The sequence below is a fragment of the Neopelma chrysocephalum genome, unplaced genomic scaffold (genome assembly GCF_003984885.1).
Source record: "Neopelma chrysocephalum unplaced genomic scaffold, ASM398488v2 Primary Assembly neopelma1_23, whole genome shotgun sequence".
Lineage (NCBI taxonomy): Eukaryota > Metazoa > Chordata > Aves > Passeriformes > Pipridae > Neopelma > Neopelma chrysocephalum.
Genome location: NW_020897691.1, coordinates 14198259 through 14342437, shown reverse-complemented (window position 1 = coordinate 14342437; position 144179 = coordinate 14198259). Strand labels below are relative to the sequence as shown.

Genomic DNA, 144179 nt, shown 5'->3' with positions numbered 1-144179 from the left:
AAATACACTGGAGAAGGTTTATGCAGTAACATCGTCTTCTGGGTCTGCTCCACTCAATTAAATGAGAGTTCCAAAATTTCTTCCAGTGGGTGTAGGGCAAAACTGACACCGGGCCAACATTCATACGTGTATATTGCTGCTTCCATCTGGTAACATGAAAAGAAGCTGTCTGCTTTTCTATTCAGACTGGAAAAGAGAATTTGGAAGGTAGATTGAACTGTCATAATCATTTTGCTGGTAAACGAGGCATTAACCCTACCTCTGGCTTCACTTTCTCCCTTTTTGGTACTGTTTGCTGTTCACAGAATTCATCACAGTTTGTCAGTTTTACTCCTCATGTGTCTTGCTCTTTCAAACAAGAGAGGAAGGAGCAGTTTTATGCCTGAAGAGGCCCAGTTGAGTAAATCCTACTTGAGCATTCACTCCAGTCCAGCCACGAGTTACTTCATGTGTCTTTCAGGCTGTGCTCCAGTAAGTAAGTTTTACCGACTATGGAAAAAAGGGCTGGCTACTCATGAAGAGTTTAGGAATATAGTTAGGTCACGTAGAAAGAAAATTAGAGAGACAAAGCCACAATTTGAACTCAATCTAGCCGCTTCTGTTAGGAATAAAAAGAAGTGAATAAAAAGAAGTGCTTCTACAGATACATCAATAACAAAAGGAGGGGCAAGGTAAATCTCCATTCTTTCTTGGACATGGGGGGGAACTTAGTCATCAAAGATGAGGAAAAGGCTGAGGTACTTAACACCTTCTTTGCCTCAGTTTTCAACAGTAAGACGGATTGTCCTCAGGACAACTGGCCTCTGGAGCTGGTAGACAGAGACAGGAAGCCGAATGTAATCCAGGAGGGAAGAGTTAGCAACCTGCTGAGCCACTTGGATCCTCACAAGCCTATTGGACCAGAGGGGATCCATCCTATGGTGATGAGGGAGCTGGCGGAAGAGCTCGCCAAGCCGCTTTCCATCATTTACCAACAGTCCTGGCTCACTGGGGAGGTCCCAGATGATTGGAAGTTGGCGAATGTCACGCCGATCCACAAAAAGGGCATCAAGGAGGACCTAGGAAACTACAGGCCCGTCAGCCTGACCTCAGTGCCTGGCAAGGTTATGGAGCAGATCATCCTCAGTGCAATCACACAACACCTACAAGATGGACAAGGGATCAGACCCAGCCAGCACGGGTTTAGGAAGGGCAGGTCCTCTCTGACCAACCTGATCTCCTTTTATGATCAAGTGACCTGCCTGGTGGATGAGGGGAAGGCTGTGGATTATCTGGACTTCAGCAAAGCTTTTGACGCCATCTCCCATAGCATACTCCTGGAAAAGCTGGCAGCCCACAGCTTGGACAGGGGCACTCTGTGCTGGGTTAGGAACTGGTTGGAGGGCTGGGCCTAGAGAGTGGTGTTGAACGGTGCTGCATCCAGTTGGCGGCAGGTCACTAGTGGTGTCCCCCAGGGATCACTGTTGGGCCCAGTCCTGTTTAATATCTTTACTGATGATCTGGATGAGGGGATTAAGTGTACCATTAGCAAATTTGCAGATGACACCAAGTTGATGGGGAGTGTTGATCTGCTGGAAGGCAGGAGGGCTCTTCAGAGGGACCTGGACAAGCTGGAGAGATGGTCTGATTCCAATGGAATGAGGTTCAACAAGGCCAAGTGCCGGGTCCTGCACTTTGTCCACAACAACCCCATGCAGTGCTACAGGCTGGGGACAGAGTGGCTGGAGAGCAGCCAGGCAGAAAGGGACCTGGGAGTTTGGATTGACAGGAAGCTGAACACGAGCCAGCAGAGTGCCCAGGTGGCCAAGAAGGCTAATGGCATACTGGCCTATATCAGGAACAGTGTGGCCAGCAGGACCAGGGAAGTGATTCTTCCCCTGTACTCAGTGCTGGTGAGGCCACACCTGGAGTACTGTGTCCAGTTCTGGACCTCTCAGTTCGGGAAGGATATTGAGTTGCTGGAGCAGGTCCAGAGAAGAGCAACAAGGCTGGTGAAGGGACTAGAGCACAAGTCCTATGAGGAGAGGCTGAGGGAGCTGGGGTTGTTTAGCCTGGAGAAGAGGAGGCTCAGGGGAGACCTCATCACTCTCTACAACTCCCTGAAAGGAGGTTGTAGCCAGGTGGGCATCGGTCCTTTCTCCCTGGCAACCAGTAGTAAGACAAGAGGGCATGGTCTTAAGCTGTGCCAGGGGAGGTTTAGGTTAGATATTAGGAAGAAATTTTTTACAGAGAGGAGAATCAGGCATTGGAATGGGCTGCCCAGGGAGGTGGTGGATCCTCCATCCCTGGAGGTTTTTAAGATGAGACTGGATGTGGCACTTAGTGCCATGGTCTAGTAACCATAGCGTTGTTGGATCAAGGGTTGGACTTGATGATCTCAGAGGTCTTTTCCAACCAGGTTGATTCTATGACTCTATGATTCTAAGTACACTCCAGCATGAAATATGCTATTCTCTTTTCAGTGTGGTGTTTCTGACTCCTGGTCAACTTGTAACCCTCTGAAATTGCTAGCAGAATTCATCCCTGGAAAGCTGCCTCAGCCTCTACTCTTCCACATTTCATGTCATTTTGAAAGGGCTATTCAATTAATCAAATTTTTCAAATTAATTTTTATTTAGAATCCTGTTCTCCATCATATACACAGTTCTTCCCAGCTCGGTGCAACCTGTGAATTTAATGCACTTACAATTATGTTGCCTGTGACAAGATGCTGCTCAAGATGTCTTTTGTGCTGGCACTTCAAAGATCCAGGCTGGACTGCCAGGCCGGGAAATGAGTTCTGTTCAGCATGTTCAGCAGGAAGTAGTGGGTAGGATCCAGTTCTGCCCACACAACCATATGATAGATACTGGTCATGCTGGGAGCTGTGGCAGGGCACCTCAGCTGATCTGTGATAGATCCAGAAGAATGGTTCTTGAGCTCCTCCCAGGAAGGTAGGACTCTGATAAAATTCATGAAACATATATATACATCATTCTGCTTTGTGTTACTGGGACCATGTAGGAGCATGAGTGGACCAGGTGTGGGGTGGCTCTTATAGCTGTATTTGTACGTGTAAAGTACCCCAGAGACTGGCCATGGACCCACAGAGGAAAAAGTTCCAAGGACATTGTCCAGTGGCATGGAGTCTACGTTCAACATCTTTCTGTGATGAGCATATGATGCCTCTCATTCATAATTATATTTTTTATATTTTTAATATGATGACAGAGTTAATGAGTTGTTAATTTAATTGCCCTCTTTTAATTCCTTGCAGAAAACTCTTTCCTACTAGAGGTATTTTTATGCCAAGCAGCTTCAATGCTATCTTAAGCATGACATTTGAATCCTTACAAACCCTCATTTCTACATTAATTTTTATAGTGGTCCACTTACTTGCTCATAGTGGTAAGATGTGTTCATGCCTCTTTTCCTGCCAATACTCACTTCTCATAATCCACCTGATTTAAAGTTGGCTTGCAGGACAAAATTGTATACTGATTTACATTAACAAGAAACTGGTGAGCATCACAATGATTTTAGGTACTGGTAATAATTTTTACTGGTTGAAATAGTTTCTTTTCTTTGAATGAATAGCTGGGATTTTATCATTATCACTTGAAAACTAATAACCCTTTTTTTAATCAGAAATCGAACCCTGTGGACCTCCTGTTAATCTGATGACGGGGATGTTACTGGCTGCTTTGCATGAGGAGTGAAATCAATGTAGTTGTAGTACATGGAGTTCTACTACGGTAATACAAAACAGGCTCTTTTCAGATACCTATCTGCAGTAAGAGTGGCAATATTCGGTACTGTCTGTACACAGTGAGAATTTTTCTGTGGAACCCATATAGCAGAACAACTTCTATGCCAATCCATTTCTCCATATAGAGGCAAAAACCTCTCACTGAGCGGGTCAGCCCTAATATCTGTATAATAGCTTTTGATCTTCAAAGTAGGCAAATACTATTAAGCATACAACACATCCTCTCCTGGAAAGCCTCACCTGAACCCAGCAGCAGATCTTTGAATTTCCTTCCACAGTTGTAGTCACCTCACAGGAAGTACATTGGAAAACTAAGGTCTGGGGGTCTGAGGAAGTTCAGATATGGGGTTCCAGTTCCATCACACATTAGTACTTTGATGCTGGATCATAGTTTCGCCCATCTAGAGATAAATAAATTTAGGGCTAGATGTACTGTCTTTGTTTATGATTTTTAATTTGATGACTTACTGTGCAATCTAGATCTATCAACCTGAGAGGACCACAGATTCTGAGTTATGCACCTTTACTATTAACTGGAATTATCATGAAATCATAAAATATCCTGAGTTGGTAGGGACCCACAAAGATCATCCAGCTCCTGGCCTGTACAACACAGCCTGAAGAGTCACGCCATGTGCCTCAAAGCAGTGTCCTAACGCTTCTTGACTCTGTCAGGCTTGGTGCCGTGATCATTTCCCTGAGAAGCCTGTTCCAGTGCCCAACCACCCTCTGGGTGAAGAACTTTTTCCTAAAATCCAATCTAAACCTCCCCTGGAACAGCTTCAGGCCATTCCCTTGGGTCCTGTCACTGGTCGCCACAGAGAAGAGGTCAGTGCCTGTTCCTCCTCTTCCCCTCACAAGGAAGTTGTAGACTGCAATGAGGTCTCCTCTCAGTCTCCTCTTCTCCAGGCTGAACAAACTAACTAATCTCACCCACTCCTCATATGGCTTCCCCTCTAGACCCTTCATCATTTTTTTAGCCCTCCTTTGGATGTTCTCCAATAGGTTTATATTATTTTTATATTGAGGCACCAAAAATTGGCATCACAGTATAAGTTGTCAATTTTTTAAACAGAATATTACAGTGGGGAGAATACAGAAGACAAGACCACAGTCAATATACTGCAGAAGTGCTATTGTTCTAGCACAAGTTTTTGTTTTATTTTTGGATGTTTGCTGAATTCATCCTTTTGGACTTCATATTATACAACATAAAAAATTGGCAAACTGACATTCCTCTCTAATACCTTTGTGTGAGTTTAATCCCCAAATTTCTATTTGTAAAACTGAACACAATTTAATCAAAAACAAAAAAAATGCATCTACAATGATTAATAAATTGTGAAAAGCTATTTCAGCTACTTTGACTAAGGAACTGCTCAAACTGGAAACTACTCAATACTTAAAACTGAATCGAATGTATTTACTGCATGCACAAAACCTATTCAAGACTACAAAAACTAACTGCTTATCCTGGAGATTTAAAAAAAAAACAAACATAAAGTGAGTCAGAAACATTTGCAACCCTCTGTTGGCTCATTATTCAACCCACAGGTTTGGGATTTTTTGTTTGTCAGTTCTTGTTTCTTCATGGTATCTTCTGTAGCAAAGTTTGGCTGCACTGAAGGCAGCATGTGAAGCTTTGAAGGCAGGACTTCTCCCAAGTACAGGAGTACGACTTCCCAACATCCCTTGTGGCTCTGTCTATTTGCCATTATAACGACCATCAACTGCTCCTTTATAAGTCAAACTTCCCAACTGAGAACAGTGGGGCAAGATAGAAGATCATGGTGGAAAGACATGCAGGCAACCCCCATAGCTACCAAACTGACCCTGTCCTTTCAGTGTTCTTCGTACACTGAAAGTCAGCAGCATTGTCCGTGGGGGATGTTGTCTGACTGTCCAGGTCCAATGCTGCATGCAGAAGGGCTCATCCTTAGAGCACAGCTGCATCTGAAGTTGTCCTCAGTAATGAGGAACTGGCGAGCACAGCTCCTTGCTGGAGATGACTTCAGATGCAGCCGTGCTCCAAGGCAGCTTGAGCCTCTATTTTTGTCCCTTTTCATTTGCTAGCAAAGTCATGAACACAAGATTATTTCTTCAGATGTCAGTAATACCCAGTGATTATTCCCATGCTCACTTACAACTGTTTAGTAGCTGAATCACTTCCCAGCCAGCAATTGTGAGCTCAGAGATGGAGGCATCTGTTCATACAAACTGAGTTGTGGGAACAAATTAGGTTTGGAAAGGGGTTAGGGGGAAGGGGGGGACTTATCTTAAGTACAAGTTTCAAAAGCCCTAAAGCAGGCAAGATAGTCCAGGAAAATGCCCCATACCACCCTGCAATGCTCTCTGCAATGGATGTCTCAAAATCACATAGAAGCAGTTTCTGAACTCACTAATAAAAAAATAATGAACAGCAGTAAAGCTGCAGGGTTGTAACTTATCATTGTCTGTTGTCAGTCTGGTTCAGATTAATTTTGTAGCTTGGCTGAAATGGTTTACCAAATTCTGTCATTGTGCATGGCAGTAGGATTTGATATTTGTTCTGGTGCAGGAAAGCTTTCATCAGTATGAGATGATTAAGGACTCATCAGTCTGCAATTGCTGGGTTCTGTTGGCTGAGGTACCCTTAAGCTTTTGAGACACTAAACAGAGAGTCCTGTCGGGATTTTTCCATTTCTTTTGCTCTCCTATATGGCTGTTTGCTGAATTTCCTGAATGCAACAGACTGCCTCTCAGCATCCAAGCTGACTTCCCACCCCTCCTTTTCTGATGGAAGGCTATTCAAAAACAGTTCTCACAAGCTTTCCCTAAAGCTGTTATGTAGTCTGATAATAGCTTCATGGACAAACACAGAATCAGCCACTTAAAAGAAACTTTTCCAGGGGAACACTCTACATTCCTGATGGCATTATTCCCAAGGTTAATTAGAATACATTCAATTTTCATTGTATTTCCATCATCACAGCTTCCCTGCAAGCTGCTATATAACAGCCCAGACCTTTCCACCTCTTACAGTGATAGCTTTAGTCTTGGCAAGGAATGAGCAGGGAGGAGAAAGGAGGAGGGAAGGGGATGAAGGAGAATGGTCAATCTTGACAGGAACAACAGTAAGAGTTTGTAACCTTGCAGAATTCACCCTGGAGGCTTACCCCTGCAGCCTTTTACACAAAATCCTTCACTTGTAGACTAATGCACACATACATGCACCACTACTACCACCATCACCATGTACCCACTGTGCTTCCTGCAGTCAGCATTACATAACAAAAAAGACCAAACTCCTAAAAAAACAAAATCCCTGAGGTCCAGCATAACTTCAAAATAAAAAAAACAATGCCTCAAAAACAGATTTTGCAACCTATTTCTTGCAACATGCCTGATCTGGACAGCTTCAAGCTCTTTTAGAAACTGCCACATACACATCTTCAGTGTGTGATTGCCCTCACCAGTGAATACATGTCAGCATTCCTGCAATCTTTTATATCTGCGTGCGTTAGTCAGCAGCTATAAGGGATGGTTAATGATTTCTTGCCTCCAAATCCACAGGAACAATAAACACTGGCCTTCTACAGTGTGGTTTGGTCTTAGGTTTGCACACATGGTGCTTTAGATCTGTGTTTTTGGTTAGGTTTGCTGGTCCCGGGACATCCAGAGTCAGAGCAAACTGCTGTGCTTGCCAGCACACGCATGCTGTGATGCAATTAACAGTTACCACCTTTTTCCTTTGAGGTTAAGAAGCAGAAGCAGAAAATTAAATGTTGCTCCACTGCTGCTGTTTCTAAAACCACAGGAAGACTTGCACATGTGGCTGACTGAATCAATTTTCATAGCAGCTCATGAAAAAGGGGAAAAGCTGGTGGCTGTTTGTTTGTCCTGATAAAGGCTCAGGAAACATGAGAGTTAAGCAAGGGCAACAGGTCATACTGCTGCACTTTTTGCCATTTGGATCCAAAAAAAAAACATAATGGCAATGCTGAGAACCTTCGTATAATGAAACCTCTGCAAAGGCCTCATTTTCAACCAATGCTTCAAAGCAAGACAGTAGAACTGGAGGATTTATCTTTGGAATGACAACCATGTGAAGGACAGGCATTTGGCATGTATTGGGACTGGAGATAAAAAGTTACTGTGACTTAATATCTTCCTTTTTAATTAATTGGCTTACAAATAAAATAAAATAATGAAAAAGAAAACTAAACCCATCTTCCCTTGCCAGTACGTTGTACCTTCAGTAGCAGTTCAAATGTCTCCTTCCCTGCCTGACAACCTTTGAAAGCATATGAAAACCACAATTTTTGTGACCTTCATGTTTCCAGAAAATTTGGCCAAAATTGGCCAGACAATGAAAAAGTGATGGGTAGAATCACTGACCAACCTGCAGGCGTTCAAGGCCTTATCTCCACATAAAACTAAAGAGCTCTTCTGCTTAATGCAGGTATTTGGGTGAGCTCAAAAACTGAGTCAGAGCATCTGTGAGATCGCACCTGAGTGTCAGCCTGTCCTCCACTTCGGTTCAGTACTGCAGACAGATAACCAGACACAGGATGACTTGGGAGTTTTGTGAACTAGGTGGGCTTAAAATGACATCCTAAAGAAAAGGACTTTGCAAACAGGCAGCTCTGAAACTTCATCAGCTGTTGTGTGCGTGCTCGAAGGTCGGGTATCAGGACAAAGTCAAGGGAGAAACACAAAGGTTCAAAACTTAAGGTTAAAAAATGGAGGTAAGGATTCATAGAGGATTATGATTATTATTATAAGCAAAAATTATTATCTTACTGGCACCTAGATACTGAGGTGTTTATTCATCTTCCACTCTCAATAAAGTTAATTAACAGATCTTCTTGGGAATTTACTGGAAAGCTGGCTATTTATGTGATAATCACTCACTACTCGCATTCAGTTGATTAATCTCTAGAATAAGATGAGGCCCTGTGTGAATTAATAACAGCAGGTCCTCATGTTGGGTGGAGTGCTCGTCATCTGAAAATGTCAGCTGCTCTCAACCCTGCCAGCAATCACCAGGTGAAAAAAAAAACAAACAAAAAACCCAAACACCAGAAAAAAGGGTTTAGAGAACGAGAAAGTTAGCACTCTGGTAAACCTCATAAATCTTTTTCATCAGGAAAAGAAGAAGTATTGTCTCCCTTTGATATCTTTGGAAAGGTTAGCAGTTAATGAAGGTGAGCACATTTGTGCTGATAAGCCAAACTGGAACAATAAAGCACTACTGCAGTCAAAAGAGTAAGAAAATCTTTATCAGTTTTCAGGAAGCCTGTTGTTTGTTAGATTGCTTTAAGACAAAATTATATCAGAAAAGTGAACAGGAGAATTTAGGAATTAATGCCAAAGCAGAATATAAGGCAACTTCCGGCGCTTGCTTGCTCTGCAAAAATGCTGTGGTTTCCTCTGTCTAGATACAGCACAACTGCTTCAGCTGCACCTAAACCACCACCACCACCACCAACAACAACGGTGCACAGAAAAAAGCTGATCTGAAATGTCCTGACATTTTGAGTGTGCAGCTGGAGCTGCAGGAGATGGTCACTGGGCATTTTCAACTGTTTCTGGAGGAGCTGCGTAAAAAGCATTCCTCATCCAGAATCTTGGCTGTGCAGAGCTGGGCTACAAAGACTAATGCTGAAATATCCCAGGGTGAAGAGAAGTCCTGATGATAATAAGCTGGCAATTAAATTTCTGTTGATGAAGTCCATATTGGATCACACATACATTGTATATTCATCTCCAGAGAACAAAAGAGATGAGATTATTTAAGTAAAATTTGTAAATTTATTTTATTTCTGCATTTAACAACATTGTATGTTTCAATACAATGAACAAAAATATAAGCGCATACTGGGAAAACTCCTCAGTTAAGAATTTATTTTAGTTATTTCCCATTGTCTTTGGTTAGTTCCTTCAAAGAAACAAAACTCTCTGGTCACTGTACAACTGAACAGAGCAGTCACCATGCCAGCAAACTTGGCTAGAATGAGGAATTACAACAGTATGGAACTAGGAAAGTCTAGGTTCCCACAGATTGGTGACAGGTAACCCCTGACTGCTCTGGCCATAATAATTCTTGCTTTTTATATCTTTCGAGTATTGCCATCATGGACCATAAATATTTCCTAGGGTTATATGTCTTCCTACTGCTTTCATGCTTGGAGATAGTTTTTTGTATTTGCCCATAAGACATTCCTCTCTGCTGCCCTGGCATTAGATATCACCAGCTCTCAAAATTGCCCAAGCACCTAAGAGGAAACAATACTCTCCTGTTCTCATTAAACCAAAAATACAAGTTGCATAGTAGCTACTGAAGTAAGTCAATAACTACAACGATCCCAGCGGAGGCAGAAAACTGGAATAGTTTATTGGATTCACAACTTCATATTTAAAGGGTTCAGGGTTTACATATTTAACAGGAGGTTTACATATTCATTCTTTTAAAATTGGGGCGGTTTCACTAGGATGACATAAGGGGAAAACCCAGGTTAACACATCTTGAGGTTTTAGGAATTGATAATAATGGCCCATCTTCGCAAACGAAGATTTGGGGAAAGGTCTTTTACCTTTCCAGCCTGCGCAATGGATTTTTTAGGTGAGACACAGCCTGCGCTGAACTGAGCCCACCCTTTAATCCTAAGGTTCATCTGCCGGGGCCAAGCAAGCTTGGACAATGGCAGTGAGGTCCTCAGGACGTAGGTTTGTTTAGGAATTACCTCGTGGGGAAAAACCCTACTTTATCTTGGGGGATTTTACAGGTATCGGATATACATATGCAAAGGGTTACAAAGTATATACATGCAAGGGGGAAACGCAATGGTTTTTATGCAGATGTCTGATGAGATTAGGATGCAGATTCTCTGGCTGGGGCAGGACATGTGATAACATCATGAAAGGAGTCTCTTCCATTCTGCTGGAAGAGGGTAGGAAGAATCCACAGTGATGAGGTCATTGAAAAAGGCTTTCGTAGTTCATGGCTTTTTGCAGAGACTGCTCAAATCCCTCTCTGCAGATATTATACTTTTGAATCCTACAAGCTACTGCAGGTCCACCTTATCATGGAATCACCAAAAAGTACAAGGCATCTCTTAACTGAATCTGAGATCACCTTTGATTGTCGTTAACAAGGAAAATTATGCTAATTAGTCAAGTGCATTTTATCAAGGCAAGTGATTAAACAGTTAGAGAATTGGAAATTAAGAACATTTGAAATGTAGATACTTATTTTTTCTTGGTTTTGAGACACATTTTTCCCCTCTTCTCCCTCATTTCTCTTAAAATATATTTCCATTGCATTTATTCACCAGAAACAACTACTTGTGAGAAACATAAATTTTGAAACATCTGATTAGATTTATTGCTTTTAATTCACTCTAATTTCTACACAGAAAGTAGACAAAATGAATTAATGTAATAGGGAAACTTCTGTTCTCTGGATTCCATCTTCTCATTTTCACTAACTTTAGGTGCCTTCCTCACACATATTGCACACATCCTCAGTCCAATGTGAAGTGCTTCCAGTTCTCCAGCTCCACTTTTAATCGTGCTGCAGAGTTATATCTCTTGCATCCAGCACCCCTGTACTCAATCCCTCCATGCCCTTCCTGTGTCCCACTCCATTCTGCTGCCAACACTGGTGTTTAGCCTCTCAATTGCACAAAGAGCAGAAAATCATTGCACAAAAAGCAGCAAATAACTGAAGCACCTGGGAGCTGTGGGTGTAATGGCTGGCTACTCCCTTAGCATGGGCTCCATCAGGGTCTCTTTCCTCTGCATCTGATTTTAGCAAAAACTGCAGGAACTTATTATCTCTGAGTTACTACCCCTCATTTGCTTTGCTAAATTTGACTGAGTTGATGCAGCTGATGGAAAAGGAGAAGGAAGGAGAAGTTTGGACAAAGACTGACAGGCAGAGCTGTCACATCATCTTTGTTTTGACAGAAGAATGGACTACCACTCTCAGCCACGTCTGAAAACATTATGTCCTCAGATGCTGTGCCGTGTTTGGTTTGTCTTCTCCTTCCCAACAGTCTTACCGAAAATGAATACCCACAGGAGAGACAGATCCATCAGCCACACTGAAGAATAGGAAGAGGAGCCTCTCTGAAACAGAATTTATGTATGCTCTTCCATTTGCCCTACATCCATCCTGTCAGTATTTGAATGAGATGCAAAAACAAGTGGGCCTTAAAATATTGTTCATACATACAAATTATCACAGACTGATTCCATTCACCACACAACTGTTTTATAATCTGAAACCAAGCTATTTTGTGGCATGACAAATACAAGATGTCAACTTCTGGTTGCACAGATATTCATTGTTCTGTTGCCATTAACACTTCTAATCTACACCAGTCAAAATATGTACCTGTACTAACAGCACAAAAACAAGACAACTGCAGGGATTACTTCTAGCAAGGCACCCACTCTCCACCCCTACTGAGATTTCTCCTAGGAAAGAAGTGCTTCCAGAAGTGTCCTTGAGATGTGCGTGGAGGAGCTCTGACTGTGATGCAGTCTGAGGCAGGGTAGAGACAGTGCTTGGAAACATGAACTATCCCAGCATCTAACCACGTTGGTCTGGGTCCTTTTCATTACGGGGAACCAGGGAACTTCTTTGCAGGCACATGGAAAGGGAATGCCCCCACTGCTCTGCCCTGTTACTGCTTGAAGGGCAAGCCAAAGCAGTTCATTTTGTGGCTTTCCTCTCCTGTTATGGCCGTTTTTCTGTGCTTGTCCTCGGAACTTCTTCCTGTCACCCCTGGTCTGGTTTTCACTGAAATGAATCATGCACTATGCACGCTGCATATCCCCAGGCAAAATATCTCATGGAAATCAACCACAGTTTAGTCACAGTTTGAATTAGATCCACTCAGGCACACACTATAGGGGGGGTTTGTTGATTTGTTTGTTGTATGTATACTGGCTGTTAATTTTTATTGCTTGTAAACTTTCTTTCTATAAAATCTGTGGGAAAGCTGGACTACCATGTTAAAGGAAAGTTACCAGATGGGGAAAATATGGTTGATTAAAGTGGCTGTTTCCATGTTTGCTCAGTGTTGTGACACATCTTCACATTGGGTAAGGTGATTGGCAGAGAAACAACAGCAGTGAGCACTGATGAGTGTATGCGTCATGTATAAATGCCTGGAGCTGTGTAGGGCTTGCTTTGCAAACTTCACAGAGCTTCTGAGCCTGATTTATTGTAGAACTTGCTGCTATAATGAAGAAATTTTAAAAAAATAAAATCAAAATAAGTGTCACAGTTCCTGCTTTAGACTACTGAATGAAAAATGAAGAAGCAGGGAGACTGCCTCATGCAGGGAATTAAGGTTATATTAACAGTACAAATACTCTACAGAAGGTACAATCCTATTTATTTGCGTATGTATTAGCTTCTTTCTTTCCATTCCAGGAAGGAAGGGACGGTTTTCTCATTAAACTCGAGTTTCCTGATCTATCACAGACATTGAGTACAATCTGGAACTCATGTCGTCTCCTGTTCCTTCAGGACCCCATCTATAAAACATGGACAACACTTCTTCCCCATTAGTCTTCAACCTTGCATGTTTTGAGTGCAGTTTATTCCATGTGTGTATGTGTAGATGTATACTGAGAAATATACAGACTCTGATTTTACTGGACTCTACCTGGTATTAAAAAGTGAGAATAAATAGATTCCAGTAAAGAATAAGCATGGTGGACAATTCATTAACTCAACCACTCATCTACAAATGGGCACCACTTAGACCTCCAAGCACTGGTTCCCATGATGTGCCACAGGTAGCACAGATGTAATGGACAGGTTTTGAGAATATCTGCTCTTCAGGATATTTAAACATTTAAAAAGGCCTTGTTTCCTTAGAGAGGACAAGACTATTAACCATACCTAGCCAGTGGGATGGAAAGCCCAAACAAAACCCCTCCTAGCCTGTTCCCTGAGTGCAGAAGCCCCTGTGCTGGTTACCTGGATGCTGTTGGACATCTTCATTCTGTGACACAGAAGGAGAATGGCAGCTGGTCCCATCATCACTGCATTTCTTATGGCAGACATTGCTTCAGTCCTTGTGGATGCTGTACCAGCTGCTTCTTATCTCATATACATCCTGAAAAAGCCTGTTTTTCAGGCTTTCAATCTGTATCCAGTCATTTTCTTTCTTCATCAATAGTCTTTAATCATTTAACTCTGGTCTAAGCTCTTTTATTTACAGCAGCTAACTAGAGCTAGTCTTTTCATCAGCCCAAAATATACCCTGATGTCAAGGCAAAAATCTCTGAGGTCCACTTTGTATTCACTGCTGGCCTGAGGCTATCTTCACATGGTCCTTTCACAGGCCTCACTCACTTTCTCCGTTCCCCTTTCTCCAATTAAGGCCCAGGTTCCATGGAATTCCCTAACTCATCCAAGGACTGAGCTTTTTCTTAGCTGAGATCAGGGCAGAGGTCCCAGAGAGGTTTCCCTTCCTGGCTGCACATCACTGCATGGGTCAGAGCAGGGATGCAGCACGTGAGAAGCAGAACCTGGGCAGAGCAGAGAATTGTGGAAGTATTTAGACAAGAGTCCCTTCTGAGCCAAATAGATGCCAGGTTTGTATTGAGGAGGGGTAAGGTTACCATTGAACCTCAACTGACTCTCAGTATTGGGACCAGCCTGCCATGAAATCCACCCCTATGCCACCAAAGCCTTCTCCATCTGTGAGCTGGTGGTTACAGCTTTCCTAGAAGTGCTTGCACATCGCTGGATTCACAGAAGGGAATTAACCAGGTTGTTATATGGTGAATTAAGCCCCTGGATAACCCTGTGGAGTCTGGCTGAAAACAAAGGGCCTTACTCCCTGGTCCTGCATTTGCATCCAGTTACTGCAGCTGCAGTGAGTAAAACCCTTGGAGGAAAAAAATCAGCTCCAATGAAGGAAAAAAACCAGTATCGGTAGTTCTTGCAGGGAAAACCTGCAGAGAGGGAAGATGCCCTCCAACTGCATTAAAAGCTGTGCTGGACATGTATGCGCTGTGCAGCAAAAAGCTCTTCCCTTGGGCAGAATGGAGGAACAAGGTGAATCTAGGTGGAGCTGAGATTAAGATGCACTTCAGAAGACTTCCCACAATGCAGTAATAAAGTGAAGCTTGGCTGAAAAATTAAGGTGGGACCAGCTTTGAATTTCCCAAACAAAAACTGAAGTGAAATAAGGACAAACAACCCAGAGTTTAAGTGTTAAGCATGTTAGTGCTGAGCTGACATGATTATTTGTAGACTTCACTGTATAATTTGAGAGATGTTGCTGTTCAGGGAGGACAGTTATCCTGGTGGCTGGGTGACAGTCTCCTGCTCCTAGACCCCTGAGGCAGCAGAAATAATAAACAGCCAGAGTCCAAAAGCGGGCACTGAGGCTGGTGCTAGTGCAAGGGGTGTTTCTGATGGACACAACTTTATTTCCATTTCTGTCACCAACGTTTTTGTTCCTCAAACCCAACTTGTCATTCCAAGAGCTACATTGCCTGGTGAAAGGCTTTGCAGTGCATAGTCAGTTACAGAGGACTAACCAATAATGTGAAAACCATAGTAATGAATTTTATTTTAAATATTCTTACAAGCAGAAGAATAATCAGATTTGCTCTGATGTTGTGATTTATGAGCTAGCTGACAGGTGATAGTTTATGATCTTCAGTTAGAGGGCATGAATTGCTTTCTGCCAAAACTATCAGTCATTAAGATAGTTTTTAACTTGTGTAACATAGGCTTTCCCTCTTGAGTTTGTTAATGAAGGATGCCTGACTACTCTAGGTGTATTCCAGAAGGAAAGACATAGTATGGGATAATTTTTATGAAAGAATATGAAATGAAATGCAATTTAACTTGAACGTCAGGCAAAAAAAATCAATTTCAAGGGAGGTTTTGTCATCACAGCAATTGAATATTTGAATGTAGCCACTGGCCAAGAATTCAATCACTAAAGTGTACCCTCTTTGGTCTTGCCTTTTGGGGCTGGATAGGCAGGGGACAGACACCTTTCTCTTGACAATTCTCCCTCCGTCACTCTGAAAATCTTACCTAAAGTTTTTGATTTCAGCATCACTCTAATGGTGCTTCTATTGGTGTTCCTTCTCTGGTGCCCATGAAAGGCAGCTTTCTAAGCTGTAGCTCTGAGATCAGACCCGTGCTGGTGCTTTGGACATGAGACTTTCCTCCAGGGGTCACTTTGTGGCTTTTGGGAAAACAAAGTAGCTGCATGGTGCACAAAATAAGACAATCCAAGCACTGAAACTACAGATTACATGCAGCATTTGGAGATGGACAGTCACTCTCAATTTACTGCCACATACCAAATGCAGAACTGATGGGCATGAATTATTTCACCTTTTCCCAAATTCAGAGCACAATCTGTTCTGTTTCCAGGTCCATTTAGGCTATACAGATAGAGATTTTGCAAAATATCCTTGACCTTGCCATGGTGTTTTCAAAATGTTTACTGAATTTCAGTGAAAAGAGAGACATTCTGTTGGGAAATAACTGGGAGGAGTGTAATGTTGCTCTAGTGCTAGCAGTGGTTAAAATACCAAGTCAAATTAAAAAAGAAAAATCAAAGTAAATTTGAGTTTTACAGCACAACAGGAATTGATTAAATATATGCCTTCTTTTGATAGAGTACTTTGCTCTCTCTGCTGTTGAGGGAGGTACCAGGGACTGGGCTCTAGTTGGCTGCTGTGCAGTGAACAGTGCTGCTCATATTGCCAGGACCTGCCTGGGTCTCATCAGACCGTCTGTGGCATGGCCCCTCGTTAGCGCTGTCCTGATGGGGAAAGAGTGCTTCAAATCTCATCCGGAAGCTGTGTGAGCAAAAAGCTTTCCACTTTTGCTTTGAAGACGGAGAGCCTGCACAGCGCCCATGGAAAACTGACAGCATCTGTGAGCCCTCCGCTGCCTCCTGCCACATCTCATCTGTGGACACGGGGACGACCCTGCCTCTCAGCCCACCCATTCAGCTTTTCTGCAGCACGGTTGAATGCCAATTGCCCTGTGGCAACTCGCTCATTTCAGCCTTGAGGCAAACCCTGCTGAAATCCTGGGGTGACCTGCTGCTATCCCGTGGCTCCCCGCAGCTGGGACTGAAAGAGTCCTAAAAATATATTCCCTTCTAGCTTGAGAATACCTTGTTTGAGGGTTGTTTTTTTTCTGATCTCATCTATTTCCCATCACTGTGCCTGTGATTACTCTCCCTCAAACCCTCTCTCTCCCTCCTACCAGCATGCCTTGCCTTATTCCTCCCGCGACATTATCAGACGGGATGATGAGCAGCTGAGCTCCGTATTACTGCTGACGCAGGCGGGCTGACAAATGAAAGCACGAGCATGAGGCCCGCTGGGTCTGCTTTTGCGGGGGGAGGGAGAGGGAGGCTGACGGGCTGGCAAATAGCAAGAGCTGGCGGCTCTCGATCCCCCTACCCTTTGTGGCTCTGGGCACAGAGCGACGCAGGGGAAAGACCCATATGCTCCACTGCCCTCAGCTTGCCAAGAGCCCCTGACTACCTGGCTGATCTGAGCCCTGCCCAGGGCTCTGTTACACAGCCAGCTGGCAGCTTTGCAAAGGATTTGGTGCTTTTTATTAGTTTTTTTTATTGGTTCTTCTTTTTTTCCCCAATGCATTCACTCTTAGGATAGAGAAACATGCGTGGCATGACTGCCCAAGACCTGCTCTAGCAGAAACAGCAAAAGTGTGAGAAGTGCCAAAAACAAAGCATGCCCTTAGTTTGTCTCCCCAGGAGAGGGTCTGGATCTTCCAATTTTCACTGCCCATGGTGGGAGTTGGGCTATAAGGCCATATAGCTCCCCTTCCTCCATCCACCAGCCCCTACTCAACTCTCATGGTTTAAGCATTTTGGATTTTCCTTAAGTCTCAGCCCTTGGCATCAACTGAAAATACGGTAAGTTCACCTTTGCCCTAAAAAAAAGGTGGGTTTCCAGTTCTGCACTTGAAAATGTGCACTGAGTAGTTACTGGCAGTGATTTTACAATATGATGGTTTCTAGGTGACTAGATGCAAAGTCTGTTTTTCCTCAAAGACCAGCTCAACACCTTGAGCTGGATTTGTTGCATTACAGTTACTGTGATGAACTGCCAGAAAGTCACATCAGGAAAATTATATATAATCAGCTAGTATTTCTCCACTCCATTTTGTTAACGGCTCAGCCACTTTTCCCTGTGTGTTCCTTTGCTGGTGAGAAGGTGTTTCTTCTTTTGTATTTGACCGATTGCAAGAGAATTACTGTGTTTATGCTCTGCTTCACTAATAAATCTGGATTTATGTGTGAAAGAAGGCAAAATAGTTTGGGAAAAATCTACTCTAAAATGCAAAGATCTTGAATGTCCATTCCTTCAATGGACACATTATGCGATACAACAACTAAATAAAGCTTTAAACAGCCCTTTGTCCTGTAAAATTCTCACTTAACTCCTGGGGAGCAAGTTGATGCTAGTGGTCACTGTCCCCAAGCAGACAGACCCTTTTTGTTTCCCATCCCAGGTTTTTCTCTGACAGAAAAACCTCAGTCAGAGAGCCATTAGTGTCCACTGCCTGCTTAGCTGTCGTGGGCTCATATTGTTTTCCATTAACCAGCATAAAATAAATCCTGCAAGGACGAAAGCTAAAACAGGCATTACTACATACATTCTGCATTATGTAGTTAAAGTGTAGCAGAAACAAAATGTGTTGACCAATGCTCTGTACGGAAACCGGTGGGCAGATGGTGGCCCTTGGAGTGTGATTGAGTGGGTTTGTTACCACTAGATGACACTCGTGTCTCTTGAAAAGGCTCCTGCCACCCCCACTGTGGCTGCAGGTTGCAGAGATGTTGAAATCTGAAATTAACCTGGCTCCAAGTGGGAGCTCCCTGAGCACCTCTCAGACTCAGTCAATACCTGATTAATTGCAAGGGGTTGCAGATTAGGGAAGCCTCACCTTATTATTTTGGAAAAGTAAGGTAGAGAAAAAATGATGATTTGGCTTTTCAGATTTTGGGTTCCCTCACAACAGAAGCAAGGTAATGTGCACTCAGTAAAAGGGCTTCTCTGAGCTGTGGAGCGTAGCTGAGGATTAGCCAGATAAGGCATTGAGCTGACTGTCAGAAGTATGGTGTGCTCAGGACCCAGGTCCTGCAGGACCCCCAGACTCACTATGAAACCATGGCCATGCTGTGCCCCACACCTAACACCATTTTCAAAAAGCCACACAGCTTATGTGGTATTATGGCTAATACCCAAATTACTCTCTGTGAAACTAGGAAAACTCCTTGCGCCCCAGCCCTCTCAGGAGATAGCACTTCCTGTGTGCAAGTGCTCAAACACTGTAGGGGAACATGCTGTAGCCACTACTACAATGGAGAACTTTTTGAGTGATACTCTTCATTCTGCTTCAGTGCTTGATTAAAAATATTTGATAATGCAAATTTTGGAAAGAGGAGACAGTAAAATGAAAAAGCCTGAGGTTAAAGGAGTCTGTAATAAAAAGTTCAAGATTAAAACACTGGTATGGCTTTAGGTTAACACAGCCATCATGTAGCAAAGCACTATATAGGACATAGGAAAGTGTAGAACATGGTGTTGAAGGACAGCTGTAATTATATTTCTGAAACTCTCCATGAAGAAATGTCCATATACTTCTGATTGTGGAGATACATGCTTATTGATGCCCCGACAAATACCAAAGGGGTGAAGATCCCATTTCTCCCAGAAATAACAAAATAGAACATTCAAACACAGCCTTATGCCACCCTCTGATCAACTTTAACAGGTTTTTAGTGCCATGCAAAATCCCATGGGATTGTACTTCCACAGATCTGCTTGCAAGATGAGAGATTTATGTTTTTTATGGCTTAGCAAGTGATTATAGAGATAATGGGGGCAATTTGTAAGCAAGCTAACCTTTACAGAAACCTCCTAGTATGAAGATCTTCTTCTCACATTGTGCATCTTAACATGAGTAACGATAGTCTCATCAATTTTGCTATTTCGGGTTTTCCCCAGCTTATAGTCTTTGTTTCCTCTTTTTCTACAAAAATGGAAAGCTGCTTCCCAAACATGTTTCCTTGCGTGCAGTACTGGCCAGGCAATTAACAACTTCAGCCACAATCAATACATAGAGTTTTCCTGAGTGTATAATATAGCAGGTAAGGAGATGAAGATAGATTTTTCCCGTGTAAGCTTTCCACAATAAACCCAAGTACTTACTTCTCTTGCAGTAAATCTACTTACCTCCTTTTAATCATAATGATGAAATCAATTAAATACATTTTACTTGTCTGCACAAAAACTAATGAGAAGAAGATTTTCAGGCAAGCAGGAAATCCTTGATACTGAATTTTTGGATGGATACTCGAGCCAGCCCCTACTCTGCCAGAGTGAGAAGTTTTGTTAAGACTTTTACAGTGCTGAACAAATCTGAAGATATGCCAGACCACAAGTCCCTTAAACCTTACTTTGTTCCTGTGGCAGAACAAAGCAAAAGCTGTATGTTTGATTAGAGCTATTACCATACATAGGGGAAATCAGTCCATTTTAGAGAAGCGATTTTCAGGAACAGCTTGTTTACTTTCGGACAAACAGTGCTGTCTGTGAGAGCCCCATCTCAAGCACAGCTCCTGCTGACTTCAGTGGGAATCTGGTATGAGTCAAAAGCGGAGGCTCAGCAGTGCTCTACAGAGAAGCATAATCATAATTATAGCAAGGATTGTAATTGGAGACTTGCAAAGTCAATCAGCCTGCTTCTGTTAATATCAATAGCTGTCTGGTGGCTAAATTGCCTAGACTAATTCTTTTTTAACACCTCAGCCATAAGACTCATCATTAGACAAATGCCATATCCTAATATATACTGTATCTTAAACACAATGAGAGCTTCAATCTGTTTTTTAATTTCTGTGATATTCTGTCTTGTTGCCCACATACTGGGAAAAAAAGTTTATTGTAGGCAGAAGACTGCACGGACTGTTCCCCATCAGAAGGTTCTTGCAGTCTTCTTGTCCCTGAGAAGTGATGGGCCCCTGCAGACCTTTGGTGCACGATGACACTGGAAAAATTAATAATAAACAAAACTTAAAACTAATGTTTGCTGCAGCTCTTGATGCTGCAGCTCAAAAATTTTGTGAAAGAAATTAGCATGCTAATATGTGTCAGATTCATAAATGGAAGGAAAATGTCCATCAGCTGTTCAAAAATCTAAGCAGCCCATGTTATGATTCAGCTTACTTGTACAGTTAGCTACTCAGTCCATGCAAGAGTACTTGGAGGAGAGAAAACAGACCCTTGCTTATCCCAATCCCCATTTTTCCTCTTGTATAACATGCAGAGTGCAGATTTGGTGATCCAGCTGAAGGACCTGTCCAGGGTCAAGCAGATGCATATCCAGTGGTGATGACACTGCTGTGTCTGCATTCCAGGTGAGGACCTTCAGGTCATGCCCCTCATCCGTGCAGGCAGGGTCAGTGTCGCTGAAGAGCATGCCGAAGTTGTCTGGAATATTTTTATGCTTGTTCATTCCCTGGATCTGTTTCAAAAGGCAAGTGCTGTACTTGGCAATGGCAGTCCGTGTTTTCAGAGCTAGGCTCCACCAGCAGTTAATTCAAACTGGCCTGATTTTCAGTGCCCCAATTTGAAGCAAGTTCCTCAGCTCCTCACAAACTCAAGACATTTTTAGTTAGATACTTACCTTTTGGTAAGTGATTGGGAACATTATGACCTGCCTTAAAACTGTAATGTGTTACAAAATTACAGGGACAATTTATGGGACAGCAGATACTTCCCTTTGCAAGTTTCTGACTCCCCAGTGCATTATATCCTTATAATGAGTCAATAAAACAATTCACAGCTACAGCACAATGAACGTCAAGAGGCACAATGGACAGCAGGTATTTTTAATGATTTACTCTATCAGCCTCCTGAACAAGCACTTTTACTTTCTGGAAGTTCACTGTACTACACTGTACAAGGTGAGTGAGTCTCAGTATTTCGGCTGCACCTTCTGTACTGCAGTGAGATCAATACTCTGCACCGGTGTCAGCCTTGCTGGGGGAGGAAGGTCAGCTGAGTTAAGCCATCGTCTGGCCCGAGGACAAGCCCTGAGAACAAAGAGCAGAAAAGGCCAAAGGCAGAAAAGCTCAAAGGCTCGAGGCAACTCAGGCTGGACACAGCCAGCATCTGAAATCCTGAGGGTTTGCAGCAATGAGGGTTCACCCACTGGTCAGCTGTCCTGGAGCAGTTACATGCTTGGTCTTTGAACCGACAGAGGGGCTGAAAGCCATACCAAATCCTTCCAGTTCACACAGATTCCTTCTCTTTCAAAAGTAGAATAGGGGCAGATGGGGCACAGCTCTGCAGGGCCCAGATAAAAGCACAGGGCTTTGTTACTCTGCAGACCAGTGCCTCCCAGTTATTATTTTTTACTTTGTTTATTTATAGCGCTACTCAAAACTGAGTACACATTTTGCTGTGGGGGAAACAAAAGACTAAAAAGACAGCTAGCTATCCTTGCCTTCAGCCTCTCGGAAACAAGCCCATGTCAGCGAGAAATTCAGCATTTCTCTCCTGTAGTCGCGAATTGCTGAAAGACCATGTTCGGTCGCGCACGGTCAGGGCACAGCTAGGAACAGGAACGCTCCTGGGCTCCCGCGGGGTGTGTCCCCGTCCCCCGTGTGCAGCGGGGTGGCTGGGCAGGGATGGCCCGTGCGCGCAGCAGGGGTGGCGCAGCATCCCCGGGGCGCCGTCGGCTGGGCCGGGCCGGGCCGCGCGGAAACACCGCCCTCTAGCGAGCGCTCCCGGGCAGCGCCGGCGGCGGAGCGGGGAGAAAGCGGCAGGGCAATACAGGAAATTACAAGCAGTTCAGTAAGCTAAATACCCTCTTTAATTACCTTATTCACAGTGTATATTACCTGTTCGCACTGACACGATTTAAAAATCCCGTTTTAAAAATTCCTCCAAGCAACAATCATCGTTATGGATTTTTAAAAGTGGCTGAATGACTCAGCCTCCAGATTTGATTGGCCAGAGTTATGCATCCCCTCTATACTATCTGTACTACCTTTGATTTAAAAAAAAATGGCCGTGACACAACCTTTCTGTAGGTTTCTATTCAAATTCATTTCCATTCTATCCATATTACTTCCCCTTACAGCCACACTGCTACCAGGGTGATAGTATGAAAGCAGCAATGAATACAGTGGAACCTGCAAAAAAGGACAGATAAGGAGATTTTGCATCCTGTAGTATCTGAAAGCGAAGGACTTAACTGGACTGTCAGGAGTGCTATCTCACAATGTCCTGCCTTGTGCTTCCTGCTAGTGAATTCTTGGCCTCTAGCAAAACTCCAGCTGAATGACACTGAGCAGGGACTTTATCTTAAAATATCTTGCATTTGATTTGTTATTGCTCTGCATTGTACACCAGCACTGTTGTACCAGTGCTGATTGTGTGTTACATTATAGAAATTATATACTCAGCACACACGTGCTGATAGATAGGTGGGGAAAAATAATAGACCCCTTGCTCATGCTAAGAGTAGTGAGAAGGCTGAAAATAGAATAATACCTCATCTTGACTTGCTTTTCTCTGGATCCAGAGAAAAGGTAGGATAGGTATGTACATTCTTTTAATCTTATCCAGGTTTCCAGATTTTTTGACTTGTGGTAAATAAATCAGAGTCTTTAAGAGAAAGCATATATGGACATAGATAAACACACTAAACAGAACTTAAATATCTCAGTCTATGCATAAATGGTATTTCAGAGCACCAATTATCCAAACAGTTTCTATTTGCAACATCACAGCCGCAATGTGTTAAGCCAGTAATGTTACTGGGTGAAAAAAAAAAACTCTAAAAAGCTAAGTTACCAATGAAGTCTTTGAAACTCATAACACTGTTCAGGTGTTCAGGTGAAAGCTGTCTAAGCAAGTCTGAGAAATGTGCTTTCAGGAAACTCACCTTTTGCACTGGAACAATAGAAAAGCATTCCCTTGCTTTTCCTAATGCTTTTGATGATGACGGGAAATCTACCAAGAGTAAGGACAGAGTGAGCGGAAGTTTCTCATTCCTTCGTTAGCTGAACCTCACATTCCCCCATTCCACATTTTTGTGGTGTAAGAAAGGAGTACTAAAGCATTGCTTTAGGCATCTGTGACTAATCGATAGCCCTTTATCTTTCTCCAGTTCCCAAGAGTCAAATTTTATGGGGTATGTAAAGCCCTGTGATATAAAGGCTTTCATTCCTTTGTCTACCCTAATGGACTGGGGGTAGAGCAGCTTTAGTCTCTTCTGCATTTCTAGATCTGTGATTCTAGCCTTTGCCAACAGTTGTCTCCAGAGCCAGGTCAAGGTTTCTCCAAAGTAAAAAAAAAATAATAAAACCCCATAATAATTGTGGCCTTAAAGCTGAAGGAGTGTAGTAGAGAAGATGAAGGATGGATTTTTTTTTCACTGCTCCTTTGTGTTCTTTCAGGCACTTTCTGCTTTCTGTATGTCTGAAGTAGTTCTGGTTGCTTCTGGCCATGCCACAGCTGAGTACTTTGACTACCTCTGTACCAGTTTGCAGCTGATGATTACTGTCTTTTGCCACGTGTAGAATGTCCAGCCATGGGATGGAAAGTAAAACTAGCATACTACAGGCTGCAAAGGAGTAACTTCTGTTTAAGCAAGACACTTCATAGAAATGACTTTTTAGCAAGTTAAACCTTACTGAAGTCCCTGAACATGCAGCTGCTGTATCCCTTCTTGTATGTTCCAGCTTTGCAATGAGTTGGCTTGTACACAGAGTCAGGATCTCTCTTGCCCTATACTTGGTCTTCTGAGCATTGCATGGTATCTGGGAAAGGTACCTGAGATGTCCTGTCTGTGGACACACCCCCATGGAATCCAGCTTTCACAGGCTTAGGGAAGAGAAGCCTGGGTATTACATTCCATGGATTGTGCTGCACCCACTGGGCTATCATGTGCAAGGTAAAGACCTCTGATGTGCCCATGGAAGAGCAAGCATTTTGGTGCTTGCCTTTAGGGAGGAAGCCATGTGTTGGGCAGAGGAGCTCAGGTTTCACAGAGGAGTGTGCATTCAGATCTGGCTACACTTGGGTCTGTATGTTATCTCATACTCAGAATAGCCTGCCAGTCCCTGAACTGCTGTCCCTAACCACATTCTTGTTGCCACAGAATCAAAGGTCCTGAGTCCTACCTGACCACTGCTCATAATATTTTCTCTTATTTTGGCTAGTGACACCTTCACTTCATCTTCCTTTTGAGCTATTGTCTCATTTCATATGATGCAAATTATTTTCTCTCCTCTCCTGGCATTCTGCTTCTTTCCTGTCTTTGTCCTCCTTTGAGATGGAGGACAACAACATCTTGTTTTCTGCAAACAAGAATAGTTAAATCATTGAAACATTACCTGGACTGTGAATCTATTAGGACTGATTCCAGAAATGAATGAGAGGAAAAAAGGGCTCTGTGAGTGAGATTTCTTCATTCTGCAAAATGCCATATGATTATGCAAAGCTGTTCTCTTATGTTTTTTTGCCAGACAAAATATGTAGACACTTTTCTTGCCTTTTGGAGGGGAAATGCTGTGCATGTGCATAAATACCGTCTCTTCTTTGAATTAAAATGAGACCTTGCAGAGCGGCTAAATTGCGCATTGCCAGGGTGAGCAGACTGGCAGCTCAGAGCTGAGCCTGGTTTCACAGCACATTGCTTGTCTCAGCAGCGAGACAACCTGGAACAGGCTTGGTCTGGTTTTTGGTATGTAACTCATTATGTAAATGTCAACCAAATTAAAGCAAAGCAGATGGGACAAGTAATTTGAAGATTAATGAAGCTACTTGCATTAAAAAGTAACTGTAGATATGTATTTTAATGAAAGAGATCCTTTCTAATTCAGAATAGCTGGTCAAAAGAAAAGGATCAAGCTTTTGATCAAGAAGCAAAAACTGCTAAAGCTTTGCAGAACACACCTACAAAGAACTATTACAAGTGATTAACTCTTTACAGAGTTAATCTCCATTAAACTGAATTATCAGGTCAAAGACTTATTTTCCTTCTCAGGTACCTGCGTCATGCTGTGAATCCACATTTTTTCCTAAAATGCAGAAGTAAAAAACTGCACTCTGAGAAATTCTGTAGGGATTATTCACAATGCAATCTAACATGTATTAATTCTCCTGTGGCATTTGCATTTTCCATCCAAACTTTTACAAATTTCTACTGAATAGTGGCATTTTCCTTTGTATAACTGGCTATACTTCAATTGAAAGAGAAATGAGTATCAGGAAAGAGTACAATAAACAAATCCTTCTTGTTTTAACACTAAAAAAAATGCAACTAATCCTTAAATAATCTCTAAATCAATATCCAAAATTCCAGTCAATCACCAAGTATAATTATTGTAAAATATTTCCAATCTTGCCCTAAACTCTGAGTTCACAAGGTTTCTCAAAATGCATAGCTGGTCCACTGTGCTGGTTCCTGAAACTGCTTCTTTTTGTGCAAATACTCAGCAATGACTAGATACTAACAGACTGTTCAATAGTGTTTAAAATGCAGAGATTGGAATTAGCTTTGTATTTGGTTCATGAGTTGGAGGTACTTAAAATGTGGGGGGATCACACAAACATAAAATCTTACCATAATATTGGCGACTGGCTCTGTAAGAAGCACACAATCTTCTGCCAGAGACAGTTCAGGATTTCTGCATTTTTGGGATACCCCACTCTCTTTGTCTGTGTAAAGAAATGGCTACTACCATGCTGTTCTTCAGAAGTCATATTTGGAATTTCAGGGGAGAAGTACAGAACTCTCTAAGTCACAAGACAACTGAACTGCAACATTTGGAGATCAACATAGTTATAGGTACTGTTTTTCATACACAGAGTTCTTCCATGAACAAAAATGAGAGGCTGTGTAAGTGAAAAATTGTACAGATATTCTCAGGGTTGATTTTCTACAAGAAATGTTAGAAGGTAACTGCTCAAACCCTGGTCCTGCTCCCCCAAGCCCTCTCTTCTGTGATGTGATGACGCCAAATACCTGGTATAGTATGCTGTGATGCAACCATTGTACCTCCAAGATGACTGTTATCTTAAAACATAGAATAATCATGTCTAGATTTAGAAAAGCTTTCCCTATCTATTCTGTTCTGTAAAGTACTTGACCCCCATGTTTGAGTCTTTTGCTGCAATTCTTCACTAAGTAAGAAAACACATAATTTAAAGCTTGTCCTCATGCCCTTACTGAATATCGTCTTGTATGGCCAAGCTAAGTGTAAGCAGGACTCATGACTATCCAAATTTCAGAGCTTTTATTATGGTAAATTTCTCTGATATAAAGGCTGGTTAAATTTTATATAATGATGGTGCTTAAAAACTGTTTCACTCCTAGAGGGTAAAAAAATAAACATCTTTTATCCATGCAAACACATAATTTGACTGCTGGGCAACTTGGTCTACATAATGGAGGCAACAATCCTATCAATTACAACACAACATATAGTTTTTCTTACAGTAAAGTGCTAAACATGATAGCTCCTTAAATTACTGCAAATGGCTGTTTTGAAATACAGTTATATTTGCTTCAGTTTTGGTACATCTTTACCCATCTTTAACTTAGCCTGTAGTATACTGCACATGTAAAAAGCTGTTGTGTTGGTGTAAAACAGATGCATAGGAAATTTCATCAGTCGTCTGTTTCTGGGTCCTATGTATGCAAATTCTTTGTCACAATCCAAACAAGGCCTTTTCTCTCTCAGGTTCCATTATGAGGTAAGTGAATATTTTGTTCTTCTGGAATATGCATTGGGATTTAGTAAAACTGTTACTGCGTTTCTCTTAAAACATCACATACTCCAAAGTACATGCAATTAAACAGTGTGACAGTAATTCACTCCCTCATCATATCTGTGTTGTTGAAATGATAAACGAGCCAAAAGAGACATTCGCAAACCACACAGCAGATTTTGATGATACCACATTACTTTTCAAAGTCAGAAAATTATGAAACTTTGAATTGTGTTTAACGTCAGAACAAGATTTGATAATGTAGATCAGAGTACACTGTGTCGGAGTTTAAGTCAGTTGATAGCTCATTACAGGTGGCGATGGGTTGTGATCATGCAGGTTATTAGCTGATTTTTGACATTCAGATGTTGATAATGCTGGTTCTTGGAACTGGATTTATTTTTACAACAGAATGTCATTATAGCACTTGCAGTGACATGAAGAACAGAACTTCAGCTTGATCTCCCTCTACAGAAGCTCATTAGAGATTCACATGAGAAGACAACCAACACGTGCTATTGCCATGGAAACAAGATGGAATATTATGAAGCAGTATATCCTATATTCCAAAATAGAGAGGACAAAGAGCAATTATAGAAAAAAAACTGACAGGCTTTTTATTTGCAGCCTGTATGGGTCCAAGCAAAACTTAGCTCCTGCTCTTTGCAATAAAAATCACTGGTGCAGTTTTAGGACTCTGGTTTCAATTCTTCCCTTTCAAACATGAGAACTCAAGCTAGTTAGTTTAGTCTATGATGTATGGGAGGCAGGAGGCCGAATGGAGGCATTGGCATCACAGCAGGTGTGTAGGTATGATCATGTACTAAGCACAGACATCACAGAACTGATAGAGGAGTGAGTTAAGTACAAGCCACAGAGTGAGCTGCTGATAAAACAGAGTTGAACAAAACTAGCAGAGATTGAACATCTGGTGTGTCATTAAGACACAGAAGAAAGGCTAGTTTCAAATGCAATGGCTAGCCAGTACCAGTGGCCAGAATGCAAAGGATAAAATTTATTGTTGATTTGCATTAAATATGGGAGTCTCATGGTTTCTCACCTTGCCAAGATAATGAAGTGCTTTCAGACATCCTGAACGCATAGTATGCACACAATATGTACTTAGTCTAACTTGCCAAGGTTCTGCTTGTGACTACATACACAGAAAATTCCTTAGGATATTTAAAACAGCTCTGTCTGGTCTAGAGAGAGTTTTTACCATTGTAAGAGTTTTGACCATTGTCTCTGAGTGTAGAATGATAGCTCGTGAGTACGAATGCACATATTTTTTTGTGTTTGATGACAAAACCCCAAATACAGAAATTCTATGCTAATGGAAACAAGACCTTAGAGGAAATACTTCACCCTATGTGTAAAAAGCCCGTGATTGCCACTTCATTCACACACTGGTTCTACTTTTAAGAAACATTTTTAAATTCCGGCAGACACTCTATCATAATTAGTCACTTTGAGCAAAGCCACCATGGGTAAAATATAGCTTAGGAAAGATAAACAAAGAGAGTAATAGGGTTTTTAGAAGCATTTAAGAAGCCTTGGAAGGTTGTGCCAAGAGTTTGTCAGTACAGAGAGTTACTGTGAGATTCAAAAACACTTAAGAGAATCATGGAAGGGATATTACAGAAAGCTTGTGAGTGCCTACTGGACCAGGTTGTGGGAAGCCTCCCAGTGCTAGCATATGAAAAGTATGGTGTGCCACTATTTAGTTATGATAAACTCCATAAACCTTCATCCACTTAAGCAGCCACATCAGATGACGTTCAGAACTGACAGGTTACATTCACTGTTTCAACTCTGATTCATTCTTGACTGATTCTCTTTGATTGGGAAAAAAAAGACAAAAGACACTTGATTTTGGGAGAAGAGTCTGAATGGAATACAAATTTTATTGCAAAAGTTATTCTAGTAAAACACACAAACTTTAATAGTAGTGAGTAGCTTTATGAAAAGCAAAATAGCAAACACTTTGTTAAAAAGAATATCAGATCAATTTTTTAACCAGAAAACAAGAGATAAAATGTGATATAGTTGCCAAATATACTGCAAAATAACAAATATTCTTTCTCATCTTTGCATATCAAATTTCTTTCCCATGCTGTTAAATGCAATTCACTAGTTGCAAAAGCAACTACTTTTTTTTCCCTGAACCCTTACTGGGCTTGGTTTTGTCTGTGCTTTTCTTCTTTTTCTCTGCTTTCAAGGCTGCTTCCTGAGCTGCCAGTTCTTCTTGTTTTCTGAGCTCAGCCTCTAGCAGATTACTTCTGTATGCTTCCCGAATGCTGTGAACTCCGACTCGTGTTTCATCTAAAGATGCCTAGGCAAAAACAAACAACAATACCACCCCTCTTAACACATGAATTTTGATTTATTTCATCATAAGCAACTGCGTCCTTCCTGGTCTGTTTTACTCTGTGACTCTGTAAGTAGAGGGAGAGTAGCTCTCCTTTTCTTTTTACTTGGATTTTTATTATTTCTCACAGGAAACAGCTATATGTCAATCTTTTCACCATGAAGAAGAGAAAGTTCATGAAAATCCTTTTTCAATTGCTAGCATAATAAGCTAATTATGTGAAGGGAAGATAGGACAACAGACTAGTACTGGTTTGCTTTGCTGTCTTAAATGAGTCCATTAAAAACTGGTTGTCAGAAATGCTGAAATGGTTTAGGAGTTCCAGCCTTTTAAGAGTCTAAAGGAACCTAAATCACATTGACCTTCAATGAGACTTAGGGCAAGCGGGACTTGGACACCTCTGAATACTTTTTCCTTTCCATTTCCATCCTGGAAAATGGGGATTCCTGAATACCTTTATATAGTTCTCTGTGGTCTACAGATGAAAAAACTGCAGAAGTGCTTATCAGCACAGTGTGCATATTCACAAGTAACTCTCATTTTAAATTCATACTGTGAAACATTTTTAATGGAAATACTTTCTAGAAAGAGTTGAGGAACTGTTGAGAAAAAAATTCCCTTCTAATACATAGTATGTTAGGAATCCAAAATCATAGCAACACCTGAAAACCTGGACTGGACATGTGTTCTTATTAGGATCAGTCACTGCTAGAGAACTGTGGCTCTTTGCAGACCTGTAGCTGTGTAACATAAATTAGGCTGACTGGGAACTTAAAAAGAAGATGTTTTCAAGTGGTTTCTGTAAATAAGTTGATTTGATGTAAAATTATTTTTACTGTCTCTTATCCAGCTTTAAGAGCTCTGAATAGTCACCAATTAATTGCTAGTGGTTATTGTATCACCACTATGTAAAAAATAATTTTGTTCCTGTTGATGCTCAACAGTTAAGTCAATTTGTAAGATATTTGTATCAATTTCATGTGCAATGAATTGGCTGCTTTAATCCTCACAATGGATTCTACCCTAATGCTACCAAATTTATTTTTATATACATGTTTTTTAAGGATTAATAATTCAAATTCTTCGTTTCCTGGCATCATGCATATTCCAAGAAAATTGTGTTCTCTAACTTTGCTGTAAGACACATTAAGAGCAACTTGCCCCCTGTGGTGGTTTGGGCTAGGCCTTCCTTGGTGACCAGTTTGTAACCAAGGAAGGGTCCAGATTTACCCAGTATTCCCTACGATTTTTACGTAAGCCAGACTATAAGAAGAGAGGAGGAGAGGCCTTCGCTCTCTTTCCTTCCGGCGGCTTGGAGGTGCAGGTTCCCTGCTGTTGAGTCTGCCGTGTTGGGGAGCGAGGCCTGGCTAGGCCTTGCCGACCTTGGGAGACAGAGGTTGCCGGCGATCGTTCCGGAGCGACTCTCGGTTGTCCCAGGAGAGTAGTGAGATATCTTCTTTGCTAACTCTTTTGTTCTTTAGTTACTAGATCTCAGGCTACTGATTGGGATATATATATATATATATATTTTTATTTTAGTTTTGTTCCTTTTCCCCTTCCCCTTTCCCTTTCCCTTGTGAAATTGTATATAAGTGTAAATATATTTATATATATAAGTTTGGTTGTCCTCTCTCTCTCGTTTTCGGGTTTTTCTTAGTTTTTTTCTCCCTCTTCTCCCTGAGGTTTTTTTTTTGTTGGGGGGGGGGGACTTCTGGTGGTAAGGTTTGGAGACTTGGCAGGGAGCCAGCTTCAAACCATATCACCCCCATATAATTTTTTTAAAAATTACTTTCTAAAAAGCCTATACAATTCTATAACCAAAAAAATAGTAAAACCAGAGATGCTTTACCTAATATGCACCTGGTCATGTATGTCAAATGCTCAATTTAACCATCCTTTTATGGTGATATTCTTAAAATAGTGTTTTTTCAGAGGGCTGTATCAAGCAAGTACTAAGAACATCACATTAAGGAGGTTGTATAGTACTATTTTTTTTCCCTTTTTAGAACTTACAGTTTTACTCTTTGCCCAAGCAAAATTTCAAGCTTGTTCATTGCTTCTAACTACTGGTACTGAATACAAAAGTTTTGATGATGGCTGATCAAGATATTCAGCCTAGTGGTGGATATCATAGTAATAGTTACTGGAAAGTAATCTTGACAACCTACCTGCAGATTCTCATACATTTCAAGTATATTTTGCTTCAATAAAGCTCTGTCATTTTCTTCTTTTTGTCTTTGTTCCAAAGCCAACTCCTGAAGTTCTCTAAAATGGTTAATTTTTTCCTCTTTACGTATCTGTTGCTGTTGAATAATAGACTCATTTCTCAGCACAGATTCAGACCTTGTTTTTCTGAAGGAAATAGAAAGATATTTGTCTCATTTCAAATACAACTCTAGGTCTTGTATATTTTGCTTAACACCTATATGCACATATTTGTCTTATATTTGGCAATGTCACCATGGTATGGTTAGATACGGTTAAGGAGTCACTTTTCCTCTGCTTATATATAAAACTCAGGCCAGGTCTTCTTATACTTGAGTGTCTATTTTAAAAATATTTCTAAAAAAATGCTCATCTTTGAGCACATGAAAAACTCCTACATGTGACACTTACTTTTAATTTGCAAGAAATATATTTCCAGAAGTTTTTGATATTATAATTCTGCACTGAAACAAATGTAATTTTTTTTTTTTTGCTTTTGGCATAGTGGCAGCTAAGTGGACAATATATTTTTTACATTTTGACTTAAATGACTAGTGTCAAAGTCAAGGACTTGAAGAAAAATTAAATGCTTAAAAGCTTCAAGCCTGTGGAAGATATTTTGCTATATTTTCTACTGTTTCAATGTTATTCACTTCAATATAACACCTGTTTCTCTTTCAATTTAAAATTAAATTTGGACACTTTAGTCAGCATGCTCTAAGGTCTTTTGAAAATCAATGAGATGCAGAAATGCCACACTGAATACAAAATGGACTTAAGCATGAAGTGCTGCAGCACAGCAAATACACAGGTGCAAGTAAATTAGCTTGATAAGTTCACGTCAACACTTGTAATAAACAATACAGTTTTTTTGAATAGGAAATATAATTAATATAGTTATTTCAGCTGTTAACTATTATTATTAACTGAACTGCATTTGTTAAACACGGTATTTTAAACTAGCATAACATCCTGATAAACTTCATATGTGCTCCTTTCAAGACGAACACTGAAATAAGCATATTTGCCTGCATGTGCATTCTTCAAATCTTCAAATGTCACACACTCATTACATGCAGTGCAGTGATTCAGGTCTTTTGACATTTATTATGTTAAGGCAGTTTACCTCATGTAAGGACTAAGGTCTATAAGCTCCCATTTTTTTTTCTGCCTTTGTAATCTTGAGTCAATAGCTGCTTGTGGGACTTTCTTTCCTATGGTAAGAAAATATAAACCAGAGCAGATTAACCTGGTTATTTGGTTATGCTAGGAGCTCCATCTAAATTCTTATATAAATTTTTCTTCTTTTGGCTCAGCAAAATACACTATTAAATGGGAATATGGCTTGGAGAGGATATAATATTTCTGCCCTTTTATTTCCAACACTCATGACAGAATCAAATATGCTGCAAAACCCCCACATATGCTAAAATGAAACTAATATACGTATTTTAGCTACAGCCTCTTTACTCAAGAAAGTTTGTAAATCTAAACAAGAACATTCAATTTGCAGTGCCTAAAGAATACAAGAACAACTTATAATCAGCTAGGAATCATATTCTTTTATTTAAAAAAAAAAATCAATAAAAATCTGATTGCCCAGTCATGTCTGTAGATTGAAAAAATATATATTCCCTTTGGGGCAGACATTTAGTTTAGGAAATACCAGTCTAAAGAAAAATGGTCTCATGACATATTAAAATTTGTATTCTGAAGTCTCAGGGTTTTTTAACCACATGGATAGTAACCATGCTATGTTTTATTGTAGAGTTATCATGACACAATAACATATCTGATATTAAGCATTGCACTGGGCTGAGCTGTGTTGTGATTATTCCAATGCTTCATTCTTTTAATTTTTCTGAATGTGCTGAAAATGCCTGTGAAATCTGATGAGATTTAATGATGACCGGAGCAGTTTTCTTTCATAAAAACTCTCTTCTTAGTCTACCTGTAGCAGTAACCAATTGAAATATTTGAAAAATATTTCTGGAATTTTTTCATCAAAAATAGAAAAGAGGTTTCTGAGCATTAAAAAAATTACAGTCTATATATTTACTGTATATACATAGACAAATATGCCAGCCTTCTCTGGTGGTCTTGAAGGGTGACTTGGATCTTCAGAAGTGCCTTAGACACTGCCTTTCAGAAAAGTATTCTCCAGAATACAAAAATTCTCATTTAAGGTACTGAATATTACAGAAATGTTCCATCATATTATTGCGTATTGCTGCACTCCATGGAATTGAACCATAACAACTTACAGTCATTGGACTGTCACTCTTTACTTCATAAGAATTTATATTAGACTCTAAACGCTTAGTTTAGAACAAAGCACTTGGTAGACAACCATTAATTTTGAAGTACTTACTCAGTAACTTAGGGGAAATAACATTTTTTCAAATAAACAATATTGTGTTTGTTTAAGGTATGACGATTACTTACCTGGACGAAAAAGTACTAATCCTATGTACTGGTCACAGGTTCTATTCTATGCTCATGAGCCATGACCGGATATTGTCACAATCAGACTGGGTATTATTCTTTTTTTTTTTTTTGTGATGGCCTGATCTCAGCATTATTCACAGAAGAAAAGAAACAGCAAAAAACTTGCAGCCTTCCACCCAGTTCACCTTCTCATCACAGTCCAGTAACTGGCAGGGAACACATATGAAGAATCCGTAAAAGTCGTAACCATTAAATAAAATTAGCACTTATGGAAGCTGCCAGGAAGCTGATGCTACTCAGTATGCACTTTTTGACACCTCCATTCCAGAACACTGTCTGTGAACAGTTTCCATGAACATTAACATAAAAAATGCACATTACATGTATTAGTCTCTTATTGACATGCTATTTCAGCTGCTAAACACTTTTTTAGCATTTCTACACTAATGAACTCTGGTACCCAACTTGGAATTGAGTGAGTAAGTATTTTCCACTGAACTTCCAAAAATTTCTGGTTAATTAAGGGTTAGAATTCTACTACAAAAGGACTACCTGAAGTTTGCATAATGGTAATTTGGCAGCCTCCAAGAGCCCTGAGGCTGTATCTGTGCCTGGAAAGAGAGCGGGGAAACAATTAAAACAAAGAGGGGATAGAGAAGATAGAGGGTAAGTGTGCCATTGCGCATTTGGACATTTTTATCAAGGCTGTTTTATCCATTTACTACTAGTATTTAATGCAGAAATCTTTCCTTAGGAACTGAAGACACAGAAAGTTATACCCTTACCTCTTTCTCCTGAACTAGGTGTTACACTGGCGGTCTCAGTCCCAGCTATGGCCTCCTCTGAATCTCTCTCAGCACACGTACTAATAAAACGCACACGTTCCTGAAAAGCCTAGAGATCAAAGTTTTAATCCAGATAAGAAAACTTCTACTGCATACTTTAAATCCCAAAGAATTTTCAAAAGAAGGATTCTATAAGTGGTCAATAAGACCTAACACCAGGGTGCAGTATGCAACTCTGCCTGGGGCTGGAATCAGAAAAGATGGCAGGGTCCCAGTGAATCAGTCCTGAGACATTGAATACTTACACTGTAAGTGTAAGTATTGTCCAGTGAAATACTGGAAAGTCACTGATCTCTGGTAAGTTTAAATAATATTTGGATTCAAAACAAAACCTCCAAAACTGAAATTCAAGATTTCCTCATAGCTGAATGTACAGCTATTGCACCTCCTTAGGGAAATATCACTTTCTCTTAGGGGCTCCTATAGTCTGGTGATTTAGGCTTCCTCCTGAGAAATAGGACCTTTGGGTGCAAACTCTTTCAGACTCAACTACCTCTACTGCCAAAACCAGACATCAGCACTTCTATCTTTTCAGAAGGTGACTTTGGCTCATTGGGCGTTTTCTTAAGGGCTGAGATTGCCAGAATGGACAGAAGACAAAGGTCACCCTGGAGTCAGGCACCCGATTCCCAGAGTTAGAAGGTCCGTGACCCCTGGAATGGGCAGACATTGTGGCAGGGTGATCGAGAAGAAAGGCGAGAGAAAGCTACTTAAGCTGGATAGCAGACCCCAATTTAGACCTTGTTTTTAGCATATTCCATGTGGTTGCTGCAATTTTCTTAAATTTCTGTTTTAGAAAAATGTCACAGACTGAAGGGGCTTTCAAAATGGAGCCCTGTAGTTGCAATTCAGTTGATTTTCTGACCAAAAAGGGACATAGTGATAGAACTAGCATTCTGAAGAGACTCTTTACACATCAAATGGGATTAATTTCCAGCTAATCTTTGGGAGGCTGTACTTGCATTTTCAGTCTCAGCACAACCAATCACCACTGCAGAGCTGCAACTCTCCTTAGACCAGAATTTAATAGAGTACTGTCAGAAAAATTGTTGAGCTTTTAATACACTGAAAAAAACTTAGAAAACCTGAAAGTGTAACTGGGAAGACCCATGTCTGAGGTTCATTTCTGAAAGGTAATATAAAAAAGACAAAATGCTTCTAAGGTGGGGGTTCTGGCTGAGAATCCTTCAATGGGCAATGGTAGTGGCAGTGATAGTTTAAAGACTACATTTTGGTTTTTTCTTTTTCTTTTTTTTTTTTTTTTTTGGTAATGATGCTTCCAATTCTGAATTAGCAGTGCAACTTTTTGCTTTAGTAGAAAGAACATGTATTATTTTTCCATCTTAAGCATACGTCACATCAAAAGTATCCAGCTGTAGCTGACAGCTGAATTAGTGAATTCATACAGAACATGTACAGGCTCATGGATAACCTGCAACCCAGAATGAATTTGAGATCCTGGCCGCAGGAGACAGTGTGAGTGGTGACATAACCAGGTGCCAGTTCTTCAAGATAAATCATTTTAGCATGTTTCTAGCAGTGTATTTCTCAACAGAATCTGTTCATGTTAAATATTAAACCTGTCACAAGCAGCAGCTTTGCAATTGTGAAGAGGCTTTCTAAAGAGAAACTTTTGTATGTTTTGTAAAGTAGAATCTAAAGTCTCAGTGATCTACAGAGGCCTGAAGTAGATGATCTGGATTCCTGCCCAGAATTCATGCACACAATCACTTTTAATTCTTTAAACTGTGTAACATTTCCTATCTTCCATAGAGTGGTGAAGAGGACAGCCCTAAGAAGGTCCATGCTGTGGAAACTGCTCTACCATCACAACAGCTCCTGGAACTTGTGCAGAAGACACTACTGCAAAGATACCACTGATATTACCTTGACAGCTCTTCCTGGCTCTGCAGACTCCCATGCTTGTTTTATGGCTCTGATCTCATCTGCTTGCTGGGTGTCTTTCTTAATCTCCAGAACATCTACCTCTTTCTGTTCACTAACTACACGTAAAGTCCAGTACGGTTTGCTCGACGTTGACTGCTGAAAGTATAAACACAATGTATTCATTGGCATACATCTATTACCACTCTTTAGGATAAAATTATGTTTTTGTATCCTGGTAATTTTGCATGCATTTTGACACAAAGAGTGTCTGCCAAGGGAAAGGAAGATTACTCTGCAATGTGTGGAAGCTCTTTGAGATAATGTTTACATGCTTCTCCCCCACTCCCAAACAGCATCCTCCACACTCCCTTTCCCTTTCCCTTCCGTTTTGTTTTCCTTTGCTTTTCTTTTCTGTTTCCTCTTCCTCCTCCCCTTCCTTTTCCCCTTCCCCCTCCCCTCCACTTCTCTCCCCTCCTCTCAACTTTCCTTTCCTTCCACAAGCTTTTTTACTAGAAGCCTTATTATATTTAAGTGGGCTTTTTGTGTAGAAATAAACCTTGCTATGTCTTATCAGTTTCTTTTCCAATCACTTCCCAAACTCTCTGAAGCACCTTAACACATACCTTCTCCAGAACCAAAGGGTAAGTAGTGCCTGAGGTGTAGAAGACTATTCTGCTGTCTGACCAACGAACAGATACTGTGCTGCATATATTTCTGTGAACCGTATCATCTGAAGAAGCTTTAAGCCCAAGATTTAGAAGCAGAGTTAGGAGTTCAGCTCTTATTTGAGACTAAAGGTGGGCATCTTCTTTATCTACAAGAGCTCCATCTTGAAACTTGTATCTGTTTCAGTGGTGGACTAAAGAACTCCCAAGAACCATCATCCCAACATCCCTAGTATACCCCACCAATGGAGCTGAAGGAAGGAATCCGACATAGCGTGAAGCTTCACTGACTTTCTGTGGCCAGAAAGCTAAACTGCAGCCACTCAGACTGCTCTGAAAGAAGGATTAAGGCACTATTCAAGAACTCCGTATAATTAGGTGTGGATATGAGTCACAGGGAAGTTTGCAGGTTTAGTCAACAAAAAAATTCAGTCGAGATTTCTGTGGAGCTGTTCTGCCCTTGAACCATCTGCCATGAGGCAGCAAAACTCCCAGCAAAAGCAATACCATTACACAAGGAGCTGTCAGTTTCTTCATTGCCTTTCATTAATCTGTTTGCAATCAATAACATTATTCCTTTTAAGGCATAAAGGCTGGCAATAGCCTTTTGGTCAGCCACAAAACACTCAGATTACCCCATCACAGGTATCTCCAAGTAAGCAAGTAGATACAAATTCTTCTGCCACTCTACATCTGCAAGCTAATGACAATTGTGATATATGAGATAGGAACTGACTGTAGCGGAAAGACCTATTTCATCTCCTTAGGAAGCCACGAAAGCCACTACAATGAGGGACTAATGGGATGCAAATATGGTGAATTCATGGAATTTAATAAACTTTCAGCAGAGACAGAAACTACACCAACAAAAGGAACAACCACTAGTTCCTTTATACATAAACAAAGAAATGAGCACATTGCATCTCTAAATCCAGGATGCAGATCTTCTACATTCAACCTTTGTAATTCAGCTTTTTACAGGTCTAAATCTAAAAAGGTGGCAAAGCAAAACACAGAGAAATGCAAGGGATACACTAGAAATGCTAGCAGTACTAATCTGCAGACCTGAGAATATATTTATGTTCACTACAATGATGGCACATTCAACAAATCCAGTTGTTGTCTTTGTTCTCACCTGAAATTCAACTGATCCTCTTTGGAACCTCTCTTTTTCTATCTTCTCAGATGCTCTTTTTTTTCTGGTTGATCTAGGAATATTTGCAAACTCTTGTCCTTCAAAAAGAAGTGAGCATTAGGAGAAGCTATGCTTCTCTTCCTTTCCCCCATGTATTACTCAGATGTAGTTCTAATGCATGATGAATTAGAGAATATCACTATTATCCATAAATATAATTCCTCATATAATACTCAGGCTGAAATAACAACACAAAATAGCCATACAGAGAGACAAAGAACAGCCAGTTAATCCGTTGACACTTTCAAATACTACCAAGAAAGAATGTGAGAACAATTTTTTCAAAACAGACTTAAAAGGTGGACATAATGCGACAGCCTAATCTGTCCTAAACAGCACTTTACCCAGGGCTTAACCATGAGTTTGCCATGGTCCCTGCCATCAGTCACTGCGTTGTTACCTTGTGTATTTGTCAGTATAAAGACTGAAATGAACAGAATCACAGCCTGACTCTTACTTCCCTCACATAGTTTCACACAATCTCTGTTACTGTTATGCACCAGGAAGGTAAGAAGCTTGAAATAGGTAAAGTCAATATTCTCGCTGTCTGAAATCCTGAGACTGTGAAAAATAGAAAAAAGGATACATCCCACCAAAAATGCAAGGAAGTTAAGGCAAAGAAACATATTTGAGACTAGATGCATATTTAAGAAATGTGAAATTATGATTCTCAGAAATATCTGAGAACATTTTAAAATAATTATATTATCAGTACATGTGCATACTATATATTTGAATTAAAGATACTGAGAATTGACACTTATTCTGCAATGTCTTAGCTGGCGGGAGCTGTTAACGAGCCTTTTTGCATGTCATATTCTTGTTGAAATAAACTAATAAATAAAGCCTGTAATAGCATATAAATTTAATAGCAGAAGGAATATGTCATTTGAAACAACCAGGAATCAATCCAAAACACTGTGAGAAAGATTAAAAAACTGAGCCTGAAATCTCCATTTCCTTCCACCTTCATACTGTTTGAAACACTGAGACAAATGCCGAAAACCTAGATTTAGTCAATACAATAAACCAGGGGATTTCTCTTAGAAAAAAGTGGGTATGAGTGATTGTTTCATAGTCTGATGATAATAATAGGGTACCTTTCACTTAATCTATGCTTTTCTAATTTCTTTCCACTGAGGACAAATCACTGTGCTGCACAATTAATGAGCTTTGGATCAGATCTGCAATGTCATGGCTGAGGTTATATGGATGTATACAGTTGCAAATAATAAATGTACATAAACATATTTATACATATAACTCCACATACAAATATATATTATATGATATATATGTGTATTACATCATATATTGTACTTTAAATCCCAAAGAATTTTCAAAGGAAGGATATTATTCTTATCTCCTCATGCTACTTAAAAAATATACAATGACACCAAAGCGCTAAGCTTTCATTCATTCAATGCTACCAAGGCATACATTAAAGAATGAAAGCAAAAAGTAAAGTAGTCTTCACAAATATTGAATATACTAAAACAATTCCAGAGGAAATGCAAATATAGAGCAAATTGTGATTACATTATTGGAAGTTATGGTTACATAAATGGCTTTCCATTTAATTTCACATTATCATAACATGTTAGCACCATAAATCAGGCTGGTGTACATGCATTATTCAAGGAATTATTAATTTTTAGAGATAAATTATTTAGTGTTTACACAAACACTCAAAGGCATTCCGTGTAGCTGGCTAAATTATATCAGACAGAGACTTTCTACGTCATGGGATATCACAAGCTTTGTCTGGTTCTGATAAATATTTTACCACTCTGAATTTTAACATTTTGATGTTCAAAACTTATTGTATACACAGAGAAGTTAGCAAATAACGAGCAAGCACATGAATTGACAGGGCTTGAATGAGCCTTTAACTCCTGATATGAATGATTAGGATAGGATTCAATTGAGCTCTCCTAGCTAACAGTATGCTGCACAGTCCAGGTTCTCCCAGCCCTTCCCACTCCCTCAGCAGAGCAGGCAGTCTCCCCATCTTTGGAATCATCCTCCAGATATACCTGGAGAGGGCACTGCTTGCAGTCTGGCACTACAGCATGCAACCCACCCACTCTGACTCAAAGGGAGATGTAAGTAGTTCCTTGGGGCTTTTTTAAGGGCTAAGCCAGGCAAATGCTTTGTATGGGGTATAATAAGAAAGGGAGATGATACAGAAAGTAAAAGGTCATTCCAGCTCACAGCTTATGCATCAATCATCACAAACTTTCAGTGGCAGTTTTTATATCTGTACAGCACCAAGAAAAGCTTGGGCATCACACAAACCAACAGTGATGACACACAGCCAACAGTAACTCTTAAAATTAGCTTCTCTACTGCTCTTCAATTATTTATTCAGAAATTCATTTAGTCTAATTCCAAAAGGGAACATAGTGGTCGTCCAGTCTGATGTCCTGCCTATGACAAGATAAACAATTACACCAAATGATTTCTATCTGAAACTCATAACTTCAGAATGAGATGCATCAATTCTCTTTTTTAGGCAAGATAGAGAGCTATTCTTGATTTATGAAATTCAAATTAGAGAGAATCCATCTTATTCACAGGTAAAATAGAGTGGAGTCTTCCGAAAATTTCTTTGATAAGATACCACGCTCCTGGCTGTCTGAAATAAACTCTGAGCATTTAGTGGGATTACCCGGTAGTTGACAGTAATGACTGTTAGTCATCCCATGAGGGACTTTCAGATTTTGTTACAAAAAGATTGAGAAGTTCAGATGTTGCTTTTCCCATCTCTGACCGGACCCTCATAAGGACTCAATGGATAGCAACGTCAAAAATCTTTACAAAGTTGGGCTCATCCAGACACTAAAGTTACAGTAAAAATACACCAGGATAGGAGCAAACCAGCAATATGGTTGCAGTACTAGTGTGGGGTTAGAGCATGACTTAGACGTCTAAAGCACCATCATTTATCCTCAGTGATCTATTTGTTCATTGAACACCAGGCAAGTGATTAATCACTACTGACAGGCAAGTTGGGAGAGAGATAAAGAGAGACAGAACTGAACATCCTGTTAAACATCTTACAGAATCCTGCCCTTGGCATGAGCCAGCAGGTTCTCCCGTGGGAAAAGAAAACCAGTGGGAGGAACATACCCAGCCCTGGAGGATAAAAGGGAATATTCCGAAGGATATTACCTGTCCTGCCTTTTCAAACCTATCTCTACTACCTAGATTGGGCGCCCTATCTCCCCTTGCTTTCCCAGTTGAATGACAGCCTTCTTTTAACAACAGCTTATAATCTTGAGTTAATTTAAGGCAATATGTAAAACACATACTGTAGTCAGCATTCAGCACACAATAATGATTCAACTCGGGGTTGGGACAGTTGCACAATAAAACTTACGATCTTACTACAAGAAAAATAAAACCAAAGAACCCAAAATGATAATAGTTGAAAATCATACATACAAGATGAATCTTAAAGGGATTTTGTTCACATAGTCATGGATCTTAACATGGTACTAGCAGTTGCAAGGTTGCCTGCTAATTGTTCCCCTTTTACACAAGAATTATGATCCAAGCCTTACTTATTTTCTGCTATTTTTCCATTGAAGACCTGCTGCATTAACAATTCCCAATGGAAGGAGGAGAAAAAAAAAGAGAAAACAGAGAGAAAAGAATCAAAACTGCAGACAGGTATGGGAGTGGGGGAGTGGGCCCACTGACGGCCCCTGACTGTCACGGGAGAACCATGGCAGTTGCCACCTCAGGAGGCCTGCTAACACCTCCCTGCTGCCTGCCACTGAGACACTGCACCCCTTGCTTTCCAAAATGTGTGAGTGGCCCCTGCTTGGGGGGGTTACATGAAGAGGGGAAATAGGACTTGTTTTGAAAGTTGTGGTTGCTTGTTTAGGTTGCTTGTTATATATATATATATTTATATATATGTTAATAAAGAGCTGTTATTTTCCTTTTCCACACCTTTTCACCCGAAGCCTCTTAATTTCAAAGTTATAATAACTTAGAGGGAGGAGTTGGTTTCTTTTTTTCCTAGCGTGCCCTCCTTAGCAAACATTTGTGTCTTGTTAAACTAAAACAATAACACAGTTCTTTTCACAAGTACAAACATCAACAGATACAAAATTATCACAGCGTCTGTATGCCAGAGAACTTTAGTAACTGTTAATATGAAGTTGAAATATGATTTTGCCATGATAAATTAGTTTTAATACAAAATTAACTCCAGATGGCACTATTGCCTTACATGAAAAAGTGATACTTGAAATGGTGAAAATTTGTCGCAGGAATTTTTCACCTGGCTCACTGCAGCTTTCTTAAAAATCACATGGTGAGACGATACCTTTTTGGTTACCTGTCAACATTACTATTATATGAATTGTGTTTAACAACTGGTACTGTCAGATTCAAATGGTAAAACTCAGTTTTCAAATTGATTTAAAACTAGTTCACAATCAGAAAAGAGATTAAATGTTTTTTCCCAAAACCACTTAACTATAGTACACACTCCAGATAAATATTACTGTTAACAAGGGTATGTAAAATAAATACTAAATAGTAAATACAGTGAGAGGTAGTGTTTAAACTTCTTGATATAAGTTGTTTTTCAACTCGGTTTAAATCTGCTGGTATCCTTGTACAAACAGAAACACACAGTTAATAAGAACTGTAAAATGGACTTGTGCTACCTTGAAAGGCAGCAATTATGAGAGGACACAGAAATTACACTTTAAAATAATCCTAAGACAAAAAGCACTCATTATCACTGTCTGTGGCTTAAGTACATTTGACTGCAAATGAGCATCAGTTAACATGGAAAAGGGAAGCTATGAACTGGAATACTGCTACCTACGACTAAATATGAGGATGACATGGACAAGGTTCAATAATATGAGATGAAAAGTAGTGAAGAAACTTAAAGATTAAATGACCTCCTTTGACCTGCAGTTTTATAGACATGGAAACAGCTGTATAAAAGGATACACAACAGTAGCATGACTGGTGTGTTAAGTGCAAGCTGGTACTATATAGCTGACTCCGAAGGATAAAGACTATGTAATAGGATGTGTATTGTAAGAAGCAGTCTATCGTTAAAGAGAAAATTAGGAGAATAAATGGAATCATCCAAGAAGAAAAGATGATTTTGTGAAAAATGCAGCAAACTACAAGCAGGTGAAATCGCTACTAAAAACGTTGTGTACAGGACTGTAACCCTACATGACATAGCTCCTCAAACACTACTAAAACTGACTGGTGACTACAGTAAATCAGCAAGATACATCTTCGTAAAGTTGTGTAATGACAACTGAAGAAAACTGAAAAAAATCTCATATATTGCACACATCCTAAACCAAAGAAATTGTATAATGTACATCAGCAATTACTGCTGCTGAATCTAACTTCAGTCCACAGTACTAGAAATTAAAACAAAAAAACCCATCAGACATTTAAATAGAAATATGTAACTAGAGTGTGATATACCACTAGTAAATAAAGATCAAATTGTTCTAAGACAATTTAAGGATTTTAGTAAGTATATGTTTATGAGGAAGGATAATGCAAGTAATTTCTGCTTATTGCTCATTGCTTATTTTAAAAATTGAGTTATAGATCTTTAATATTAATGATACAGGAAATTAACAGAATGGTGGAAATTAATATCTTAGGTTCTGCAGGAACTTATTGGCGAGAGCACAGGGCAATCAGGTGCATGCATGCGTATGTGGATGACGGCCTGCACCAGCAGCTGGAGTAGGGCTGCAGCCTCACAGGGGATGCAGGGGCCAGCTATTGCGCAGACTAGGTGTCTAAGTCCAGTCAGTAGAAGGATCCACCTTTATATATAGTCTCTCTAGTGAACTTCCATTCTTTCCAGCCAGAGAGGGGAAAGCAGGATGAGGTCGCTGGTGCTGTCTGTGTCTGTGTTTGTGAGAGTGCTCTGACTGTCTGTCTGATCTGTGTAGCTGGTAATGCATAGATAGATAGATAGATAGATAGATAGATAGATAGAGATACATAGTGTCCACGTGTGTCTACCTGCATGTGCTTGTTGGGATTACATCTTCAGCCTCACTAATAGTTGGACCTGTGGGTGTGCAGTGGCAGCAGCCTTGCCTCTCTCAGGCATGATAAATTTTAACATAATTAAGATCTAAATAACTCCATGTCGACCCCAGTGTTAAAAGAAGAAGCAAATATGAGACATTTATTTAATTTATAGGATACTGACTAGTATTCTAACTGCTTTTAATACGTCTTGGTTTTGGTGTTTTCTGTCCATTAACAAGAAATGCTAAGAGAATCCGGGGAAAAAAAAGAAAAACTTCTGTAATTTCTCAGTCCCTCTGCTGGCTTGAATATACTGTACTTGGGACTTCTCCTAATCTTCCCTCCTGCTAAATTCTTCTCCTAGCAGTACAGAAGCAAGACATATCCCAAACCAGGCCTTTTTTTCCCCTCCTCTTCTCAGTGCATTTTCTTAAATTACCAGTAGGTATGTTTCTGTAGTTTCAGTAGAAATTTCTGTTTAGATATCCTTTGTCAGGGCATTGGGACTTCATCAGTCTCTCTGACTGTAAAAAGTCATACTTCTATAACTTTCCAGATCTCTGCCTAAAGATGAGCCCTAAGCTCATCAAAAGCTAAGGTGAGTTTTGCAGTGTACTCTCAGATTTTTTTATAATTTATGAACTGAAGCTGTAGATTCATGCAATCAAAATTCATTTCTAAGACCTAGAGAACAAAAAGTTTTGTTGCCTAATTATTTCACTCAAGCAATGAATAAACGAAAAAGCGTTGCTTCTAGAAATACGGGATTTTTTAAAATATCAGTAATATGATGCATTTGAATAAATATGTACTTAGATCAACCTACCTTTGATTTCATCTTTCTCCTCTTCTTCCAGTTCCTGAACAGACAGATCGTGATTCTCAGGAAGTGGCCAACTCTCGTATAACACTAGTGCCTGAATCATATACTTATGAGACTGTGAAAGAAAATGCAGCATGCTGAAGACATAACAAGTACTGCAAGCATTCGAGTCCTGTAGGTTAGTAAACTGCCAGCTATTGAATTCAGCAAATAAAACACATAATTAATTTACAAGCTTGCACATAAAAGCATTCACAAGAAGCTTAAAAAATTAGTGTTAATTCCACAGATTTTATTTTAATTCCTGTGAAATCAAACAATTACTCATGTGTTTATCAAGTGAAACTAAACTGGGCTATACAATAAGAAGCTACATTCCTTTAAGATTTCAATGTAACTTTCCTATGTATACCATGTACTAAAACAAAGACTTTTGTTGATTTTAAGACCTACTACAGGGCTTTGAGCCCTAATACTAGCACTCAATGATGCCTTAATTTGAGGAAGAGGTGACAGGGTCCATGGGTTGTTTTAAACATTGCCTAAACTGAACAGGAAATGGCTATATTTTAAAATTGTTTTCCAAATTCTAAAGCCAGTTCTGAGTCAAAGGAACAACCCTGGTTTTCTCCGAATATTTTGTTGCAATTGAACTCAACTATGAAGAAAAACTGCAGCAGAGAAACATTTGGAGATAGAGAAGCAAGAACTGCTCTAGAAAATATGTTATTTTTCTAAAATAGATAAATAATACTAACTGACATGAAGAAAAATCCAAGGTATTGACATTGCTCTATGAGAAACTTGGCTCTATTAGCAGATATTGTGTGTCTTTTACTAAAGCTTTTAGCTGACTGAAAATAAGTGTCTCTCTATGAAAACTATAAAAGATGATCTTGTCTTACAACATATCTCAAAGAAAGTTCACATTGAAGCATCTAAAGTTTAACTTACTTTCTGGCAGTTTTTGGTCCTTAGCTGAAAGTTATTCTGTATTTGAATTGGATTTGTCAAATGAAGAACATGTAAAGACAGAATATATCCCCTTGATATGAAACTCCCTTCTTATTTAGTAATTCATACATGTACATTATCCTTTCTTCATCACTTCATTCAAAAGCTACCAACAATTAATTTTGGATTCCTTGTTCTTGCCTCAGGATATAAGATCTCCATATGTACCAAAAGAATTAGCAATACCCCTTCATCGTCTTTGTTTTTTTTTTTTTTTTGCTTTTCTTTGTTTTTCCCCAAATTCCAGTGATTTGTAATCTCTTACTTGTTGTGGACTTTCAACAACATTTTGGAAGTTTTCCAAGGGCAAAGATTCATCTATTAACATAGGTAGATCTTCTCGTACAAGTTCTGGCTTCGAAGAAGTTTTGCTGTCCTTTGAAAATGAATCATGAGTTGGTTTTTTTAATTGTCCAGTTTCTGATTCCTTCTTTGTACTACTTTGAATAATCTGTGGGTTTTTTGCTGCAAAATGACAACAACAAAAAAAAATCCAGAAATTCTATGAATTATTGGTATAAGGTAAATACATGCCCCCCAAAAGTAAGAGAAAGAATTAGCATAGTCAATTTTCTCACGCTGTATTATACTCACAAGGTTCCAATTAAAATTATGCTTATTCCAAATAGTACATTGATTTCATTTTGCGTGTAAATCAGAAATCTCTTCAAAGTAAATAATGAGAAATTTGGAAGACTGTGTATATATAACTATTGTTACTATTTATAAAGTGTATAATTTTTTTCCCTCTAACACCACCCGTCTTTCCTGCACTAACCACAAGAGCACCATTACAGAAAATAGATATCCTTGTACTCTGTATGATGAGGTCTCTGTGTGGATAACCTAATTAAAAAAATTGTGTACAACTGTGGATGGAGGGGAGAGGTGCATTGGCCACAGTTCTGGCAACTCCTAACCTTGCAGAAGCCTTTATCAAGTGTCTTTGTGTCAAACTGACACAAAGTGAATTTTATGCCAAACTGACACAAAATGAATTTTGTGCCAAACTGACACAAAGACCATAGCTGACTTAAGTTTAGAAAAAGCCAATCTTGAAAGGAGCTATAGAATTATTTGTAGTCTATAATTTACGATGTTATATCATTGTCACCTAAGGAACATGTTTATGTGGAAAAACTGTGAAACAAGGAATGTTCTAAAGAAGGTCTGTCACAGAAGTATTAATCCAGAAACCACAAATTTGTTTTCATTTCTAATGCCACATGAAATTTGTGATATTCTCTTGCCTGCACATCTACAGAGAAAGGAAAGAGAATTCTAGAAGTGCACATCTCATAGAAAAATTGAATAAGGGCAGAAATTAACACCTCTGGGGAAGCAGCTTCCCCTATGTTACACTAACAACAGCTCCACTATCAACTGGGAAAGAGATAAATTTTTACTTCACTGAGGACAAAAGGCTTTACTCTCCCCAAGGTTTATAGTACAAGCAAAGGACGAGAACTGCATTATTGCAACACTTGAAAAGAAAAATGCAGTGTCATGTATGTTGACGAAACATCCAGGGAAATTCACAGGAAGTGACAGGAAATGAAAACAAGACTTAGCAGGGATGCTTTCTTCAAGAGGTCTCTGTAATGGTTTGAGAGCCCCAAAATCCAATTCTCGAGTCCAAGCCCCCCTCCCACACCTCAACCCAGTGTGAGATGGGTTTTCCAGACACCACACAAGACTCAAAATGGGGGAAAGGGATTATATTACAATGACTGTACAAATGAACATCATAATACATTACACACACAATCTCGACTATCTCTACCATGATAAAGGAGTATTTACAATGGATCAAATCTCTTCTTCCTCCAAATAAAAGTCCAGGAGGGAAGAAGGAAGAGATCCTTTCCACTCTCAGAGCAGCTGTCTCTCTAGGGTAGCAGTCCCTCTCCTTCCATGCAGCAGCTGTGGCTGGATCTTTTATCATTGCACACGAGAAAGGCCTCCAAGCCCCCCTCGGCCCTTCGACTCCAGGCGAGGGTCTTTTTCTTCCATGGGCTGTGTTCACCGGGACAAAGGTCACTTCACCACGTCATATCAATGAAGTACAGGAGCCTTTGTGACGGTCCCTATCTTCAGGGGATTCAAGCCCCCTTGCAGAGCTCTCGTGCTCTGTCTCAGAGCAGTGGGGGGCAAAGCCCTCCTCCATATTCTTCTGGCCGTCCCGGTCCAGCTCCAGGAAGCCTTGAGCTTCTCAGCTCCTCTCTCTGCAGTGCATGCTGCACCTCAAGATTACCATCCCTCCTCTCTAGGAGAGGTCTCCAAAGAGTTTGGGGAGTTTGGTTTTCAGTTCTTATCCCAACCTCTGTCCATAAAAATTAGTTCTGCTCTGTGCTGATTCTCTTTCTATTCAGACAACTCTGTGTCTCTCCTCCTTGGCTGCATGCCGGCTTTGCTGCTTATTTCTTATCTCTTGGCTCTCTGCCCTCTGTATGCTGCTGCTTCTGCCGCCACTGCTCCTGCTGTCCACGGTGGAGGGAAAAAAAACTCCCAGCTTCTCAGCTAAAGATACTTAGTCCAGTCTAACACTGTTCCAAGTCCCTGTAGCCCCCCAGCCAGGGGCTGGGGGGGGACCAGAGCCCCCAAGGGGCTCCTGCCCCTTCTCCTCGTGGCCTCAGAACATGGCTACTTCTCTCCAACCAACAACTACAACTACCTTCTTTTCCAGTCTGGGTGACATGTTTATATTTTGCAGAAGCGCTCATTGGCTTAACCTCAAAGGTCACCACCCCCTGGGGGGTTGCCATTTTATAACTTCAGGGGGGAAACTTTTTCCCCTCTCACAGTCTCAAACTCTTAATCACAAGCTATGAGTTGCTCTCCTGCATTACATTCAGAATCTTTAGCACCTGAGCTCTCCCTCTTGCTGTCCATGTGGTAAGGAGGCCTGTGAGAGAAACTTGAAGGAAGATAATACTTGATTTCCTCTAACCCATTTTTTAAAGTGATGCAACTTCATGGGTGTTATTTTGCAACAGGTATGCCTAAGCAAGCCTGTGTCTGTGGAATAGTTTCTCACTCAGGTAGATGCTGCTGAGCCTTCCAGGTATCAGTTAGCTTCCCATGTTGTAAAGGTGAGAGTAGATATAATTCACAATGGTTAGAGAATTAGGTGTTTCATTGGAAGGAACCAAAATCATTTGCCTTTCACTCAATGGAAGCACATTTGGATGAATAAGAAACATTATCCAAATACCAGAATCTTCAGTATTTTTCTACATCTGAGTGAAAACCTGCTCCAAAGACACAATTTGTATTCCAAATGGAAGAAAAACTACATAAAGACATATTCTAATTAGGCAAACTGCCTTTAGGTTACCATCTGCAATATTCGCATAAAACTTTTTAGTCAAGATGGATCTTCAATGCCTGTCTGAGCACTGTCAGCAAGGGCCAGTGCAAGTAATTTACAAAAAAGGTAGCTGTAGAAGCAGTGAGGCCAACTAAATGTACTCATTCTTGAAGTCAACAGAGAGGTGATCTCCTCTCCAGGAGGTCTGGAGCTTGGGCTTTAGATGTGCACTGCCCTCTGAAGGAGCTTATCTCTACCTATCAAGGTATGCAGATTTCAAGGGAGGTTGTGGTCCTTAGGCTACAATTACCTCACTATCCTCCTCTTCTCTTTCTCCTAAACCAGAAGAGCTTTAGTATTGAAAAATTCTGTAATGGTTTGCCCAGATGATGATCGTGCCATGAAGGTAACTCAGCTCAGAATGATGGAATCCTCCATTCTGCTTTCCTTGCTGGAAAGATGACTTGGAAAAGCTCACAAAAATACATACATACCCAATAGTTCTAGCAATGGTCACCAGGTGGTGCTGTGACACCAAATTACTTTCCTTACTACATATAAAAATATTCAGTTTTGGTTTTCCTATGCAAAGCTCTGACTAGAAGGAACTCCTACCTACCTTGCTTCAAGATTCAAACAAATATCTAAAAGATACTTCACAACAGGATTGCATCAGACTATTACTGTGGAAAATAAAAGCATTATAAGCATTCACTTGCCCATCTGTGCTTACAGAACTGCTGTGCTTGTATCTACAAACCAAATTGTGCTTGCAATGTGTGTATCAATATGTAACTCCTTTATTGGCAAGCAAATGTTCGAGGCCCAAGTCACCTGCTACACCTCAGAAGAGGTAAATATATTTAATGTAGTTTTTGAGTTGCAAAAGATGTTTATAGAACAGCTGTGATTGGAGATGAATTAACAGGCAGTGGGTGGGCAAGGGAGATAATGTTTTATTGGTGATGCTTGCACAATATTGTCACTTAGTACTTCTAGCAACACAGCAATCAATTCTATGAGAGGCAGAACATTTGTGGTAGTGCAAAAGTTCCGAATTTAAGGATTGCGACTGGCTTAACTAACAAATTTGGTGCTGATGGTATAGTAGTGTTTTCTGATTACTCCTATTCTGAGAAAATACACTGTTTTAGGGGACAAAAAGATACCGACAGTACGAATTTTTTTGTATTGTCAGTTGTACAACTCTCCACCTGAACTTGGCATCGGTATTTCTGAGTGTTCCTTTATTGTTTTGTACATGCCATAATAACACTTCTGACAATAGCAAAGAAATATGCTTTTATAATGCCATAAACTGAACCACTACTAAACCTACAGACACTCAGTACTATTGGTTATAATGAGTACATTTCATTATATTTTCATTTAGTTTAGGTGTTCTGAAAGATTTTACACAAAATACCTTATTTGTGATAAACAGGATATATACTTAAGGAGAAGAACTTCAGCATTAAGGCCACTTGGTCTAGTATTGTAAAAATACTAGTAATAGTAAAAAAAACAGCTTCACAGTCATTCCTTCCAAATGGCAACTCCCTATATATACTCACACACACTTAAGGGGCATCAGAATATTCATTTCACCTTCAAATATAGTCTAAAATCATAGCTTGTTTTTTATTATTTTTCCCATATAGCATTGAAATTTCATACTATTCTAAAGGATCATGATTGAAAACTACACAGTTCAAAATAGAGGAGGTGAGTATATGAAGTATAATGCTGTTGGGTGTGGAGGAGCAAGGATCAGAATGGGAACGGTTTCAGGAATGGAAAAAGATATACAGCGATTGAGAGGACTTTATTATATGGACTTTACAGTTATCATGTGTTTACAAATATGTACATTGTATGATTCCCTGAGATTTGTAATTCCCGGGCTTGCCCAGGCATGCTCGGTGCCTGTTCCCTGCTTCCCCCTCTGATTGGTTGAAGAAGCTGCAGAGAAGAGAGAGCTACCATTCGTCCTTTCCTTCCCTGGTTCCTCCCCTGTTCCTCCCTCTTCACCTGAATCTCTATCCCTATTCGTTTCCCTGGTTGTCTGTCTCATGCTCCACCCCATTTTCTGGTGCATTCCACGCCAGAGCTGATAAAACCCTTGTGCACCCCCATTAAACTACCATTGTAGCCTCAGATCTCGTCGGACCCCTTTGTGCAGTGCCCTGATCCTTCACCCCTCCCCCTCGGACCGTGGCAGTTGGGGCTTTAACAAAGCAATGATCCAGTATTTGAACAACTTGTCTTTGCCTCAGGTTCTCAATATGCTCCAACAGGCAGAAACTCAGATTTACAAAAGACTTCTTGTTTAAAAGTCTTCATAAAAGGACCAAAGACTTTAATATCTTACTATCTTATGTACAGTAGTGCCCGTGGAGGGGACAATAACAGATTTGTTAGCTCATAAACATCTGTTTTATTTAAGCAAACTTGTAATTCTTATGAAGAAATAATTTTCAAAATGAAACAAATATAATGAATGATTCATAATGGCCCATCTTCGCGAACGAAGATTTGGGGAAAGGTCTTTTACCTTTCCAGCCTGCGCAATGGATTTTTTAGGTGAGACACAGCCTGCGCTGAACTGAGCCCACCCTTTAATCCTAAGTTTCATCTGCCGGGGCCAAGCAAGCTTGGACAATGGCAGTGAGGTCCTCAGGACGAAGGTTTGTTTAGAGTGTCCTTCTCATAGATGGATGGCCACACAGGGCTAACGACCTCCATCAGGCCAGGAGACCGGGGATTCGAACCCGTGGTCGCAGCAGTGAAAGTCCTGCACGCTAACCACTAGGCCACCGGGGGTCTCAATGAATGATTCAAAATAGTATACAAATAAAATGTAATAGTTTGATTAAAAAGTGAGTTGTATAGAAAACAGGAAAATGAAGATTATTAAAGAAGACGGCATAGCAGTAGCCTATAAAATCTATTCCATATAAGAAGTGGAATGGAGGCAGGTAGATGGTACTTACTTTTTGTTTTAAAATTACCTGAGCAGTACAGGAACAATTGTTGAAAATTAGTCTTAAGAATTATGTACCCCATTCAACCGTAATTATTGGCTTTGAACAGTAAAGTCAAACAGCATTTCAAAATCTAATGTCAATCAATTGGCTGAGAGTACTTCCAGATGACAAAATTTTCATTTCAGTTTTGTTTTAGCTTCTTTAGCAGCCCATCTCCAATTTTACCAAACAATAAAAATGCCAGTAGCAAATGGCTAATAGTGTCTGATGGTAGCTCTTTGAGTACTGAGTCTGGCAGAGCTTTAACTTTCAAAAGTCTGAAAATAAAGCATGAAAGAGAATGTCTGTCCTCTGGAGTATGCCCCAAGTTTTATCACTGTATCAGAGGGGGATGATAGCAGAATACTGATAAATCTCAATCCAAAGGCTCTCTCTTTTAAGTCCATTTAAGTCCATCAATACTTCCTTAGTGGGACAGCATATCCAAGGAAACTGGACTATTTGTGTATCATTAAGAAAAAGTCCCAGAAAATATAAGCCTTAACTACTAACTGATATCACAGGATCACTGGAGGCTGAGTGGACCTGGCAGAGGCTGGAAGACACCTCTAGAGATCATTTAGTTCAATTCAACTGGTAAAAGAAGGGTCAGTTAGGGCAAGTTGCTCACAGCCATATCTAGCTGGGTTTTAGTTATCTCCAAGGATGAATACTCCGAAAACTCTCTGGGCAACGTGTTGCAGTGTTTGATGCCCTGAGAGTGAAAATGAAACAAATAAACAAAATGCTTAAATTGTATTTTCTACATTTAAGTTACTGCTCATTGTCTCTTGTATTGTCACTGGGCACCACTGAGTTTGCCTTAATTTTCTTTACTTCCTTGCCACTTGTCACAGTATTTCTATGCTGCCACACTTGGGCATGCAGTAGATTCAGAGTGTTAGTTTGCTGGACTACAGGAAGTCACTTTTAACTGATGACAGCTGGATTTTTATTCACTAGTTTCAAAGTACGTAGAGAAAATGCATGGATTTTAGCACCTTTGACCACACACTGGTTCTCACCTTTAACAAGAACTGAGCTGACAAAACTGCAATGTAACGAATGACAATAAAATTAAGAAAGAAAAAACCCCAACTCTGAGCAAATAAACTTCTCAGATTCAACTGTTCAGCTGAAAGTATGTAAAGTGTTTGCTGTAGCTTTCAATGACAGTTACAAACAAAATTTGGTTTAAATTCAAGTGTTCCCATGAGTTATAACTCTATCTTGGTATTTAAGTTGCTATGATAAAGAATTTACAATAGTATAATGCACATTTATGCCTTTTATTGTAACTTTGCAAGTCTGGAACAAGTAGCTCTTCCTTCACTGTCTCCTATTTCAATGAGTATCATTGGGAAGCTGTAGCAAAGGCAGAGTGAAAAATGGAGAGTTTTTCTTAAGGATAAGTATGACATCATTTGTTCAAGAGCCTTTTGCCTTGTACTCTGGGGTTCATATGATGGATGAGAAAACAATAAAACGTGTGCTACTGCTAAAAGGAGTGATGCTTAGTATGGTGCATTTAAACTACAAGGCCCAGTGTAATTTGTGAATTATTTACCATGTCCCATTGTCTGAGTATCAGTTTCCTAACAGCCAAAATTTTTGAACTTTAAGATCAAACATATAATGGCCAGATCTTGAAAATAAAATCTATTTCAACTCTCAAGGACAAAGCAAAGACATGCATAAAAATTCTCAGCGCTGAGAAGCTACTTCACTATCCACAAAACTCTTTATGCAGTTATAAAACAAGACCAAAAGGCAGAGGAAGAAAATAAGGCTGGACACCTTATTTCAATCAATCCTTTCAGTAACTTTCCTCATTGTTGAGGGCCAAGGACTTCTGTTCATTGCTCAAAAACGTAGCTGATTTCATTCAATCACAAAGCAATTAGGGTTTTATGAAAAGAGTAGGAAAAATAATATTTTTTGTGATTACCTAAAATTATTGTAAGAATGCATATTCCTCAGTGAATAAAATTATCAAATACAGAATGCAATACTTACAGTGGGAGCTCAAAAGTGATCCATTACTCAGGAAAGTAAAAACAGGGATGACTGCGTGGCCCTTTCCAGTGACACTTATAATTTCTTCCTCGTTATCTAGGACTTGTAGTTTAATGAACACATCTGATTTAGAAGTTTGTACCTGCACTGTAGCAGTATGCGGTGCTTTGACTTTTACTGAATACCTAAACAGGAAGAAAAACATTATAGCAATATAACCAACTATATGTGATAATTTTTTTAGGAAAGCACCTAAATGTTGTGCCAAACTGGAAGCAAACACTTAAAATTGAGTTTGTAGTCAACTGTTTTCTTGGTATCTGGTGGACTAAGCTTCCTCTATTGAAGTTTATTGCAGTGAATCCACATACAAAGTAAGTGCTGCTTCTGCAAAAAAGGAGTGGTCTAGCCATTTATTTTTTTCACTGCCTTATCAAAAGTCCAAATACACATTTTACCTTCTGCTGCACTAGTATTTATAGAATAATATGGTTAGCCAGATCAGGGAAAAGTATCACTTAAAAAGTACCTGACGGGAAAAAAAAGAATTATTTACTTTCAAAAGGGTAGGGGTAACTCATTTGATAGCAGCTGCTACTCTGGTCAACTTAAAAGACTGTTGCATTAAAAGACTGTAGAATTAGAATCTGAGGACAAAATTTAAATAATTGTTTTGCCATGACTCACTACTTTATATATTATTTGCTTTTTGTCCATAAATACAAATTGTTAGACTAATCTGACCAAACGTGCAAAGAAATGACAACACACAAATTCCATCACCCTGACTTCAGCACGATTGGAGCCAAAAATACATAACTATCTTAAAATATTTTTTTTAAGGATTGGTAAGATCAGAGAGGAGAAAGGAAAAAAAGTCATCAGGAAAGAGAGAGTTTAAAAAATTTCAGTCCACTTGTTACGTTTCCATTACATGCTTTTTTCATTTATATTGAAACTGTTTCTTCTGCTGAATAGACATTTATTCCAAGAATTGGTTTGAAATATTCAAACAAATTTTCGGGAAGCAAGGTAAAATGTTCTAGCATCAAACTTCAAAATATATAAATTTAATCAGCTCTAAGCACAGGGCCTGTTCTAGTGCAGTGTGTACTCCTTTGTGTAAACTTCAGTATAGTGATTTAGTAAGGGTCAGTTCTGAAGTTACTCAGACAGAACTTATTTTAATAAACTTTAATCAATTAAAAAAGGATAATTAAAAATGAAATCACATTTTTATTAACTATATTCTCCTCAAAGAATCAGGATGCTAAAATAAAATCTATGTAAATTTTTCTACCAACCCTGCAAGATGGAAATTGGTCTGATATATCAGGAAAGAAAGTGTTGCATTCCTTTACTATTTAAAGCTTCATCTGAATAGCTGAAAAAATGTATCAAATTTTGTGTCTCCTCCCTACCTGCAAAATCTTGATTTTAATACATATTTAATCCCCCAAAGTACTACAGAATTCCAGTGATTGGCACACAGATAAGATGAAGCTTTCAGAAATGCAAAGTATTATTATTGTTTTGAAGTTATAGTCTGTGCACTTCATACCAGTTCTTCATTAAGCAGTGGCAATATTTCAGAAAAAAACACTTTCACAAACGAAATGGTAAATTTGATAGTCCATAAAATTTAGATATTTGTCTCAATACTCTCCCCTTCTAAGAAAAAGGAACAACATACTTTTCTGTCAAAGATGACCCATAGAAAAAAAAAAATCATTCTCCTCTCAATATTTACCTAAACATTATATGCTCTTTGTTTGGTATGTAATGCCCTTTAAATAGTCTAGTAGAATACACATTTTTTACAGTCTCACGAGAGGGAAATGGAAGTGGACTGTGAGAACTGATGAGCCTGAGCTTCCATTTTCCAGCTGCCATAGGTAGGTCACCAGTATGTGCTTCAGCCATAAAAGTGTATCCTTTCTGAAAGGGGAAAACAAGTAATTTTTACTTGGCAATAAAACTACTTAAAATGCACTCTATGACTACATGCAACACACTTTCTGTCCATGTTACACTTAGTAATAGAATAAGAGGTCCTTCATAAGCAAGAATCTTATAATTCTATTCCAATTTATAATGCATCTCTTACTATAGCAATTTATATTTGGCAAAAAGTTACACAGTAAGTAAAATTCAGTTTAATCTAACTTCAAAGCTGGCAGGTATTTTTAGGGGCAGATACAATCAAATCCTGAAGTCACTTTGTAACCAAATTATTTGATGATTTAAGATGTCCTACATGCTTTAGGCATGTGAAAGTATAGGTGGATGAGCTTGCTGCATGGAAATTTAGAGACCAGATTACTTCTGTCTTCAAATTTGAGGTTAAATTAATATTGCCTCTACTTTTAATAATGGAATTGCAAGTACAGCATGAAATTTCAAGATATTAGTCTTATTTTTATGAAGATTTTGATTTAAGAAAAAATATTTCTAGTATTAGAAAATTCAAGTAAAAAATTAACAAAAACTGAAACACACAATTAATAAGCCTGGTGCTGATTTATGTGTTCTTTATGAATCCTGAGAATAGGAATACGAGGAACCAGAGTATAACTTAAAAAGTTTCAAAATTTGATTAATTTTTATTTGTAATAAGGAAGGCTATATTAATGTGATTGCTTCAGAGGCAGGGGCAGGAAAAAGGGATATAAGGAGTGCAATGGCCAGTTGTAGTGTTACAGAGGAACTCAGGATTAAGTCCCTTCCTCATATTCTCTAAGACAGCTCTACTAACTCTCTATTTCAAACATTAAAACTTCATGTTCCACCCAAGAAATAGTCCAGATGAAAATTCTTTGAAAGCTTTTAACTCTTTCAGTCTTCTGCTAAATTTCAGTTTAAATAAAACAGTATTTACAAGCAAAAACAGCTTTGTTGAAAAATCCTTAAAATAAATGGGTTGTGATTTCAGAACTACCCAACAATGCAGGGCTTTATGTGACTCAGGACTTCAGAAATACTTAGAAAGAAAGTAAAAGAAATTATTCATGATTCCAGTTTGTGGAATTGTAACTGTAAGGCTCTTTACAACCTTTGATCTCCACAAGGTAATAGCAACCTCTCACAGTTATGATTCAGGAGAAGTCACTTATTTAAATATCTGGTTAAGCATATAGTTACATATAGGCCCTCCTGTTCTTAACAAGCACATTTGGAAACTGAGAGGGATTTAGCCAGATATTCAAGTGCTTTCTGACAGCATGGGGTGCATGAGAAAAATACTTTCTCTTGTACGCCTACTTACAAGGATAAGGTTACACAATCTTAACATTCACTATAAATATGCTGAAAATTTAGACAAGACCAAAAAATTGTTTGAGTGAGCACTTTCTGAACACCATGAGCAATTAGAAAGTAGAATAACTGAATTTTGCAGCTGGTAGGAACACCAAGTAATCATCAGTCACTACTGAGAAATGAGCAAAGATCTAGACAATCCCATCAGATTTATGTCTCTTTCTTAAAAAACTTTTGAGAGGTTTTATTACCTACTTAGATATCTTGTTACAATTCACCATCTGTAGAATCAGAAAGGATTGTTTTCTAATATACCACCTAAACCAACTTTCTGGCAAAGAAAGATGATTCCCTTTATATCCTTCTATGACTAGTCAAGACAAATAACTGAGCAGTGTCCTTGCTCAGACTTCTTTTTTCTAGACTAAATATGTTGGTAGTGGTGATTTCTTAAACTCTTATCTATGTAGGTCAGCTGAAGCTTGATTGCTTATCTCTATCCTTTTCTACAATCCGTTTTAAAGATTTGTGAATAATAAAGAGAGCAGAATTTAAAAACAAAACAAAAGAACCAAAAAAACTATCCACCAGGAGAAAAAAAATCCCACAGAAGAAGAAAATGTAATGCAAAATCAAAACATCCAAATAATGCAAAACAAGTAGACAGTTTCTATCTAGACTGTAATGTCTGCAAAATGACAACAAACTTTATTGTTAGTGTGCAGATTTTATCTTTCTTGTCAGTTATTCTGAAATGAACTTTAATGTATTCCAGGAGTTTCTCTGCAGCAGAATAACAGTAGCTGTTGACAGGATTTCTTTTTAGCTCTGTTGTAAATTGCTGAGTCATAGTTTTGAAGCAGAAAAACTAACCGGGAGGTGTATTGAAAAAAAAAAAGGACTTTTTCTGTAATAATACTGATATTTAGGAATGCAGGCAAACCATATAATTTCTTGCTTGATGTATTACATTGTTGACTGCTTTTTACAAATATTTTTATAAAGAAAGGTAATAAATTAAAAAAATACAGCTGTATTCTCTGTTTAATAATAATTGCAAAATGTGTTGTCAAAACATCAATAGAGCTTCCAATAGCTTGGGCAGGTCCACTGAAACATTAGTGAACTATTTGCAAATAGAAAGAAAGCAAGCTAAATTGTAGAGTATAAGCTTGTATTCTTACTGAGGAACTCAAGAGCAGTGATTGAGAAATGTGGTAAGAAAATGTAGAAAATACAGCATGCCTGCACAATTCTGTCTTAATACTCTTAAAATCACTCTTTACTGATATTAACCACATTTAATATTATGAAATATAAGCCATTAGTTTAGCAAATAATAACAGAAATGTCTGCTTTAAGAGGGGACTTCTTCAATAGTGAAGCACAGGAATAAAATAAAAAGGGCCATTTCCATTAGTTATCGACAGAATCACTGAGGCTATTGTGCTTTACCCATGGGGAAAAAAATATTACAGAATGCATCTACTTGGGTAGGGCATAAAACCCCAAGCATTTCCAACATGAAAACTACTGTAGTACACGGTGTTAGTAAGATCTTGTTTTGAATATTGTGTATGATTCCGGACACCTTTCTTCAAGAAAGATAGATTAAATGGGAGAAGGTCTAAGAAAGAATTAGTGAAATCAAGGAAATGGAAAAACTGCCTTGCAGGGCACAACCAGACAGTTGTGTCTGCTAAGCAGGATCTGAAATAAATCTGAAGTTGTGATTGTGTAACCTGTCACTTTCCTGAAAAGCAGTAATGTGTAGTCACCACTGAGATTTCTTTTTGCATCCTGCCACTTGCCACTGTCAGATTTCAACCCAAATTTCCCTGTCTGGTGGAATCCACACACCATTTCTGAGGATCCCAATTAGTTTTGAGAGCTTCAAGAGCTTGTCTGCAACCCTTCTTTTTAAAGCATTGTCCTCCAGTAGTAGCAGTCCTTATCTGTCACATTCAGCTTATATTCACTATAAACACTAGATAAGGCAAGTTCATTCTAAAGAAAAAAAAAGTCTAATGAAATTTGAAGTTACAAAAAAAAGACAAGAATTCTGCTTCTACAGTGTTAGACTGTAAATGAATCAATTCTTATGTACTGCCAGATGAGACTGAGAGGGCTAAAATGTGAATAGAATGTGTCTTCACTAAAAGGTCAACTGTGAACATGTGACTAGAATAGTTAAGATTAGGGTAATATTTAAGAGATAAGAGGCAAGCCAGAATAGGAAATTAAGTAGTAAATGATAATACAGATAAATTAAGAGTTTGGACTAGTTAGGTCTGATGAAATTCTGAACTTTCTGAAGGATAATTAAATAACAGACTAAAACAATCATTAAACATTCAAATTTTGTTTGATAATTAATGGAGGACACTAAGGTACTTAGTATCAGTCAGCATAACCCCAAAGGCTGAAAGCATCATGAAATAACTAGTAGAATGAACTCCTTGCAACCTCCTCAACATAGCAAAAAGACTGTGAAGAATAAGTAAGTCCTGTCAATCCAACCAATATTCCCTTTTTAGGAAAGCACAGTATGGGAAAGAAGGAGATATCTGACACTGTCTCTTTGATCATTCTTCTAAGCCAAAGGAAATGCTGTCATAATGAAGAAATTAGAGTGACTGTTGAACAATCACATCCAAAAAGTACATATTCATGGCTCCTTTTGGAAGAGAAGGATGCAGTCAGTGAGATTTCAAAGATCTAACCTGAACCTGATTCCATTCAAAATTTTTTATTAAAAATATGTATTTATTTAGATGGTGGAATGGAGAATATATATGCTTAATTAGCTCATACTACAAACTAGGAAGTATGATAGCTTTAGAGGAAGAGAAAATTAGAATTAAAGATTATTTTAAACTGGGGAAATGGCCTGAAAAAACAGCATTAAAATCAGTAGTGAAATACACTATATTTACTCAAGAATAATAAAGTACAGGATTCAGTTCTTCAAGAAAGCACTAGGGTTACAGAAGTACATGAAGCAGCAATGGCACTGCAAAATAGGGCAAGCATCTCAGTTGGTTATAGAAGCAAAAGTAAAGCCCACAAGATGTAAACTTAACATTCCTTACTCACCATTTGTATGGCCACAAGTTATACACTGGAATAAAGTTTACAGTGTTACGCATGATAAACAAGGAAAAAAACCCAAATAACAGCAGTTGCAAAGAGTCCAGAGGAGAGAGTAATCAAGAGTGTAGAACATATAACTTGTGAGGTAAGGTTGACTAGAGTGTCTTCTTTAGCCCAAAGGTCAAAAGGCAGGAGGATGGGAAACGGTAATAATTATTTAACAATATAGAGGTTTTTTTAGAAGTAATTTACACCAATGCTTCCAAAGTAACATGCAGGATTTGGGAGGGGGAGCATGTCTAAAGCTCTATTTGGCATCAATGCTGCAATTACCCTTAGCATCTGAAGATGCATGATAGTTTTTGTAGGAATTATTTATAAAAGGCTATTTAAACTTTATTTTTAGTTTGACCCTTAACTCTTGAAGGTTGTTCTGTCACATGCACAGCATCAGCATCAAACACTCTGCCACAGAATAGCACAGCACAGGGAACCAAATGATATTTTTCCATTTAGCAACAGCAAAAAAAAATCAAAGAAAATTAAGGCTATTCCTTCACTATAAAAGGTTTAGCACAGAAGCAAATTAGTGACAATCTCTGTTCAAACTTGCTAATAAATAAGGGTGCAGTTCTAAGTAGAACACTTTGACATAGCTAAAAATGTCCAAAGAATTTGGACACTTATTATCCTTAAAATTATACTTTTCACAGCAATTCTTTGCATTTACCTTATTTTTGGGATAAACATGAGGTGCCACTTCGAAAAAGACATGTGGCATTTCCTCCAGTGTGTCATTATCAATAACATGAAGTCTACAGGAAGGGATAGTGGTATACACCTTTATCACTACAAGCATGTCTTCTGGAACAATAAATATTTCTCTAAAAAAAAAAAATCCAAATTGTATTAAAATTATTTTAACAAATAAAAGGATTTGTGTAATACAAAGCAAAAGTATTGTCATGGTTTAACCCCAGCCAGCAATTAAGTACCACACAGCTTCTTGCTCACTCCCCCCACCCAACCCACTCTGGGGAGAAGAATCAGAAAGGAAAGGTAAACCTCGTGTATTAAGAACAATTTAATAACTAAAAAATTATAAAAATAAATATGCTACTAATATTAATAATTTTAATGATAAGGAGAGGGAGAGAGACTAACAGAAACCAAGAGAAACAAGTGATGCACAATACAACTGTTCGCCACCCACTGACCAATGCCTGTTCTCAAGCAGTGATCAGCCCCCTTCCAGGTAATTCCCCCCAGTTTATATACTGAGCATGCCATTCTGTGGTATGGGACATCCCTTTGGCCAGTTCAGGACAGCTGTCCTGGCCATGCTCCCTCCCAGATTTTTATGCACCTTCCCACTGCCAGAGTGTGAGACACCAAAAAGTTCTTGAACTGGGTTAAGCACTACTCAGCAACAACCAAAACATCAATATGTTATCAACATTATTCCCATACTAAATCCAAACACACAGCACTGTACCAGTTACTAGTAAGAAAATGAAAAAGAAATGAACAAGAAAATGAACTCTGCTCCAGCTGAAACCAGGACAAGCATACATCAGAATTTAGGGAAAGCAGGCAGATAGAAGTTTTTAAAGCAGGTTAGTGAAAAAACACAGCGTATCAATACTACTTTCCCATAAGAGTTATACAGGGCTGTATGAAACTCACCTAAAAACCAAGAACCACACATGTGGTGGATGATCAGCACATGTTACAGCATAGTCAGCGAAAGACATTTTACACCATTCATCTTCATAACAAGGAAACTTTTCAATTGACTTACAGTTTCTTTTAAACATTTCTCTGGAAAGCAGCAAACAAGATAAATATTTAAATCTAATCATGAAGGCACATATATCCTGACTTTTACTTATTCTAATAATGAATAACACTGCTTTGTGCATGAATGTAAAACAACAATATAAAAATGTTTCTCTAGTAGCTGTTCTCTGAAAAAAAAAATCACATAGGGATCGGCTTTTTCAGAGTAATGGCAAAGACATTCACGTATTTCTCTCCATCAGTCTATCCATGACAACAATTTCTTCTAATAGCCCAAAATGTTATGGCTTCTACAAAACTTTACTTCTTATTATTAAATAGATATCAGTTAATACAACTTTCTTTACATTAAACTGTCATCTTCAAGCTGTGGCATCATTAGGAGATTTCAAACCCCTTTATTTAATTTTAAAACTTTTTTGAACAAGAAAGGGATAAAAGGAAAACTTATTGACCAAGGGGCTAGCTTGTTATATTAAAAGTAATTCTGTCAGCTGTTAAAAAAATTAGGCACAAGCACATTAGCATGATTTTAACACCCAAATGTATCCCTTAGGACAATGCCTTTGAACCAGCCCCATAAGTTTTAAAAGTCTGAAGGCAGACTAAAAACTGTATCTAATTTGCTGATTTAGAGGTGCTACAAATCTTAAATGGAGGTCTAATACTTGGAACAAGGCTGGGGTTGTGAAGTCCTGATATCATCAACATACAAAGGTTTTACAGGATTAGAAACACTAAAAAGTAAAATGAAATTATACCTGATACGAGTGCTGCTCAAGTTACTGGTTATAGGGAGTAAGGATTTACACCCACAGGCAGTAATTATTGCTAGTTCAGACTCCTTACCCCTGAAAGAACTGATCTACTGCTAGATCAGTTGTGTGAACACCAGCAGAGAGATTTTTGAATGACTTAATGGAAATATGTGATCCTCAAAAAGTGTTATGCTTGCAAATGACTTAATGAACACTACTGAAATTGGAATAGCTGTCTTTGCAAAAGTTGTAGTAAAATACCAGGGAAAGCATCTACCTAGAAATACATCTACTTTGCTTCAAGCAAGTGCAACAAAAAGTCCTATGACTATATAATAAACTGTGGTAACATTAAATAGTATAGTTATTTCCTTTCTAACGTCAACCAGGATTCCTTAGCAGATAGCATGAATCGAAAAGTTTCTTTAAATCAACTGGCTAACTGCTTAACTGAGGAATCACTATCAGATCTATACTTATGAAACAGCCTACAGGATACTAAAAAAAAAAAGAAAAAATACAGAAAAAAGGTAATATTGTAGCACAAGTTGTAGGAAAAAAAATCTGTAACATATCTAAAAATTAGATTTTACTCATGTAGGGTACACAGAATAAAGCATAGCTTATCTTCACTGAAAACATCTCATCTCCTCCAACAAGGTTTTGTAATTTTAAACCTAATAATGCTCTTATCATGTTTATTTTGTGAAATAGCAATTTATGACAATTCTATGTTACTGCCCGCAATTGAATAGTTTTATTTATTGCATGATTACCTTAACAACATTACAGCATACTGTTCAAAATTTAATTCAATCATAGTCCACAATGTTTTCAAGGTTTCTTCAACATTAGCGTTTTCTCTAGTACCTAGAAATAATAAAAAAGTTAGAAAATATAACATCCAACTTCTGCATTGTTCTAATTTTACACCTGCCAAATACTTCTGAAAAATGCCACTCATACAAGTAAATTGCCTTATGACACACTAGTTTTTATTTGTAGTTTTACAGAAGTCTCACTGAGCTGAAAACTGTTTTCTCCTTTGACAAAGGATATTCCACTGTTCATCACCTTTGTACTTTTCAGCACTCCTATAACTGCAAAAATGATGTGATCAATATTTTCTCTAATTTACAGTTTTTTCACTGTAACATGTAGTGATATGTGGTGATTTCTGTCCTCAGAGAATAGGCTCTCTAATTCAAAGCAACTCTCATTTGCAGATACCAGGAAGGGATGTACTTGGGCTATCTGTGCAGCTAAAAAGAAAAGAATTGGGCAGCTCCAGCAGGTAATTAATCCCACCCATGTTGGATACCTCTCAGATGACAGGATGTGTTGTCATCTCAAGGTGTCTACTTCTACTCACAGAACACAGGTGAAGACTACGCAACTAGTCTGGACCTGTTGTCTAACTTGTCAAGACTTAAGTTAGGTGAAATTCTCCATTATTGCATAAGCAACTAGCAATGGAACTGGAAGGGAAAACTAAAACAAAACAACAAAAAAAGAGGGGCAAGAATAGTAACACTTTACTGTAATGACAAATAAGAGAGAAAAAATTATAGATAATGGAGGGAAAGGAGGAGAAATATAGTATGATTGAAAAACCCCCACAGTATAGGACCACAAAAATAATACCAGAATTAAAGGTAACAAATCAGAAGTTAAGAAAGATATTACAGACAAATGATGAAAAGAGTTGGTATACTAATATAGTGCTCAAATGACAAAACTCCTAAAATCTAAACTTCAGAAGAACAGCTTCTGGGCTCTAGGATTTGTATGGATTAATAATACTAGTGAAAGTTTAGGGAAATTCATAATTTGCATGGCACTTCAAAAACAAATATAGAAAGGCACTAGACTACTTAGTAAGAAAGATTAGGCAAGACTTGTCTACAGGTGAAAGAGGCAACACCAGATTTACAGATAAAGAGATGAAGGTACAAAAGGTAGAAGAGACCATTTGGTACAGGTAAATGTATAGGTGAAAGAGCCCCAGCAATTATGGTAATTCAAGAAGGAGCTTTCAGCAGAATGGCAATTACTTACTAAAGAGGCAATGTATATCTTACAATGGAGCAGTTTTCTTTGTCATGATCCTCAGGCATTCCTATACTGTGAGGCTAAAAGGAATCACTGTGATCTAACTCTCTATGTAACAGTCCTGCTAACATATTAATGTCATAAATAAGTGATTAATTTTGAATTTGATGAGCATCCGTTTGATTTTAAAATTTTTCAGTACTACAACACAAATTTGGGTTTATTCCAATAAATACCTTATTCTTTTAAAAATAAATGCTACTTCTTCTAACTTGAATGTGTTGAGTTTCAAGTCACAATCTTTGAATCTCAGACTAAAGATTTTCTTGTTAAGCCTTTGGATCTCAGGCTAAAGACCCTATTGCTATCAAATTTCTTTACTCATATGGGTACTTAAAGATTATAGTGAAGTTTTTCTTTATCTTGTCTTTCTGAAATTACAAACTAACAGCCTGCAATTACAAAGTTCCTCTTTAATCGTGATCCTTACAACTCTACTCAGAATTCCCCAGTTGTTATCTACTTGTGTTTTGTCTTGGACTATGGACATTTCATTTGGACACAATATTTAAGACGAGAATAGAATTGCTGAATAGGAAATGTACTACAAGTCTTGAACTGCTATGTAAGATTCCTCTATCTATATACATAAGAAAGAAAGATAGTTTCAGGTATAGTATCTTTTGAGCAAAGTATCAGCCTTTGAGACTGTGTGTTTAACTTATTATCCATTATGAGACCCACATTCTTGTATGATTGCCTTTATATTTCCAGAAAAAAAAACCCAACATTGCCCAGCTCTGAGTTAAATCTACATGAATGTAAATTCTGGTTTAATATCTATGCATATCTGGGGGGGTAGTGTATCTTTCTTCTACTTTTTAATACCGTATGTGCTGAGTGGTTAGGTATACTTAATAAAACTATAATGTTTACTGCATTTCAGTTAATTTTAACTAGATGTTATTAAGTCAAAAAATCCTTACAGGACTGATCTCTTCTCTCTGGTGATCAGTGACACCCAAGGGAATGGCAATAAGTCGTGTCAGGGGAGGTTTAGGTTAGATATTAGAAAAGGGTTCTTCAACCAGAGGGTGGTTGGGCTCTGGAACAGGCTCCCCAGGGAAGTGGTCACAGCACCAAGCCTGGCAGAGTTCAAGAAGCATTTGGACGATACTCTCAGGCAAATGGTGTGACTCTCTGGGAGGATCCTGTGCAGGGCCAGGAACTGGACTTGATGGATCCTTGTGGGTCCCTTCCAATTTCGCATATTCTGTGATCCTTTGATTTGAATAAGATAAAGTATGAAAGGCATTTTTAAAGGACACACCTGGTATTCTGCTCTTCAGTACTGTCCTAACATAGGACCCTCTCCAGGTGGCTTGAATTTTGAGAGCTGCTGCTTGTTCTTCAGATGTGGGAGTTCGGTCCTGCCAACTACCGAGATTCTGCTCACTGCTCTCTGAAAGAAGGGGAGAATGACCAACATCTACAACACTGGAAGTCCTACAGCTGCCTATAATGAATTAAAAATAAAAAAAAAAAAACAAACACAAAACAGCATGGTTTCAGCATAAAACTTTTATGACAAAAATATTGCTCTTAAAATTTTGGTTTTATCACGATAAAATTACAGAAAATATACTGCATAATCACACAAAGTCAAAATGCAATCACTAATCCCAAATACCAAATAATTTAATTCTTCTCTTTATTGCCAGATATTGCAGTGCATTTTTTAAAATTGTCTCCTAATGTAATTTCAAAATATCCTTCTGAATATGAACCAAAAGGGTTTGATACATTAAAGCCTGACTGTAAACACAGCTTAAAAGAGCTTCACAAAATTTTAAGTTCTTCTCTCTCTCGATCTGATAATTTTATTAAGTAATAATTTAAACACCAGTGTTGTTCAAAACATTTTATTCTGCCTTCACTAAGGAGACATGGAATAAGGATAAGATCTGCCATAAAGGGAGAGTTCACTTCTCTGACTTTCTGTTACTAAGAAGTTTTGCAGTGGAACAGAAATTAGGAGGTTCTGACAGGTTAGTAATGAGCTCTTTGAAGGCATCCTTGCCTAGAATCAGCATCCTGGGAGTTATTACCACCAGGGCTTAGGAAGAGGGTGCAGGGAACAACACTTCAAGGAGCCAGTGCCAGGGGGCCAGTTTGGAACTGCACAGATACGGAACAAGAGAAGCAAGACAGCTTGGAAGGATAGAAAGGAAACAGTTCTGCAAAAGGAAGTACCAACAAACAAAAAGGAGAGGAGAGGAAACTGCATGAAAAATGCAGACAACATTGCAGACAAATCAACTAGCTTAAGATATTGCCTTCATCAGCCAGATCACACATTTCAATCTAATCTCTGCTATTGAATACTGTTAAATCTGGATGTGTTGCCAACCACTCTCTCATCAATGTTGCATTTCCAAACTCCAGAAAGCCCCTTTAATGCTTGGTGACTGAAAGATTACACAAGCCTACTTCAATAGAAAACAGATTAGAACTCAACAGTATGAATGGCACAACCACTTTTATAAAACAGCATATAATCACAGAATAACAAGGGCTGGAGTAGATTGCTGAAGGCCATCTGGTCCAATTCCACATCCAAACCAGGATCAATTTAGAGTAAATGTCCAGTCCATTTTTTAATACTTTCATAACCATGGAGACTCCATAACTTCACTGGGCATTCTCTTCCAACTTTTGACTAGCCTCTTTAATAAAAATGTTTTCCTAATATCCAACTGGAATTTAACATGTTCTAAGATGTGTCCTGTCTGTGCATCTCTGTAAGATTTTGGCTCTTAGCTTCTCCCATTTATTCATCAATGTAATACATTTCAAAATGAATCTACAAGCTTGTCTATTTTATAATTAAAAAGCCAATGGCAAAATGGCTTTTGACTCCACTAATAATTGTTTTCAAGGAAAGGAAATATACTTCAATTTTCAGCATTTGTTTTAGCTCAGAAGAATGACCTCTGCTGCAGAGCCTATGTCCCTCATATAAGGCAAAATAATATATTATAAAGTAGAAGTTGTATACTTTTTATATGAACACACATATAGACATATTGACCAAATAAGTAAGGAGATCCTAATATATAAAAGTACACACAGAAAGTATTGGTGTGGTGTTGCCCTATGAACATGCTTAAAAGTTTATCCACTAAGGATGGCAAGTGGACTCCACAACTAGAAATAAATATGTATGTATCTAGAAATAAAACATTTCATTTGTGAGGCTAAAAAAATATATGGATATGCAGTCACTTAGTTATATGCTAAACTGTTTCTGAATACACAAATATAAAAAATTTGGATGAAGTGTCAAACAGAAATGAATTCTATTCATAGAAACTGTAAAAAGTTACCCTAGAACAGGCCGAAAAACAAAAATGCTGAATGTCTTTTGAAAGTATACATTCCTAAGGAGTTTCTATTTTGTTCTAACTTTAATACAATGTCAGAAGAACCAAAATATTTTTCTTTGTAACATTCAAGTCAAAGTAATGAGGTCTATATTAAATATTCTGATCTTTAAAGGCTTAAAGATATTATTTCTTAATATCTTGTCTTATAAGCAGAGAAATGTGTTACTGTGACATGCTTTAAATCAACCAATATTAACTAGTGGATGCTTCAAATTTGACATTATGACTGAAAACTGATTCATCAAAAATTTCTGGCATATCATCGCTATTAATCAGAAGACACCCCTTCTAATAATAAACTGAAATTTTCAAAGCAGCCTTGCAAGACTTTGTTCACTATAAAATCAGCTGCAGTTTTCTTGTAGGCATTGTAACAATGACTTTTTTAAAAAAGGTGTGTTTTGCATGTATTCAACAGACACTTTACATATCCAATCAAATAATGCCAAACTTTCCTTCACCCTTTACTGGAACTCAAGTTCAAATCCAAAGTGCAAGAAGAAACAAATGTTCAAATTCTCTCTTCAGTCACACAGCAACAACAACTGCATGATCACTGATCTTAACCTATGTTCCTGGAGGAAAGAGAAGCTTATTCTGGAAAAGAACTAAGCAGGAACAGGACTTCTCAACTATGGTTTACACAGCTGAGATAAGCTTATAGGAAACAGCTTGACTTCTAGGTAAAACTTCATACCAGAATGTTTTAAAAGAACTGTACACAAAGGATATTCCACTTCCAACTTCAAAGTTGGAATTTATCCATAAGAAAGAAATGTAGCCTTTGAAATGTGCCTAAATGACTGTCAGGTGTTTGAGACTCTTGAAAATCACTGCAGACCTCCAGTGAGTTAATGAACTGAGCCGGCTCACTACTGGGCACAAAGCAACCAGGACAAGGTAAACAAAGAACATGTGCAACAGAGAGCAGGCAAGCAGTATTGAGCCATCAAGTCTATCTCTTGTGTAACATCATCCTGATACACTTCCTTTCCCAGGAGGCATCACATACCTCTACAAATTCAGCATCTCATGACTGCCCAGAGTTCTGCAGGGCCCCTTTATCCACTCTCTTCCCACAAGACCATAGAAGAGCCATGCCACGGAGAAGCACTCAGTTCAGAAATTTCCATCTCTTTTTCATATGTTTACACAGCACCGTCTTCCACTTGTTTCTTGTGGCTCCCGTGTGAATTGCTCCATAGGGATGGATGATATTTAGCAGACAAATAAATGCCACTAGATCATTTTCAGATGGCTTCTCAGAAACCTTACCAGACATGACTGCTAACTGCAGTACATCACAATATCCCCGCCCTTGGTAAATCTTGAGATTAATTCAGCACACAGTGCCAATTGAATATGCTAATATAAAATTTAAAAAAAAATATATATATATATACTCTCAGACATAGACAACAAGAATATTTCAGTCCTCTGTTATGGTGGTTTGCACTGATGTCTGTTAGATTCCAAAAGGTCACAATTAAAGTCTTAATAAGATCTGAGCAACTATCCTGACAGTGCAGCAGTGCTAATAGGCCAAGCAAATCAGGTGATGCCAATCCTTCCAGGCGTTCCTACAATGCATTCCTCACCTTTTTTTCTTGATATCTACCTATTTTAACTTGACTTTTTCACTTGATTTATATGCTTTATTTCTTTAGGTTTCTGGATTGAACCTGAACAAAATCATACACTTACTCCAATGCAGCCTCTATTAAGCAGAGCAAACATTAATAAAGATGAAAAAATGTCCAATGTCAATAAAACCAAAGGGAAACAATTAACTTTACTGTCCAATAGGAATATTTTCCTCTTTCATTCTGTAAAAGCAAACACATTAAAAGGATACACTGGACACTGGAGGAAAGAAAACTGAAACATACAAAACTTCCTCCATACATTCTTTCCACTTTTTTGATTCACTGCCCAAATCCTAAAAAATATTCTATCACAGTGGATCTCATATTTTAGTAAAATATATGAGGTCTTTGTTACAACCTGTCAACTGTGCTAATTATTCAAATCTATTTTTAAAATGTCTTTTATTGCTGACAAGTGCTTAAGGGTTTTTTTTTTGAATACAGAAATCAGTAGCACAGTCATCTTGAAAAAATGTGACAGGTGTTCTTGACTTCCAGTGGTGTGACAAATGTCAATATGCTGACCCTTATAACTTTTAAACTTGCCATGGGAGGCAATTCTCTTCAAAATACCTGATGTCTCACAGAAGAATAACCTTCGGAAGAGAGGGTTTTGGAGGAAAGTCCCCAGTAAAGAGAGACAAGTATATGTGCTTTCTTAAAAGAATAAGAGCATTACATCATTGTGTCAGTAAAGATTTTTGTGTAAATTTTAATTTCTTTTTTTTGCTGATTTTCTAGAATAAAATGAATAATCAAAAGAAAGTTAGTATCATTTTGATTGACCACGTAGAAACACTTTATTCTGTAAGTTCATAAGAGAAGAAGGAAAAGCTAAGTCCCTCTGAAAGGCCTTCAAATGGTGATCATGTATCTGCCTGTCAATTTTTCAGATAAATCCTTGTTTTGTTGTAGTATGAAACCATATACATAAAGCTTTTATTATTAAATGTTAATATCAGTAGATTAAAAAGTTATACAGACTGAAAAGTAAGTTTTAAAATGGAAAAGAGCCATATATTTGGTTGCCAGGCAAACTTAATACATAATGCCTCCAGCCTGCATACAAAATGAAGCAAAAAACCTGCAGGAAGAGAATTATCCCTACTTGTAATAAATAAGTTGGCCTTCCAGTGGCTCCTCTCACAGTAAGTTTGGGTACTCAGCATACCCTAATCACAGGCTTGGAGAAGAGGTGGATGGTGCTGTAGCCAGTTCCACACTGCACATGTGTGATTAGCCAGCTAACTAGCCAGCCAACACAATTTCCCAAATAATAAGCTTAAAAAACAAGCAAGTAAGTAAGCAAGCAAGCTAACAAAAATCAAAATATCCCTCCTCCTAAAAGAAACAAACAAAAAATCCTCAACCCATAACTAAGAAACTTTCAACAAAGGTACTAACTTAAGTCTTCCTTCACTCTCATTTTGTGAACAATGTATGCATTTAAGATCTTTTGAACTGGTAATTTGAACAAAAGTGATGATCTGCAGTACATCAGGTAAAAAATGCACCTGTAGATGTTAATGTTTGTCAATACTAGCAAATGCAAGCTAGGGAAGACTCAGGGCAATTTTATAAATTAACAAAGGCTAAACAGACTTTCTGGAAGAAAGAAAAGGATCATTTCTATTCTGAGATTAGTCTCAGATGTGCTGTCAACAGTAGAAGTCTTTGGCTTAAAAATGAATTCTGCCTACTTAGGCAAGAAAAAACAAGATTAGTGAAGAGCTGGCTTCTTCAAAAATAAGAACAGGCAGACATATTTGAAGTGATTAGCAATACCAATACAGTACCTGAAAATACAGGGTCATCCCCAGAAATCTTAAAGTCTTCAAAATCCAAAGTGAAAGACCTGAAGGCAAGTTCATATCCGTAAGAAGTCTTCTCATCTATTACATAATTGATCAAACACCAGAATGCAATATTGAAAACCTAAGATCAAAATGAGGAAAAGCATTTAAAGAATGATTAATTTTTAAAAGCTGATTTATATTGCTTCTCATTATTGTTTCAAATACTGTTTAGCTCTTTTCTTTTATCATGTAAAAATGAAGTCTTAAACTTCATCTACAAAAATAAAGTATCTGAAAATTAGTCCCAGCTGTAGGACTACAATGCTTCAAGCCAAAAATCAAGAGAAAACCTGTTTCATGTCTGGCTTACTAAAAACAGGACTTATTCTACAATGTGTTTATTACCCAAATTATCTTAATGGTTTATGTATAGTAGATTGGTGGCCTTATACCAGAGGACAAAAGAACATATTATAATTATTATCATGACAGGTGGCATTCATGATTCGAGGTTTCAGAACAGAGACTGATAACTGAATGGACATGCTTACTAGATTAGGAGGTGACACCACAGAGAAAGATTTGGCTCTATTTTTATTCTTGACATATTGATGTTCTTTAAAGAGCAGAAATACAGTCTCTTCTATTTTTTTTTTATTTTCCCTCCTTATAATAGATGGAAAATTTAGAATGTGTTTTTCAGAACTTGTTTCACAATCTGAGTTGAAGAACATAGTAATAACTTAATGGAAAAGACATAATTTCTCTTTTTCATTGCCCTTAATTTTGGATTCTTCTGCTTTCTGGAAACATTTTATGTATTTTATTATTAATAAACTCGTCTTTTTAATATTTAAGACTGGTGAAGAAAGACTCTACTACATTCATTCTTACATTCAGAGTAGTTTTTCATTGTTTGTGTTAAAGATAAAATAATTTCCATATTTTCAGTCTTGAATCACTGTCAGTTCAGTGCCTCTCATTTATCCAGTTTCTGGGTTTTTGTTCTTTTTCAGTTATACGTTGGTCTTAGAGGGTGAGAGAGGCAGGGATATGTGTGTTCATGACTACTGAATTTTTGTTAAGGTCTCTAACTTTTACACAAATTTCATGTTAGCATATGCATTTAAAATTTGTATTTTCCATTCCAGAGAGTTCAAATCAATTTTATTTTCTGGTGGACGTGGCATGAAAATGACTTCTTTCCTGAGTGGTGCACCTGGAATCATTCTTTCTTAATTCTGTTGTTTTGCTGAGTTTTGAGCATGGTGTCAAGCGAACATATAAAAGCACTGGCTTAGGTGTTCTAAATTTATTATCAGTGATTATAAAAATACTAAACTCCTTCTTCTATTCAATTTTCTAAAATACATAGTCTAAGCTACATGAGCTTTCTAGTACTGTGATGAAAGTAAATGAATGTGGAATATATAAACTACTGACCATGGAACAATCAAGTTATAAGGACTGTTATCAAGTTATAACTTGATAACAGTATTATCAATGTTTGCATACAAATAAAAATTAGCACGCCCTTTATAAAACTTTATTTGTTGCAATCTTTTTATAATATTGAAAACCCATAGGATAGAGATCTACAGAAAAGTGTAACATTTTCATCATGTATCTAAAGATCCTTTATCACACATACAGAGCAGAAAAGTTAAATAAGAATTCTGCGGTTTCAAGAAAGAAAGAAAAACACCTAAAAATACTATGAGTGAAAAAAACCTCATTACTGCCTACAGTAATATACGCTGTAATAATGTTTTTCTGTTCCATTAACGTGAGACAGAAAAGAACTATTCTGGCTTTTCCAAATTTCAGGGAGAGTCTTTTAAATCCAAAATGAAGTCTTAATATAAAGACCCCTCATGCTTCCTGCCCCAAAGTATGCTAAACTAGATTGACAAAAATAGACTTGATTTAGAACATGCTGCTGTGTGCATATTGAAATTTGTTCTTATTAAAAGAAGGAAATTATCATACAGTTGCAAGTAATGTTATTTGGGCTTACACTTTATAACAAATCCCCCATTCAGAGCATGCAGGTGGTCCTTTTGAAATGCACAGACATTGTTTTGAAGAGGGTAATGACAATATTAAGCTGTTATCCAGCTTCTCTAGCTTTTAATGTTTATTAAAATGTTTAACATGTTTATTAAAATTGTTTGTTCACCTTGTAGAGTTCTTCAGCCATTCCAGTACCATGGATGCCAGGAGGACAGAGAGTTAGTTCCAATTCCTTCAAGGTTTTAGAAAGTTCATCCTTACTGCTGTAATTATTTATCACATTTCCAACAGCTTTCAGGATAGCTGCAGCCTGTTCTGTAAACCGAGAGCTCTCCTGGGGAGACAGAATAAACCCAATCACTGTTAGAAAGATTCCTTTAAAATTTTTGTTTGTTTTCTTTCTAGGCTGTGACAGCATACAAGCTTTCTTCCTGCAAAGAAGTACAAAACTTTTCTAAATCCAAGGAATTGTTATTAATTTTATAAACTAAAAAATCAATTAGGTCTCTGGTATTCAAAAGCATACAAAATTTTCACTGATTTTAGCTACTGAAATTAAAACATTACAACACTATAACAGACATCATAACATGTATCTATTAATTGTTTTATTTTTCCTGTATCAATACTCCTAGAAAATTTAAACAAAAATAAGATGCATACAGAGACTTTCTACTGCAGTGATAATATGACTTTGCTAGCTGAAATGCTCAGCATCTTCTGTTATAAAAGGACAAATTAGTATTCTTATCCCCCTGAAAACAATGACAGAATACATGCTGCCTAAAGCATCTTTAATATTCATCAGGATTTCTGTGCAAGAATATGGATATTTTCCTGCAAATCACACTTTGTAGAGAAAATGCTGTCTTTAAAAGGAAATGCAGAGAAGATCCAAGGATAAGATTCTGCTTTATTTTCTTGACGACAAATAGCTTTTCATCCAGAAATTGAAGGCAAGGGATTAGTACAGCCACAAGATATTTTTAATGGTCCAACTTCTTATATTTAAACTTCCTTGCTAAAATAAATGTCATAAATGTGCTTTAGTGCCCTATTATTAGGACCCTGAATCTACACTGCTATGTAAATTTGTTGTCACACTCACCTTTTAAAATATTTTAGCAAAATTGTTAGCTAGAAACTATATTCCCTCCCCTCAGTGCCTATGAAAAATATTTGGGCTTACTGCTTGCCAAAGAAATTTTGAAAATATGGATGACAGAGATATCTGTCTGGACTGCAGACAATGAAGAAGAAAAGCTATAGTAATTGCTCTCCTGGGCCTCTTATCTCAGCTATGAAAAGTTATTTGATTAAACTGGTCATTTTAGATATAAAAGCTGCTCTGGGACCCAGTAAGTAATATATGAGCTCATGGGAAAAAACTAACTTTACTGATGTGACAATTTATTTTAATAGGCAGGTATTTTTGCTTATTAATTATAATATGTACATGTATTTTATCACATACCCCAAAAAGTGAGCTATATGAGTACCTCAGACACATGCATGAGTATTCTTAACATTTTATGCTGCTGTTCTATGTAAACCACAATACTACCCAGTGCTAACTTAAAAGTAAGATAATTTTTGCAAATTTTATGCCCTTATCCATTTAACATTGAAACTAATATTATACCATTAAACATAATAACTCTAAATGAAAATCCAATATTACTCACTTTAAAACTAATTAATAGTCTGAAATACTGTTATCACAATACTTGACTTGTTTTTATTATGCATACCTTTTCAAGAGCTGGCATCACATCATCCTCTTCTCCAAAGACACATGGCACCATGGTACACAGATGAATATGGTGCCCTATGGGAGAACTTACTGTGAAGAGTAATATGTGTTTCCTACATTCAAGAAAAAGTAAATTAACTTTTTTCTTTTAATTACAGCAATTATTAAGCTTTTCTTTTCTGCATTTGGTAATACTGAAATCCTTTTCTAGATGTCCTTGTGCTTCAAAATTCTACATGTCTAACTCCTTTCTTTTCAAGAACCTCCAAATGTAGGGAGTAGTTGAAGTCAGAGAAGTCACTATTATTTTATTTTTATTTGTTTAGGTGTTATTTTGATTTTCTTAAGCAAAATAGGTATACTTATTATTTCATACAGCTACAAACCACAGATTTTTTCATCAGGATTATATTTAGCTACACTTGAAACATATCTGCTCTAGAAAGCTTAGAGAAGTGAAGTGTTCTGGTCATGTACTACTTAGGTCAAAATTTCCATGTTTGCATTGACAAAACAAGGAAAAATTAGTGTATAATTGTGTCAGGCTTGATGAACACTACTGAGTGACCATTATATGGAGCAACTGCAGGCCAAACTGCCCAATCATAACCTCCTAAGGTTACCAACAGAAATTCACTTATGACTGAACGTCATATACTCAGCTCATTCTTGTTTGCCTAACTGTATCCTATAACGGATTCTAATCATAAGAGAAATCATTCCTAGTTACAGTTACACAAAACAAGGGATTCACCCTTTTTTCTCTAGTCAACACTGTCTTGCAGTCCCACTGAAATACTTGAGGAGCTGGCTGATACCAAAGCCTCATGGTCTCAGATCATTTACAGAATTGCATTTAGCTGGAGAAGTTCATCCAGGCTGTAGCTTCAAAGTGTTAACCAGGAATCCAGTGGTGAGAGTAAGAAAGGAGATTTACTCCCACACACACTCACATTTTTTAATTGCATCTTCTTTCAAGTGAAATTTAAATGCCCCCTGGCCACTAACAGACGGTGGGAAGAGAGTGCCTTCCTGGCTTAGCAAGTTCCAAATTCTCATTTGGAATGAAATGGGGAAGTGGTCAATAAGCCCATTCATCTCCCACAACTGCTGTAAATTAAATCTGACTGAAAGCCTCCTGGCTGTGCCTGAAGTAGAGAGAATCAAAGAGGAGCAGCATATAAATTTGAGCTGCTTGTACCTCTGTTAGCTTTGAAATTTGCAGGTGCAAAAAGATCTACATTTTTGGGCTTTCCTACAGGACAGATGTATGCAACTTTTGGAAACTACATTAGGAAAATACATGTGGAGGCAGAACTAGCCTACAAACGTAAAAATAACTATTCCAATTTTAGTCTGAATCAAAACAAATAAAGAGAACTATTAAATATCTTTAATTCAGTATGCTATAATATTGGAGTATTTTCTTGCTATGCCTATTTATTTGAAATCTTACTTGATTTTTTAAAAATACATTTTGTCTCATCTCTTTGAGATTAAACTGATGATTCTCTACTTTTCGAAAAGTAGAAGCCTCAGTGAATGACTCAGCAACTTTATGCTTACGGCAAGATATGAAGTTGTCATCTTCCCGGTTTGCCCAGAAGCATTTTTAGAAACTAATAGATAACAAGAACTCTTGCTTTTAATCTGTTTCTTTATTTAAACAGTCAGTGCTTTACATTGAAAATTTAGAGTTACATGCAAAGAGAAATAAATCATATTAAGAGCTATGTGAATGGGAAGTAAAATATGCAAGGCTTCATGAATAACCTTAGGATTTCTCCTGTCATGTTTCATAAATCCTGTTTCAAGAAAAGCATTGAAACCTCCTATGGTATTATCATGCTTTTACAGTTCCACTAAAAAATGCTAATTCTTAAATTTTTCTTGCTACTCCAGGGAATATTTCAAAATCATTCTAGTTAGAATGAAAGTTTTGGTAAACTCATAGTAATTTGGTAGTCTTACCAAATCCTAGCTATCAACCATTTTGATATTCCAAAAACTTAGTTTTAGAAAATAAACTCTTACTTACTGTGTAAAGTAAATGATCATCTCAAGCCTTAGGACTAAAGCATTAGGACAAAAACAAAGCCTCATACATACCCAGCAGGAAGATTTAACACAGTAGCTTTGGTTGCAGATGTATGCATCTTTAACACAAGTTCTCCAGGAGTCACAGATTTCCAAGAGAAACGTTCAATCGTCAGCACACCCTTTGAAATACTAGAACAATCTTGTTTAGTTCCTAGATTAAGAAAAAAAAACAACAAAACATAACACAACCCACACAATATTGGGAGGGTGAATAACTATAAAATTAAGACAAACACATGGAATCTGTAGCTACTTCACAGCCAGTAAAGTCTGCACTTAGGCTTTGCTAACTCAGAGAAAAAAGCCAGTCACTTAAAATGCATAGGTGGCACAGAATACAGCTTATTTGTACCCTTTGCTTTAAAATAATCGTTAAAAGAATGTGTTAGAAGAATGTGTACATCAGACAACTTCCAAGTCATTTCAGACTACCGTAAAACTCCATAGAAATACATTCTGCCCATATGCAAAGGAAGGAAACAGCCATAGAAAGCTTATATTTATTTATATTTATAGCTTATAATTTATTTTAACAGAATGGTCAGTTTGGGTTTTTTAAGCTTTCTTTTGGTTCTCTCTCCACCACTCTGGATGCACTAAAATTACATTCATATCCAGTGTTTAAATATCTGGTTAACCTAAGCCAATTATCATAACATGACTTAGCTTTCCTGAATACCATTCTATGTTTTTCATGAAATACAAGTGATTTTTATTTAAATCTTCCCAGTTGTTGGATCTTGAAAGAAACCAAGTTTAAATGTACTTATGATCTTACTGTGCACCAGTTTAAAAATCATTTCAAAAATATACTTCGGTTATATCGCTGTTTTTACGGCATTATGATCAGTTAAGGCATAAAGCAGATTGCAAGAATGGAATTTGTAGAAAAGAAACTCCAAGAAACACAAGGAAATCCATACTAGAAATATAGTGATGAAAAGCTTGCAGCAAATCATAATAAACAGTAAAGGGAGGGATCCTTTCATGAAAATATTCACCATCAATATGAAATAACAATGAAGTATGGCTGGAATGTTAGCATATCTCTTAGAATCAATTTGGCTATTTAATACTAAACTCTCAAACTGTGCCCAAATACACAACAGCCAAACACAACAGCACAGACATATTAAACGTAATATTTAATATTTAAAACATTAACGTGTACTTTTCTGTGTTGGCCTTACCTCCAGTATCATCCCAGTGCACTAATGCAGAAAAGCTGACTATGATTTCAATGGGCATCAGACTGTCCACAAGTAAATAATAGATGACTTGGTCATTAGTAAACTGCATAAAAAAACAGACACTTTTTCATCTTTCATTTTCATTGAATACTGTCCAACTGTCCTTATACAAAGCATGGCTAAGATTTCGGATATGGTGACCTTAGCTATAGAAGGGGAAGTAGGTAATTAATTGTCACTACTTCTTCCAAATTTCAGACATGTTATTTAGGCCCAGAGCCTAATGCTGCATGTATTATAATGTTCAGAGATAAAAGGAAACAGAACAGTTACTTGAATGAGAATATATCTACTTTTATGTAATATTGTTCATATTCATTCTCAATTTAGTAGTTCCACTTGCGAAACAACATTCAATGGAAGATCAAAAATTTTTTGTGCTGCAACTTTCTGATTGAAACTAATTACAATAAGCTTGAAAGAAATATGTACTTTTTTAATTTGTAGACATGAGTGATTCTTCCTCATAATGTTTTTTTTTCTAGAAAAATCTAAGGAGGCAAAATTTTTCACTCACAACTTTGCTACATAATTCCTATGCCAATATTAGAAACTACAGAATGATTTTACTGTTCCTAGAAATTCTTCAAAATCTGAAGCTAAATGAGCTTCTTTCTTCAGAACTGTTACAATACATGTCTTCCTGGATTTTCCAGAGTCATATAAATCCATTTTTTTGTATTTGATCCTAGATGCCAGTACTATTATCTTCCTATCATAAACGAAAATGTTCTTTTATTAAGCATCATACAGAATTTACCTAATGGTGTAAATGCCTCATTCATATCAAGGTAAAAAATTACAGCAAAGGGTTAGTTTTTTTTGGCACAACAGCACACAGGCTTACATAGTCTTAATGCTGATTATGGCTTGTGAAAGTATATCGTGCAGTCATTAGGAAAATTTCTTGTGATTACAGAGAGGTGTGAAATTGCAGGTATACTACAATTATGAAGCATAATACATGTAGTTAACCTTCTCAGTACAGGATTTTACAGAAAGTTCATGCCAGGAATTTACATTTGGTACTCTACAATTGCTCTTCAAATACACTATAAAATTAGAGGCAGAACAGGATATTCAAGCATGTTGAATAACCTTCTGATAATATGAACTAATGGTAGGTTTAGAGAAATTCCATAATTTCAATGTAATTAAAGGGTACTTTTAACCCCTGCAACAGGATGCTGTAAATAGCTAAAGGCCTTAGCATTTAAAGAGAAAATAGAGGGCTATGCTAAACAGACTCATGATTTGGGCTTTAGGTGACAGGGGCAGATGAAGGAGAATGAAAGGGCAGATTCTACAGCTGAATCATGATTAAATTCAAGTTAGACACTAAATTGTTATAAGGTAGCTCTAAATCAAAATAAAGAGAGGATGGAGATCTGATTCAGTATCAACTTGCATTATTTACATAATCCATTTTTTTGTTATTGTGCTGTAGTACTCCACAATATTTTTTCCTTGTCTTAAATACAGTGAAATACTTCTGGATATTTGCTAGCAAACATATATTTGTATTGACTACAATAAACTTAATGCATTATTATTTTTCAGTACTGGCAGTTCTATGTGATCTACCAATATCATTCAGGATATATGTATTACCTATTTATGTAAGACTTAGACAAAGATTAAAAAAACCCAACAATACAGTCATATACCTTAAAATCTGTCTTCTGATAATTATAAGCATATGTATGTGGCTTGTGGAAAATATACAGGTTCCTAAGGAGAATATAAAATAGAATTATGTAGGAAAATAATCAGTACAAATGATATATTTCAGGTAAATGTCTATTTAATAGCATATTAATTTTACTTTCATAAATGAGACTCCCATGTATTTCTCAAAAATGGTTCAACATTTTTTCATTTCATAAAAGGGGAATAGAATTCATCTCCAGAGAAAGCAGCTGACATTAATTTTTATCTTTGCTGCATTTCTATAGTTTTCCATTGGAAGCCAGGCCACTAATATGTTCAATTTCAATCTAGAAATGGTAACATGCTAATATTACTCTAAAACTTCCATTACCATCTGAAAATTTACCATAATAAAGTATAACTGCAAGGAAGGACTATTTTATATACTTTAGTAATGTGCTTTTTCAGTTCTGCGCTGTTTGCGCACCTACAGAAAGCTATGTAGCTCCTGACAATTTTTTCTGACCTTGATTTCACCAAAGGCAACATAAATGACTTCAGCTTTAATTGAGGATGGAATTGTGATGTGACCTCGAATGTTTTGATTACTCAGAAACATCACAGGAATCCTGATCCATTGCTGACGTATCAATTCCTACGGTGGCTAAAATTTTTCTCATTTCTCAAAGTTTGATATGAACTATGAACATTCATCTTATTTTAACTTTGCCTGAGATATAGGCATGTCAGATAAGAAAACGCTTTCAACTGACTGATAAAATGAAAATATTAGGTGCCTAATTTCTTCTGAGAGATAAATTCTTCCAAGATCAATCGAGATACTTTGTTAACAGCTACTTTATCAGTTCACTGTGAAAATAAACTCTCACTTATTTAGAGATAAGAACAAGAAACTGAAAAATGCTTTATACCTTAACTAATAATAATATTGGTCTACAAAATGTCAACAGTACTTTAACATTTGGCTAACAAGTTAGAAAGTTCATATTTCACATTCTCTCCATATGACACCGTGAGCAAGCCTTTGAAAGCAAATTACATTGGTTATGATGCTTTTTTTCTGAAGGCCCTATCTTCTGGTATCTGTGACTTAGTAAAAGAAACAGGTAAACCTTAGCAAGGCCTAAACTTTTACTTCTGGGTATTGCTGGCTGGTATAGAAGTTACACATTTTCCTTCAGAGAGGGAGCAGAGTATAATAGCTGCTCAAGAAAACACCCATTTATGAAAATAAAAGCTTCACACAGAAATCTCAACTACAAATTTAAACCAAAAAACCTGAGTGGATTTTCTCTGATGAAATTACTCCCCTCAGCAATCTTAGATTCTCTAAAGTATATATATATAGTACCAGTCTTCCTAAATCTTAAAGACCGAAATTGAAGATATGACGCTACAAGTACGGCAGATTTTTTTATGTTTGCAGAGGTATAAATGGCTTGGGATTACATTGAAAAGGGAGTGAAAGAAAGCACCTAGTTGACCAAGCCAATCTAATGGCAACTGATTTCAACAACCTTTTTTTCTTTAGAATTGTGTTGTTCTGATGCAGACTGTGTGCCCAGTGGCTGCTGGGTCGGGTATGTGAGCACTTAATGTCAGCACACTCCACAGTCTACAATCTTCCACCCCCACTGCAGTCTGACATATCCTGTATGGAGCTGGTGATGGTGTTCTCTACTGTATTCTGGAGGACACACCCAAGAAAGAGAGCAGAGCTGCAGCTACAGGCTCCCTGTCAACAGTGACAATAATTCTGGTCTGAAAAGTAGCCTTGAAACCACCCTGAAAGGCAGGACAGTTATACAAAGAAGACCTGTTAAGATACAATTTTTATATAGTCATGTTATGAATTTTACCATTGTTACACTGTATATTTTATGGAATAAAACCCAAACTCTCTATTCCTTACTGGAAACAAACACAGAAGTCTTCAAAGCTAATCCAGGTTTCCCTGGAAACAGAAGTCTTTTCTGACTCTGTTTCTTCCTTTGGTTTATCTCCTGTCTGGTTCTTCATATCAGTATCAGCCGTTTCTGACACTTGTTTTGCAGCAAAACTGATATTCTCACGTAATTCTTCTACAAAGATAAAAAGACATACAGAGCCAATACAGTGACAATATGCACATTAAAGAAGTATCATTCTTATACTGAAAAATTATCCTAAAATTACAAGGAAATTATCCATACATCTCCAAGTTCAAAACCAAAACCTCTCCCACTAGCCTAAAAAGCTCAAATGTTGATTGAAACAACTCTATATGGAAATACAGTGTTTACACCTGCAACTGCTTAAGTAGTCTGCCTCAATAAACTATCACATATTCTGCACTAGAACGTTTAATATGAGCTTGTTATGTACATATACATATGAATTCTGCAAACTTGAAGTCATCTAAATAAAGAAAAATACAGCCCTTTTCCAACGCTCCTATTCAGTCAAAGGCTGATGGAGCAGTATCATAAAATTTTTACCACTTACAGAAAATAAAAAATACAGAGAAATGTGAAGTACACTAGATTACATGAACTTTCTTGTAGGAAAATCAGAACTAAAGTCAGATTCATACCAAAAAATAAACAGAGAAATGTCATGTAGACACATTTTGTAATCACTCAATAACTTTTTGTGTTGTAATGCCATTTTCTCTGCATTTACTCTGTGAAACATACATATCATGTATACACTGTACAGTAATGTCACACTTAATTCCATCATGATTATTTGAAATTTCACTTTCTGGTTTTGCCATTTTTAACCTGTATTTTAGTTTCATTATCTCTCTGCACAAATACTGGAACAGCAAGATTTCAATGAGACAACAGAAAATCACAGTAATAATGTGATAGTACAAACAACTTCCATCAGATTCAGTATCTGCATCAAAAGCAATTGGAAATCATAGAAAAGCACTTCACCTAAAGAAAACTACTACTTTATTGTAACAACTACACAGACAGAATAAGTGCAACGTATGAATTTCTGTTTTACAACAAAGCACAATTAAGTGTAATTATATGTTTTAGGACAAATTTCTTGTTCTAATAGATTTGCAAACTCATGATTTCCTACTCTGAAGAGGAACAGAAAAAGAGTGATGGCTTTACTTTTACAAAAATATTTAGTTAGATTTGGTGACCTCAATAGCACAAAATTTCAATGGACTTCAGCAGCCTAAGTAGATTAATGAGAATATTTTAAACTTTAAAAAAACCCAAACAAACCACAAACCAAAAAACAACATAAAAGGACAGAGAATCCTAAACCAAAAGCTTGACATATTGAAAAGCAATCATTTATCCAGGAAAGGTTTTTCTTACATGTGTTAGTGTACTTGTAAAATATCACTGTTCTCAAAAGGAACGTTTCAATTTTACTCCAGGTGAACAGAAAGAACTCTTCTGACATTAGACTATTCATATTTTTAACTGTCTAATTGCTTAAACCAAACTCTGAAGAGATAAAATTATTGAATTCTCATGCCCATTCTTTGCAAAATTTGAGCAATTTTTAGCCATATTTAAGAGTGTATTAAAGCCTCCATACCCATAAATAAAACATTTTTTTAAAGATTTTTCTGTTTATCTCAGTTTTGGTACATGATTCATGCTATCAGATATTCTGTGGAGTTTAAAGACTCCTAATGAATCGTTTTGAACTAAAGCAGAGTAGCCTCCTAACCTAAATGAAGTTGGTGTAAAGGGATTTTGCAATAGAGAAATGACAACACCTGGATTGAGATGGCCTGGAGACTGTGAAGAGAACTTGAGTACAAAAGACTTCAGTATAGTAGTAATGTGAATTACTAGTATTCTAGGCCAGAGGATGGAAATACGTCCACTTCATCCTTTTCCTTGGTTGTGCTGTGGGAGCTTTTCTTCAATGGGCATTTCTTAAGCATAGTTTTGAGTCAGCAGAGAAGATGGCAATCTGGCCATTGAGATACACTAACTTAAGAATTAATTAATTGTGAGAGCTACAAAACTACTCCAACGTCCCAACATAATCATGGTAGGCATAAAGAGTTATCTACTGCAAACTACCATATTTCTATTAGCTTTTGGCATTGAGCTGTGAAAGAATAAGCAAAAGCTGTATTTGCAGCTCATTAACTTGCAGCATTCTGAAACATTGAGATTCTTATGGTTTGGTTCTTTTTTTTTACCAGGATGATATTAATGAAAGTAAGAATTCATAAGAAAAGATATTCAAGCAATATAGTAACTGAAATCATTATCAGTTCTTAAAAGTACGAAAACAATTAATTAGTATAGGTTTGGAAGAAGTATGATTTACATTTGCTTCAAGATATTTAAATATCACAAATAAACTCTCTCTCTTCATTATACTTGCAGTACGATCCAAGTTTTTGGTTGTTCCCTCCCCCCATTATAACCTTATCTTGTATTACCCTATTTGGGGATTACCAGAGATGGTTGATGGTTGCACATTTTTCTAGAATGAAGATAATGTTATAATCTGTGAAAATATCTAAATTTGTTGGGTGAAATTACCGGGCTCAGTTACTGTAGAACTTGTGAAGCTGTCCACATGCTTTAACTGAGAGGCTAGGCTTCGCGAACGAAGATTTGGGAAGGGCTCTACCCACTATTCTTGCAAGCGCGTTGGTGGCTAAAAAGGCCAATACGAGAAAGGCAAGTCCGGTTGCAAAAGACACAGCAGAAAGACTCCTTAGGTGGTATATTCTGCAAGGCTCGATTCTTTCTGCGTTGTCTTTTCTCCTCAAGAGTGATCCTGCGTGCTTTCTCAAAAGCATCAGTGGCGTTATAAATGGACTGTCTCCAGGCCTCCCGGTTAGAGGCCAGAGTGGACCAGTTATGGTGATCAATATGCCCAAGGCTGAGTTGTTGCTTCAGGGAGTCCTTGTATCTTTTCTTCGGAGCTCCTCTCTTGCGGCAGCCGGAGGCAAGTTCACCATAAAGCAGGATCTTAGGGAGGCGGTGGTCCTTCATCCTGGAGACGTGCCCTGCCCAGCGCAGTTGCGATCTCAGTAGCATGGCTTCAATACTTGTGATTGCTGCCTGTTCAAGAACAGATGTGTTGGTCACATAATCTGACCAGTGGATGTTCAGGATTGTACGGAGGCAGCGTTGATGGAAGCGTTCTAGGAGACGCAGGTGGTGGCGGTAGATGACCCATGTTTCGGAACCATATAAAAGAGTAGACAGCACTATGGCTCTGTAGACACTGATCTTGGTACCTTTCTTCAAGTGTTTATTACGCCAGACTCTTTTATGGAGTTTTCCAAAAGCACTATACGCCTTCGCTAACCTATTATCTATCTCCCCGTCAATCTTACCATCTGAGGAGATGAGGCTGCCTAAGTAATTAAACTGTTGGACTGATTTGAGTTCTGATTGGCCGATGGTGATGTGGGGATGATGGAAGACTTCCTGAGGTGCAGGTTGATGGAGAACTTCAGTCTTCTTTAAGCTGACTTCCAGCCCAAAGAGCTCAGCAGCATCTGCAAAGCAGGATGTTAAACGCTGCAGGGCTGCTTCTGTGTGAGCGACAAGGGCGGCGTCATCAGCATAAAGCAGCTCCCGGACAAGATGGTTCAGGGTCTTAGTGTGGGCCTTCAGTCGCCTTAGGTTGAATAGGCTTCCATCAGTACGATATCGAATGTAGATACCGTCCTGATCATCGAGGTCTGCCGTGGCCCTTTGGAGCATCATACTGAAAAAGATTGTGAATAAGGTAGGAGCGAGAACGCAGCCTTGTTTCACGCCGTTCTTTATTAGAAAGGGCTCAGAAAGTGTGTTGCCATATCTGACTTGGCCATGCTGATCTTCATGAAGTGAGGTGATCATTTTAAGGAACTTGGGGGGACAACCTAAACGTTCCAAAATCTGCCAAAGACCTTTTCTGCTCACAGTATCGAAAGCCTTGGTGAGGTCGACAAAGGTTACAAAGAGACCTTTGTTCTGTTCCCTACACTTCTCTTGCAGTTGTCTGAGAACAAATATCATGTCTGTGGTGCTCCTGTTGGCTCTGAAGCCACACTGAGATTCAGGTAGAATTTCTTCTGCTATAGCGGGAATTAGTCTGTTCAGGAGTATTCTTGCCAAGATTTTGCCAGCAATGGAGAGCAGAGTAATACCACGGTAATTTGAGCAGTCTGATTTAGTACCTTTCTTCTTATACAAGGTGACTGAACTCTGGTAAAAGGAAAGGTATTTCCTAGCAGTCAGTTTTAGGACTCAACAAATTTGTGCACCCAACAAATCCGATCACTTTTAAAAAGAAGGCTCTTATTTTTAAACTTCTCCTGATCAAATCCTTCAAACATTCACTTAAACAAAGAGATATTCATTTGGAGAAGATTTTGAATTCTCTTCCAATACTGATCTCAAATACATTTCAAAGGAAAAGTTTATTAAAATGAAATTTGTTGGGGTTTTTGTCATTTTTCAGTAAAAAAAAGACGTATAATTCAGAGTGATTAGGAAAAGAGCTCAATGTACAAAATCCACTTTATTTTACTAGAGAGTGGGTTTTTTTCCAAAATGTTCTTGTAAATTAGGAGGTTTTTTTAATATCAAACTGGAGATTCTACTCTACATAATTATACATGCTAATACCAGTTCTTTGAAATCTTTTCCCAGAAAGCCAACACCCATAAATAAGTAAGACTGCTGATATATGTACAGGAGGATTAATATTGAGGCAAAACACTACGGGAATGGCAGAAGTCTGACTATAAACTTCATACACACTTACCTTTACCGGGTATCTCTGCATTTTGCTGGCCGAAGGGAGTGGTCTCCTATATGGTGAAAACAAAACAAAACAAAACAAAACTACAACAACAACAACAACAAAGAAAAAGAAGAAAAAAGCCAACAATGATAATCTTGGGCAGTCCTTCCAGAAACAAAGGAACAAACTATTAAGTTATCATTATGGTTTCAGTTGGTTTTTTAAAAGAAAAATAAAAGCGGTAAATTTCACCATAATACCAACATATATATCACCATTAGATAGACTGATGTGTTTCTAGAGAAGTACATGTGATCTGGAGTCTAAGATAAAAGCTGTTTCATATGCCTACCACTTCGTTATCAAAACAATGTTCTTTGATATTACTGGTTTTTGACAATCAAATAAGCTCTATTCTAAAAACTAGTTACTCCTATTATACAAGCAATTCTGGTTTTTTGTGAGTTTCCATTCTTGAGAAGTATATGGAGGGCTCCTTTTCCAACAAGCATTTCTTGCTGTGCAAGTGACAGTACACAACTGTCATAAGCAACAGCATGCTTGATTACAATAGCATCTTTTGTTTCCTATCACTGCATAAATAAAAAGTAGCCTGCTCTTTTTTAATGTTTTTGGCTAACAACTTTATCCTGGTCAATCCCCCCTCCAAGCTAGAGCTGCTGAGCTAATATGAATGCAATAGCTGCTTACACTTAAAGCTGAAATCAAGTTAGCCGGCTTTTCAGAAAGTCCACTCATTATATTTTGCAAAGATTTGAGAGATTAACATCTTTGATTTAAAAATAGATGCCTAATCGTCATTCCAATTGCCCTCTTTCCTGCAATATGACATACACTGAAAAAGACTCACTTCCACTTTTTTTTTTCTAATGAGGTAGAGCAGGAGAAAGAGATTCCACAGCTTCCAGTTTCTTTTCTTTTTGAATGTAGTACTAGCTTTGCTTTTGCAAAGTCAAATATTAAAGCCTAAAAAGGTTATTGCAAACAAATTCGCAAGCTTCTTTTCATCCCAGGTCTCCCTATAACCAGATTTGTCACCCTTCTCCCCACATCTTCTATATGTGTCCAAGGTCCTAGTGCTGAAACTGGTAGCATTGAGCAGGCCAACAGCTGGACACACAGAGTGATTTTCTATTCTGCATTTCAAAGAGGAGCTGTGGGAGCTATGCTGACTTGGAGCTACGTTTATGCTTTCTCAATACAATGTAAAAATACATTTTGAGGAGCAGACTGACATAATTTAGAGAGTCTGAGTTAGACTGATGGCAGATCACAACAACCTAAATCTTGTACCTAAATCTTGTGTAAGGTCATTGTGCTGTAAATCCAGGTCTGCCTCAACCCTCCTATAACAGACTACCCTTCATACATAATATGAAGGGACCTGTGAATGCTTCCTTAGAGGAAAACATTATGGCTTTCTAGTTTAATTTCTAGCTTCAGTAAAAGTCTTCCTGCAGCATTTTACAGAATCTCCATGAGCCCAGAACAGGCTCAGGAGTCTTATCTCTGCCAAAATTGTAGGTGTTTGATAATCTCTGAATTAAACAAAGGAAAGACCTGAGGGAATAAACTACAAATTTAAGAGTCTCTATCCCAAAATAGGAAGTACCAAATAATTTAATACATATAATTTAACTGCAATATTGTTTATTGAGAGAATTTGGAAGTCCCATCTTTGTACAGCATGAATTGGAAATTCTATTCCAAATCTGTTATGTGTTTTTTAAAGAACGTTCATGAGTCAAAGCTGGAGACAGATCTAATATAAAGAGCAACGAAGAGAAAAATACAGACATTGCTGAAATTGTTACCACTTGGATTAAGAATTTAGTAATTGAAAAATATTATGTTTTACATGTTCCTTTTTAGATTAATTTTTCGTTTTTCTAGAGATGAAAAGGACGCTATAGAATCTTACAAATGCCTACATACTTCAGCTCCTGTTTTCAGAAATCTGTACACACAACTGTTCAAAACAAGTCAAGTTGTGATCACTTATCATGTCACGTCAACAGTCATACCTCAACATATGAGTCTGAAAAATCTCAAGTAACACACGGACTATCTCTTCCCTTCAAACTGTGACTTTGGAAGTACACGCATAGAGCTGTCATATTTCTGCATGTAAGCCTACAACTTGAAGATTCCAATATTGCCAAGTTTCTTGTAGGAGTCACAGGATTTACCAAACAGATACATGTCAACTGTACAATTTATCAAGTTTCTTCTCAGAAATCCTGGGCATGCCTGAAGTATAAAAAAATATGAGATCTACTGTATAAGCCTTGGAGATTGCAATGTTGGCACAAGTCTAGCACTTTCTGCCCAACATACCATTCATGGACCGTACACATGATCCTTATTTCCAATATGGACATGTGATAGCTTAATATAGAGTTACTTTGTTGGTATTAACAGCTGTCAGCAGGAAAGCCTGGAGAGACACAGAAAACCCCCAAAAACTGTGTCAATAGAACTTCCAGTAAAGAAGGAGAATGTACTCTGGAAAATTTGGATGTTTGGTAACGTAACTTTAGCCAATCTGAGTTGTGAAAGCAATCTAACCACAGCTATGTAGAGACTCCTTTAGGCTCATTTACTCAGATTTTGGAGTACAAACATAACACAGTCAAAAAGCTGTCTGCTTTTCTAATGATATGGGATGTGTTCATCTACCTAAACCTCACTGATTTGGAGACAACTGGAGTGTCAAGAAAGTTCTGATTCTGTTGTACTATTGCCTCATCTACAGTGTTTAAGACATAGACACAGAAAGAGAAAACAAAGGTATTTCCTCCTTAGTGAACATACATTGCCTGAAAGGTAAGATTTGCTGCCACAGTATCTGATAAAGAAAGAAATTTAAAAAGACTTGGATCCATCTGTGAAATATGGAAGGATGCACACAGATTCTGAGAGAACTACTTATTGTTCTTCTTCAGTGAATGGGAAATTGGAATGCAAATTGTGAGAAAATTTCCATGGTTAACTGAAAAATCTAAGTTATAATCTACTATGTTTTATAATCATTAATGAGTAAGTGTAAAAATAATGGTAATCCATAAATTTATAGCTATCTTATTACTTTCAAGGACTCGTTTGTATTTTTCAGTCTCCTGTCTAGTATGTACATGCAAGTAGATAATTGCAGGCCCATCAAAAAGTCTCTCTATACCATAAATGTCTAAATTTGTGTCCCTCTTCTCAAGTCCCTCTTCTAATTCACATGCCTCATATCTCATGTATACTTTTTTCCCTGGAAATAATATGCAGGCTGAAGTAATTTTCAGAACTGTAAAATTTGTAAAGAAAATAGATTTTTTTTTATTTTCTACCTAGCACTTCTCTTGACTCAATCCCAATTCACTGGGCTTATGAAATATATCACAAGGAGGATTAGAATGAGATGAAGAAAAACCTTATTATGACACAATAGTCTGTAATGTTTATGGGGAACATGAAAAGAGCACACAACAGAGCACGCAAATTAAATAGACTGGTATCAGTTGTAAAGGAAAAGGTAAGTCTGAGTTTGAATATATAAAAGGATGGACTGAAGTAAGAAAAATGAGGTAAACATGAACATCAAAGAACAAGTGCATTGTGTTTATGCCATTGGGAGAGAGTCAAGACTTTAACACTTTTGCTTTAGAAATCAGCATTGCCGGGGAGCTTGGCACTGAAGAAGCCACAAAGAGAAATCAAAGTGTTCTGCTTAAGATTTATGAATGTAGCAATCAGGTCAGTCTATTAAGATATCTAGTAGCCATTGCACATAGTGATGGTAAACATATTTTGATTAGATTGTCTTGCTTAGTTACTGCCCAACATTTCCTCAAACAGAACACATAAAGTTTTCTTCTCAATGGAACTGGAGATAACTTCTATTGAAGAATTCATCACAATGAAGAATATTCAAGTAGGCTTTTGAACTGCAGATTTACAAGAAAACGCTACTCCAAGATAATCTATTTCTCAGAAGCACTTGACAAAACTACTATTGAATAAAACTGCAAGACACTGTGTAATTTACATATGATGACAATTTTGGTTTTTTCCAGCTACAAAACACTTCTATGTGTATTTCAATGCATTCTACACATATAAATTACTTCGCTTTGTGTTGAGCAAGAATAATAGAGAGCCTCTCCACTAAACAATTTGGCCCTAAGTTATGCAGTTTTTAAACAAAAAATTAATAAAATGTATTTTCTTAATAATAGTGATTCAAGATCAATTTAATTACCAAAATAAGATATTTTCAAAGATTTTTTTTCTGAATACAAATCCAAAACGCTTTCAGAACTGTAAAAGCAGAGTCAATGGGAAATTCATGGGAAAAAAAAAGTTTGTAAAAATCAATAATAAAGCATTTCAATTTTTTTGCATGAGTACTTCAGGGACATGAAGGATAACGGCATGTCTTTCAACTTTATATTCTTCAAAGGAGGTATATCCAGGTTCTAAAATTTCATCTTTCATTTATCCCTAGTCCCTGTTTCTGTGACAACAGACCTTAGGAACAGTGAATCAAATATTCAGTTATGTTACTTCATACAGTTTACATTGGAATGAATTGAAATATGTCAATCAAAACTTGCTGAGCATCTGGCACAGCAGCTGACTGAATTTCAGTCAGTTTAAAGCATAAAACTGCTGCATTTACCAAATCTGTATCAAAGGTTTTAAAGCAGATGCCTCCTGAATAACAATCACACAGTTTAAAATGGAGACAAATTAATTCACACTCAGTATACTACAATAAAAAATTCTAAAAATTAGCAATAATCTAGTGAGTTGGGGATAACAAAGTTCCTCTTTCAGTGTTTGCTTTTTTAATCACTAATTGACTCTTTTTAAAAAAAAGTAGTCATGCATATTGTTATTTCAAGTTTTATAACTACAGAAAGAAAGCCCTCCCATTATCTCCAGAAGTATCCACATAATTTTGTTGCTAAAAAAATTTAATATGTGAAATAAAGAAGATTGTCCTGCAAGTTAAAAACTATTTTCAATTCCAATCTGTACAAATGAAGTTCTACTTGCATAATTCATCTATTAATAGGCATAGCATTTTTGAGCTGAGATTTAAACTGAGGCAAAAGTAAAGTTCAAGTATAAGTCAATTAGCTGCTGATGACTTCTTACATTTCATATTTTAATCAGATTTCCCTCAGCCTACGTTACATTCATTTCTTCTTCCAACCATTCCAGTTTTATCAATGTCTCTCTTTCTTGTATTTTTTTTACTTGTCCTTGTCTCACCTGGACTGCATGCCCCACCATAACAGATCAGCCTTCTACATCCCCCTTGGACTAAGGGAGAAAATCTAAGTGGAGTGCTTTTATGCTTCAAGCACATAAACGTCTATTAATTCATAAGTAACCAAATCTATATTTTTACACCTAGAGACTGAAGTAATGAAAGCAATAATTATTATATAATATGCTACTTACAGCCCCTTTTTACCTTTCTGCTTTTGTAATGATTTTTGTAAGTTGCCAGTATTAAAAAGACTTTTAAAGGTGAAGCACTATTAAAGTACTAATTAAGCTATTATTTATAAAATGTACACAAAATACTGACTAGCTAAATATAAATTCTACTGTAAAGTATTCCCCTCACTAGAGAATTGCCTTATTTTAAAATCATTATTATCCAGTAGTGATATCCACACATGTATATTTTCTAGACACACAATATAGATATAAATCTGAAATATAAAAATAGTGTAAGAGTGTAGTCTGCAGAGGAAACATGCGAACAGGCACTCCAAAAATTATATAAAAAATTATTTCCCATTTATTTCAAAATTTACCAAACTAAACTTTGTTTTGCTTGTTCATGAAGGTACCTCATGACATACTATCCTTAATAGTATATCTTTGGTCTTCAAACACATTTTGTAACCCTACAAACATTTCCTATACATCAACCAGATACCACAAACATTAACCCCAAGTATATTTATTGGTTTGTCCCAGAAAATGACAGTAGAGATTTTAAAACAATTAGGTCGTCCTTACTGCTGGACTGTGTGGATAAGGAGTTGGTTGCTGTTTTTCCTTTACATACAACCATGAATGAATACATTTTATAGGTTATTTTCTATATTGTCATACAGTAATGATATTGAATGTATTATATATTATATATTCAACATGTAATGACATTGAATTTAACATATATGGAAGAAGTACTCAGCCTTTACTTGGGAGGGCAAATAAATATAGAGGGAAGAACTGCAGCAAACATTTACAAACTGAAACATCATCTTCCCCAAAATATAATTGGATTATTGAGTCCAATCCAGATTTTGAGTATAACATCATTGAACGCACTTACCATGTTGCCTAGACTGCTTTTTCCCTGAATTTTCTTAAAATTAAAAAGAGAAATGTATCAAATGCTTTTCTGAGGAGACATGCTGGTAGTACCACAATGTGTTCTTTTGTAGGTGGTGAGCAAATAAAATAATTTCAGTGGAACTCTGTTTGTTTTTTTCAATATTTAAGTCTCTACTTCTCTATGTTAGCAATTACTTCCCCATATGAAATATTTTTCATGAAACAGTGTATTGTCCAGAGACTCTTTGAAAGTATAATTTTTTCTCTGTTGAGCCTGTAAGATTCAAATATTAGAGGGAGCATTTCGTTACAGGTCTATCTAAAAGCAGAACTTAGTAGAACATGCACATTCCAATTTAAAAACAAAACCAGAAACAACAACAAAAAAAATCACAGTAATTACCACTTCCAAAAGTTGTTCCAAAAGGATGACTTCCCAAATCCATCCTAATAATGTTTTACTGAACTTAGGTAAGATTCATCTTATCTATCTTGGAAAATTACAGTGGACACTTCTACCTAGTAACTAGCATTTACTTGGGTATTTTGAGTGAACTTGTGGTCAGTGCTTCATCTAGTGAACCTGTTTAGAGAAACACTCACAGAGTTGCTCAGGAAGCCTGAGGGTCTAAATCATGGCTGAGGATTCCTTTAGAAAGCAGAGCTTCTGAAATTTAAGGGCAGGCAACCTGAGCATTGAAGCCTTTTTCTAGATGAAGCCAGGAGTCTTTCCACTAAGATTGAAATGAGGATGCCATTTTAAGGCATGTGTTTATAAGGCTTACATTTTTCTAGTCACATGCCTAGGTACATCTTTCACTGTAGCTGAAATAAATTAATCATAACATTTATCCATAAACTAACATTTATTTACAAAGACTCCTATTTTTTTAAGATACCCCCATCAAAATATTTGATAGTGTTAGCAATAAAACTTTTAGAATCTGAGGAATAAATCATAAAAAAGAAGGTTAAAGCAAAAAGAATTAAGAAAGATTTCCCATCCAATACACATCAATATAACTATAAAGTGGAAAGGGTAAGGAAGTTACTTAAATAGCAACAGAAAAGCTTACTGAAATGTCTTTAAAAACTTATATTTAAGTGTTGAGTATTTTCTATTTTGTCTTTTACTATTCTTTAGAATATAAAACTAGGTCAAATTAAAAAAAAATAGGAATATTATTACCTGAGAACAATCTTCTGCATTTGAGTTTCTTCCATTTCGATTCATATCCACATTACTGTCACTTTCATTTTCATCACTTTCAGTAACAGAAGCAAGATGGGATAGAGAATGAAATCCTTTTGTGATGGTAGACTGTGGAAAGTGGCTAAATAATAAAAGAAAACTCAGACACTTGAAGCTATACATTTTCCTTTAAACTACAATCTTCACAACTTCTATTCTTAACAGAATTCTGTCAAAATAATTTGTGTCTCCTTTATTTTGAGAGCTTCATAGGGCAGCACAGAATATATATATTCATATATTCCTTGTCATTACTGGCTTGGCACTACACAACCCATATATGCTAGAAAGATCTTTTAACTAACCCTCAGAAAAGCAAAACCCAAGTCAGCTGAGGAAAACCAGACGATAATGCCAGAGGTGAATAAATTACTATGGCCTCTAGACAAGAAAAGACTACTACTTGACTGGAGATATGGTAAAAGAATAGAAAAAAATATTTTGTGTCACGATACTTTTTGTCTTTTCCCTCAAAATGGGTCTCCATAGCTACCAGACAGCTAATACACACAATAACCAAGGAAACCTGTGCAGGCCTATTCTGCTTGTAATAAAAGAAAGGTCTGTTGCTGACTTCACTGAAAGCAGAAATAAAAACTGATGGATATATAAATAAGTCTTTATTTGTAAAGTGAACTAGGAGAGTAAGACCAAAATGATGTTGCACACACGCCAATTAGACTTAAATGTGTAACTGTGTTATTACAGCAATAAAGAAAAAATTGAAATATAAGCATGTGTTATCTAGCCCCTTTCTTAAGGACTGAGTTAATGAAATATCAAGTTCTTTTGCAGTAACAGCCACAATTACCTTGCCTTTGAGTGTTTCAAAGTATTATATTAGAATAAAAAGAAGAGATTAAAAACTTTCAGTCCCAATTGTGTATCTAAGTCCCTTATCTTATTTAGACAGCTATATTATTTTCTATTAATATTTACTTTAATGAAATGCTAATACCTGCTACATATTTTTGGCTACTACCTGTTAATTAATTCACAAGAGATTACATTAGCTGATTGTCACAGAAACTTAGCATATTAAATAAACTTCCTTCACAAAATGGGGTAATTTGACCATGAAGCAAACTATTAAATATGAAAAAACAATATAAAATGTTAATATGCAAATACTTCAACATGATAATTATTAATCTCTCATTCTTTTGATAGCTTATTAATGGATATTGCTTATTATATATTTCTACTCCTACTGTTTGAAAACAAACAGAAAGTAATCTAAGTATTTTTAACCAATAAAATGCAAATGCATCAGCAATAAAATTAAATTCCCAGAATATTCCAAGGTCACTTCTTCCATGGACAAATGCTGCTGTTCAAAACGAATTAAAAAAATCCAACTGGTTTGTTATCAGTCCATCCAATTATGATGATCAAAATGCCGAACCTCTGACATACGTAATTTAGTCAGTTTACATAGAGATGTACTTAATAAAAGGTGTACACACCCTAAAAAAATATACACATCTCCAACAATTTACAACCTGTTCTTGGACTCAGTCTCAAGAAAAGAAATATCCTCCAAAATGACACAAATCTTTTTGTGTAGACTTGGTAAATGATACAGAATCACAGAATATGCTGAGTTTGAAGGGACCCACAAGGATCATCAAGTCCAACCATTAGCCCTACAAAGGCCCATCCCCATGAGATGACAGAGAATCACACCATGTGCCCGAGACTATCGTCCAAGCATTTGAACTCTGTCAGGCTGGGTGCTGTGACCACTTCCCTGGGGAGCCTGTCCCAGAGCCCAACCACCCTCTGGGTGAAGAACCCTTTTCTAATATCTAACCTAAACCTCCCCTGACACGACTTAATGCCATTCCCTCACTGGTAACCACAGAGAAGAGATCAGTGCCTGCCCCTGCTCTTTCCCTCACAAGGAAGTTGTAGACTGCCTTTGAGGGAGTCAACAGCTCCTTCAGGTTTTGTGTTATCTGCAAATTTGCTTTGAATCCCTTCCAGTCCTGCGTCCAAGTCATTTATGAAGATGTTGAAGAGCACAGGGCCTAAGATGGAGCCCTGTGGAACCCCACTAGCGACAAGTCACCAGCCTGATGTTACCCCATTCACTCATTCAATGCTTCATGGCAGGAGTTCAGTCAGAATAAAAGTGATCGGATTAACAATTCTAGAACTTGTCTACTGAATGTTCACATCATAAGCTGAAGCCTGACAGAAATGTACCGTGTAGTGGGTCATAGGAAAAAAAAAATGTACTATGTAGTGGGTCATAGAAAAAAAAAAAAGCCCTAATACACTTAATGGTAAACTTTCTTTTTTTCTCGGGGAGTAAGTATTATGTTGCATATTGAATATTGACTAGAAGCCATGTATACACCAATTTCTGAAACTTCTTTAAGACACCGTGTAGAAAGGCTCCTGTTTTCAAGGGTTTATAAGACTTCCAAACAGTTTTTAACACAAGGCATTTATACAAAGTTGTGTTTTGAGCATGAGCTTCTTCACCTGTACTCTCAGGCTTGTGCTAACAACTATAATGAACAGAGAACAGTCTCTTTTATTCATAAGCATTAACTGTTCCATGCCAAACACGTAATGCCCATGAAAGTACTGACTGGTTGGTCAATTACTTCCTTGTTATGTTCAAGAATTATAAAAGACCATTAGTTTGAGGAAAAATTTGGAAGACATTAAAGAATATTCCTATTTCTGGCAGAAGTGATCTACTGAATATTCTACATCTTTGGGCCCGCTGATTAGAGAATCCTGCAAAGTGTCTTTGCCTGACAGTGCTCCCTGTTCTTCAATGTCAGAAGCCCTGAGAAGTGTGCATCTGCCTAGGGGACTGTTCGTACAAGTTGGGACCCACCCCTCGGGTGTGTGTATGCCTACCTCCTGGATCTTTCTCACCAGTGTGTATATTAGCAGATTGTAGGGAGCAGCAGTTAAAGCTCAGAGCACTCCAACTTGCATCTCCAAAAGGAGGTGTGTGCTGCACTCTCAAAACAGAAGGTGTGCTTGTAACCCTCAATGCCAGGAGGGTGTGCATAATTGTATATGTATGCCTCCATGTGCTGGGTTAGAAATTCTTGAGATTAGCTACAGAAAGGTCTTCTGAAGTGTGCAAGTGTTTATTAACATTTTGTAACCATCTAGTATAGTAATTTATATGTTTTATTGCTGATATCGATCCTAAATGTACAGTTCACTGATTGCTGATTAATTACATGACAGCAATAGAGTGCTCTGTTGGGATGTGCTTCAGACACGATCTGAGTAGTTTTAACCTATGACACAAATAAAGATCAGCCAATTGCACTTTCACAGTGAAATGGACTAACGATACAATGCTAATGCTGTAACTACATTAAATACTTACGTGTCTGTTGGTATTCTGATCAAATTCAATTTGTAATTCAAAAATAGGCTAGCAATCTCAACATGTTCTTCAGGTGTTTTTACTTCAGGCTCTGGAAAAAAGCAACTTATTAAATATATAAGAAATATTGTTATTATTGTTATTGTTGTTATTATTATCATTATTTTATATATGATACAATTATTTTGACAAATAATTTCCAGTGAGGATTTGTCATCCCTAAATAATTCCCCAAGTATCATCACATACACTTGAAAGGAACAGAAGAATCAAGGGTGGCTCTAGGTGACGCATCATGAAAAAAAAAGTTTAACACTCTAATCCTCAGCCTGCAAAGTATTAAAAAGTGTGCCTAACCTATATGTAAGGTTAGCCAGGGTAGCTCAGAACAACTACGGAAGCGCTTTTGCCTTTGCCAATTTCCTGGTTTTTATCCCAGTATACTTTACTAGCATGCCTGTAGCACTTTCATATTCAAGCTATCGTATATCATGCATTTAATTTCATTATGCAGTATAGACACATCCTAGCAAAAAAATTGACTCTAAAAAATGATGTAGCAGCACTAGTCACACACTTTAAATTTTTGAAAGGTGTTCTGAACCTTTCCTGGCTCTGCATCAGAGAGCTTGTGTTGCTTTGATAACACTCCCTCTTCATTTTCTTCACTGGAGTGCTTTTTTCAACATAAATTGAGACACTTTTCAAAGCATTTAAGAAATATTACTAAGAGGAGGTAATACAAAATTGGCAAAACCTAAATAAAAAAGAGATTAAAAGTTCAATTGAAATTAAACTAATAGATGGTAAGTATGGTCCTGAAAATGTTTATAGTAATTAAAATGTAATTACAAATTTACTTTGGAGGCTTTAGTAGACAAACCTTTGGGTTCAGATGTCACAAAAATTTTATTTTTCTGACGGAAAAGCTTCCAACAAGGAACTGGTGATTCTTGTGGCGGTGCTACCAGAGGACAGGATCTAGTTCTAGTGATGAGGACAGGATGGCTGTGTATGTGGGAAAGCCCATATTGCCTCATTTTCTCTGAAGAATCAGCCTATGAAACACAAAAAGATAATCTGCCTGGGGCCAGATCCCCTTTCTCACCATATCTGCCTAACAAAAAAGAGCAGTACGCACACAAAAGCATCCAACACCTTGAATAACAAATGAAACAAAAATAGTTGCCTGACCAGACTATCCAAAAACATTCTAATTAGAATTTGATATTCAGCCGAAAAAGTATACTTAGAAGTGCTTACATGTATTTTACTTCTCATAATAGATTTTTTAGTTGCTGCAGAAAATATACAAGTGAAGAGAAGGAATATGTAAAAAAGCAATGGGGACAACATTTTCCTTTAAATAAACATATTTAAAAATGCTTTCTCTGGGGGAAAAATTCCTTACTTCAAGCTGAATTTATAAAGTGGCAGAATTCTAAAATCAATTGGTCTTTTAGATAACTTGTGGAATCTCCATAATGTAGTATTGCTTTGAACTAACACATAATTAAAGTTAAGCTTTTTATCTGCTGGCTCATTTATAAAACATTAAAGATACTCCAGTTGACTCGTATACCAAAGCCCTTAGTAACACACTTAAGAGCAGTTCTAAATGTGGACATGGAGTGGTGCTCTTCCCATTAAAATAATAATGGTCCAGGACTTAAGATTTGTCAGAACTGAAAGTTCTCTTACAAGATTCGTACATCCTTATTATTTTAAAAACACACCTTCCTTTACACACTAAATAAATCACCTATAACTTATTTCTTTAACGTACTCATCAGCAAGTCTCTGCTTCTACTCATTGTCAAATATTCCTGAGGTTCCATATTTATGAACTCTACAGAGAAGTATGTAGTTGTGGTTGTTGGTTATTTGAAGAGTAGGGAATGAAATTAAAAATGCCAGTTAAAATATCCAAGACTAGAAAGGATTTTGAAGAAGACCAATTAGGAGCCACAGAAGAGAACTTGTTAGTTCCTGATTACATGACAGACTTGGATGACTCAATTATTGAATTTTTTTTCCTTTTATATGAGCAAATTCAAACCACAACAATCCAAGGACATCCACACTAGAAGGCAAAGCTAAAAGGGATACTGCAAAAATTCTGGAGAGAAATTCTGGCACAGCTGCAGTCAATGACAAATTTTTTTCCAAATTTAGGGAGCAACTCTTATCCCAGTGAACCCACTCTTCCAAACTATATTTCTATCAGCTCTCAAATAAAGCTTGGAAATGGGCTTTTTTTTTTAATCCATATGAAATCAACTATCTCCTATATTTAATTTCTGACAACTTCAATTTTTTTATCAGTCTTTACTAAAGTACTTAGTGTTTAGGTATATAGAGGTATCTGCCTCATGCTATTTGGTCTGCCATGCTCCTTTTTCAGTAATCTCTATATCCCAACAGACTGTGGTCAAGATGATACTTAAGGTGTTAGGTGGCAGGAAACATATAACCCTATGTCACCATTTCCACTTTGCTTTTTGATGACTAGTATTACTTATTTTTAGCAAAGAGAGTATTGACTAAGACCTTAAAATAAATTAAAATAAAATTGCAGATAACAAGCTAATCTTGAGAACAGCATAAAATGTATAGCAGAATTTTAAAAAAGAAAATAGTTCAAGATTAAGAGCAGTAAAGCATAATACGTGCAAACCATTTCTGGAAATTTCTTTATTCAATGAAGCCTACCAGTTTCCTGAGATGGCAGCTCAAATTTTAATTCTCTAATTATGATAAATATTATTTAAATGTCCAAAAAAAAAGGAAACAATCAATAATCAACTCAAGAAAGCCTGCTCTGGCATTATAAGTAGCCTTCTGAGGACTGTGAGTGACTAAACAGAAATTTAAGCATTGTTTTTATCCCAGTATCATAAAGTGCTACACTTTCTCCAGCTGCTTTCACCAGCTACAACACTAATGATAGAAATTGATATAGACATGATATTTCTCATAGAACAACAAACATCATATTAGAAAATGTATATCAGAGAAGTCATTATTTAAAAAAAAAATAAAATTCATGTTTTTCGAGTAGCCCTTAAAATAATTAGACTCTCCATTCAGAAGTATCTAATCATGATGCATTTTCTAGCTCACAACTAGTCTCTCCCAGGAGACTTTAGCTTCCAGGATCCAGAGGAAAGGGGAGGAAAACAGTAAAAAATGAGCATGCTTTGGCAGGACAATACATGTTTAGAATACAGTAGTACCGAAATATAAATTTAACTGATAGTAATCACCTACTGTTTCACTGTGCTAATTGTATTCTTTTTGTTACAACATAGTTGACACAAAATGAAACACTCTGACAGTGCAATAAGGAATGCTTTCTTGTCCTGATATCACAGAACCTTACCATCTGCTTTAATGAAAAAATATCCTCTTCGAACAAATGAAGTGGTATACAGCCAGCATACACGACCATTTCTGGCTGGGTTGGTACAGAAGAGTCTACACAGAAAACATTTAAATGCTTTAGAATAAGATAAACAGTAAATAAATGTAGCCATACCTCACCCTAAATTATTTTGTTTTCTCTGCCTTATTTTTATTTTTCTTTTCTTTGTCTGACTTGGTTACTTCATTCAAAAGCAGAGCTCATTGTAAAGTACTTGAAAAAGAAGCCACAGATGGAAAAAACACCTCATTTTAATCCTTACTTATTTAAATAATCCCAACCTTTGCACATTTCACTTATTTTTACATAAATTAATAACAGAAAATACAACTTAGAAATACAACAGGTTAGAGGTAGCTTTCAATCTTGTTCTTTTGTTTTGCCTCAAATTTTATAAACAGTAGATACTAGCATAAAGAAAACAACACACATCATCTGGATAGAGGAAGTGAAAACATCCTGATTGGTGAGTATGCATTAAAGGCTTCTCACCAATGAAGGCAAAATTTGACCTTACCAACAAAGGATCCAAAGGCAGAGCTCTGACCACTCCTGCCAATGGATACGAAGATTGAGATTAGTAGTTTGAGAAACAGATTGCCTGTAAACCAGGGTTACTGCTCTTACTTCTGTCAAAGAGATGAAAAACTGGAGGTAATGATGGCTGCTTCAGAAAGTGTGAGGGCGTGAACCCATACTTCTTAATGCACATGCCTTACAAGAGCTTGTTTTCCTGTAATTCTGCTATAGGCAAGGCATAATAGGAGGTGTACATTCATTTTGTTACCCCTAGAAATCTGTTGTACTAGGTAATCACACAATCAAGTCATACCCTGTCTGTGAAAGAAGCCATCGATAATTCCTGAATGATGAAGAGAAGTCAAGGCTGCCTGACAGTCAGTTCACTTATGCTGAAGGGAAATTAAAAGTCTACAACATATAATACTTGAAATATAAGTCTCTAGTTTGACCAGAAAAACAGCGCAAAAAAAAAAAAAAGGATTTCTATCTCTATATATTTCTATATATAGAAATATATATATATATTATATATTATATATTATAATATATATAATCTCTATATATTTTTCCTTAGTCATCTAAGAAAACACGTGAAGACAGAATTTCAGTACACAGGTTGTGACACCTGGTTTTCATCAGAATGTTTTCTTAGGAAAAATTTCTTCACAGAAAGGGTTGTTAATCTTTGGGACAGGCTGCCCAGGGAAGTGGTTGTCACCATCCCTGGAGTTATTTAAAAGATGTGTAGGGACATGGTTTAGTGGTAGGCTTGGCAGTACAGGTTAATAGTTGGACTCAACAATCTTAGTCTTTTCCAAACTAAACGATTCTATGACTCTATCCTCATTTAACACTCCAGTAAAATGATCTGTCTGTTATTGTTCCCTTCAGCTTCACCTCAAATACAGGATAATTGCTTTCTATGTTTAGTAAGTATTTAACTGGAAGTTGCTCTAAGAATAGGTATCTTCTGTGAAATGAAATAAAACAATGCTATCTGCATATAAAGAAAAAAACGGAAAAGAAAACGATAAATAGGCAAGTGTCTGGAAAATACAATTTATCAGAATTAAAATCCATTTAATTAGAAGGCATGCTACATTTTATTCTCAAAGAAATAACGTATCCTTATATCTTAAATATCCTTTCAGAAATTCCATTACCCAGTTAAATATAAGCTGATGGTAAGTTGGAGTTACTTTCCAGTGGATTCTTAATATTTCTCTCTGCGTGCTTGTGATTCCCATGTTAACCACAGCTCTTGTGCTAGTTGTAGGTTTCAACTTATTCAAAAGCAAGGCTATAATTTAGCTTTAATCTCAGTCTCTATTGACATATCTGATCTGTTTGAAATACAGCAATAGCAGCTATGATGTCCTACGCATTACAGACCAATATGTGCCACAAGGTATACCATTCTCATTGCTTGTGAGGAGTATTTCCCAAATAAAAGTATTTAATCAAATACCAAGTGGAATGTAAAGCTGTCATACTCAGTCCAGATGGGTTGTGAATAAAACATCTGCAGGGCAGACAACAAACAGCAGTGAACAAATTATTAGAGCATGCCAATGATTAAACAGGCACATCTTATCCACTTTAACAATATTAGAAAGATTTTGTACATTATGCCAGTTGCCTTAAAAAATTATGTATTATTTGATCCTTTTTCACCATACAAAAAATGAGGAGGATGTATGCAAATTATTTGTGTGCTGTTGATTAGTGTGAATTCAGCATCTGGGGAAAACTGATAGCCTTGATAAAATTGTATTATTAGATGAAAAATATAATATATGGTACAGCAAAACAGGTAGATTAAGCAAAACCTATTATTTATATCCATCAGTGTGGATATAAGAATTCTGTGATGTTTCGTTTAAAATTTATGAATCCATGTAGCTGCTTTTGTTTCACACTTGCAGCTTTGTAAATTCATTTACAGAGAGTGAGTACTACACAACCTGAACACATGGTTCATTGCCTTAGAGAAAGGAAAGTATCATTTGAATTGATCCACATAATATGTATCTCCATACACTTAAAAAGAAAGGCCAGCAACTAAAATTGTTGGGTTTAATAGGTTTAAACTGTTTTTACGTTTTTGTCATATGTTTTGAAGATTTGCAAAGAATTTTCTCACTCAATATTTCTCTTAAATATTTATTTGTCAAACAAGAGCTGATGGTGAAGTTTACCTTTCCAAGAAGTAATGAGGCCAGACAAAGGCCACAGAGATTATCTTGAGGGCTGGAGCATTTCTCCTACGAACACAGGCTGAGAGTTGGAGTTGTTCATCCTGGAGAAGGCTCCAAGGAGATCTTAGACTTTCGGTACCTAAGGGGGAGCCTACAAGAAAACTGGAGACTCTTAAGAGGGTATGGAATGATAGGACAAGGGGCGATTGCTTTAAAATGAAAGAAAGTAGATCTAGATTAGATGTAAGGAGGAAATTCTTTACTGTGAGGCACTGTAATAAGTTGCCCAGAGAAGTTGTGGATACCCCATCCCTGGAAGTGCTTCAGGCCAGATTGGATGGGGCTGTGAGTAATCTGGTCTAGTGGAAGGTGTCCCTGTCCATAGCAGGGGGGTCAGAACTAGATGATCTTTAAGGTCCCTTCCAACCCAACCCATTCAATGAAAATACTCAGTTGGCTTTCGATATCCTGAACATCAGGTGTACAACTCATATGTTGACTTCTGTTGCGTTAGACATGGATTAGCTTTGCCTATTGGAAGGTATTTTTTTAGTTTTCAGAAAACAACCTATGTGCTCTTCAGAATTGACATAAATATCACAAAATGATAATATGCATTTGAAAAAATGAAAGAGAATATTAGGCTTCAATCCCTCTTGTAAATGAAAAATCTTCTGAATAGGTAAAGGAAAAATTATAAGAACTTTACAGTTATGTGATATGTATCTCATTGACTTAGATGATTAACATTATAGATCTACTTGTATGATTTCAAAAACTTTTAAGCATAATAATAATCTCTCAACACTTCTGTGACAGAAAATACTAATATCTCTAATTACAAAACTGGTATCAAGGCACAATGAGAATTAGTAACATACATGGTTGGTTTGTAGAACAAATTCTCAAATTTGTAGCTATTGCCCTCCCAAGTAGAATAGTATTCCCTTTCCAGCAGATCAAAAACTATTAGGAAACTCGTTAGTTTAGAAACCTAAATAGAAAGCAGAGTGGTGATTCTTTATAGGAACAAGGGGACTAAGTAGCTCATATCGCATCATATAATCATAAAAACTGTTTATGAAACAAGGGGACTCCCTAAGTGTGAAAGATTAGTTACTAAAAAGGAAATCTGATGAGTGGAAAGAGCAGATTGTGCACTAAAATGGGCCAGTAGGAGGAATATATGAATAATCTGCAAAAGCTTCTCAAGGAGTGCCTAACTGATAAGCAACAGGACAAAAGAGTTGGTTGCCCTCAGAAGAGTCCTGGGTGATCATGTGAAGGGCTTGTTATTCTGCTGTATCCACACAATTAGATGAATAGAGAAACAAGTTCAATACTTCAAGGATCCTGCAACTCATACTGTATTTGCAAGGTGCAGCAGGCATTGGTCTGAGTGTGCAAGAGAATCAGAACTGTGCATGTTTGTATTGGATCTGGCTGGGGTTGAGCTAACTTTCATCAGATCAGCCCATATGGTGTTGTGCTCTAGATCTGTGATCAAAACAGTATTGATAACACACTAATATGTCAGCTATTGCTGAGCAGAGCTCACATAGCATTAAATCTTCTGTTTCTCACTCCACTACCCCAGAGAGTATACTGGGAGTGGGCAAGAGTTTCAGTCCTGATTCTATCCCCCATCCCACTGTGAGGAGTGAGCAGGTGGCTGGGTTGGGGCTTAGCTGCCAGACAGTGTCAGCCCACTACAACATAATAACACAATCAAAATCAAAAGCCTGTAAGAGAAGTTTCCAAGTACTTAGATGTAAATAGTATGTCAATGTGTATGAAAATAAGCAAGGTAATGAATACACAATGCAATGAATACAGAATGGTTTGCCATTTTAAAAGTTAAATATAAACAGCATCATGAGTAGCTAAATATCTTTTTAGAAATAGCTCATATTTATCACAAAGAAGAAAAATTCCCCTGAAGTCCTCACACAAAATAGATAGAGTGAAAGCTTGCAGCAAGGAAATAAGCACTTTTATCATGCTGGTAATGAAATACTTCTCAAGTCACTTACAAGGGAAAAAAAAAAGAAAAAAGTGTTGCTGCGTTAAGTAAAGTCACTGTTACAAAATTCCCAAGAACAAATCAGGAACTTATTACAACTACTGCCTCTGGAGTCTGACTTTGAACCAAGACCTAGTTTCAGACGTTATTTTATGCACAACAATGGTTCTACTGTCCTGGGCCACTCTGCAGACCATGTGTCTCATAAAGCCTGTAAGATTTTTCTCTTTTGGCTACAATCTCACAACAAAAATGCATTGTAATTCAGTAGTATTTCGAATTGCAGGTTTTTTTTTTCTTGCAGTCTAATAATCTTAAATTTGCTTTGTTATTAGAGAGATACCTACCTCTTACTCTTTTCCAAAAGTCTTTTCTGGTTCAAACTTAAAATAAAAGAGCTCTCTGACTATCATACTTTAGCTCTGAATTACTTATCTTTGCAAATAACCTCTTTACAGGACACTAACTGTCTTTCAGAAAAGAGCATAAACTGTACTTTAAGTGGAAGAACAAAGATCTAACTATCATGTAATTTTTCATATGGAAACTCTGCCCAATGGTTTTCAATGCTCTTTCACTCATTTTGCACAATTTCGAGAATATATCACTTGGATCCTTCTGCTTCACCTTTGTTTTCTTTTCCACATGACATGCTTGAGTACTAGTTAGTCATGTTCCTTATACTTGTGTGAAACATATTTCCTATTCCACTCCTACCACCACTAAACCAAACTACTTTCCCGCAATACATTTTAAAATTTACTGCTGTTTAACTAATTTATCGGTATATGAGGTAGGAATTCAAATAAATGTATTTGCTGATGACAAACAACAATACTGGTTTGCTGTAATTTAAAATTATTTACATCACCAATTTTAATCGAGATTCAAAACAAGAAGCAGGAATCCAATTTATAGTAAGTTTCATTCTTGTTATACATTTTTACTTTGTAGTTATTTCCTCAAAGAAAGATATTCTATCGATTCTCACCTACTGATTTGCAACTACAAATTATTCCAGTTAATAAATGTTTTTTGCTGCCACACATATGCAAATATAAGCAATGACAAAAGCAAATCAGTTTAATGTACATCTGTGAAGATATTCTATATTTTATGCGAGTAAACATGACATGTCATTGTTTACTGATCAGTTGGCCAATTAGTATTTAATTGTGGTTTATTTAAATTTTTTGGGGGGGGTTTCAAACATAATAAATATAAATGCACAAACCAAGAATTTACTTAATTTTTATGCTATTATGAATGTATCAATACAATAATTTAATTAATAAAGATATATTTTCTGGACAAAGGAAGAAAAAATTAAACATTTACTGCATAGAGTGAATCCTAATGAAAGTTCTGCCCCCCTACCCTTCAACAAAGAACCATTTTTGCTTTTTCCAATTGCAATTCACTGTATAAAGTGGATATTGAACAAATAAATTATTAAAGAGGAAGTTTTTTTAAAAAATACAGAAAAACTATAAGACAGTTTACCACTAGAACAAAGTACTGCAATCACAGAATCACAGTCACAGAATATGATCCACAAGGATCATCAAGTCCAACTCTTAAGTGAATGACCTCTGTGGTGATTGTACCCATAACGTTGGCATTATTAGCACCATGCTATAATACTATCAATACTATTCTAAATATGTTATAGATTTCAATAGGTTTGAATGACTTCAGTCTGTAATGTGAGCTATAAAGAACTACAATTAAAAAAAAAAGTACATATAACCTCCCCTCTACATATAACCTCCCCCCAAAAAAGTTTAAAACCAAATTAAAGCAAAGCTTTTGTTTTACATGTATCTCCCATCTGTATTTTTAGCTTCAAAACAATAGGACTTACTTTCAGGTAAAGCATCAAGGCTTGGGGATTTTGCCATTTCTGAAGACTGAGGTGCTACCTTGCTTTTTTCTTTTTCTCCTCTGCTTTTTCTCTTTCCTACTTTTTTCTGCTCTGTTTTTTCTATTAAGCAAAATAAAGATTAAATATTTTTCTTTTTCAGCTATAACTTTCAGTCATAAAGTCTCATATGTGTAGATGCTTTGATAATATTTTAGATAAATTTTAAAAACAATCAACCACAAACTCTTCTAAGTCTTAGGAGTTGAGATACTACAAAGAACTAATGTAATTTAATCTAAAAAAATAAAAAATGTAAAATCCAGATCAACTGAGAAGGAGCCAGGAAGGCTTTGTTCCCACCTTTCAGTTAGTGCACAACTTTCATGCCCTTACTACAGTGTTAGAAATTCTGAATTTCTGGAACTGTGCCATTTATTTTCTTCATGTTCTTGCTCTCAAACATCAGTAATTTAAAAAAAAACTAACATAGATAAGGCATACATTCCCAATGGATATGGAAGAAGAAAGTCTCCCACAGTTTTCTTTCTTTCAAGTCTCGAAATTTAAACTATAAGAAAATACTTTCTAATGAAAAAAAAAATCATAGCATTTTAGAATGATTTGGGTTGGAAGGGACCTTAAAGATCATCTAGTTCCAAGATGATCCATGGGCAGGGACACCTTCCATTAGACCAGGTTGCTCAAAGTCCCACCCAACCTGGACTGGAACACTTCCAGGAATGGGGCATCCACAACTTCTCTGGGCAACCTGTTCCAGTGCCTCACCAGCCTCACAGTAAAAAATTTCTTTCCAATATTCAATTTAAACCTGTCCTCTTTCCTTCTAAAGCCATTCCTCCTTGTCCTATCACTACATGCCCTTGTAAAAAGTTCCTCTCCAACTCTCTTGCAAGCCCCCTTCAGGTACTGGACGGCTGCTGTAAAGTCTCCCTGGAGCCCTCTCTTCTCCAGGCTGAACAACCCCCCCTCCCTCAGTCCAGGTGGAGTGCCCTCTCACAAGGGCAGAGCAGAGGGCGAGAATCACCTTTCTTGACCTGCTGGTCACACTGCTTTTGACTCAGCTCAGGATGTGGCTGGCTTTCTGGGATGCAAATACACACTGTTGGCTCATGTCCAGCCTCTCATCAACCAGATTTCCCAAGTCATCTCCTTAGGACTGCTCTCAGTTCTTCTACCAGTCTGTACTCATGTCTGGGATTGTCCCAACCTTGCACTTGGGACGTTTTGTCCAGGTCCCTCTGGATGGTATCCTTTTCATTGTGTCAACACAGCTTCACAGAATCACAGAATGGTTCAGGTTGGAAGGGACCACAGTGGGTCATCTGGTCCAACCTCCCTGTTCAAACAGAGTCATCATTGTGCAGGATTGCATCCAAATGGTTCTTGAATATCCCCAGTTTAAAGCTATTCCACAATCTGTTCCAGAGCGCAATCACTTGCACAGTAAAGAAGTTCTTCCTCATGTTCAGGTGGAACTTCCTGTGCATCAGTTTCTGCCCGTTGCCTCTTGTCCTATTGCTTGGCACCACCAAGAAGAGCCTGGCTCCATCCTCTTGGCACTCCCCTTTTAGATATTGTACACACATTGATCAGGCCCCCTCTTAGTTGTCCCTTTTCAAGGCTGAACAGGCCCAGCTCTCTCAGCCTTTCCTCGTAAAAGGGATGCTCCGATGCTCCAGTTCCCTAATCATACCCATTACCCTCTGCTGGACCTGTTCCAGCAGCTCTGAGTCTCTCTGTACTGAGAAGCCCAGAACTGGACACAACACTCCAGATGTACCTCACTAGGACTGAGTAAAGGGGCAGGATCACCACCCTTGATCTGCTGGCAATGCTTTTCCTAACGCATCCCAGGATTCTGTTGGCCTTCTTGGACCCCAGGGCACACTGTTGGCTCAGGGGCAGCTTGTGGTCCACCAGGACCCACAGGTCCTTATCTCTCATGGTGACATGGATGGCTTTATGTCATCCAAACAATCCCAAACATTAATAGAGCATCTGAACAAAGCTTTTAGCCTCAGAGTTGGAGATTACAGTATCATAACATAGTGGTTCCCTGATTCTTAGTCATTTCAGTTACTAATAGAATTTTTAAGTGTAAGAATTTTAGGTGGGATTAAATATACAAAGTTATCTGGAAAAAAAATCACAGCATCCTGTTGGATGAATGACAGCGATGCTTCCAATGGCTGTATCCCTGGACACAGCATTTGGGATTCGAAGTGAGGAATTCAGGGATTTTTCTAAAAATTTAGGAAGAAATAGAAATTTTAGTGTATGATTTGTACCTTCCAAAGGCATGAGAATTGTTGTGAAATTGAACCTATGCCTTCAAGTTAAAAACAGGAACTAGGAAAACTCAGTCTCAAACATAAACATTGAAGAATAATATACTGGAACAAATAAGTTTCTAAATCTAAGTTTTTTCATTTACATGCAAATAGGTTAGCAGCTCTTGAAGAAAATTATTACCTACACCTAGTAGCATAAACAGAAAGGTTGCTATGAATAAAAGTGTAGGTAGATATTAGAACATACTTGTCAGAACTCTGTAAGTAATCACATTTTGCAACACCCATTATGAAATGTATAATTTACTGATGATCAGAGCAGTGTTGCCTTTGGAGAAACTGTAACTTTCTGATTGTTATCTCTCTGCAAGGAACCAGTCTTTAGAGAAATAAATGGCTGAAAAAATCTCTGCCATAAAGTGAAGCTATTTTCATAAAATAAAAGAGTAGTGCTGCTTCTAATGAGATCCATAGCTAAAAAAAAATTAATTTGAATTTACATCATTGCAACGTGTTCAGTGAAAACAATTGAGGTAGTTTGGCCTAGGCCTTCCTTGGTGACCAGCTTGTAACCAAGGAAGTGCCCAGATTTACCCGGTATTCCCTACGATTTTTACATAAACTGGGGTATAAGAAGAAGGGAGGAAAGACCTTCGCTCTCTTTCCTTCCGGCAGCTTTGGAGGTGCAGATCTCCCTGTGTTGAGTCTGTCGGCTTGGAGAGTGAGGCCTGGTAAGGCCTTGTCGATCTTGGGAGGCGGAGGCTGCCGGCAGTCACCCCAGTATGACTCTCCATTGTCCCAAGGAGAGTAGTAAGATATTCTCTGCTAATTCTTTTAGTTGATAGACCTTGGGCTACTGATCGGGATAATATATATATATATTATTTTGGTTTTTGTTCTTCCCTTCCCCTTTCCCTTTTCCTGTGAAATTATATATATATGTATTTCAACTGTATCTAACTGTAAATATAAGTGTAAATATATTTATATATATTGCTTTGTCTCTCTCTCATTTTCGGTTCTTTTGGTTTTTTCCCCCTCTTCTCCCTTGGTTTGGGGTGGTGGGGGGGGACTTCTTGTGGTGAGGTTTGGAGACTTGGCAGGGAACCAGCTCAAACCCACAGAGTTGCATGTGGCAACATATCAAAGACATACAAATTCAAAGCCAGAGATTATGCTAACCCTATTTATGCTTGGTCTAAAAAATCACATTACCTAAAATTACAGACCTTTGCCAATGTTATCAGATGTCTCTACTTTCTCAGGTGATTCTGACTGCTTATTCACAGGTGAAACTTCATTTTTTAACTCTGAGTCTTTGGTCTCTTCAGGTTTTGTATCCGACTGAGTAGTATCAAGTTCTGGAGTCTTCTCATCAGGCAACTTGAATTCTGGCACAATCTCTTTCAAAAAGTCCCAAATTCTGTCCAAGTATTCAGGCCTTTAAAAGAAAATATGCATGTATATGTCAATGATAATGACATTTGCAATAAGAAAAGAAAATGCGATTTTCATTTAGACAGGCACTATACCACAACTGACAGTTCAACTCCTCAAAAAGCTACTGGGTTATTTTAGCAGATAGAACACACTTGCATGATCCTCTGTATCAGCCAATTTGTTGAGACAGATTACGGACAGGCTCATAAAGAAAGAGATGGTGGTTAGAAACATATGTAAATAAAGCATCTTTTCTCAAGCTTTTTAGTGGATAAAAGTTGTGGCAGAGAAACTTGCAGACCACTTTACAACTACATTGTATAATAACTTGATTCCATCTCTGTGTATTAAAAAGCTCCTCAAAGGCACTTCCGAACTGGGCTTTCTTAACAGCTCTTCACAGATAGTGCCATGCCTCTTCCACCAATTCTAACAAATACAACAGCTTTTTGATATGACATGTCAGTAGCAGTCATATTGGTTCTTCACAGAAACTCAGTGATTCCAAAAATAACCTCAAATGGGGTCATGAATAAATATCACACAAGCTAACTGAATGCAACCTTTTTTCGAAATAAAATAATTGAGTGTACAATGGGTTAAAAAGTCATCATATACTACTATAGCAAAGTCTCTGTGGTATTCACATTTTCTTATTCCAGAATATAATGTATTTGAAGGAAATGAACTAAAATTTAGGTTACTTAGATTTTTAAGTCCATGGGCTACATACACACTACTGTAAGACACAAATATATCAAAAACCTAAATTGCAAGCATAGCTTGGGACATAAAAATTACTGCAAAAGGGAATAAAATATTCTTTGACTGAACTTATTTAATTCTGAAATATGGTTATAAAAACTCAATTATATCTAATTAAACTACATATAAACCAAAACTATTTGTTATCTATGTATTCATTCAAATCTCTATATCAGAAGGCAAGAAGGTGTAATTTAAAAAAAAGGTCTAAATATTTAGTGTCTGTATCCTGGTCATTCATTTAGTAAAAAGAATGTTGAGCTGGAAAATCAGAATGTCTGTTCTTTAATATATAAAATGAACATAAAACACACACGAGACAAGAAAAATGTTATTGTAGGTAGGAAATACTATTTTTGGTTGAAAATAGAAGTCTATAAATTGTTCCAATTTAAAGGTGGAAACACTATACTAGCTGGCATGAATTATTTCCAAATTTATGACACATACTTTCTATGGTACATTCAGATATAAAGTTACTATTACTGGCAGACATTTTGTAACTGTGTACTAAATGCTTAATATAAGTTAAAATAATTTTATATAAAAGAATAGGTATCGCTTATCATGATAAATAGGTTCACAAGCAACTGTATGACCTACAAAAAAAAGCTCAATAAAACTGCATTCCTCAAAGGTACATTTCTCAGGCACTGGAATTAAAAACAATACACTTGCTAAAATTGATGGTGAAGGACTTTTAGGGCTCAGCTTTATTTTTCATAATATCTTATAAAATTAAATATTAAACAACTAATGTGTAAATTGTTTAATAGAGGAACTTACTGAAGAGGAATAACTTCTGGTATCCATCCAGTCAGTGTATGCAGAACTGTAAATTCGTCCAGCTCTCTTTTTCCAGTTTCATGTATACTATAAGACAAAAGCAGACATTTTACAGAATTATAATGAAACCAACTACAGTAGTCTGCAGTCTACATTGCTTTATATAGGAATAAGACCATACACAGAATGGCTTGATGAAAAACAAGTCATTACTTGCAATTTTAGGAGTTTACCAAACCACTGCTGACTAACAGCCTACAAAGTCAATGTCTTTGCATCAGGTCCATTATTTTGGTGTTCCCTTTGGTACAATGGCATTTTTCCAAAATTGTTAGCAAGCACACTGTATATTTTCACACAGTAAAGCCTCTTTTTGCAGAGTTGGAGACATGGGTTTGAAATCCCTCGTGCTAGAGGGGAGTTATGATTCTACAACTTCCACTTCCTAATCAGCCTCTCTAACTATCAGGCTATTCTGCACAAGTTGGCTCTATTTCCACTCTATCACACTCCACCCCTTCAAACTGATACAGTCTCCTACTGTCCGGAGAGATTTCCTGAGAGGTTCAAGGCTGAAGATGCCAACACTTGTAAGACTAACCCTTGTGCTCTGGAAAGTTGAAGTATTAGAATCACATTCCTGGAGAATTTCATCCTAACGGGCAGCTCCCAGCAACTCCCTAGCCTGTGTAGATATACTTTAGATGACTCTTCTGACAAACATAACTTGATATGACTAGAATGGGGAAGCCTGACTACCCAGATCAGTGTTTTGAATTATTTTCTCAAGCTTAGTCATTTAAAATCTTGGTAACCATTGCTCATCTCATAGGAACCTGTGGCCATAATTTTCAATCACTGCATAATAGGCCATCCTCCCCTTTTCAGGTCAGTTCTAGTGAAGTGGATCACGGTACAGCCCACAACAGCAGAATTGTAGCAAAGGCATCAAAAGTAGCTTACAATACTTTATTTTCAATACTGGTTGAGTCAATACTGGTTAAGGTTGACAATTACAACTTCATTAACACTTCATGGACATTTCCATTCTGTAGAAAACCACATGTGAAGACTTTAGGAAAAATGTCAAACACATAAAGCAAATAAGGAAAGTACTCCAGTTTCTTTGCAAGTTTTCTATGCATAAATTTACAAACACATCTATAAAGGAAACACTGTACCTTCTGTAGCTACAGATGATTCTACTTTACTGATTTACAGTGTCAGCTTTTGGAAGTGTCTAATTGACATTACAAAATTTTTAGCAAAATGTATTTCCCATGTAAACTGAAACAACTTTTTGCAATTACATGTGACTTCACAAAACAAACCAAAATTGAGATGATTAAACATACCTAGTGTTTGCTACCTTAATGAGAGCTTTGGACAGCAACATTGGCCAAAGTTCATTTTGACAGGCTGTAGCTGGCAATAACAAATTCTCCTCTTCACTGAAAGGCATAGTGTCATCCACAATGATCTTTCTCCAGCACCCCTATGATGGGGGAGGGTGGTGGGGGAAGAAGAAAAAACTGAGTTTGAGGGCTGAAAAATGAACATGCATGTAAGAGAACTTTTAACGCTTTCTCAAGAACCCAATTATACACTACAGATGGTTTTAAAAGGAGTTCTCACATAATATATGAGGAGCATGGAAACAGTATTCATAGCATTTCATTACTGCTCTGACTTATTTATTTCAGCGATTAATTAATTGCAGCTATTTCCAAATATATTTCCTCTCATATGTGTAGTCCTTATGTGCATGCATTCATTGCTTTTTCTTCATCTGCCATAACAGATGATTGAGAAACAGTAATTTTTAAAAAAGGGCTTAACTAAGATACCAGCTTAGTAAATGCCTCTTTAAGGTCTCAATCTGGAAAATACTTGTGATATAAGCAGTCCCCCTTGCTTCCAGAAACTACCTGGGGATGTTGGCTGCAGTGGTTAGTGTCCTGGAAAGCATTAATATAGTATCTTATGAAACACCATATGAAACAATACAAAATGACCAAATGTAAAAAAAAAATCTATACTTCCAGGATAAGAAACAAACAGGTAAGACAAAGTATTGATATCTCCAATACTTTGTTAGTAAACTGAGCTGGTATTTAACAAAATAATCTTGTCTACCATTCTCCAAAAAAAAGTCTCTGTCCTAGTGGTGAAGACATAATAGGAGAATTAATGGGGCAATAGCAAGTACTTCTGCAAACTCACCCACAAAACGATGAAGAATGACCAAATCACTACACTGTTCACCTTGTGTTATCAGAGAGGGCAAAATTACCGCTCTCTGCTTGTAACTCAACTACAGATTCAAAGTGAAATGACATCTGATTATGAGTTCTGTAGTTCTCAGAAGAAAACAAATTTAGGGCGCAGGGCAAAGATAACCAAAAAGCATAGAAGAGGTTAATGTTTTTTAGGAGAAGTGCTGCTTTGTGACAACCAAAACAAAATACTTAAGTTTTCCCAAGTTTGAAAAGGACTAGTAAGTAAAATGATCACATATTCATCTACTCTTTCAGTTATTGCTGAAGTTTAATACGGACTGCAGTACAAGTTGATAAGTAAAGGAAAAGACACCAGTGAAACAAAAAAAAAAGTATGTGGGGCCAGTCTATGGATAGAAAAAGGTGAGAAAAGGGTAACTACAGAAACAAATTCAATAAATCTCAGGAATGCAAAGTGAAAGTAGGATGTGGGGTAGAATTCACATATGGTGTAAATTGTATGAAACATTATTATCCACAGATTGATCTCAAGGACTACAATCCCTCAGGACTCAACACAGCATTTTAGCAAAACCAGTTCATTACTCTTCCACTTTTGTCTCGGTTTTAATTTAATTTGCCACTTTCTCCTGTAAATCTGTTTCTCCTCTATCTCTACTGATATATGTCTTTCCTCATTTGCACATTTTCTTTAAGCTTCCAACATTTGACCCTGTCTTTTCCTGCTTTTCTTTCTGAGAAATACAGCTGTACAACCAGAGGAAAAGAAATTGAATAAACACAAAGGTCCAAACCAAAACAAACACAAAAGTGACAAAGAAAATAAAACACCCTGGTAACTCTTGTACATGCTTTCTCAACTCATCAACTCAACTCATGAGGCAGTCTTTTATCGTATGAACACACAACATATGCAGCATTAAATTCACACACAGGATAATGTCTTCTTCTGAGGAACATGGACAACAGAATTTATGCCCTCTAAAACTCAGGCAACCCTCACTCCCTATGTGAATATATGTTATTCCATATGTGGAGGCAGTAGTAAGGGATGACGAAAGCACAGGCATGTAAATCAGGTAAGTGCTTCCCCTTACAGGGAAGGTCACTTCCAACTTTCTGTTTCCAACTGACTGTGTAAAAAATATTTTCAAGTTTGGGCAACTGGAATTTTAATAGGGTCAGTTATAGGTTTTAGTGTTTTGTCACATATTCTGTTTGCAAAAGACAAATGTAACCAGAATAACCCTATCAACATAGACAAGTTTGTGTCAGTGATTATTTCTTTATTAAAATGACGTTCAATATAAAATTAAGTGTTCCCTGTTGACTGAAAAATGTGTTTAGATGTTTCTGTCTGTTATCTTTAGAAACTCATGGGATGTTTCAGTTTTACCAGTACATCTTCAGTAAATAGTCCTCACACTGGAAGTCTTTAATCACTTTTAAATACACTTGGATACAAATAGCTCTGTAAAGTCAGCCAACTGAGTTACTTAAACAATAAGAAGCATTCTTAATCCTAATATAACAAAGGTGTGGGCCACGTCTGATTCTACTAAACATTTGCATCAAACCTACAAAACTACAAAAATAGAATATTGTCTTTTCAATAATAACTCTGTTTTATCAAGTTTTAAGTTGTACAAAAAAACACATGAAATATACGATTGTATTTTTATTAACAAGCATCAACAATGTGTCAACACTTCTACAAATCTATATCTTTTCAATTATAAATTATATGTACACTAACCATTAAAATTTGCTATGCTAGCTGCATCATATTTATATATTGTTGGAGGAAACTACTCACCATCCAGTAAAGTTTCAATACATATTTTCCAAATTTATTGTACAGTGGCATGTGTTCCTTCGTAGCTTTACATAAAGCATAAATATGTTCCCATGGTTTCCAAAAAAGTGTGGGTATTTCGCTAGTTAAGGATTTTTCATTATATATCCTCCAGACAGCATAAATCTCACTTACAATCCACCTCATCAGCTAAAACCAGAGAAAAATAGGAAAGAAATTTTTTTCAAGTAACATCTTTTTGAAAAAAAAAAAAGCCAAGTTATATTATAATGATCAAAGATTAAAACAGATTGTGTTGCAAATAAAGAAATGACAAAAAAACATAGATATGGTTTAATGGAAAAACTAATTTCACTGGTACAACTTCTCTTAAAATCATTACAATATGTATGTACAATAACACAAACTTTATGAAACTAAGTAAAGGTACAATATAAATTATGCTGTTCATCATTTAACAAAATCAAACAAGGAAATACAATTTTATGTTACAGAACTTGTGAACTGTCACTTGTTTAACTGCTTATTACAAGACAGCTACTAAAAATCAGTATTGGCTTTAATACTCATTATTTATACTCGGTAAAAAAAATCCTAAATTATTTAAAAGTATTTAATAAGTATTTAAAACTTAAAATAGAAGCTTTAACTAATCATGCTTTAGTGCATATGTTTTTATAACATGCAGATTTCTGATGTATACCATACTTTCACAAGTTTTGCCAAAATTTTAGAGTGATTTATATAAACTAGAGTGAAAATATGATTTTACAACAAGAAACTTGCCCTAAAATTGATTAGTATTTCTGTGGACCTCAAAATTTACACCACCGGTTTTCTGGTGGCTTCCTCTCATATATCTCTGATGTTGAATTTTGAATTTTCATTGAAGCGTTGAATGAAATAGAAATTATGAAGTAATACTACATTCAGTAAGGCATTCAAATGCCTTGGCACTACCTGTTTTACATTTTCCCATGATCCGTAGAAATTCATTTATTCACCTCTGGAGAGACTGGCTGGGTGACAGACAGTTGCACATACATGCAGGCACATTAAGACTTCAGGAAAGTTTGAATGAAAAATATAAATCCTTTCTAATCCAGACTATATTTGCTCTTATCTTTAGATAGTACTATCCAGTAGTAATTATAGTAGCTCATATACTATATATTTATTTAACAACAAAAAAAAAAGTTTGGAAAATCTCGATTCATCATCGATTTAATTTTTCAAATTTTAAAGAAGGTAAACACTAATTATAAAAATCTAGATTATTTCTTGCCATTTTATTCCCATCATTCTTTTGCCACTTAAAAAATTGTCACAACTTATTTCTTCATGTTAGAAATTTGGAGTGAAATTCAAAAAGTTAAAGAGAGATAAAGAAGAATGAATTAATTTTTTTTTTGAGATGGACATTAACGTATTTCTACCTACCTCACTACAAAATATATGTTCATTTGCTGAAACAAGGTCAAATGAAGTTTCATTTTGGACAACAACAGGAACCTAGGAGAAAGTAAATTAGTTAAGTCCATAGCTAAATTACCTGGAAAAAATTAAATTAACATTAACATTGAACTGTAATGACATGCAAATGTTAGACATTTGGCAAACATTCATTAGAGATTTGCAAACTAGAAATTTCTTAAAATGCAGATGTTCCAAATTTTTAAAAAATAAGAATTATTTTTACCAGGATATTTAAAGAGCATCAAATAAAATTATCACATAAACAAACTGATATTCCTTCATTTTATTAAGCATATTTGCAGTTTTGCATTTAAATCATGAGCATAGCATTGTCTCAAAGTCACCCACCAGGATTCAAATGGAATTATTTTCTCATGGTCAGTTAGATAGTGGTATTGTCAGTATATAAATAGTGACTTTGACTGTATTACATAGTTTTGATGACTATTACCTGTTTATACAACACATTTCCTTTAGGGAGGCAGTTCAGAAATAAGGTATTGAGATTGTAGTTTATTGAACTAAATGTATCTGTGCCTCTCATCACATACTAGTGATCATTGCTTGATTCTTTGTTTACTGCACTAAACAGGCTCGTTTACGCTTTCTTTTATAGTTACTAATAGATTAGGTAGCAACATGCATCATTCTTAACAGTCTTTCATCACTTGACATTTACATTCATTTTTAACAATAATATAAAATTTCTAGTAATCATTGCTTCTCGATTCAAAACACATATTGGACCAAAAGAAGCATCAAACTTTTAATCAGGTCTTAAAGAAAACAAATGCTTTCTTCATAGTGCTCTAAAGATAAAAGCTACTTTTAATATAGATACATATTTCCATGGCTTTCTGGGCTGCCAGCTCTCTTGCCCCCATCTTTCAGATACCTCCACGCAGTTTATGCATTTTGGCAGCATTTCCTATCCAATCTTTTGGTCTTGTCAATTACTTCTCTGACCTCCCCCTCCTCCTTCCTCCATTAAAAATTAAACTTGGACCTCTTTAGTGCCTATTTAATAAAAAATGGAACTGACAAGCTGACAAAAGGAAAACTGACAAGCCTGAAAAAGTTGGAAGGATGGTCCAAGTGCTTTAAAACTTCAGTGTTTCTTCTGAAGCAAAACACTTTAAAACTTAAGATTACTAACAGCATTAGAACATACTAAACTTTGACATGGTAGGCTGCTTATTTTCTTTGCAAATAATTTTAAAAATATATTGAATAAAAGCTATGCATAACTTTAAAATGTTATGGTTACCTGCCAGACAAGTACTGTCAAAGACATGGACACGTACTGTGTATAGCCCAGAGAGATACAATAGCTGAAGGGAAAAAAATATACTATCGTTCTGGTAAAGTTAGTTGATGTTTTCATGACAGATATTTAGTTCAGATACCTGCTCAAGGGCAGCCTTAGTTGGAATAAACAGACATCTTTCTGCCATGAAGCTGATTTTTAAGTGAGAATAAAAGAACACAAAGAAAAATAGAAAGGCCAGTTGTCTTCTAAATGAACATGGAGTCAAAAAGCGAAGCAGATGTGGGAGGATACACTGCCATGATGTTTTGCACCAGGAAGTGCTGGTTCGTGGTGATCTTATCTCACTAAGAAAGGCACTCAGATTCTTTATAGTATCATTGAAAATGCTATTATTAGAGCTAACTATAATGAAAGGAGTTAGTATACGTAACATTATGTCCTTTTAGACACTGGGAAACCCAAGTTGTGTGGTACCAAGTAGGTCTGTGATCCATCTGTGCAGCACTCTGTGCAGATCCAATCCATAGAAAGGATATTCTGACACGATATTCTGATAAGAAAACAACTCTGTTCATAATTTCTTGTGTAAAATTGAAAGTATGTTGACATAAGAAGGTGTTGCTGTGGTTACATAAAGGGAAGGAGATGCAGGTGGTATAATTGCCAGTAACAAGCAGGAGCTACCTGCAGGCTCCTCCGTTACCATGAGCTGTCTGAGCTTTTTCAGTGCCCAGGACTTACAGCCAGCAAGCACCACACCAGTTTCAAGGCCAAGCTGTGTGTACAGGACAGGTTAGCTGTTACATGGATCACTGACTCCTCGCTGTACAGTAGTCTCCTGGAGAGGATGACCCTTTGTGGTCAAGTGGGTTTTACCTGTTGAACTAATTTCCTCTACTAATTTCACTTTATTTTTGACAAGCTAGGTGAGCAGCATTTTTTCATCATGTCCTTGCTTGTTTCTTACCTGTTTTGTTATAAACTCTTGTGGACGTTTCCATGAATGTACTTTTAAGGATGCTGGCAACTTTATTTTCCCTTCGGGATCATCAAAGAACTGCTACATAAAATATGCATGCACAAAAATGGAAGATTTTTTATTAATTACAGTATTGTATTTTCCACGAGATTTAAAATAATATATTTCTCACACAATAATTCCCTTAGGGAGCAAAATTGCATAAAAAGGAACTAAAGTATCTACAACTGAAGAACAAGAGCCCAAAGCCCAAAATAAAGATTTAGTACAAAAGCCACTCATATTGTCCTGAAAAGTTTATGTGGCCTGCACTGTCTAAATAGGTCTATATGAACTGATTTTTTTCTTTTCTACCTTTCAGAAAGCTCTCCAAAAAAAAAGTTTAAGCTTTTGTTAGGTACTCTTCTACCAAGTTGTTTCTATGTACTTTTTCTAACTCATGTATTTTTATAGCTTTTTTAATTGAATATTGAAAGTAAATATCTAAAGTGGTATTTAGACACAAAGCATGTTCCCTGCATTTAACACTGCTATAGAAACCAAAGAGAACTATAATTATACAGCATAATGAATTAGCCCATTAAAAATACAGTCTCATATAATTTTCAAACCTGCATTTCTAAAGTGATACTCATCCTCTGTGTGCACACAAGGCATCATGATATATGATATTTGTTTACTTAATAGCACAATGTAGGATGAAGAGATGCCTCTGATTCAGGTCATGTTGACTGAGAAACTAATCAATTACATAGTTAATGCCTTTTATTTAAGTACTTACTGACCAAAGGAAGGCAAAAGAAAATACATTACAAAAGTGTAAAAACCAGACACAAACCAAAGACTCCCAAATAATACTTTCCCCACATTTTTTTTTTGTAAGCTCCTTCAACATAACAGTCTGCAACAAGCTATTTCAAGTACCTGAAGGAAAAAAGATAAGTTGGGGGAAAAATGAATCTTTTAGGACTACTTTTCTTTTTCTATGGAAGCTTAAAGAAAGCTTTGTAGCCTGGACCACGAAGAATTGTATTAACAGAGTTTATTCTGCTTTCAGAGACATCCAACCCTGACTTCATGGTTGGATGAAACATGAGCTAAAAAGGAAAGTTTAGCTCTTAAACACTAGATAAACCAGAGAAAGGAGGCAGATGGAATGACCCAACACTACACAAAGAAATATTAAAAAAAACCTGGAAAGATGTACCTTTCTTTAGCTTACTAGTGCAAAGATACTTTGAAGAAAAATATTGTAGGTTCAGCTAAACTTGGCTGACAAAATCAAGTTTAACTTATCTTTTATTTAATGTGGCTATAAGAGACAACTCCCAGGTATCAGGGGTTCATGCTCTAACGACAGGAGTCTAAATCACAAGTTCTACAGGAAGGACGTGGAAGAAACAGACACAAGAGAAACAGCTAAGGTCAAATGCACAGTATCTGCAGTCCACTGTACCGCTCTAAGAGAGGCTGTTATGTAGGGGTCCTTGGTAAAAAACATTTAGTGTTACAAAGATAGAGATCACTTCCAATTGATTCCTTTTCCCACACAATAAGACTGCTCATAGTCCTGTTCTAAGTGTACTCAAAGGTACTGGATGCCATTACTAATTCTGTTTCTAACTGAAATAGCCTATACGATATTGAATTCTGGCTACCTGCTTGAATCAAAAGAGGCTACATTACAAAATTCTTTAGTTCTGTAAATTCATCTGCTGTGGCCAACGTATTTTATAATTTCTTTAAACATGTAAAAAGAACAATGTTTCATATAGCTTGTAGCTGAAGAACTGATGAATCCAGTAAACCACTCAGAATGCCTCTTGTGTTTTCAGATTTTAAAGTTTATCTATTAAAATAATGTCTGGCAGACCTAACAAATTAGTGCTAGATAAATGTTAAGAGTACAGCCCAGAGACACAAAATGGAGTAATTGAACAGAAGAAAGATACAAAGGAAAATTATTTACTTGACATGTTAATGGCAGTATTCAGCAGAGAACTTATACCTTCTCTCTTTGGCCCCATAGGAGTATAAGATATTAAGGCTCAGGATAAGAAAAAAATAATCTACAAACACATATGCCAAAGTATACATAGTACACAAGAAGAAAGATATGGATAGTGCAGAATTGGCACATAAAATAGATAATTAAGCATGGTACAATGGATTTAAATATCACTTTAAAATGCTAAGTTTAAGAAACTCTTTCAGAAATAAATTCACTACTACTCTGCATAAAAGACACATTCTGCAATGATAACTGGTTTGAAGGAGTAAAAATTCCATATGAGACTTATAATTCATTCCAAAGTTGGAAAACTGAGGAACTTTTCTGCATCTGGCAGGCACTTACTTTCTGCAAAATAATGATATCCCTCAAATCATTCTCTGAACACTAGAACTGCAGACAGCATTTCACCGGTCCAGAAACTGAGGTGTGCAAAAATATACGGATGGGTGGTGCATCAAACCTTTTGAGTTCACAGAAACTGCACTGCCCTGAGAAGGGATTTCTCTGACATACTACAACAGTTCAGCTCTTCCCACATCCCCAGTTTTAATTATGTTATGAAATAGATTTTGGGGATGAATTTTTTTAAACCACTATTGTGCACACATTAATGCACACACTGTGTGCATTAATGTAAACGATTCACTTGAAAAGTAATAAATAAATGATGCACAATACTTCTAGTTTATTACTGCAGTTTAATAGGGAACTACTTACACACAGTGAAAAGATATGATTTATCAGTAACACATTATTTTGAAGTCGTGACAAATACTCTACTAAATACAAGTACAAAAAATGAAGGGAAATAGTATGTGTCACACAACTTACTGAAATGGGACCTTTTCCAGCTTTTTCTTTTCCAGGTTTCCCAGGATCCCATTTTTCTGCATTGATATCTGCATCATTCCATTCTGGCCAAATAGGAAATGTACACTTCTCGTTTGAAGCACCTACCTGGGAAGATGCAGGTGCCCTGGGAAACACATAGTAACATGAATAAAAATGAATAGTATATTAGACAACAGTAGCAGGAGATTTTTACCATATATTCTTTTTTTAATGTACTGTAATAGAAATTTTAGTGTTTGTAACTACAATAACTTTTTGTCACTAAGATAAAGAAGCCTATAGAAGTGCTAGATGGTGTTATTAGGTATAAACTAATGAAATATTTAACTGCATTTATATGAGGAATCCTGCTGAGGTAAATGGGACAGCTGAAGCACAAAACCACAATCTGAGGACAGTTTCCTCCCTCTTCCTTTTCCCCTGCTTCAAGATACATGGTTATCTTTCCCCTCCTGTGCCAGTCCTAGCATTCACGATCCAGTTCAACTCACTTGCCCAATATGAAGGCTTTCTTTCTTTTTTTCTGACTTATTTTCTTTAATCAACAAAAAGGAACTTGCCATGGGTAAAACTCATCTTGGGGAAAAAGACTCACTTTTAGGAATCTGTGAGCTGCTAGACCAGCCAGTTCTGTCTCCAGGTAGTTTCATTCTCAGGGCCTCTTGTGCTCCCAGCACTCTCACTACCTTCTTCTTGGTTTTCAGAACTCTGGCAAACAGTTTGCTGAGACTGAAGGGATTTTCACAAAACTAATACACAATGCATTCATAGCCACCAACTAGCACTACTAGTACATGTGCGTGTCATTTTTTCAGTGCATACACTGGACTGAAATCTGAATTAGCTAGAATGAGAATACATCAGCTCCTTCCTCCTGAACTACCAAATCTGGAGGCAAAGAAAGCACATGCAGGTCACAACTATATTTTCCCAAACCCATTGAAAATAAACTGTAGATGTTGTTCAGTCAAAAGAACAAAGGGAAGAAGCTGAAGGGACTCAAGAAGAAACATGCCACCAAGAACTGAGCAAAAGGGTTTAAACAATTCTTATTACAGAAGAAAACTTACAGACTTTGACTCGCTAGAAAAATAGACTAAGGTCAGAATTTCCCCTTTGATACTCAGCAGTATGCTGCAGCATTAAGAATATACTTACATGATAACATGATATTTCTATTACATGATATACATCAGTCATAAAAAGCTAAAGAAGTTGTCATTTTCTCTTTCCTTTCCTCATACCAAACAAAAACACCTTCCTTTTTTATTCTTTTTTTTTTTTTTTTGGATGAGGAACAGCAGAATTACCACAAATATGTCCAGGAGATCAGGAAGATAACAGTGTTTTGGGCTACAGCTGAAGAGTTAACTTTACAAATTGGTGCCAAAAAATATTTCTAATAAAAATTAAAGCTTAATTTCTTTAGGAACTGATATCTTCAAGAGATTTCAAAGGGAAATCTTCCATTTTTGGATTTTTTTGATATTTGAGAACAGGGGTTTTTTTACCTCCTGGACATGTATTGCATATTATATCATGTGGGTATTTACACCAATGTACAAACCATCAGTGATAGCATATAAAACCATACACACAATTTAAATTCTTGAATTACTGCTTTCTCTTGAGATTTTGGTGACTTCATAGAAAAAACTGAAATCTGGTTATGATTTACAGCATCAATCTGATTGCAAAAGCATTTTACATTTCAGATAAAATGATCACAGTGTCATAATACACATATGCTCTTTTTCAGTTGTTGTACACAATACTCAATCATTGCTCCTACATAAGTGCAACAAGATTTATGACTATATTCTAAAGCCAAACATAGACTACATAAATGAGTAGTCTGACTAGGGAAAATGGTGTGTAGCAAGTGACAACTGAAAATACTATTAAGCCCAATCTCCCAGAAGGTGGAAGCAGGGACAAGTCACTTGGGGGAACAGATATTGTTCAAATGTAGAGCCATGAAATTACAAAAGCAAAAGCTCAGCTGGAGTAGAAATCATCAAAGGATGTTAAGGGCAAGGGAAAGGCTTCTATAAGTGCATTGGCAGCAAAAGGAAGACTAAGTAAGGAAAGTGCATGTCTGCTGCTCAGTGGGGTGGGGAACTTAATGACAAAGAACATGGGAAAGGCCAAGATACTCAATGCCTTTTTCTGTCTTGGGTTTTGTTTGCAAATTTGGCTCTCAGGCCTCCCAGTCCAAGAGTCTACTTAGAGAGTCTGAGGGAGCAAAGCATTACCTACAGCAGAGGAAGGCAGCTAGATAGCATTTAAGACAACTGGACACACACAGCTCCGTGGTGCTAGATAGGATGTGAGCACAGGTACTGACTGGAGTCACTCCAAGTTCCTGTCAATCATATTCAAAATACCATGGCAACTGAGAAAAGTTCTGATGACTAGAAAAACGCAAATTTTATGCTCATCTTAAAATCTGGGATTTGGATCTTCAGAATTAAAGTGCTTGGAAACAACTTAAACTCAAATAGACAAGGACCTAAGAAACCTGATGTAAGCAGGCCCTGCTTGAGCAGGGAGATTGAAACTAGATGGCTCCCAGATGCACCATTCAATGAACATTTTCTCTGATTCCATAATAGTTTTGTTGTTACTAATAGTAAGGACAAAGAAATGGGTAAAAATAAAGATTTCTCACTGTCTAGACATTAGTTACATTCATCCACACTACCAGTAACACTTAATGGAAGAGAGCTGTGAAAATTCAATACCATCTGTGCCTTCTGTTCTGTAAAAAATACCCAAACATAGCTTCTACCTCTCTAACTGGAAGGAATATGCATTCTACAGAGTGATACCTCACTTTACTTTTTCATCTTTGTCACTTCAGTAATCTGTAAATGGACTCTCTATTGCCTTTGATCTTTCATTAATGGTACAATTTTTTCTCCAGTGTTTTCTTGAAGACTCAAATGATGTTTCATTCTATATTCAATATTTAACAAGCAATTGAAAACCCTGAAGTATTTATCAGTTTCTTTGGATTACTAGGAATGTTTTTATCAGTTCCAGTTTTTTCAAAGAATCTGTTGTATCTGCACTAGCCTCATGCATAAAGAACAATAAAACCAAAAATTCTAGCTGTACCAACAGCTTCAACACTTGTGATACTTTGAAACCTGACCCCTTTTAACCCTGGTTTAAATACACCTCCTGACAGCTTCTTACATATGCAAAAAAAGATAATTAAGAATTCTCATTTTTTGTACTTTTTTCTTACTTCAGGTGAAATATGAATGGCGTACGCAGTGATTTGAAATATTCAAGGACTACTAATTTTTTTTAATCTTTTTTCTACCTCTAAGTCAGCATTTTCTCTTTTAAATATTTATAGAGAGGCATGGAATTTTCACTTATAATAATGATAAAGATGCTCTGAAGCCATTCCCAAAGAAAATTAAATAATAATTGCAATAATTCGCAGAATCATATAATCATAGGATGATTTGGGTTGGAAGGGGCCTTAAAGATCATCTAGTTCCAACCCCCCTGCCATGGGCAGGGACACTTTCCACTACATCACGTTACTCAGAGCCCCTCCTCATTTCTTGCTATAAGATTTCTGACTGCTTTGGGACAATAACAGAATAATAAAAAAGCGTACTTTTAAAAAGCAACAATGAGATATGGAAAGAGTTTCCTAACTTAGTTCCACATACAAAATTACTTTTCACTACACTTTGACATAACAGAATACCCTCAACACTAACAGTGTGGAAGACATGGAAACAATGCAATCTATGACTGAGATGTCTAAACTAAGCTGGGGAAGCCCAATGCTACTGCATCTCTGAAAGGATAATTCAATAAATTTTTGGAAAAATTTATAAATAGCTTCAATTTAATTGGTCTCCAAGTATAAATAATAAATGAAAAACGACAGCTGAATTTATTGAAATACTGTATTTGGAGTAAGGCTATTAAGAAGTTCCTTTATTACAAGAACTGAATAATATAACTCACTGAGAATTCTTTGAAACAAACTATGTGACACAAGGCCAATTAAAATTGCTGGTATTTTATGCTCAGGCTGGATGGCTTCATTGTGTAAGAGTATTTTCTAAACTAACTTACTGGTACACTTCTTTTTAATCCTGTGCTAAACCCTAAAGGAGAAAAAGGAAGAATAAATTGCCAAATGAGAGAAACACCATGAAGTTGGCACTAATTCACCTCTGACCCTTTAAGCAGCTTCTCCAAGAATACTGGTAAAATTGATATAGTGCCAACAGGGGAAATGGGGGATGGCAGGATAGAGAAACACAACAGGGAAAAAAACTGCAGACAGATTGCAACCTAAATTTTTCAGAGACTTCAGATTCAATAGAGAGACAGGAAACAAGCCCACAAGGAAGTGTGCTCTCTCAAGTTAAATCATATAGTCATTTATTTAGCCTGTGGACATATACACTATCCCACTCTGTAAGCAAGATCTTGTCAACATGGTCAATGGAGTCTAAGGAGCAGTCTTCCTAAAACAGTTAAATCTATCTGTAAATTATCTATTATCATTCCTTACTGAGGGAACGCAGCAAGACTGAAGGAAGTCTTCTCCAGAGAATTACAGAAGTATTGGTATTTAGTTTCAGAACAGTATGGCTACTCCACCTTCCTTTCCCAGTACTCATGTCACTCTGGATCACCAGACAATAATAATTTTGTGACACTATACAGGTTTTTTTTAGAATTCAGAAAGACACTGTGAGGCAGTAAAAAAAAAAAAAAAGGTATCCCTTTCCTTGGATTGTTTGAACAGTCAGAAGAAATGATTTCTGGCCTCAGTAAAGGCTTTTATATTAGGAAAAAGGGCAGAGAACAAACAGACGGTTCAAGGTTCTCTCCAAATGTGCCCTGTAGAGAAATTATTTAAGTTTTTCCTTAATCTCTTCAGAACTCAAAGACAAAAGGCTCCTTTGAAGACCTTATTTATAGCAGAAGTTCTTTTAAACTCCAATCACTGAAATTATTTATAAAAAGTAGCATCTGAATATATTATAAACCCAGAGCAGAAACCATGGTAACACTAAATTTCATAAGAATCTGGAAAGGATATGAAAAAGTTTGGTCAAGTATCACTAACACTGTGGCAAAAAGATTTGCTCATTTTTCTTCATACCTTGTGCCATTCTTCAGAAGAGGAATGAATGCAATGAGTCACAAGCAGATGATCTAATAAGCAGCTAAGGCAATATAGGTTTTTCTTTATTATTAGAATAGTCAGCGGCAATTACAAAATAAAACTAAAATATGAATGCATTGTTTACAGTGACTTACCATTAATCTTATTTTGGACACTGGAGCCAAAACTTAAAGGATTCTCTGCAGAATTAAAATACACTAATCTAAATGCTCAGAGCCCTCACATCTGGGCAGTCTCAAGCCATGAATGCAATTTAGGTACGATGAGCAGAACAAATAATTGTAAAGCATTTATGTCGCAATGATAGTTGCTTGCAAAGCCTATGACGACTTTTGTGTACTGGGGTAGGATTTCTTCCTCACAATGCATGGAGTGCTTTCTGTGTGAAGCACAATCAAACTGTGGAAAATTAAAGTGATGATAGAAAGAAAAGATGAACACCACCTGATAAATCTTTATAGGCATATTACTTTTAAAGGGGTTGGTAATTTAGATCACTAGTTTCAAGTGTAATATTCTCCTTTCCAAACATAGCTGACATCCTTGTAGGTGTCAGACGAACTACTGATAGACCTCAATAGCTTGTCAAGAATGAGCCTATTTCAAACACAACACATTTGCTCAGAGAAATGGTCACCTAGCCTCACATTTAGCATTGCCAGCTAGAAGTCCATGTGTTTTTTTATGTGTCTGCATATTAATGAAAAGTAAGTTGTTTCCTCTTGGTTTCCTTTCCAGGTTCTAGGAGAAGGGAGGAAAACTCCGCATGCCAAATCCCTTGTGCAAATTGTATAAGGTGGTGTGGTGTGTAGTGGTGTGTCTTGGACGTTACTTCAAAGAAAAACTGATAGAAAGTAGGGGTCTAGAAGCATTGTGGGTTTTAAAACTTTTTTGTTCAGTTTGTTCTCCTCGTTCTCAGCCCAATTGCATTTGTTGCCCTATAAATATTGCCTGATTTTTGGTCTTGACAATTTAGAATTCCAGCTAAAATTGAGTGCTCTGGGTGGGGCTGTTGTGAGCTGTCCCAAATCCTTTAAGGTTAACTGGTTTCAAAAGGTATTGGTGACAGACCAAGTGAACAGACTACCACAGATAAGAAGGGGTCTGAGCTGCATCTTGCAGTCATAGATTTGAAAGCAAGTAACAGCTACATCCATTTTGCAGATCAAATTAATGGTCTGCATTTGATCAATGCACTGTTCTTCCAACTAGCAGAAAATGACTACAGGTTATGTAGTTCTCAGTTAATGATAACACTTCAAGATCAGGAGCTTTCTGTCATTTTTAAGAACTCTGTTCAAGTACAGTCAAGGAAAGTAAATAGAACACTATGACACATAAGAAACAGAATGTCCAATACAACAAATTAGTCCAATGCCACTCAGTATAATCGATTTTATGTCCTTACATGAAATAGAATATTTAGTTCAGTTACCCTAGCAATGTAAAAATAACTTTGGAAATTTGGCAACAGGCAAAAGTTTAGAGAATGGAGCAAATGTACAAAATAATCAGCAGCATAGATGAGAGTGGATTATTTATCTGTTGTTACAAGAAAAAAACAATGTGTCTAACATAAACTAGAGCAAATTTAAAACCAATAAAAGAAAACACTGGACTGCTCAGCACATAATTAGCCATAAGAACTCTTTGACATCAGACACGACTCAGGTGAGAATAATGATCTATACCTTTTGGAACAGCCTATCTCAAGTAGTACATAACTGTCAAACTCTGGACAAAAATAAAGAAGAAAAGGAGCATGCCACCTGGGGGACTTTACCTCCACCAAGCTCTGTGTGAGAAACCACTAGCAGTACAGTCATAGAGCATCCACCTGTTCTGGCTGTCCTCTAGGGAAGATGAAGATCTCTTTTCAAATCATTTGATTCAAAGAAGGAACCTGAAGTCATATTTCCCCATATAACTGTACAGCACCTTAGATATTATAGAACCAGGAACTTTTCTGAATTTGTTTCTCACAGGGTTTCCTACTAAAACAACCAAGTTGACCTTAGATTCAGCTACAAGAACAGAGAAGATTGCAGCACCTCTTTCGACACTAAGGTTTGATACTCAAGTATATCTTAAGAACAATGAACTGTGCTTTGTTCCTTTCTTTGGCATTACTTCCTTGTTGGCTTCTGTAAAAACCTTTTGTCCCTTCTGTACGGCAACCAAGCAATTAACTAAGAAATAGAAGTGTCTGCACGGCAGAGCATGCCAGTACTTCTATGGATTTAGGCCAACTCATTTCAAAAGCACTTTGCATTCATTGTTAAGAAAACCAGGAAATCCCATGTCTTCAGTGGTGATTATAGAGTTCACATGGAAGAAGATAAAGACCATTCTGCTTAAGTAGATGAATAATCTAAGGCAAACAGAGTCTCTAATATGATATTTTCAGAATGCTTCCTAGTTTCAAAACACAATTACTAGTATTTTCTTTTAACAGCACCTTTTCTGAGAAAAGACAACGCAGAAAGAACCGTGTCTTGCCAATACTGCCTAAGGAAACTTTCCGCTGTGCCTTTTGCAATCGGACTTGTCTGTCTCACATTGGCCTTTTTAGCCATCAGTGTGCTTGTAGCTAGTTTGGATAGAATCCTTCTCAAATCTTCGTTCGCAAAGCCTAGCCATGATGAGTTCTGCTGAAAGTTGCTTTTCTCTCTTACGCTGCTCACTACACTGTTCCTTTTAATAGAAGTCTATAGACTTCTCTTGCACAATCTGATTGTACAGTCTTCAACCAATGGCTCATGGAGTGTTTGCCTGCAAGATCCTCTGACAATGCTTTGAGTTTCATGGAAAGAAAAACCTAAAACTAAATCCAGTAGGGAGTACAGCATTTAGTGGCACTAGGATATTACTTAATGTTTTCATGTCCATGAGTCCATGAAGTTTGAAATCTACAGAACAAGTAGGCTGAGCTCTGAGGGGTTCATTGATTTAATTGGAATTAACTAGGAAAATTAATTTGAATACATAATTTCCTAATTAACATGTGATATGGTTTGAAGCTGCCAAATTTCCAAACCTCACCACAACAGCTTCCCCCTCCCCCCTCAAACCAAGGGAGAAGAGAGAGAAAAAAAACAAACAAGAGAGCTGAAACAAGAGAGACAGCTAAAGCAATATATATATAAATATATTTACGCTTATATTACAGTTATATACAATTGAAATATATGTACAATTTCAAAAGGGAAAGGGAAAGGGAAGGGGGAAGGGGAAAAAAAAGAAACAAAACCAAAATAAAATATACACGATCAATAGCCCAAGATCTAGCAACTAAAAGAATTAGCAAAGAATATCTTACTACTCTCCTTGGGACAACAGAAAGTCGCACTGGAACGATTGCCGGCAGCCTCCGCCTCCCAAGGTCAGCAAGGCCTTACCACGTCTCACTCCCCAATCTGACAGACTCAACAGCAGGGAAACCTGCACCTCCAAAGCCACCGGAAGGAAAGAGGGCAAAAGCCTTTCCTCCTTTCTTCTTATACTTCGGCTTACGTAAAAATCGTAGGGAATACCGGGTAAATCTGGGTACTTCCTTGGTTACAAACTGGTCACCAAGGAAGGCCTAGACTAAACTACCACAACATGTATCTAGTTATTAAAAAATTAAACTTACTGGTCGACATACATGCTATTTTATTACATTTGTTATATTTACTTGGGCAAAACCCCATTTTCTCACTACAAAGCATGAAACTAAAAAAGAAAGTTAAAAGTAAACCAAAGGGGGGAAAAATTATCAACAAATTGACTATATTGATTATAGTTATACTGTGTTTACACACTGAAAAATTTCAATGAATGAAGCACAGGTGCTGAAAGCAAGATCCTCATCTTTCTGGCCAGAAAATGCTATCACTAAAAATTCTGTTTCTGTGACTAACAAAATTAGTGCCCTTGGAAATACGAGTTACTTACAAAACAAATAGACAATAAAAAACAATAAATGAAAAGTGAATCTTTCATACTGAGGAAGAACAATATAAAATCTTCAGGAATGTCTCTAGCTTTAATCAGCTTAGAATTTAGATATTAGTGCAATAGTACAGTAATAGAGCTTGCAGATGTACAATGATGCAACAAATAACTTGGGAAGAACAATTATGAACTAAAGCATTTCACCCAATTGAACCTAAGATCATGACACATTTATTCACTAACATTACTACGTCTGCAGAAAGTATGTATGTGCATCTGCTAGTGTTTCAGATGGTTATTTTTTAAGGTACATTGATAATTCTCCCTTTAGTTGTGTAGCTGGATGTCCTGGAATCCTGGGCCATTACAGATCTCTGTTGCTCCTAAATTATTTGGGAGAACAGGAAATGCCTTGTCGATATAGGTAGTGCAAACAGCCAATAAATCCTTCAAAAATGCTCTGTACAGCCATTCAAATGAATATAATTGTTTATCTTTGGAAATATTGCAATTAACAGATTGCTAAACCAGACTGTGATATCACAACATCCTCAGCTTAATCAGGACAGTAGGTGCAAACTGGAAATGAACAATTGCTGTTGCTCAAGATACACTACAGCTCACTCCCAGTCTTGTGAAGCCTTAACTGCTTTGGTTAGAAAGGATCTGGACTGAGATATTTGAGGTAGAAGAGCCTCCCAAGTTATCGAAAATCAGCTTTGTAGTAAGAGTATAAAAATATTGTAATATGTTACCGATTACAATTGTAAAGCAGCTTATGAATGCAGTGCAGGTTTAAAATTTTTCATATAAATCTTCATTCCCTTGCAAAGTCCAGTGAGTAGCTGTACTGGGTTTGGCTAGAATTCAGGTAAATTTCTTCACAGTAGCTTACACAGAGGGGATATATTTGAGATTTGTGATGGAAACAGTGTTGATAACACCGGGATGTTTCAGTTATTGCGGAGCAGTGACTACACAGAGTCAAGGCCTTTTCTGCTTCTCACACCGCTCTGCCAGCAAGTGGGCTGGAAGAGCACAAGAAGGGACCAGAGGGCACACAGCCCAGACACCTGACCTCAACTGACCAAACAGGCACACGTCACCATATGTTGTCACACTCAGCAATAGAAGCTGGGGGAAAAAGAAGGAAGGGAGAGATGTTGGGAGTGATGACATTTGTCTTCCCAAGTCCCCACTATAAGTGAAGGAGCCCTGCTTTCCTGGGGATGGCTGAACATCTGCCTACCCATGGGAAGCATTGAATGAATTCCTTGGTTTGCTTTGCTTTTTACCTATTAAGTTGTCTTTACCTACACCCACAAGTTTTTTCATTTTTACCCAGATTCTGTCCCACATCCTGCTGGGGAGGAGTAAGTGAGCAGATGTGTAGCACTGAGCTGCCAGATGGGGTTAAACCACAACACTCAAAACTAACTGTATTTTTAAACATAACCTAGTTTCTAATAAATGGGGCAGAATTAACCATAAAATGGATACACTTAATCCAAAAATTGCAAACACCAGGACTAGTATTCTCAATGTCTTTTGTCCAAAATGTTAACCCTGTTTCAAGTCTCAAGCAGAAATTAGTTATAACCACCATGCCATACTCATTTCTGACCTAGCTCATGCAGTCAAAAACAAGCATAAGCATCTACATATGATTCTAACTAGCTTTTACAATAATATAGCAACCCGTTCTCTCAAATAAAACAAATGTTGCAACACAAAGATGTACCACTGGGCTACCCTCACGAACACGAGAACAGGAGTACTGAATGAGAGCATGGGTGAACTGTAGCCCAACATCTTGTCTCAAACAATACTTGCAACTGAAAGCTTACAAAGAGCATAAAGGCATATGCAGTATAATTGGCAAATACTTTTAACAGTCCCTAAGAATTTTTAGCTCAAGCACTTCTTGAGTTGGATATGGTTGCTACGTATTTATAGAATCTTCAATGGATTTGTTTTCTGAAGACTTGTACCATGATTCCATTGAGGGATAAAACCTCAATCACAAGCCTTGGCCGAAAGCTTATTCTAGGTATATAGGAATAGAAGTATGAACTACCAATGACACTATTTCTTTCTGTTCTTACTGTCCCATTAATCTTAATAACGAACATTAAGTAATCCTAGGCTTTGGTGCAGCAACCCACTGTACCACAGCAGTGCAGCAACCTGCTACTTATTGCAATCAACCAGGTACACAGCTAAACTTAAGTAATTTCTTCCAGCCAGTCCAGGCTTCAGCTTGTCTCTGCTGGTCCTTAAGGACACATCAGCAGTAAATATTGCTCTTCACAGAATCACAGAATACTCTGAGTTGGAAGGGATCCACAAGGATCATCGATTCCAACTCTGAACCCTGCACAGGACCATCCCCAAGAGTCACACCATGTGTCCGAGAGTATCATTCAAACCCTTCTTGAACTCAGACAGGCTTGGTGTTGTGACCACTTCTCCAGGGAGCCTGTTGCAGTGATCAATCACCCTCTGGGTGAAGAACTCTTTTTTAATATCCAACCTAAACCTTCTCTGACTTTAGGCCATTCCCTTGGGTCCTGTCACTGTCACCACAGAGAAGAGATCAGTGTCTGCACCTCCTCTTCCCCTCACCAGGAAGTTGTAGACTGTGATAAGGTCTCTCCTCAGTCTCCTCTTCTCCAGGCTGAACAGACCAAGTGACCTCAGCTGCTCCTAACAGGGCGTCCCCTAAAGGCCCTTCACCATCTTTGTTGTCTACCTTTGGACACTCTCTAAGAGCTTAATATCTTTCTTATACTGTGGTGCCCCAAACTGCACACAATATTCAAGGAGAGGCCACACCAGTGCAGAGCAGAGCGGGACAATCCTCCCCCTTGACTGGCTGACGATGCTTTGCCTGATAGCCCCCAGGACATGGTTGGCCCTCCTGGCTGCCAGGGCACTGCTGACTCATATTCAACTTGCTGTCAACCACTGCACTCTCTAAAAAGAACTTCAGCACTACTCTGACCTTCCTCTATATACACGGGTGACCTCTGCCTGTGACACAATTACCCCTAAATCACTTGCCTCTCTTGACGACCATTAACTCCTCACTTTTTTCCCTAATAGCCCAAACCCTAATTGAGATAGATGCTGATGGCTCAGGTTTAATTCAGAAGATTGGGCTTGATGGCATAGAGTTTCATCAAATTAATTTAAAAAGCATTTAATTCATTATCCATTCTTACTAGCCAGACTCTCTTTCAGTGCCAACAGAGTCATCAATTCCTATTCACCATAGCTGTTGAAACCTGGGAAAGATCACATTCTCAGTAGCCTCTAATGGTGCAATTAAGAAAAGCTATAAAGGCAGCAGTTCTTTTGAGCTCTTCAGCCTGTCATCTCTAGCAACTGCTTAGCTCCTGAAGGGAATTGCTACCTAATTAGAAAGCAATAATGATGCCAGACCCAATGGAGCATCCTGTAGAGACTCACAGGAAGTCTGCCTAAGCAAGTCCAAAGCAATTTTCCTGCCTTCTCCATATGTTTTTGAGGTCCCACTCCAGCAATGCAATATATCCACCAATAATCCTGACTGATTTTCCACAGTGCAGATGACTGTGCTGACTCTTCTAAGCACTTATGGGGGAAAAAAAGAAGCCTGATCTTACTAGAAATTAAGAAAAGTGATTTTAAGGTGATCAAAATATATTGCCCAGATGTTTGTACATGTTACTTTCAGGGGGCTTCTACATTAACTTTATCCACAGGAATTGAAATTATAACACTGTAATTTTTTTTTATAAGCACTGTCTGCTTTTGGGATTTTTTTTACAAATTATTTAAAAAATATTAGCCTTTTTTATATTACTGATATTTCTATTCAGGATTTTGATCATTAGTTGCATATAAAACAAGTAGCATTTACTATCAAAAAGACAATATTAGTCAAAAGACAAAATCTTTTTAACATTTTTATCACTGTAACTGCAAGTTTTGTTTTAAAATAAAACACAGAAAACCTATCTTGCAATTACCACAGAATACTAAACTTATAAGGTAACATTTTCTCAGACAGCTTGCAAGCATCTATTCCTCTTTCAGATACAGGAATAGCAACATTACCCAGGTTCTTACAGATTGACACAAAATTTGTACAGTCATTGTCTCTGTCCCATAAACGTTCTGAATAAACAGGGTAAGAGAATGAACACAAACAGATATCAAGGTATGCACATCCAGGGTTGCCCCATTCCAGGTGCAGAATTCAGCACTTATCTTTGTTAAACTTCACATGGTTGGTAGTTGACCAGCCCTCTAATTCGTCGAGATCTCAACCAGGCCTCCCTGCCTTTGAGGGAGCCAACAGCTTCCCCCAATTTTGCATCATCTGCAAACTTACTTAGTACTCCTTCAAAGCCTGTGTCCAAGTCATTTATGAAGATATTGAAGAGCACAGGGCCTAAGATGGAGTAACAGGTCACCAGTCTGATGTTACCCCATTCACTCTGACCCTTTGTGCCTGTCTCATGAGCCAGTTGCTCATCATATGATGTGTTTACCCAGCTGTATGCTGGCCATTTTGTTCAGAAGGATACTGTGAGAGATGGCATCAAAAGCTTTACTGAATCCAAATATCTAATAAGTAATTGTTACATGTCCAATGAACACAGGTGCAATCTTACAGTGTGTGTAAAAGATGTACTTCCAATTTCCACAACCTACTTGAAAAAGAAACAATATTTTCTAGAATTAGGAGAAAATCATTACCTGATGAAACATAGAGTAATTCGTCCAACACAGGGATTACCAAACAAAACGAGGACTGAATCACAGAGTTACACAGAAGAGTTGTTTTTATCACCATGCTCAGCACTTTTCCTCAACAATTATAAATATTAAGAGCATCAATACTATTCATTTGTCCCAGAGCAGACTCCTATAGAACCAGGTCAGTACTCTCCTAATTTTTCTTGATAACAATGACACAGATCTAGCCTTAAATCGGAAGAGTGAAGGTTCTCTGCATATGGGGCCAGAACTGTACTTTCTAGTAAATGAATGACATTTTTATCTTGTTCTCGTAGACCTGTAAACACAGAATACTTTACCGGAATACAGATATTCCTCATTATACAGCATTTTTCCATTTCCAAACAAAGAAATAACGTATCAACCTGTCTGCTATCAATTGCATTCCCATCATTCTGATATCACAAATCCTATGATAAAGGGGAAAGCAGTCTAGAAGCAATGTGGAAAGTTGAAAAATGAAATACAGCTTCTATTTTGCATAAATCACTGTCTGTAGTTTTAAGTTTTAACCATAAGCCTAATCCAAACAAAAAGCTCCCTGTAAACTTTAGCAGAGTGTAGCTCAAAACTTGAAACTGCCTAATTGCTTGCTGTCTCCACAGGAATTCTGTAGCTTATAGCAGTAGTCTCCAAAGTAGGGAGTGCGCACAAGGGAAAAAAATATTAGAGCTTGAGTAGTTCATGTATACAACTGATAAAGGAATAAGTACACATATACTGGAAGGGTGCGCTCAAACCCCTTTTACTAGTTGGGTTGCACAATCAAAAAAAGTTTGGAGACCACTCGCATATAGCATGACTAAAGAAAAAAAATATGTTTCAATGTTTCAGTCCTTTAGGAGAGACAAAGAATGCTGAAGTTCTGATACTGGGTTTGGTTTATAAATTGTAATCCATCTGAGAAACAAGGGCAAGAAAGAAGAAAGGTTATTCAAGGTCTTAAAAGTGTTCCCAAGGGTAAACTTTTAGTCCCACTGTGTTCAATTCCCAAATATCAACAATTTTCACTGATTTCATAAACACCAGGTTTTCACAGAGATTTTTGACTAGAGAGTATTAAGATGTATGGGAGTTTTCAGCAGGATGAAATTCTTACTGAGACTAAATACTCTAGTATAATAGAGCCTTTAATCAACTCAGAAAGCAAAATTTACAGTGCAAAACAGTATGAAAGCATAGCAAGTGCTGAAATCAAAATTTCAACTATTTTATAGCACCATTCTCTACTGTTTCATGAGAAAATGGGGCTACTTTTGCAGTAAAATTTTTGTTTTGAGACAAAAAAATATGTATCCAAAAGTTTAGTTAGCTGTCACTAGCTTTCGTTGATTTAAATTAATTATCTACAGCTCAACAGAAGCTAAAGGAAAATCTTTCCTGACAACTTAATCAAGGTTTATCAGGTCAGTTGCTGAACTTGGAAAGACGTGCATTGACTTAAACCAACACTTTTTCATCCATTCATCCAAAAGGCCTTAGTAACATTCCAGAATGAAAGACAAAAAATGAGTGGGGATAGATTAGTTAGGAAATCAGTATCAGAGTTGCTGTAACTTTCAAGTTTTTTGTGTCACAGACTTCCTGTTTTCCCCTTTTACACTATCAGCATTTCTGATAATATAAATCTAGATTCAAATACAAACAGGAGTAGTTCTGTATACTAAGAGCTGTTCCATCAAATAAGAAAATAGGAAGATAAGATTAAAAAAACCTAATAATTCAGCTTATGTCTCCATATGCCTGAATACCGTTCAGGGCAATAAGAATTCATATGGAAATATATACGGCACCAAAAGATTTAGATGCTTACTGCTGAGAGTTACCGCTGTTTACTAGTGGGGCACTCTGTATCACAGTGGTTTATCACAAGACAAACCCAAAAGACATGCTACAGTTAAAGCAGAAGGTATAAGCTTAATTTAAAAAACACTAATACAAGCTATTTATTCTGTGTTATGACAGTTCTTCATTACAATCAGGTTACCGCAACATGTCACTAGACTACAGAAGAAACAAATTTACTAAGCTACCATTAGGACATCTTTAAGCTACTCCACCTTATGTAAAATAACTTTCCTTCTTTTTCTCCAACAGTGCTAAAAAAATAAAAGTGTCCCTGATGGCTTAGACATGACTAGAAAAATTCTGATAAACTGTTTGAAATAGTAAATATGAGAGGTTGCATGGCTGTGGCCAAAACAACAACAACAAAGTTACTAAACAAAGGGTGCAGTGGGGAAATAGGAAGAATTAGATACTGGCAGTCTGCAACAACAGAAAAGTAAACAAAATGGGAATCAAGGTGTGAAATATCAAACAGAAATATGATGATATGAAATAAGAAACTACTGTGTAGTAAAGGCTGGGTAACTAGAAATGAAATAAGAACAAAGGGGCATTTGAGAATGATTTCAAGAGAGAAGTGATACAACTGAAACCTTCAGTTATAGCAGACAAAAAGAAAAGGGCATGAGCACATATATCAGATACCTTTTTCATTTCAAGCCTGACAGCACCATGCATTCAGGCTTACATAATTTAGGATGAGAAAGCTGCTCAAAATACAGAAATAGAACTCACAAGTCAATGTAGCAACCGTGAAAGAAAGTCAATGCTTTCTATTTATTTATTTGTCCTTGCAGGAAGAAATTTACACAGAAATAGACAAATTCCCACTAAACACTCAACGAATAGTGAATAATTTAAAAATAACTCAAGAGATGCTACTTACAAAGAAATATTTAAGAAATCAATAGGAAGAATGCTTTCTTTAATATATTTACTTTCCTTGGGTTCATTATAACATAAAGCAAACATTCCAGGCACAGGGAATTCTTTTCCCTTCTGTAAGTGAAACTTATGTGCTAAAAGAGTCATTAATCATTTTGCCCCAAAAACTTCAGCTAGTTTAGTTCCTCTGCCTGATGAAAACAGGGGGGACCTGCATTCCCAAAATTATTTTCCTGATTCGAGGGTCTTTTAAACCCAAAACCATTTCAGTGAACATTCAACTTCTGACGGCTCCTGACCACCAGTTGAAGGCTTCACTCCTTCTGCTATGCTCGAGGTCCGAGGCACCCTGGCTGCTAGCCCAGGTATGGTACAAGACACGCATCCCCCCGGCTTGGCAGGACGACGCTCCCAGACCGGCGCACCAGAAGTACCACAGGACGAAAAGAGCACAACTTCGACGTGAGCTGGGCCTCCAGTCTGAACAAGCAAACAAACTAAAAAAAACACCTGAGAACAACCAAACCCCACTTCGCCTTTTGAAACCACTTTTAATTAAGCACCCACATGAGCAAGTAGACTTTGTCAGCACCAGTAATGAGCACGCCCAGGACTACGGACCCGCACCCGTGTCTGCCGGTGCCATGGCGACACGGCCGCCACGCACAGGTGCGCACGGACGACGCCTCCGGGTCCCGAGGAAGGGAAGCCTCGGGAAAAGTTTCTAGCCGGCCAAGAGGGCACCCCGGCCGGGGATCCTGGTGTGTTTCCCGGCGCGCCCCCACTGTCCGGGCAGGCGGCGTGGACAGCCCTGCTCCCGTGCCCTCCCTCCCTCCCGGAGCTCTCACGGTTTGGGGGAGGCGCTGGTAGGGCCACCGAGATCCTTCTTCTTGCTCCCCTTGGACGCCATGGCCACGGGGCTGTCCCGCCGCGTCCGCCGCGTTGCCCGGCAACCCCGCCGGGCCGAGGCGGCGGGTCTGGCGCCGCCTCAGCGCTACCCCGGTGCCCCGCGGGAGAGGCCCGGAGGGAGACGCCCGGCGGGTGCCCCGCGCGGGAGCCATCCATCCTCACCGCCCGCCTCACGTTCAAGGAGCCAAAAACAGGGTGTGAAGTGCCTTTGCGGACAAAGGTTTGGCTTCGAGGGTGATAGACGCTGCATTCTGATCTTCTGCGGCAGCTTCGAGGATCTTTCCAAAGAAAGTAACGTGTTTGCCAGTGGTACTAAATTAGGAGGAGGTGTCGGCTCTCTAGAAGGTAGGGAGGCCCTGCAGAGAGACCTCGACAAATAAGAGAGATGGGCAATCACCAACCGCATGAAGTTTAAAAAAGACGAACCAGATTCGGCAGCTGGGAGGGGGCAACCCCAGATATAGGTACACACTGGAGAACGAGAGGCTGGAGGGCAGCCTGCGAAAAGGGACCTGAGGGCCCTGGTCGACGGCAAGTTGAATATGAGTCAGCAGTGCCCTGGCACCCTAGAGAAATTTTAGAGCTAGATTGTGCAAGTTTTTGTTTTTTCTTTTTATTTCCAAATGACACAACTAATTAATTCCTGATATGAAGCCTATGATTACCAAAGTGAATGGAATTCCACCAAGGTCAGGTAAAACTAACATTAAACTAACATTAATCTGCTGGTTTTGAATTCAGCAGATAGTTAACTTCAACTTAGTTTATACACAGACTTTTTCAGATACGTGCCCCAGATTACATTATTACCAACAGCTCCTATTTCTCTTAACCTACTTGCTGTTTCCCAGTCTTTAGTGAGTGCTAAAAAATTCTTGACAAAACTGAACATACTTATTCAGTCTC

General features: G+C 37.3%; 1 protein-coding gene across 7 annotated transcripts; it reads right to left on the bottom strand.

Moving 5' to 3' along the window:
* Positions 1–29574: 29574 nt before the first annotated feature.
* Positions 29575–143341, bottom strand: ADGB (androglobin). Of its 7 annotated transcripts, none has more exons than XM_027687582.1 (35): positions 143213–143341; positions 125714–125858; positions 122857–122949; positions 120584–120655; positions 119144–119332; positions 116443–116582; positions 115088–115174; positions 113326–113537; positions 109785–109904; positions 103136–103230; positions 100637–100811; positions 99754–99844; positions 96327–96471; positions 88787–88832; positions 83955–84123; positions 82039–82102; positions 80312–80414; positions 79131–79272; positions 77020–77134; positions 75435–75602; positions 73256–73394; positions 67698–67829; positions 65092–65185; positions 63444–63578; positions 62488–62641; positions 57157–57344; positions 55407–55591; positions 47320–47519; positions 46044–46155; positions 39113–39210; positions 37313–37468; positions 35366–35474; positions 33259–33346; positions 32096–32279; positions 29575–29891 (listed from the first exon to the last, which is right to left on the bottom strand). In XM_027687582.1, the coding sequence occupies exons 1-35, from the start codon at positions 143272–143274 to the stop codon at positions 29706–29708; spliced, it is 4593 nt and encodes a 1530-aa protein (XP_027543383.1). In that variant the 5' UTR covers positions 143275–143341; the 3' UTR covers positions 29575–29705. The 7 variants fall into 7 exon arrangements, with proteins under 7 accessions (XP_027543383.1, XP_027543410.1, XP_027543401.1 ...); XM_027687609.1 differs by having other exon boundaries at positions 62488–62572; XM_027687600.1 differs by having other exon boundaries at positions 83955–84120.
* Between the last annotated feature and the right edge of the window lie 838 nt (positions 143342–144179).

Bases quoted from the DNA above. Each gene is read 5' to 3' on its own strand.
- ADGB (XM_027687582.1), bottom strand. From the start codon at position 143,274: ATGGCGTCCAAGGGGAGCAAGAAGAAGGATCTCGGTGGCCCTACCAGC. The intron at 103,231-109,784 runs GTAAGTCCTATT...TTTTCTGTGTAG, and splicing joins CCTTGATGCTTTACCTGAAA to ACTCTTCTGTACCAACCCAG. The intron at 29,892-32,095 runs GTAGGTTGTCAA...GTTTTTGCCTAG, and splicing joins AAATGTATGAGAATCTGCAG to GCATCTTTAGATGAAACACG.